Below are 144,179 nucleotides of genomic sequence, written 5' to 3' on the forward strand. Positions count from 1 at the left end.
GTCATTCATCCCTATCTTGGTTGCATTCTTTATCCTGGAAAGCTAGTCTAGTCTCCGCCCCCTGTCTCTGGGCAGCCTTTGATCATCTCGGTGAGCCTTCCCCTTATACAAGCCTAAAGCCTTAGTAACGCGCATCCTCATTGCTCGCGTAAAAGCAAGCGTTGGCTCGAAGGCCGAATAAACTCAAAACTCTAAACCCTAAACTCTAAATCGGGCTAAACTTTAAGAAAGAAAAAAAATGTTTTTGAAAAAAAAAAAACTTTTTTTTGAAAAAAAAAAAAATAATTTTTTTTCAATCACATGTGATTGTCGCGCCACATGTCGCGCTCTAATTGGTTCCTTGGATTTCAAGCAAATTGTTAGATGTAAGGGATTACAACTCATATAAATTAGGGATAAATACAATCTATATCAAACAAATATATACTTCTTAATGTATCTCCGCTATCTGACTTGTTCTCTGAGTTGATAGTCATGACCATGATCTCCCAATGATACGTTAATACTATCTAATCATGCGCATGCTGCATGTTAGCACTAAAATTATACAATTTTGTTCTACCCTTTTTATAGTGTTATCTTCCTGATTTTTACACAAAGACGACCACTTCCTTTGTTTATTAGGAGAAAATGAGCAAAGGCTACTAACGGCTTGAAAGAGCAGGTACATTTATTTATAGAGAAAACAAGTCAAGATATAGAGGAAATTAAAGAGCTAGAAATCCCGAGAAAGTAAGCTGAGGCTTGTGGCATCTGATGTCAAGCTGGCGGCCTCACTAAAGTAAAAAAAAAAAAAAAAAAAAATCCAAAATAAAGTCAACACGGAGTAAAGTTCCCACGCAAACCCCTCAAAACGCCGGCCGAAAGACACATGACGGCGACCCCATCTAAATAAGGAAACTATTCGGGTCAAGTCGCCGGCCATAATACACAGGTCGTCGTCCGTTGTTAATGAAGTAACACACGTTTAAATATTTAAGGGAAAAAAATCTCAGACTTAGCTCAAGCCGCTAGCCGAGAAGTCAACACCACTGACAGAGCTTACCAACTGTTATACATAAGATACTTTCCATATTTCAAGAAGACCACGATTGCGGCCTCAACTCTGAAAGGACCCGTTCATATACATTATAAACGATTCACAATAGTTGATTTCATCGCGAGGTATTTGACCTCTAAATGGTACATTTTACAAACAATGCATTCGTTTTTAAAAGACAAACTTTCATTTCATCGAAAGCTAACAGGCATGCATACCATTTCATATTATATCAAACTATCAATGACCTAATAATAATCTTGTTGAACTCAACAACTCGAATGCAACGTCTTTTGAAATATGCCATGAATGACTCCAAGTAATATCCTTAAAATGAGCTAATGCACAGCGGAAGATTTCTTTAATACCTGAGAATAAACATGTTTTAAAGTGTCAACCAAAAGGTTGGTGAGTTCATTAGTTTATCATAAATAATCATTTCCAATAGTATAATAGACCACAAGATACTCATATTTAGAAAACAATCTGTGCAGGTCTACTCCTGCTGTAAAATCATTCATATGAAGAACACCGGAACTTTTCAAAACAACTCACCAACGGTAGCAAATGCGTGCGTGCAATGCAAAATCATCTCACCGTGGTAGTTAATACAATATAATTTTACAACGGGAGCTAATGCGTGCGTGCAATGCAAAATCATCTCTCCGAGGGTAGCTAAAACGGGAGCTAATGCGTAGTGCAATGACAAAATCATCTCACCGATGGTCGATAATACAATCTTATAGAAATCGAACCTCTGAATTCAAATAATTCTATCATAGAATGTAGTTTTGAATACTTGTGTCTATTTCGTCAATCATTTATAAAAGCAGTTCATGTATTCTCAATTCAAAATATATCTCAAAAGCATTTAGTAAAACAGTTATAAAAACAGCGCATGTATTCTCAGTCCCAAAAATGTAAAGAGTAAAAGGGAATCAAATGAAACTCACACATATAAATATTGTAAAACAGTTAATAAAGCATTTGCATGTATTCTCAGCCCAAAAATGTAATGAATAAAAAGGGAGTAAATGAACTCACAATCCAATATTTTTAGTAAAAATATTCATACGACGAAACTGAACAATGCATGGTTGACCTTGAATTCACTAACCTATATCATTTGTATATATATATTAAAACATATACTTGTAATTGAATAAATCTATATACTATTATTAGTGATGTAATTGTTATATTTAATAATTTATAAGTTTCCTTATTTATATATTTCCATTTTATACATCGCAATATTAATATAGTTAAGTTATGTATATTAAATATATATCTTTTATATGAAGATCATTTGTTTACGAAATTGTTAGTATTAGTTTTGGTAATACTAAAGTTAATAAAAATAATGATATTTTATAATAATATTGATAAAAGTGATACTAATAATAATATTATTAGAAATAATGATATTAACAAATATAATACTAAGTTGTGCTATGATAATAATAGTTATAAATTTTTTTTAGTAATTCCTATGAATCATAAATTAATTAAAATTTTAATTTAATGATTTTCCTGCTAATCTTAATATCCAAGATTTTTATTTTCATAATTGTAATAATATTATTAAAATCTTTATATTCCTAATCATGAAAATCATAATCTTCGTGCCAAATTTCTATGATAACGACTATAGTTTCTTATAAAATTAATTTGTATCTATAATCATAACTTTTACATGTATTCGTATAACTACAACTATTTTCTATAATCTTTATCCTATTATCTTTTATTATATATATTTATGTTATTAATATTTTTAATATCCTTGAAATCATAATAATAATACTAATAATAATACAATAATAATAATAATACTAACAATAACGATAATATTAGTAATGATGATATTAATAATTATAAACATATTGATAATACTAATATTTATAAAGTGATACAAATTCTAGTATTAATGATAATAATGATAATAATCCTAATCATGTTAATAATAATAATAGTTATACTAGTAATAACCATAATAATAATATTTTTAATTATTCTAATAAACATATTAATGGTATTAGTAATAATAACAATTAACAACAACAATAAATAATTTAATGATAATAATAATAATAATAATAATAATAATAACAATAACAATAATAATAATAATAATAATAATAATAATAATAATAATAATAATAATAATAATAATAATAATAATAATAATAATAATAATAATAATAATAATAATAATAATAATAATAATAATAAATAATAATAATAATAAAAATAATAATAATAATAATAATAATAATAATAATAATAATGAAGATTTTTGACATTAAAAACTACCTCATACGGCCTTCTAAAAAAATAGTTGCTGCCCGCAGGGCTCGAACCCGAGACCTCTCGTATACCTCAACACCCTCACAACCATTGAACCAATTCATTTTTCCTGAACTAAACCCAAATGATAAATTTATAACCTGTTTCTTTTTCTGTTTCTTCCACTTCTTCCCCAATAAAAATCAAACGAATCCATGAATTAACTTAAAAAAAATGTTTACTAATTAGTGTTAGGATAAAAAAAATAGATTCAAAAACATTTAACTAGTATTAAAATGAAATTGAAAAAGAAAAGAAAAAAAATATAAACAAAATGCTGCTGAGCAGCGACGATGAACAAAAAAAAATGATTTTGATATTGAAACGTTTTTAGACTTCGAAACCTTCATAAATTATCTTTCAAATCGTCAATGGAATATACGAGAATCATCAATTTCATCAGAATCGTAACATATTACTCGAATTCATTCATAAAAAATCGTTTGACCTTTTGTTTTTAAAACTTTGACCTCGAAATTCTTGATTGTTTCTTCGAATTAGCTTTTGTAACTTTGAAGAAAGTTTCAAGCAATGAATTAGAATGTTTCTGCATTTCCACTTTCCTTCAATTCGTTTCGAATCAGATCAAAGGTTTAATGGGTTTGAAGAATAGAAAGAAGGAAAAATAAAATAAAATAAAATAAAGAACGAACGCATAGCATCAGATGAGATATACAAATTGTGATTGAATGATTCATAAAGAAGTAATCATTGATCAATATTGTTTGTAGGGTTATTGATAACTGTATAGACCCGTCCTAATCCATCCGGACGAAGTCCACATCGATTATAAACGATTCACAATAGTTGATTACATTGCGAGATACTTGACCTCTATATGATACATTTTACAAACATTGCATTCGTTTTTAAAAGACAAATTTTCATTTACATCGAAAGTTGACGACATGCATACTATTTCATAATATATCTAACTATAATTGACTAAATAATAATCTTGATGAACTCAATGACCCGAATGCAACGTCTTTTGAAATATGTCATGAATGACTCCAAGTAATATCTTTACAATGAACAATTGCACAGCGGAAGACTTCTTTCATACCTGAGAATAAACATGCTTTCAAGTGTCAACCAAAAGGTTGGTGAGTTCATTAGTTTAACATAAATAATCAATTCCATCATTTTAATAGACCACACGATTTTCATTATCAGTTCTCATAAATAAACGTCCCATGCATAGAGACAAAAATATCATTCATATGGTGAACACCTGGTAACCGACATTCACAATATGCATATAAGAATATCCCCATCATTCCGGGATCCTCCTTCGGACATGATATAAATTTCGAAGTACTAAAGCATCCGGTACTTTGGATGGGGCTTGTTGGGCCCGATAGATCTATCTTTAGAGTTCGCATCAATTAGGGTGTCTGTTCCCTAATTCTTAGATTACCAGACTTAATAAAAAGGGGCATATTCGATTTCGATCATTCAACCATATAATGTAGTTTCGATTACTTGTGTCTATCTCGTAAAACATTTATAAAAATTGCGCATGTATTCTCAGCCCAAAAATATAAAAGGGTAAAAAGGCAAATGAAACTCACGCATATAAATATTGTAAAACATTTAATAAAGCATTTGCATGTATTCTCAGCCCAAAAATGTAAAGGGTAAAAGGGATCAAATGAAACTCACTCTACAATATTTTGTAGTAAAAATATTCATACGACGATACGGAACAATGCAGGGTTGGCCTTGGATTCACGAACCTATATCATTTGTATATATATTAAAATGTATCCTTGTAATTGAACAATTATATGTATATATATTATTTTTAATGATATAATTTTTATATTATAAACTTATGTATTTCATCATTAATATATATATATATATATTCATTTTTATATATGAAAATATGGATTTTTGTTAAGTTACATATATTAAATATCTTATATATATATTTTATTTATATGTATTATAACTTAACTTTTATGTTATATATATATATATATATATATATATATATATATATATATATATATATATATATATATATATATATATATATATATATATATATATATATATATATTCATTTAAAAATGATTTTTATATTCATTTTGTTATATTAGTATATTTATAAATATATGATTAGTACTGATGTAGCGTGAGGGTACGAAATAGTATTATTTTTACTAGGAAATACTACAAAATATGACACAAGTTTTAATTATTTATAGAGTGGGATATACCTAAACCTTGCTACAACACTATAGGCAGTGTACCTAATCGTAGAGTAGTGTAGTTTTTAGTAAGTCCGGTTCGTTCCACAGGGAGCTGGTGATACTTACTATATTTTTAACAACTATATTTATACAAAATATATATAATTATATAAGTAGTAATATTATTATAAAAGGGGGGTTTTACCGTTTAATGACCGGTTTGTCGATTCTATATTTTAAGCGCAAAGATAAATGATGATAATTAAAGTGTGTAAAATAATGACAATAAATAAAATGACAGTAAATAAAATTGCGAGTAATAAAATGACAGTAAATAAAGATACGATGAGAAATACAATAAAAGAATTATACTTATTTAAACTTCCGTAATCATGATGTTTGACGTGTTGATTTTAATTTATTACCATGGGTTAATTGTCCTTTGTCCTGGTTTATTTGATACGTCTATCTGGTTTTTGTCCATAATAGTCCATCGGTCATAAATATAAAGTGCGAGTATCCTCGTCAAATTACCCTTATACCCGAAGTCAAATATTCCAACTGATTAAGGATTTAAACTGTGACGCAGTTATCACTTCTGTCAACAATTACACCAGTTATCACTGTATGTAATCCACCCCTGTTTTAATTAGTTTATGAATATTAATTCATCCACTTGATCAGAATGAATAATCAATTACCCAACCCAATTGATTAATTAAATGATTATAACAGATTCCATATGAACGTCACTAAATAGGACAACCATAATCATTATTAATTATTAGGTTAATTAATTTGAAGATAGGTTCGACAGACTCCAATGAGTTGTCACTCAATTAGACAATACCCCCCATCTATTAATAGTCAATAGTCCAATTTCCACAAGTGTCGGTCTTTTGCCCAAACCTTAATTATGGTACAAAGCCCAATTACCCAATTTTAGTAATTAGCCCAACATCATGATTACTTCGTTTTAAATAAGCATAATAATAACTTAGCTACGAGACATTAATATAAAAAGGTTGAACATAACTTACAATGATTAAAAATAGCGTAGCGTTACACGGACAGAATTTCGACTTACACACTCAAACGATCTCTATCATAAATCTTATTATTATCATAATTTAAACTTAAAATTAAGATTATTGTTATATCTTATTACATTAACATTATGATAGAGATTTTTAGATATTGATATTGATAATAGATATTTGATCGGTAGAAAGATGATAGAAAAAAAATGATCGAAAAAGGTTCTTTCCTTAGCTACGTAGATCGTTCCTTTTATAGGCGAAATTATAAATTGAATTTTCATTTACGACCCCTGAACTATGCTCAATTAACAACTTTTTATTATTTAATATTATTCTTATTATGAATTATTTAAATATTATATTTTATTCTTGTGCATAGTTGACTCGTAATTTTTACACCGTTGCGTCGAGCGCTGAAAGTTGGTTCATGCCTCGGTTCCGGATTTTCGAACGTCCTTTCGTACAATTTTATATTGTGTACTTTGCGTTTTGTAACTTGTACTCTTGTCATTTTTAGACGTTCTTCATCAATAATTTGAACCTTTTTGATTGTATCTTGTACTTTTGAGCTTTTTGGACCTTTGCGTCTTCAAATCTTCGTTTTCGCCTTTTGTCTTCGCACTTATTTAAAATAAACGAATATTACTCGAAAATGGAACAATTGCAACTAAAATCTTGTCTTTCTTGGGGGATTTTGCTATGAAATATATGTTCCTTTTTAGCCTTATCAATATCCCCACACTTGAGCGTTGCTTGTCCTCAAGCAATACAGTCTTGAAATAATATAATACATCACACGAATCACTTCTTTATTCTTCACACTTTGTACATCAGTGATTTTGATAGAGCGGTATAAACAATGATATTAACAATAGAACCATGGTTAAAGGTGGGTGTGTCATCCACAGTTGCCTTGGGTTTAGGTCAACGACACTTGCAATCAAATAGCCGATTTACTTTCGGTTTCCAAAGCAAAGTGCACATTTGAAAGGCGGTTTACAGTCCCACATGACTATAAAAATTTAGATCCTTTAGGAAATAGGATCTTTATGAAAACATTTGATCTTTTTAAAAATTCAAGCTAGATTTTACCCTAGACAAGTTTTCTGATTTGATCCACCATTGGTGTTGCAAAATATATTTGTGGATCAATATTTTGGCTAAAAACATTTAGGTTCGTGTAATCCACTGCTATCCCGGTATCGGAAAGCACACATCCAGTTTACGTGTTCCGTATATTACCTTTCGGTAAACTACCGTCCGGTTGTAAAGGAAAGCGATGAACAAGAAACTGTTAAGGCAATGTCCTGTAACATGCATTTGATTATGGTCTTTTAACGTGTCGGATGCTAGAACTATCCTTGGTAGGAGCGATAGTAAAGATCATCCTATGATTTTTCGGTCTGGCACAAGGTCCTGTCTCCGACCATGCTATGCAACCACCGTTCTTACGGTTGACACCCGATTTGGTTCAGGTGACCTAATGAATTCCAGGTGAATTTCTAGGATTTTACGTTCAATGGTAATGAACGCATTGAAAATGGTTTTCAGAAAACAAATCGGTTTGTATTTTTGATCAAAATATTTTCTCGTTCATGCTCGAGTTTAGATATCATCGAATTCCATGAGTTTGAATTCTCAATCTTTAAGGTCAATCTCTAGGATTGAGTATTATCAGTCTTAAAAGCTGATTTTTAATCTTTAAGGAGATTATCCTTTTCTGGGGATCTGATTCATTAGTCTTATCAAGCTAATTTGCACGGTGCCTCCCCATTTTACAAGACAGATCCTCTCATGGTTAGGATAAGTCTGACCACTTGGCGACCCTGTTTGATGCTGAGGTCCGTGGATTTCCTGCTGATTTTAGAGATGACTTTTCTAGATTTTTCGTCAACCTACAGCTGGTCTGAACGACAACTTCTTGACCTAAACCAAGAAGCGCGTGTCTTTTTCGGAAGACTTTACTTCCTTCAAATGATGGAATTGATTCATCGTGTAGATCCATCTTTCTTTCAAAAGTATTATAGTAAATCGGGTAAAACTGATTAGTATTATCCAAAACAAAAGTACCTGCAATAATCTTGTACAAAAATATGTGATAGATAGTTTTTAATTGAATAACTTGGTACATTCTCCCCACACTTAGTTTCTTTCTTTGCCTTTTTATTCTCCTTTATTCCATTTTAAATGAATTCAAGCGTTTTAAGTTGTTTCTCAATTTATGTCCTTTTCGAGGTAACGATAATTTCGGTATTATCACCTAGTTTTCATCGTTCATAAATATGTATAAACATGATTTTGAGTTCATTTAGTTGAAAATTTTTCAAATTTTCACAAAATTTGGCAAATAAACAAAGTATAAACCTGAGAGAATTTATAACCCTTCCCCACACTTAAGATCATGCAATGCCCTCATTTGCATGAAATCAGACTATAATTTAAATTCATGAGGGTGATTAGTGTAGAAAAGTGATTAAAAATACCGAGTTTGCAAACATATTGTTATTTCACATTTGATTTTTTTTTTTTTTTTTTTGCGTCTTGTCAAAATCAGTAGCTTTTGCTGAACTTCATGACAGTCTTTGAAAGTGCGCTGTTTTACCCTGTTGTGTACATAACATAAAATACAAACATATATATACATATTTTTGAAGTTGGGTATATTACCCCACGTTCAAAAATTTATAAAGTCTAATATCTTTTTGGCATACTTTAGATCAATAAAATTAAAAATAATGATAACAAAATTTGCCGTCCCACCCTCGGGTAAAGCAATTTCGGCTTAATGACCTAGTCTTCAACTCACGACGAATTTTAGAAATCATTTTTTCAACTTAATGAATTAAAGTAAATTTTGTTTTTAAATATCACACAAAACTTAAATTAAAAAAAAAAACATATTAATTTTATATAAAACCTACAAAACAAAAATTCAGAATGGAGGGAGAAAACTAGTTCTTTAGTGTCTACTAGTGGAAAAGACCACTCGGATTCCATTCTCAGAACTACACGAGAACAGAACAACTAACTCTAGATAGCATTTTCTTTTTAGAACACTTGAATCTCCCCACACTTAGGTAGCTGTGGTGTTGAAATTGTGATTAACTTCATTGTCAATTTCTCTTGGTCCATAATCAACTTGCCTATTTGTGACTTTTTCTTTAAGCCATTGCCTAGCTTCTTCTGTGAAATCCCATAATTCAACTAGTTTCGCCTTTTCTTTAGGCGACAGATTGGATACTAACCGGTTACATAACTTAAAGTTCCCCTTACTTCTAGCATCGATAGCCCGTTTAAAAAGTTTCTTCATTGAACTATTAATAACGGGATCATTTAATTTCGTATCAACAACGGGGTTCTTTGTTATCATGTCATCATTAGGTTTTACTTCATTTTCCCCACACTTAGGCGTTTTATTATTGCTAAGCACTACCGTTGGAGTTGGTAAAACAACATGGTTATTACCAATCGTTTTTACTGGTTCAACGGTTTTAGTTGGTGGAGATTTAGACTTTCGAATCATAAAGGTGATTGATTTGTTACCACTTTTAAGTGTCATTCTTCCATTTCCTACATCAAATAACGCCCCGGTGGACGCAAAGAATGGTCGACCTAAAATTAGAGGAACGTTTGGGTCCTCTTCTATGTCAATGACAATAAATTCGACTAGAAAGGTTAAATTGCCTACTTGAACGGGTAGGTTGTCAGCAATTCCAACTGGGTGCTTAATGGTTTGATCAAAGAGTCGAACACTCATATCCGTTGGACTTAACTTACCTACACCTAATCTCTTATATAAGGAAAGAGGCATAACACTTACACTTGCACCTAAATCTGCTAGTGCATCATACATGACACAATCACTAAGTAGACAAGGAACAATAAATTCACCCGGATCACCTACCCTAGGTGGAGGTTTTGGTGGAACTGTCTTCACCGGGTTTACTTCTACGGCTTTTGTTTCTTGTACTTTCTTATTCTTTTTCTTCTTCTTCTTTCCAGAGGTATCACAATCTTTATTACCTATCACTTGCTCATACTCAACTCCTTTTCTTAGAAACGGGATGGGTGGTTTGTATGGTGCCACCACTGGCTTTACATACTCGGGTGGTGGTGGTGTAACTTCTTCATTGTTACTCTCATCTAAAACCTTCCCATCTTCTGGTGCTGGTTTTTCAGAATTCGTTGAAACCATATTAACATTCTCATTCCGAGTATTTACTTCAGTATTACTCGGTAGCTTTCCTTGTTCCCTCTCACTCATCATGCTAGCAAGAGTACCTACGTGTTTTTCTAGATTCAAAATGGAAGCTTGTTGAGTTCTTAATGACTGATCAAATCTCTCGTTCGTTTGGGTTTGAGTTTCAATAAATTGTGTTTGAGATTCAACTAGCTTGAATACCACGTCTTCCATATTTGACTTTTTCTCTTCGGTTTGTTGTTGTGGTTTATATAAGCCAGGTCTTTGTTGATTGAAAGTGTTGTTTTGAGTTGGTTGGTTATTCGGACCTTGTTGGTTATACCAGTTATTTTCGGGTCCTTTTGGATTGTAAAGAATGTTTTGATTTCGATTGAAGTTTAGCTTTGGCGGTTGATAATTATTTTGATAATTATTTCCAGGCCTTTGGTTCATATAGGAAACATTCTCTCGTTGTTCCAATGTTGGTTCAATGTGACAATCTTTCAATAAGTGTGGTCCACCGCATAGCTCACAACTGATTCGTATTGCGTGAATATCTTTATTCATCTTTTCCATTCGTCTTTCGAAAGCATCTATTTTTGCGGAAACGGAATCAAAGTCATGGCTAGAATCGGCTCTAGCCGCTTTAGATGATCGAAAGATATCTTTTTCTTGGTGCCACTCATGAGAGTGGGAAGCAGTGTTATCAATAATTTTGTAAGCTTCAGTTGCGGTTTTCTTCATAATAGAACCACCAGCTGCTGTGTCGATATCTTTTCGTGTGGCGATGTCTACGCCTTTATAGAAGATTTGTACTATTTGAAAAGTATCTAATCCGTGTTGAGGACATCCTCTCAACATCCTTCCGAATCTTGTCCACGCCTCATATAATGTTTCATTTGGCTTTTGCGCGAACGTAACAATTTCTCCTTGAAGTCTCACGGCTTTGGATGCCGGAAAGAATTGTTTAAGAAATTTTTCAACTAAAACATCCCATGTGTCAATCGCCCCTTCAGGTAACGATTCTAACCAATCTTTGGCTTCTCCCTTTAAAGTCCAGGGAAACAACATGAGATAGATCTGCTCATCTTCCACTTCTCGGATTTTGAATAGTGTACAAATTCTTTTAAACGTACGAAGGTGTTCGTTAGGATCTTCATTCGGTGCACCACTGAATTGGCATTGGTTAGTTACCATGTGTAGAATTTGTCCTTTGATTTCATAATCTGGCGCATTAACTTCTGGCTTAATAATGGCGTGACCTTGGCCCGTGCGTGTAGCTCTCATTCGGTCTTCCATACTTATAGGTTCTAGATTTTCCATGATTGGAAGTGTTGTATCTGAATCACTAGAGGTTTCTGATTTAATGGTTTCTTCCTCAACAATCTCTGTTTGAATGATTGGTGGTTCCGGAGGAATAATTAATGGATCAGGGTCTCGGAATTGTCCCTGAGTATTCTCCGGATTCTCAATTGTGATATTGGTTTCAAAAACTGGATTATCGGAAATTTGAGTTGAAGTACTCGGTCGACTTGATGACGAGTCTAAAGAAAAATCAACGGCAGCTATATTTGTTAAACGATGTCTTGATCGAGTTACAGGTGGTGAACGTACAAAAGGTGGTGAACGTCTTGCTCGGTGCATTCACTGAATATCCTATTAGTTTTAAAAAGAAAAGAAAAATTATAATAAGTTATCCAACCAATAGACTTTTCTGATTTTGCCCACGTTTCGAATAGCCAAAAGATGCAGCAGAGGGGCAGGATTCGTTTGGTCTCAATATAATTGAGGACTGTTTGGCTCCAATAACCCGGTCCACGTACAAATCCAACTATTACTACGAACCAGAAAATTTTGATGTCTATCAATTTAACCACTTAAAATAAATTTTCGTAATTTTAAGAAATTTAGAGAAGAAGTAGAAAAAATTCTAAGTCCTAAAAACTAGAATGACGAGAAATAAGAAAGAAATAGATTGCGCGTCGAAAAATGTCGAAAAATAAAAGGTCGAAAAATAGGCGTCGAAAAATAAAAATAAGAAAGTAGCGCGAAAAACGGCGTCGCAAAATTCTAAAGCACCTAAATCTTAGTCTAAGGAATAAGCACTTAAGGGATTTTACGGCAAAGCCTAAAAATTCTAGAAATAAAAATAACTATGGCAAAACTAAACTTAATACTAAAAATTGTAACTATAGTCTAAAAATATAAAGGTAATAAAACTTAAAAAAAAAAATTATAATTTATTATATTTTTTAAAAAAAAAAATTTTTTTTTAAAATTTTTTTTTTAAAATTTTTTTTTTTTTTTAAAAACGAATTTTTTTTTTCTTAAAAAAAAACGTTTTTTTTACAATTTTTTTTTTAAAAAAAAAACGAATTTTTTTTTTACAAATTAATACTTTTTTTATAATTATTATTTTTTTTTCAAAACTTTTTTTTTTAATTCATTTACTATTCATGAATAGTAAATGAAAAGAAATTAATTAATTTACTATTCACATGAAAGCGACATGATAGAAATTATTAATTACAAGTTACATAATATACCCCTGAAGTATTTAATAAATACGACTTTTTAAAACTTTTACGATTCAAAATATATTCTAAAATATTATTATATTATTATATTTTATTTCAATATTATTATATTATTATATTCTATTTCAATATTATTATATTATTATATTTTATTTCAATATTATTATATTATTATATTTATTAAATTATTATTATAATTAAAAATATAGCGTTTTAGCGCTCCCCGGCAGCGGCGCCAAAAACTTGGTGATGTAGCGTGAGGGTACGAAATAGTATTATTTTTACTAGGAAATACTACAAAATATGACACAAGTTTTAATTATTTATAGAGTGGGATATACCTAAACCTTGCTACAACACTATAGGCAGTGTACCTAATCGTAGAGTAGTGTAGTTTTTAGTAAGTCCGGTTCGTTCCACAGGGAGCTGGTGATACTTACTATATTTTTAACAACTATATTTATACAAAATATATATAATTATATAAGTAGTAATATTATTATAAAAGGGGGGTTTTACCGTTTAATGACCGGTTTGTCGATTCTATATTTTAAGCGCAAAGATAAATGACGATAATTAAAGTGCGTAAAATAATGACAATAAATAAAATGACAGTAAATAAAATTGCGAGTAATAAAATGACAGTAAATAAAGATACGATGAGAAATACAATAAAAGAATTATACTTATTTAAACTTCCGTAATCATGATGTTTGACGTGTTGATTTTAATTTATTACCATGGGTTAATTGTCCTTTGTCCTGGTTTATTTGATACGTCTATCTGGTTTTTGTCCATAATAGTCCATCGGTCATAAATATAAAGTGCGAGTATCCTCGTCAAATTACCCTTATACCCGAAGTCAAATATTCCAACTGATTAAGGATTTAAACTGTGACGCAGTTATCACTTCTGTCAACAATTACACCAGTTATCACTGTATGTAATCCACCCCTGTTTTAATTAGTTTATGAATATTAATTCATCCACTTGATCAGAATGAATAATCAATTACCCAACCCAATTGATTAATTAAATGATTATAACAGATTCCATATGAACGTCACTAAATAGGACAACCATAATCATTATTAATTATTAGGTTAATTAATTTGAAGATAGGTTCGACAGACTCCAATGAGTTGTCACTCAATTAGACAATACCCCCCATCTATTAATAGTCAATAGTCCAATTTCCACAAGTGTCGGTCTTTTGCCCAAACCTTAATTATGGTACAAAGCCCAATTACCCAATTTTAGTAATTAGCCCAACATCATGATTACTTCGTTTTAAATAAGCATAATAATAACTTAGCTACGAGACATTAATATAAAAAGGTTGAACATAACTTACAATGATTAAAAATAGCGTAGCGTTACACGGACAGAATTTCGACTTACACACTCAAACGATCTCTATCATAAATCTTATTATTATCATAATTTAAACTTAAAATTAAGATTATTGTTATATCTTATTACATTAACATTATGATAGAGATTTTTAGATATTGATATTGATAATAGATATTTGATCGGTAGAAAGATGATAGAAAAAAAATGATCGAAAAAGGTTCTTTCCTTAGCTACGTAGATCGTTCCTTTTATAGGCGAAATTATAAATTGAATTTTCATTTACGACCCCTGAACTATGCTCAATTAACAACTTTTTATTATTTAATATTATTCTTATTATGAATTATTTAAATATTATATTTTATTCTTGTGCATAGTTGACTCGTAATTTTTACACCGTTGCGTCGAGCGCTGAAAGTTGGTTCATGCCTCGGTTCCGGATTTTCGAACGTCCTTTCGTACAATTTTATATTGTGTACTTTGCGTTTTGTAACTTGTACTCTTGTCATTTTTAGACGTTCTTCATCAATAATTTGAACCTTTTTGATTGTATCTTGTACTTTTGAGCTTTTTGGACCTTTGCGTCTTCAAATCTTCGTTTTCGCCTTTTGTCTTCGCACTTATTTAAAATAAACGAATATTACTCGAAAATGGAACAATTGCAACTAAAATCTTGTCTTTCTTGGGGGATTTTGCTATGAAATATATGTTCCTTTTTAGCCTTATCAATATCCCCACACTTGAGCGTTGCTTGTCCTCAAGCAATACAGTCTTGAAATAATATAATACATCACACGAATCACTTCTTTATTCTTCACACTTTGTACATCAGTGATTTTGATAGAGCGGTATAAACAATGATATTAACAATAGAACCATGGTTAAAGGTGGGTGTGTCATCCACAGTTGCCTTGGGTTTAGGTCAACGACACTTGCAATCAAATAGCCGATTTACTTTCGGTTTCCAAAGCAAAGTGCACATTTGAAAGGCGGTTTACAGTCCCACATGACTATAAAAATTTAGATCCTTTAGGAAATAGGATCTTTATGAAAACATTTGATCTTTTTAAAAATTCAAGCTAGATTTTACCCTAGACAAGTTTTCTGATTTGATCCACCATTGGTGTTGCAAAATATATTTGTGGATCAATATTTTGGCTAAAAACATTTAGGTTCGTGTAATCCACTGCTATCCCGGTATCGGAAAGCACACATCCAGTTTACGTGTTCCGTATATTACCTTTCGGTAAACTACCGTCCGGTTGTAAAGGAAAGCGATGAACAAGAAACTGTTAAGGCAATGTCCTGTAACATGCATTTGATTATGGTCTTTTAACGTGTCGGATGCTAGAACTATCCTTGGTAGGAGCGATAGTAAAGATCATCCTATGATTTTTCGGTCTGGCACAAGGTCCTGTCTCCGACCATGCTATGCAACCACCGTTCTTACGGTTGACACCCGATTTGGTTCAGGTGACCTAATGAATTCCAGGTGAATTTCTAGGATTTTACGTTCAATGGTAATGAACGCATTGAAAATGGTTTTCAGAAAACAAATCGGTTTGTATTTTTGATCAAAATATTTTCTCGTTCATGCTCGAGTTTAGATATCATCGAATTCCATGAGTTTGAATTCTCAATCTTTAAGGTCAATCTCTAGGATTGAGTATTATCAGTCTTAAAAGCTGATTTTTAATCTTTAAGGAGATTATCCTTTTCTGGGGATCTGATTCATTAGTCTTATCAAGCTAATTTGCACGGTGCCTCCCCATTTTACAAGACAGATCCTCTCATGGTTAGGATAAGTCTGACCACTTGGCGACCCTGTTTGATGCTGAGGTCCGTGGATTTCCTGCTGATTTTAGAGATGACTTTTCTAGATTTTTCGTCAACCTACAGCTGGTCTGAACGACAACTTCTTGACCTAAACCAAGAAGCGCGTGTCTTTTTCGGAAGACTTTACTTCCTTCAAATGATGGAATTGATTCATCGTGTAGATCCATCTTTCTTTCAAAAGTATTATAGTAAATCGGGTAAAACTGATTAGTATTATCCAAAACAAAAGTACCTGCAATAATCTTGTACAAAAATATGTGATAGATAGTTTTTAATTGAATAACTTGGTACATTCTCCCCACACTTAGTTTCTTTCTTTGCCTTTTTATTCTCCTTTATTCCATTTTAAATGAATTCAAGCGTTTTAAGTTGTTTCTCAATTTATGTCCTTTTCGAGGTAACGATAATTTCGGTATTATCACCTAGTTTTCATCGTTCATAAATATGTATAAACATGATTTTGAGTTCATTTAGTTGAAAATTTTTCAAATTTTCACAAAATTTGGCAAATAAACAAAGTATAAACCTGAGAGAATTTATAACCCTTCCCCACACTTAAGATCATGCAATGCCCTCATTTGCATGAAATCAGACTATAATTTAAATTCATGAGGGTGATTAGTGTAGAAAAGTGATTAAAAATACCGAGTTTGCAAACATATTGTTATTTCACATTTGATTTTTTTTTTTTTTTTTTTTGCGTCTTGTCAAAATCAGTAGCTTTTGCTGAACTTCATGACAGTCTTTGAAAGTGCGCTGTTTTACCCTGTTGTGTACATAACATAAAATACAAACATATATATACATATTTTTGAAGTTGGGTATATTACCCCACGTTCAAAAATTTATAAAGTCTAATATCTTTTTGGCATACTTTAGATCAATAAAATTAAAAATAATGATAACAAAATTTGCCGTCCCACCCTCGGGTAAAGCAATTTCGGCTTAATGACCTAGTCTTCAACTCACGACGAATTTTAGAAATCATTTTTTCAACTTAATGAATTAAAGTAAATTTTGTTTTTAAATATCACACAAAACTTAAATTAAAAAAAAAACATATTAATTTTATATAAAACCTACAAAACAAAAATTCAGAATGGAGGGAGAAAACTAGTTCTTTAGTGTCTACTAGTGGAAAAGACCACTCGGATTCCATTCTCAGAACTACACGAGAACAGAACAACTAACTCTAGATAGCATTTTCTTTTTAGAACACTTGAATCTCCCCACACTTAGGTAGCTGTGGTGTTGAAATTGTGATTAACTTCATTGTCAATTTCTCTTGGTCCATAATCAACTTGCCTATTTGTGACTTTTTCTTTAAGCCATTGCCTAGCTTCTTCTGTGAAATCCCATAATTCAACTAGTTTCGCCTTTTCTTTAGGCGACAGATTGGATACTAACCGGTTACATAACTTAAAGTTCCCCTTACTTCTAGCATCGATAGCCCGTTTAAAAAGTTTCTTCATTGAACTATTAATAACGGGATCATTTAATTTCGTATCAACAACGGGGTTCTTTGTTATCATGTCATCATTAGGTTTTACTTCATTTTCCCCACACTTAGGCGTTTTATTATTGCTAAGCACTACCGTTGGAGTTGGTAAAACAACATGGTTATTACCAATCGTTTTTACTGGTTCAACGGTTTTAGTTGGTGGAGATTTAGACTTTCGAATCATAAAGGTGATTGATTTGTTACCACTTTTAAGTGTCATTCTTCCATTTCCTACATCAAATAACGCCCCGGTGGACGCAAAGAATGGTCGACCTAAAATTAGAGGAACGTTTGGGTCCTCTTCTATGTCAATGACAATAAATTCGACTAGAAAGGTTAAATTGCCTACTTGAACGGGTAGGTTGTCAGCAATTCTAACTGGGTGCTTAATGGTTTGATCAAAGAGTCGAACACTCATATCCGTTGGACTTAACTTACCTACACCTAATCTCTTATATAAGGAAAGAGGCATAACACTTACACTTGCACCTAAATCTGCTAGTGCATCATACATGACACAATCACTAAGTAGACAAGGAACAATAAATTCACCCGGATCACCTACCCTAGGTGGAGGTTTTGGTGGAACTGTCTTCACCGGGTTTACTTCTACGGCTTTTGTTTCTTGTACTTTCTTATTCTTTTTCTTCTTCTTCTTTCCAGAGGTATCACAATCTTTATTACCTATCACTTGCTCATACTCAACTCCTTTTCTTAGAAACGGGATGGGTGGTTTGTATGGTGCCACCACTGGCTTTACATACTCGGGTGGTGGTGGTGTAACTTCTTCATTGTTACTCTCATCTAAAACCTTCCCATCTTCTGGTGCTGGTTTTTCAGAATTCGTTGAAACCATATTAACATTCTCATTCCGAGTATTTACTTCAGTATTACTCGGTAGCTTTCCTTGTTCCCTCTCACTCATCATGCTAGCAAGAGTACCTACGTGTTTTTCTAGATTCAAAATGGAAGCTTGTTGAGTTCTTAATGACTGATCAAATCTCTCGTTCGTTTGGGTTTGAGTTTCAATAAATTGTGTTTGAGATTCAACTAGCTTGAATACCACGTCTTCCATATTTGACTTTTTCTCTTCGGTTTGTTGTTGTGGTTTATATAAGCCAGGTCTTTGTTGATTGAAAGTGTTGTTTTGAGTTGGTTGGTTATTCGGACCTTGTTGGTTATACCAGTTATTTTCGGGTCCTTTTGGATTGTAAAGAATGTTTTGATTTCGATTGAAGTTTAGCTTTGGCGGTTGATAATTATTTTGATAATTATTTCCAGGCCTTTGGTTCATATAGGAAACATTCTCTCGTTGTTCCAATGTTGGTTCAATGTGACAATCTTTCAATAAGTGTGGTCCACCGCATAGCTCACAACTGATTCGTATTGCGTGAATATCTTTATTCATCTTTTCCATTCGTCTTTCGAAAGCATCTATTTTTGCGGAAACGGAATCAAAGTCATGGCTAGAATCGGCTCTAGCCGCTTTAGATGATCGAAAGATATCTTTTTCTTGGTGCCACTCATGAGAGTGGGAAGCAGTGTTATCAATAATTTTGTAAGCTTCAGTTGCGGTTTTCTTCATAATAGAACCACCAGCTGCTGTGTCGATATCTTTTCGTGTGGCGATGTCTACGCCTTTATAGAAGATTTGTACTATTTGAAAAGTATCTAATCCGTGTTGAGGACATCCTCTCAACATCCTTCCGAATCTTGTCCACGCCTCATATAATGTTTCATTTGGCTTTTGCGCGAACGTAACAATTTCTCCTTGAAGTCTCACGGCTTTGGATGCCGGAAAGAATTGTTTAAGAAATTTTTCAACTAAAACATCCCATGTGTCAATCGCCCCTTCAGGTAACGATTCTAACCAATCTTTGGCTTCTCCCTTTAAAGTCCAGGGAAACAACATGAGATAGATCTGCTCATCTTCCACTTCTCGGATTTTGAATAGTGTACAAATTCTTTTAAACGTACGAAGGTGTTCGTTAGGATCTTCATTCGGTGCACCACTGAATTGGCATTGGTTAGTTACCATGTGTAGAATTTGTCCTTTGATTTCATAATCTGGCGCATTAACTTCTGGCTTAATAATGGCGTGACCTTGGCCCGTGCGTGTAGCTCTCATTCGGTCTTCCATACTTATAGGTTCTAGATTTTCCATGATTGGAAGTGTTGTATCTGAATCACTAGAGGTTTCTGATTTAATGGTTTCTTCCTCAACAATCTCTGTTTGAATGATTGGTGGTTCCGGAGGAATAATTAATGGATCAGGGTCTCGGAATTGTCCCTGAGTATTCTCCGGATTCTCAATTGTGATATTGGTTTCAAAAACTGGATTATCGGAAATTTGAGTTGAAGTACTCGGTCGACTTGATGACGAGTCTAAAGAAAAATCAACGGCAGCTATATTTGTTAAACGATGTCTTGATCGAGTTACAGGTGGTGAACGTACAAAAGGTGGTGAACGTCTTGCTCGGTGCATTCACTGAATATCCTATTAGTTTTAAAAAGAAAAGAAAAATTATAATAAGTTATCCAACCAATAGACTTTTCTGATTTTGCCCACGTTTCGAATAGCCAAAAGATGCAGCAGAGGGGCAGGATTCGTTTGGTCTCAATATAATTGAGGACTGTTTGGCTCCAATAACCCGGTCCACGTACAAATCCAACTATTACTACGAACCAGAAAATTTTGATGTCTATCAATTTAACCACTTAAAATAAATTTTCGTAATTTTAAGAAATTTAGAGAAGAAGTAGAAAAAATTCTAAGTCCTAAAAACTAGAATGACGAGAAATAAGAAAGAAATAGATTGCGCGTCGAAAAATGTCGAAAAATAAAAGGTCGAAAAATAGGCGTCGAAAAATAAAAATAAGAAAGTAGCGCGAAAAACGGCGTCGCAAAATTCTAAAGCACCTAAATCTTAGTCTAAGGAATAAGCACTTAAGGGATTTTACGGCAAAGCCTAAAAATTCTAGAAATAAAAATAACTATGGCAAAACTAAACTTAATACTAAAAATTGTAACTATAGTCTAAAAATATAAAGGTAATAAAACTTAAAAAAAAAAATTATAATTTATTATATTTTTTAAAAAAAAAAAATTTTTTTTTTAAATTTTTTTTTTAAAATTTTTTTTTTTTTTAAAAACGAATTTTTTTTTTCTTAAAAAAAAACGTTTTTTTTACAATTTTTTTTTTTAAAAAAAAAACGAATTTTTTTTTTACAAATTAATACTTTTTTTATAATTATTATTTTTTTTTCAAAACTTTTTTTTTTAATTCATTTACTATTCATGAATAGTAAATGAAAAGAAATTAATTAATTTACTATTCACATGAAAGCGACATGATAGAAATTATTAATTACAAGTTACATAATATACCCCTGAAGTATTTAATAAATACGACTTTTTAAAACTTTTACGATTCAAAATATATTCTAAAATATTATTATATTATTATATTTTATTTCAATATTATTATATTATTATATTCTATTTCAATATTATTATATTATTATATTTTATTTCAATATTATTATATTATTATATTTATTAAATTATTATTATAATTAAAAATATAGCGTTTTAGCGCTCCCCGGCAGCGGCGCCAAAAACTTGGTGATGTAGCGTGAGGGTACGAAATAGTATTATTTTTACTAGGAAATACTACAAAATATGACACAAGTTTTAATTATTTATAGAGTGGGATATACCTAAACCTTGCTACAACACTATAGGCAGTGTACCTAATCGTAGAGTAGTGTAGTTTTTAGTAAGTCCGGTTCGTTCCACAGGGAGCTGGTGATACTTACTATATTTTTAACAACTATATTTATACAAAATATATATAATTATATAAGTAGTAATATTATTATAAAAGGGGGGTTTACCGTTTAATGACCGGTTTGTCGATTCTATATTTTAAGCGCAAAGATAAATGACGATAATTAAAGTGCGTAAAATAATGACAATAAATAAAATGACAGTAAATAAAATTGCGAGTAATAAAATGACAGTAAATAAAGATACGATGAGAAATACAATAAAAGAATTATACTTATTTAAACTTCCGTAATCATGATGTTTGACGTGTTGATTTTAATTTATTACCATGGGTTAATTGTCCTTTGTCCTGGTTTATTTGATACGTCTATCTGGTTTTTGTCCATAATAGTCCATCGGTCATAAATATAAAGTGCGAGTATCCTCGTCAAATTACCCTTATACCCGAAGTCAAATATTCCAACTGATTAAGGATTTAAACTGTGACGCAGTTATCACTTCTGTCAACAATTACACCAGTTATCACTGTATGTAATCCACCCCTGTTTTAATTAGTTTATGAATATTAATTCATCCACTTGATCAGAATGAATAATCAATTACCCAACCCAATTGATTAATTAAATGATTATAACAGATTCCATATGAACGTCACTAAATAGGACAACCATAATCATTATTAATTATTAGGTTAATTAATTTGAAGATAGGTTCGACAGACTCCAATGAGTTGTCACTCAATTAGACAATACCCCCCATCTATTAATAGTCAATAGTCCAATTTCCACAAGTGTCGGTCTTTTGCCCAAACCTTAATTATGGTACAAAGCCCAATTACCCAATTTTAGTAATTAGCCCAACATCATGATTACTTCGTTTTAAATAAGCATAATAATAACTTAGCTACGAGACATTAATATAAAAAGGTTGAACATAACTTACAATGATTAAAAATAGCGTAGCGTTACACGGACAGAATTTCGACTTACACACTCAAACGATCTCTATCATAAATCTTATTATTATCATAATTTAAACTTAAAATTAAGATTATTGTTATATCTTATTACATTAACATTATGATAGAGATTTTTAGATATTGATATTGATAATAGATATTTGATCGGTAGAAAGATGATAGAAAAAAAATGATCGAAAAAGGTTCTTTCCTTAGCTACGTAGATCGTTCCTTTTATAGGCGAAATTATAAATTGAATTTTCATTTACGACCCCTGAACTATGCTCAATTAACAACTTTTTATTATTTAATATTATTCTTATTATGAATTATTTAAATATTATATTTTATTCTTGTGCATAGTTGACTCGTAATTTTTACACCGTTGCGTCGAGCGCTGAAAGTTGGTTCATGCCTCGGTTCCGGATTTTCGAACGTCCTTTCGTACAATTTTATATTGTGTACTTTGCGTTTTGTAACTTGTACTCTTGTCATTTTTAGACGTTCTTCATCAATAATTTGAACCTTTTTGATTGTATCTTGTACTTTTGAGCTTTTTGGACCTTTGCGTCTTCAAATCTTCGTTTTCGCCTTTTGTCTTCGCACTTATTTAAAATAAACGAATATTACTCGAAAATGGAACAATTGCAACTAAAATCTTGTCTTTCTTGGGGGATTTTGCTATGAAATATATGTTCCTTTTTAGCCTTATCAATATCCCCACACTTGAGCGTTGCTTGTCCTCAAGCAATACAGTCTTGAAATAATATAATACATCACACGAATCACTTCTTTATTCTTCACACTTTGTACATCAGTGATTTTGATAGAGCGGTATAAACAATGATATTAACAATAGAACCATGGTTAAAGGTGGGTGTGTCATCCACAGTTGCCTTGGGTTTAGGTCAACGACACTTGCAATCAAATAGCCGATTTACTTTCGGTTTCCAAAGCAAAGTGCACATTTGAAAGGCGGTTTACAGTCCCACATGACTATAAAAATTTAGATCCTTTAGGAAATAGGATCTTTATGAAAACATTTGATCTTTTTAAAAATTCAAGCTAGATTTTACCCTAGACAAGTTTTCTGATTTGATCCACCATTGGTGTTGCAAAATATATTTGTGGATCAATATTTTGGCTAAAAACATTTAGGTTCGTGTAATCCACTGCTATCCCGGTATCGGAAAGCACACATCCAGTTTACGTGTTCCGTATATTACCTTTCGGTAAACTACCGTCCGGTTGTAAAGGAAAGCGATGAACAAGAAACTGTTAAGGCAATGTCCTGTAACATGCATTTGATTATGGTCTTTTAACGTGTCGGATGCTAGAACTATCCTTGGTAGGAGCGATAGTAAAGATCATCCTATGATTTTTCGGTCTGGCACAAGGTCCTGTCTCCGACCATGCTATGCAACCACCGTTCTTACGGTTGACACCCGATTTGGTTCAGGTGACCTAATGAATTCCAGGTGAATTTCTAGGATTTTACGTTCAATGGTAATGAACGCATTGAAAATGGTTTTCAGAAAACAAATCGGTTTGTATTTTTGATCAAAATATTTTCTCGTTCATGCTCGAGTTTAGATATCATCGAATTCCATGAGTTTGAATTCTCAATCTTTAAGGTCAATCTCTAGGATTGAGTATTATCAGTCTTAAAAGCTGATTTTTAATCTTTAAGGAGATTATCCTTTTCTGGGGATCTGATTCATTAGTCTTATCAAGCTAATTTGCACGGTGCCTCCCCATTTTACAAGACAGATCCTCTCATGGTTAGGATAAGTCTGACCACTTGGCGACCCTGTTTGATGCTGAGGTCCGTGGATTTCCTGCTGATTTTAGAGATGACTTTTCTAGATTTTTCGTCAACCTACAGCTGGTCTGAACGACAACTTCTTGACCTAAACCAAGAAGCGCGTGTCTTTTTCGGAAGACTTTACTTCCTTCAAATGATGGAATTGATTCATCGTGTAGATCCATCTTTCTTTCAAAAGTATTATAGTAAATCGGGTAAAACTGATTAGTATTATCCAAAACAAAAGTACCTGCAATAATCTTGTACAAAAATATGTGATAGATAGTTTTTAATTGAATAACTTGGTACATTCTCCCCACACTTAGTTTCTTTCTTTGCCTTTTTATTCTCCTTTATTCCATTTTAAATGAATTCAAGCGTTTTAAGTTGTTTCTCAATTTATGTCCTTTTCGAGGTAACGATAATTTCGGTATTATCACCTAGTTTTCATCGTTCATAAATATGTATAAACATGATTTTGAGTTCATTTAGTTGAAAATTTTTCAAATTTTCACAAAATTTGGCAAATAAACAAAGTATAAACCTGAGAGAATTTATAACCCTTCCCCACACTTAAGATCATGCAATGCCCTCATTTGCATGAAATCAGACTATAATTTAAATTCATGAGGGTGATTAGTGTAGAAAAGTGATTAAAAATACCGAGTTTGCAAACATATTGTTATTTCACATTTGATTTTTTTTTTTTTTTTTTTTGCGTCTTGTCAAAATCAGTAGCTTTTGCTGAACTTCATGACAGTCTTTGAAAGTGCGCTGTTTTACCCTGTTGTGTACATAACATAAAATACAAACATATATATACATATTTTTGAAGTTGGGTATATTACCCCACGTTCAAAAATTTATAAAGTCTAATATCTTTTTGGCATACTTTAGATCAATAAAATTAAAAATAATGATAACAAAATTTGCCGTCCCACCCTCGGGTAAAGCAATTTCGGCTTAATGACCTAGTCTTCAACTCACGACGAATTTTAGAAATCATTTTTTCAACTTAATGAATTAAAGTAAATTTTGTTTTTAAATATCACACAAAACTTAAATTAAAAAAAAAACATATTAATTTTATATAAAACCTACAAAACAAAAATTCAGAATGGAGGGAGAAAACTAGTTCTTTAGTGTCTACTAGTGGAAAAGACCACTCGGATTCCATTCTCAGAACTACACGAGAACAGAACAACTAACTCTAGATAGCATTTTCTTTTTAGAACACTTGAATCTCCCCACACTTAGGTAGCTGTGGTGTTGAAATTGTGATTAACTTCATTGTCAATTTCTCTTGGTCCATAATCAACTTGCCTATTTGTGACTTTTTCTTTAAGCCATTGCCTAGCTTCTTCTGTGAAATCCCATAATTCAACTAGTTTCGCCTTTTCTTTAGGCGACAGATTGGATACTAACCGGTTACATAACTTAAAGTTCCCCTTACTTCTAGCATCGATAGCCCGTTTAAAAAGTTTCTTCATTGAACTATTAATAACGGGATCATTTAATTTCGTATCAACAACGGGGTTCTTTGTTATCATGTCATCATTAGGTTTTACTTCATTTTCCCCACACTTAGGCGTTTTATTATTGCTAAGCACTACCGTTGGAGTTGGTAAAACAACATGGTTATTACCAATCGTTTTTACTGGTTCAACGGTTTTAGTTGGTGGAGATTTAGACTTTCGAATCATAAAGGTGATTGATTTGTTACCACTTTTAAGTGTCATTCTTCCATTTCCTACATCAAATAACGCCCCGGTGGACGCAAAGAATGGTCGACCTAAAATTAGAGGAACGTTTGGGTCCTCTTCTATGTCAATGACAATAAATTCGACTAGAAAGGTTAAATTGCCTACTTGAACGGGTAGGTTGTCAGCAATTCCAACTGGGTGCTTAATGGTTTGATCAAAGAGTCGAACACTCATATCCGTTGGACTTAACTTACCTACACCTAATCTCTTATATAAGGAAAGAGGCATAACACTTACACTTGCACCTAAATCTGCTAGTGCATCATACATGACACAATCACTAAGTAGACAAGGAACAATAAATTCACCCGGATCACCTACCCTAGGTGGAGGTTTTGGTGGAACTGTCTTCACCGGGTTTACTTCTACGGCTTTTGTTTCTTGTACTTTCTTATTCTTTTTCTTCTTCTTCTTTCCAGAGGTATCACAATCTTTATTACCTATCACTTGCTCATACTCAACTCCTTTTCTTAGAAACGGGATGGGTGGTTTGTATGGTGCCACCACTGGCTTTACATACTCGGGTGGTGGTGGTGTAACTTCTTCATTGTTACTCTCATCTAAAACCTTCCCATCTTCTGGTGCTGGTTTTTCAGAATTCGTTGAAACCATATTAACATTCTCATTCCGAGTATTTACTTCAGTATTACTCGGTAGCTTTCCTTGTTCCCTCTCACTCATCATGCTAGCAAGAGTACCTACGTGTTTTTCTAGATTCAAAATGGAAGCTTGTTGAGTTCTTAATGACTGATCAAATCTCTCGTTCGTTTGGGTTTGAGTTTCAATAAATTGTGTTTGAGATTCAACTAGCTTGAATACCACGTCTTCCATATTTGACTTTTTCTCTTCGGTTTGTTGTTGTGGTTTATATAAGCCAGGTCTTTGTTGATTGAAAGTGTTGTTTTGAGTTGGTTGGTTATTCGGACCTTGTTGGTTATACCAGTTATTTTCGGGTCCTTTTGGATTGTAAAGAATGTTTTGATTTCGATTGAAGTTTAGCTTTGGCGGTTGATAATTATTTTGATAATTATTTCCAGGCCTTTGGTTCATATAGGAAACATTCTCTCGTTGTTCCAATGTTGGTTCAATGTGACAATCTTTCAATAAGTGTGGTCCACCGCATAGCTCACAACTGATTCGTATTGCGTGAATATCTTTATTCATCTTTTCCATTCGTCTTTCGAAAGCATCTATTTTTGCGGAAACGGAATCAAAGTCATGGCTAGAATCGGCTCTAGCCGCTTTAGATGATCGAAAGATATCTTTTTCTTGGTGCCACTCATGAGAGTGGGAAGCAGTGTTATCAATAATTTTGTAAGCTTCAGTTGCGGTTTTCTTCATAATAGAACCACCAGCTGCTGTGTCGATATCTTTTCGTGTGGCGATGTCTACGCCTTTATAGAAGATTTGTACTATTTGAAAAGTATCTAATCCGTGTTGAGGACATCCTCTCAACATCCTTCCGAATCTTGTCCACGCCTCATATAATGTTTCATTTGGCTTTTGCGCGAACGTAACAATTTCTCCTTGAAGTCTCACGGCTTTGGATGCCGGAAAGAATTGTTTAAGAAATTTTTCAACTAAAACATCCCATGTGTCAATCGCCCCTTCAGGTAACGATTCTAACCAATCTTTGGCTTCTCCCTTTAAAGTCCAGGGAAACAACATGAGATAGATCTGCTCATCTTCCACTTCTCGGATTTTGAATAGTGTACAAATTCTTTTAAACGTACGAAGGTGTTCGTTAGGATCTTCATTCGGTGCACCACTGAATTGGCATTGGTTAGTTACCATGTGTAGAATTTGTCCTTTGATTTCATAATCTGGCGCATTAACTTCTGGCTTAATAATGGCGTGACCTTGGCCCGTGCGTGTAGCTCTCATTCGGTCTTCCATACTTATAGGTTCTAGATTTTCCATGATTGGAAGTGTTGTATCTGAATCACTAGAGGTTTCTGATTTAATGGTTTCTTCCTCAACAATCTCTGTTTGAATGATTGGTGGTTCCGGAGGAATAATTAATGGATCAGGGTCTCGGAATTGTCCCTGAGTATTCTCCGGATTCTCAATTGTGATATTGGTTTCAAAAACTGGATTATCGGAAATTTGAGTTGAAGTACTCGGTCGACTTGATGACGAGTCTAAAGAAAAATCAACGGCAGCTATATTTGTTAAACGATGTCTTGATCGAGTTACAGGTGGTGAACGTACAAAAGGTGGTGAACGTCTTGCTCGGTGCATTCACTGAATATCCTATTAGTTTTAAAAAGAAAAGAAAAATTATAATAAGTTATCCAACCAATAGACTTTTCTGATTTTGCCCACGTTTCGAATAGCCAAAAGATGCAGCAGAGGGGCAGGATTCGTTTGGTCTCAATATAATTGAGGACTGTTTGGCTCCAATAACCCGGTCCACGTACAAATCCAACTATTACTACGAACCAGAAAATTTTGATGTCTATCAATTTAACCACTTAAAATAAATTTTCGTAATTTTAAGAAATTTAGAGAAGAAGTAGAAAAAATTCTAAGTCCTAAAAACTAGAATGACGAGAAATAAGAAAGAAATAGATTGCGCGTCGAAAAATGTCGAAAAATAAAAGGTCGAAAAATAGGCGTCGAAAAATAAAAATAAGAAAGTAGCGCGAAAAACGGCGTCGCAAAATTCTAAAGCACCTAAATCTTAGTCTAAGGAATAAGCACTTAAGGGATTTTACGGCAAAGCCTAAAAATTCTAGAAATAAAAATAACTATGGCAAAACTAAACTTAATACTAAAAATTGTAACTATAGTCTAAAAATATAAAGGTAATAAAACTTAAAAAAAAAAATTATAATTTATTATATTTTTTAAAAAAAAAAAATTTTTTTTTTAAATTTTTTTTTTAAAATTTTTTTTTTTTTTTAAAAACGAATTTTTTTTTTCTTAAAAAAAAACGTTTTTTTTACAATTTTTTTTTTTTAAAAAAAAAACGAATTTTTTTTTTACAAATTAATACTTTTTTTATAATTATTATTTTTTTTCAAAACTTTTTTTTTTAATTCATTTACTATTCATGAATAGTAAATGAAAAGAAATTAATTAATTTACTATTCACATGAAAGCGACATGATAGAAATTATTAATTACAAGTTACATAATATACCCCTGAAGTATTTAATAAATACGACTTTTTAAAACTTTTACGATTCAAAATATATTCTAAAATATTATTATATTATTATATTTTATTTCAATATTATTATATTATTATATTCTATTTCAATATTATTATATTATTATATTTTATTTCAATATTATTATATTATTATATTTATTAAATTATTATTATAATTAAAAATATAGCGTTTTAGCGCTCCCCGGCAGCGGCGCCAAAAACTTGGTGATGTAGCGTGAGGGTACGAAATAGTATTATTTTTACTAGGAAATACTACAAAATATGACACAAGTTTTAATTATTTATAGAGTGGGATATACCTAAACCTTGCTACAACACTATAGGCAGTGTACCTAATCGTAGAGTAGTGTAGTTTTTAGTAAGTCAGGTTCGTTCCACAGGGAGCTGGTGATACTTACTATATTTTTAACAACTATATTTATACAAAATATATATAATTATATAAGTAGTAATATTATTATAAAAGGGGGGTTTTACCGTTTAATGACCGGTTTGTCGATTCTATATTTTAAGCGCAAAGATAAATGACGATAATTAAAGTGCGTAAAATAATGACAATAAATAAAATGACAGTAAATAAAATTGCGAGTAATAAAATGACAGTAAATAAAGATACGATGAGAAATACAATAAAAGAATTATACTTATTTAAACTTCCGTAATCATGATGTTTGACGTGTTGATTTTAATTTATTACCATGGGTTAATTGTCCTTTGTCCTGGTTTATTTGATACGTCTATCTGGTTTTTGTCCATAATAGTCCATCGGTCATAAATATAAAGTGCGAGTATCCTCGTCAAATTACCCTTATACCCGAAGTCAAATATTCCAACTGATTAAGGATTTAAACTGTGACGCAGTTATCACTTCTGTCAACAATTACACCAGTTATCACTGTATGTAATCCACCCCTGTTTTAATTAGTTTATGAATATTAATTCATCCACTTGATCAGAATGAATAATCAATTACCCAACCCAATTGATTAATTAAATGATTATAACAGATTCCATATGAACGTCACTAAATAGGACAACCATAATCATTATTAATTATTAGGTTAATTAATTTGAAGATAGGTTCGACAGACTCCAATGAGTTGTCACTCAATTAGACAATACCCCCCATCTATTAATAGTCAATAGTCCAATTTCCACAAGTGTCGGTCTTTTGCCCAAACCTTAATTATGGTACAAAGCCCAATTACCCAATTTTAGTAATTAGCCCAACATCATGATTACTTCGTTTTAAATAAGCATAATAATAACTTAGCTACGAGACATTAATATAAAAAGGTTGAACATAACTTACAATGATTAAAAATAGCGTAGCGTTACACGGACAGAATTTCGACTTACACACTCAAACGATCTCTATCATAAATCTTATTATTATCATAATTTAAACTTAAAATTAAGATTATTGTTATATCTTATTACATTAACATTATGATAGAGATTTTTAGATATTGATATTGATAATAGATATTTGATCGGTAGAAAGATGATAGAAAAAAAATGATCGAAAAAGGTTCTTTCCTTAGCTACGTAGATCGTTCCTTTTATAGGCGAAATTATAAATTGAATTTTCATTTACGACCCCTGAACTATGCTCAATTAACAACTTTTTATTATTTAATATTATTCTTATTATGAATTATTTAAATATTATATTTTATTCTTGTGCATAGTTGACTCGTAATTTTTACACCGTTGCGTCGAGCGCTGAAAGTTGGTTCATGCCTCGGTTCCGGATTTTCGAACGTCCTTTCGTACAATTTTATATTGTGTACTTTGCGTTTTGTAACTTGTACTCTTGTCATTTTTAGACGTTCTTCATCAATAATTTGAACCTTTTTGATTGTATCTTGTACTTTTGAGCTTTTTGGACCTTTGCGTCTTCAAATCTTCGTTTTCGCCTTTTGTCTTCGCACTTATTTAAAATAAACGAATATTACTCGAAAATGGAACAATTGCAACTAAAATCTTGTCTTTCTTGGGGGATTTTGCTATGAAATATATGTTCCTTTTTAGCCTTATCAAGTACTTTATTTAGAACCGATAGTTTGTTATAAGTAGATATTTTTCTAAGTAATGTTCATAATAATAATATTGACCTAAATGAAATTTTAATATATATAATAACTTTAATAAAAAAAATGTTAATTTTTGATAAAAAATAGTTTTAATAAAAAAAACAGTAGTAATAATCTTATTAATGACAAAAAGGATAATATTGCTAATAATACTTATGTTAATAATAATATTAATGATAATAACTTAATACTAATACTAATGAAAATAATAATAATAATAACACAATTAATAATAAGAATGATAATAAAATTAACAATTATGGAACTTCTACCTCAAAGGAAATGGATTTTACAAAAAATTTGTCACCAGCCAGGATTGATCCTAGGACCCCTCGTTTCTACAACCAACACCCACCCATTCGTTTGTTAAAGTTTTTCTGAGTTTAATTCCCTTTAAATGTTTATAACCCGTTTCTTATCTGTTTCTCCTTTCTCCTTCACAATTCGAACAGCAAATAACATAATCCAATCAACTCAGCGAATTATTCAATTGTTCTAAGATTTTTAATTTAATATAAACGATTTGTTTCGGGTGTTTGATATTAACAGAAAACGTTTTAAATAAATAAAAAAAAAACTTGCTGTATCGTGTAAAAAAAAAATTTGATGAACTCATCATCTGATTTTGAAATTGAGAACGATTTGTAATAAGGTTACAACACAAATTGTATTTCAATTTATCCCTAGAAACTTTTCCAGTCATCAATTAATCCAAAAGCTTTTAAACAAATTCGAATTTCTCAAAACCCAATTCGTTTGACTTTTTAATCTATAACTTTGACTCAAGAATTGATAATCAATTTGATAATGTGTAAACTGAAAACTTGCAGATAGTTTAAGTAATATAATTCTAACCTATCTGCATTTTTACTTTTTGAAATTGATTTGAAATTGTGATATTGGCAAAATAGAAAACGAACAGGGTACCTGTGCATCTGTTTATCAATTCTTTTCTGCTTCAAATCGATATATATTTGCTGTTACAGATGTTTGTGATTGATAGCTTATTAGCTGTAAAGGATTGATTAAATAATGAAAGTGATTATTGATTTTTCTAAATCAGACAACCCCGTACATAAAAATTAAAAAAAAAAGCTTGAAACAGATGGCAGAATGATTTTGTTAATTTCTGTTTTGGAATGAAGTAGTTGATCAATTGAATTGATAACTTTAACAGGAGGATGGTGACTTACACCTGATTACATAAATAGACAAATAATTTATATTTGTATTCGTAAATATATATATATATATATATATATATATATATATATATATATATATATATATATATATATATATATACTAATTCGTAGATGTATCTGTTTTATATATACAATTCATAAATTTTGATAGTTATCAAATATGAATAAATTACCATTATTAATTATTAATAAGACTAATAATCATATTACTACTAATAATTATATAAGTTGTATTATAATAACAATTATATTAATTTTTAATAATTTTAGTATTAATAATATTACTAACCTTATTAATAATACTAGTGGTTATGTTAATGATAATAATACATAATAATAATGATATTAATAAAGATAACAATAATATTATTAACAATTTAAATGTATCAAAATTTATATCTATATATTATAATATTATTCATATTATTGAGATTAGTATTAATATTTACTATTTATTTTAATATTGAATGTAATAATAAAAATTTTAATGTAGTACTTATATTTTAACTTGAAATTACGTATATATTATTAGTTTTGTAATATTTCACATACATTATATATTAATATTTAAATATTTAACAATATTCATATAGTAATAGTTATGTATCGAAATCATATATATATCCAAACTACTATATATATAATTATGTTTTGAATATCAAGTTTTTATTGTATATCATAAATTATCTTATGTTTTTACTTCCAGAACTAAATCGTCTAATGTTTCATTAATGTATTTCAAGTTATAATGTTATCATATATATATATATATATATATATATATATATATATATATATAACTGATTATTCGTGAATCGTCGGGCATAAGTCAGAGGGTAAATGCATTCATGTAACTGTTCCAAAGTTTTCGAGACTCAACATTACAAGCTTGCTTATCGTGTCGGAATAATATAAAGATTAAAGTTTAAATTTGGTCAGAAATTTCCGGGTCATCGCAATAGATGACAGCAAGACCGCGAGCCAAATAGAAAGGCAAAAAAATTGAATACTGATAATTGATTCCGCGTAATTTATGGCTTTTTATTTTATTTATTTTATATTTAATTAATATTAATAATTAATAAATATATTAATAATTATATTAATAATAATATTAATAATAAAAATATCAAAATAATACTAATAATAGTATTAATGATAATGATAATAACTTATATCTTAATAATAATAAAAATAATAAATTTTAATAATAATGGTCCTTAATGATAAATGGTAGTAATAATATCTAATAATAATACTAATAATAATAAAGATATAACAAACTTACATGTTTTAAATTTTTATATCTATATATTATATATTATAATAATATTAATAATACATATATTAATATTTAATGATAATAGTGAAAGTAATAATAATAGTATTAGTATAGCATTTATATTTTGATATATTAATATTACATATTATGTATTATTTAATACTTATATAAAAACATATATTTAATATTTATACATTTTATCGATATACATATAATAATATTTATGTTTATACATCATATACATATTCAAATTACTATATATAATTATGTTTTACATATCTAGTTTTATTACTTAGATGAATGTATTAATTATATACATTAAAACAATTAAACTCAAAGTATAACCTTATTCAATTAATACTTTGTTAATCGTTGACAAATTATGTATATTCAACCTACTTTCTATATTTGAATAAACAGTTTTAAATAATAAGTTTAAGTATTCTTTCTAAATCACATAATAGTTCATTAATATATTTATAATATATAATTTATTTACATGTATAGTTATTTATATATACATTTCTATTTACGATAAAATGGTTCGTGAATCGTTGGACACGGTCAAGGTTAAATGAATCCGTGTAAACAGTTCAAAAATTTTTAGACAACATTACAGATTTTGCTTATCGTGTCGGAAACATATAAAGATTAATTTTAAATTTGGTCGGAAATTTCCGGGTCGTCACAGTACCTACCCGTTAAAGAAATTTCGTCCCGAAATTTGAGTGAGGTGATCATGGCTAACAATAAAAATGTTTTCATGACGAATATGAGTTGATAAATAGAGTTTTATCATCATTGAGTAATATTGATAAAATAATTCGATTATTCAAAGCGTATGAGTGAAATTATCACAAAAGAGTGAATTGAAGAAATAAGGTTTCGTCTTAACTTTTGACGTTGTCTTGGTTGAATTCCAGAATTCAAGGGATTTAAAGAAAACCGTCGAAATCTAAAAGATTTGATTCTTCAGCGAATGAGGAAATTAAGATCTCTATAATTAAATACGGTGATCTGCTTCGATTACTCTGTCTGATATTCCCATTATAAATTAAACTTTTTTCGTTCCATTATTTTCACCATTCCTATACTTTCTTTCTTAGTTCATATATCCAAAATATTGTGAAAATGCTTAATCCAGTTCTAATCATTGTTCTTATTCTGACTATCGCAACAATCATTCTCCTTTTCCAACTTCCCCCATAGGAATATGTTTTCTTCTACTTCGCCCTTGGGGTTATAGTGTTTTTAATTCTCCCGTGTCTTTATGTTGCGATAAACATTGATATACACGGTTTGTAATTTATGTGTTGTTATCGGGCTTTATATTATCCTTTAAATTTTGGAGCTCTTTGCTTTTGTTTCTTCTTCCCGACTTTACGTCAAGCGAATAATGGTCCAGAATTCGTAAGTATGGAGTTTCGAATAAACTTAATGTTCTAAACAAGAAAGAACGTAATCGCACGATTTGATTTGTCAAATTACCTGAATCACTGAGAATAGAACTATCAAGAATATATTTTCTTGATATGTTCAGAAGTTAAGTAGAATGAAAGAGTTAGGTAACATGACACATGATGACGTTATGATCTGTGAATCATCACGTTCCATTAGAAACTCAGCATGACTTATTGTAATATAATCACGTTGATCAAGTGTCATTATATTATACTAACTCATGCTTCAGTTCCCAACACTACTTCAAAAACATTCATACCTTAAACTCGAAGGTTTAAGAATTTAGAAACTAAACAGTTTTCTTTCTGATGTAACACTGATATCGCGAAAAGATAAATGATTTCAGATAAGAATAGTTATGAAAATATCTTCAGAAATATGGAGGATATTTATAATGGAAGATACGATGATATCTTAGAATATCTAATATCGATGGATGATGAAGAAGATTTGTCCTTAAAGATTTAGAGTCAGGAACAAGTGATAATGCTAAAAACGAACATATATTTCATAGCATTATCCCTCAAGAAAGACAAGCTTTTAGTTGCAATTGTTCTATTTACAAGTGATATTCGTTTAAATAATAAAAGGTGAAGACAAAAGATAGATTCGACGAATTGAAGACGTAAACGACCAAAAAGCTAAAAAGTACAAAGTACAATCAAAGTGGTTCAAATTATTGGTAAGAAACGTCTCAAAATTACAAGAGTACAAGCCGCAAAATGCAAAGTACAAGATATTAAATTGTACGCAAGGACGTTCAAAAATCCGGAACCGGGACCAGAGTCAACTCTCAACGCTCGACGCAACGGACTAAAAATTACGAGTCAACTATGCACATAAATATAATATAATATTTAAATAATTCTTAAAATTATTTATATATTATATATATATTTATAAACCGTCGACAAGATGCAAACAAAGACATGTGAGCTCTCCCAGCTAGCCATGCGATTGCATGGCCTGGAAGAGTAAAATTCATGCGATCGCATGGCCCCATTTTGAGGGTCAGGTCCTATAAATTCGCAGTTTTGGTTGATCAAAATCACATCTTTTTATTCTCCTCAATCTCAACGTATATATATATATATATATATATATATATATATATATATATTATAATTTTAATTTTAATTTTAATTTTAATAATAAGGGTATGTTAGCGAATGTTGTAAGGGTGTAAGTCGAAATTTTGTCCGTGTAACGCTACACTATTTTTAATCATTGTAAGTTATGTTCAACCTTTTTAAATTAATATCTCGTAGCTAAGTTATTATTATGTTTATTTAATGCCGAAGTAATCGTGATGTTAAACTAAATATTAAAATTGGGTAATTGGGCTTTGGACCATAATTGGGGTTTGGACAAAAGAACGACACTTGTTGAAATTAGACTATGGGCTATTAATGGGCTTTATATTAACTAAATGATACCTCGTTAATTTAATATATAGACTTATAATCTGACGTATTTATATATAACCACATACGCTTGACTTGGTACGGTGGGCGGGATATCTATAAATACCAATAATTGTTCATTTTACCGGACACGGGATTGGATTAATAGTTAATGGACTAGTTAAAACAGGGGTGAATTACATTCAAGGGTAATTGGTATAATTGTTAACAAAGTAGTAAAACCTTGGACTACACGCAGTCGATAACCTGGTGTATTCATTAAAAAAAGTATTAAGACCTTGTTACAATTCGAATCCCCAATTAGTTGGAATATTTGACTTCGGGAATAAGAATAATTTGACGAAGACTTTCGCACTTTATGATTATGACTGATGGACTATTATGGACAAATCTGTATGGACATATCGAATAATCCAGGACAAAGGACAATTAACCCATGGTACTAAACTAAAAACAACACGTCGAACATCATGATTACGGAAGTTTAAATAAGCATAATTCCTTTATTTCATATTTAATTGCACTTTTAATTATCGCACTTTTATTTACTGTCATTTTATTTAATTGCACTTTTAATTATCGTACTTTTTAATTATCGCAATTTTATTTATCGCACTTTTATTTATCGCAATTTCATTATTGTTATTTACTTTACGCTTTAAATTAAGTCTTTTATTTATTTAATATTTTACATTAGGTTTTAACTGCGACTAAAGTTTTAATATCGACAAACCGGTCATTAAACTGTGAAAACCCCTTTTTTATAATAATAATACTACTTATATATATTTATATATTTACAATTATAGTTTTAAAAATATAGCGTTAAACTTGGCGAGTTCCCTGTGGACGAACCGGACTTGCTAAAAACTACACTACTGTACGATTAGGTGCACTGCCTATAAGTGTTGTAGCAAGGTTTAGGTATATCCACTCTATAAATAAATAAATAACTTGTATAAAATTGTATTATATTTAATAGTATTTCCTTATAAAAATATAACTATTTTGTATACACCTCTACGCACATCAAGTATTTTTGGCGCCGCTGCCGGGGACACTAAAACGCCAAAAGCGCAACGCTATAATAAAAAAAAACAAAAAGATTTTTTATTTAGTTCTTTTTATAAAAATACGTTTTAAATATTAAAAATACAAAAAATTAAAAAGAAAAGAAAAATAAAAATATATATATTTTTAAAAGATTGATAAAAATATATAAAATTATAAATTTTCTATTTTTATTTTTAGTTTTTAACAATTAAGTTTTTATTTACTTTATATAAATATTCTATATATTTAAAACAGAAAAAAAAAATCGGCCCGAGAACTGTAGCAGCCCAGATCCTGGCCCGAAACCCTAATCCATGCGACCGCATGGATTTAAAATGCACAGACCATGCGATCGCATGACTGGCCCTGACACGCAAGGTTTGACCTACAACAGCATTAATTACGGGGTAATTACTATTATTATTAATTAAAACCCTAATTAGGGTTAGTGTATTTAATTAGTTTTTATTTTAGTTTTAGTATTTAATTTGTATTATTTTGTTTAATTAGTTTTATTAAAATTAAAAAAATTAATACTTTCATAAATAAATAATATAAAAATAATATTTTTATAAAAATTGTACTTTTTACAACTTTAAGTTTATTTTTATATTTTGTATCTTTTTATTTGTTTTAGCGTAATATTTGTATTTTTTTTCGTTCGTAATTAGTTTTAAGTCATAGTTTTTGCCATAGTTATTTTCATTTCTAGATTTTTAGGCTTTGCCGTAAAATTCCTTAAGTGTTTTTTTCTTTAAACTAAGATTAGGTGCTTTAGAATTTTGCGACGCCGTTTTAAGATTTTAGTACCTTTTAAGTTATTGCCGTTTTGGATTTAGAATTCCTTTTAAGCTTTAATATCTTTAGACGCAACTTTTAATTTTTAGTTTTTAGACTTTTTAGTTTCGACGCTCTACTTTCTTATTTTTATTTTTCGACGCCTATTATTTTTCGACCTTTTATTTTTCGACGTTTTTCGACGCGCTCTTTTTCTTTCTTATTTTTCGCCGCTCTAATTTTTAGGACTTAGAATTTTCTATTTCTTCTCTAAAATTTCTTTAAACTTCAACGAAAAAATCATTTTAAGTGGTTAAATTGATAGACATCCAAAATTTTCTGGTTCGTAGTAATAGTTGGATTTGTTAGTGGCTGAGTTGTGAGCTTTCAATTTAAAAGGTTCTGGCTCCCTGCTACATCTTTTGGCTATTCGAAACGTGGGCAAAAGCAGAAAAGTATATTAATTTGATAACTTTAATAATTTTTATCTTTTATAACTAATAGGATATTTAGTGAATGCACCGAGCAAAACGTTCACCACCTTTTGTACGTTCACCACCTGTAACTTGATCAAGACATCTAGCCAATATTGTCGCCGTTGATTTTTCTTTAGAATCGTCATCTAGTCAACCAAGTACTCCAATTCAATTTTCTGATAATCCATTTTTTGAATCCGACCACACAATTGAGAATCCGGAGGATATTCAGGGACAATTCAGAGATCCTGAACCATTAATCTTTCCTCCGGAACCACCAATCATTCAAACGGAGATTGTCGAGGAACAACCTATTAAATCAGAATCCTCAAGTGATTCAGATTCAACAAATTCAATCATGGAGAATTTGGAACCTCTAAGTATGGAAGACCGAATGAGAGCTAAACGCACTGGCCAAGGTCATGCAATTACTCAACCTGACATTAATGCGCCAGATTATGAAATCAAAGGACAAATCCTACACATGGTAACTAATCAATGCCAATTTAGTGGTGCACCGAAGGAAGATCCAAATGAACATCTTCGTACATTTAATAGGATCTGCACTCTATTTAAAATAAGAGAAGTGGAGGATGAACAGATATATCTCATGTTATTTCCCTGGACTTTAAAGAGAGAAGCCAAAGATTGGTTAGAATCGTTACCTGAAGGGGCGATTGATACATGTGACGTTTTAGTTGAAAAATTTCTTAAACAATTCTTTCCGGCATCTAAAGCCGTAAGACTTCAAGGAAAAATTGTTACGTTCACACAAAAGCCAAATGAAACTCTATATGAAGCGTGGACAAGATTTGGAAATTTATTGAGAGGATGTCCGCAACATGGTTTAGACACCTGTCAAATAGTACAAATATTCTACCAAGGATGCGACATCACTACAAGAAAAGACATCGATATAGCAGCTGGTGGTTCCATTATGAAGAAAACCGCAACTGAAGCTTACAAAATTATTAATAACACTGCTTCCCACTCACATGAGTGGCACCAAGAAAAAGATATCGTTAGATCATCTATAGCAGCTAGAGCCGATTCTATCCATGACTTAGATTCTATTTCTGCAAAGATAGATGCTGTCGAGAGACGAATGGAAAATATGACTAAAGATATTCACTCAATACGAATTAGTTGTGAGCAGTGTGGAGGACCACATTTGACAAAAGATTGTCTCAGTATTGAACTAACAATGGAACAAAGAGAGAATGTTTCATACATAAACCAAAGGCCTGGAAATAATTATCAAAATAATTATCAACCGCCAAGACCGATCTACAATCAAAACTAGAATTATAATCGAAATGTTCCATACAACAATCAACAAGGTCCTAGAAATCAACAAGTATCCAATAATACTTACAATCAGCAAAGACCTATATTTCAAAACAAACCACCACAAACCGATGATAAAAATCCAAATTTAGAAGATATGATGTCGAAGCTAGTTGAATCTCAAACGCAGTTTTTCACATCTCGGAAACAAACCAATGAACAAAATGCTCAAGCATTTAGAAATCAACAAGCTTCTATTCAAAATTTGGAACAAGAAGTAAGTAACCTAGCAAGGTTAATAGGTGAAAGAAAACCGGGAAGTCTACCTAGTGATACAAATGCTAACCCTCGGAATGAAACAGCTAAAGCCATTACCACAAGAAGTGGTATTACACTTAAACCACCTGAAATACCTGTAATTTCTGATGAAGCTATTCCTACTCCACAAGAACCACAATCTGAGCAAGATAAGGAAACAGAACTGGTAGTTGAAAAGGTTAATGAAGATAACACAGTTAAGGCAAAACCTTATGTTAAACCATACCAACCACCACTTCCTTACCCGAGTAAAATGAGAAAAGAGAAACTTGAATCCGAGCAATCCAAATTCTTTGATATGTTTAAACAAATAAATGTCAATCTTCCTTTCATTGATGTAATTTCAGGAATGCCTAGATATGCTAAATTTTTGAAAGATCTAATCACAAATAGAAAGAAAATGGAAGAACTCTCGGCTATTACTATGAATGCTAATTGCTCTACAGTACTATTGAATAAGATACCAGAAAAATTATCAGATCCAGGAAGTTTCACAATTCCATGTTTTCTGGGTAGTCTTAGTTCAATAGAAGCATTGGCAGATTTAGGTGCTAGTATAAATTTAATACCGTATTCACTATACGCTAAACTAGACCTTGGAGAATTGAAACCAACACGAATAAGCATACAACTAGCCGATCTGTAGTGACCCGAACTTTTCCATGTTTATATATATATTAAATGAAATTGTTATTTACATGATTAAGTGTTTCCAACATGTTAAGCAATCAAACTTGTTAAGACTTGATTAATTGAAATAGGTTTCATATAGACAATTGACCACCCAAGTTGACCGGTGATTCACGAACGTTAAAACTTGTAAAAACTATACGATGACATATATATGGTTATATATATAGTTAACATGATTTTATTATAAGTATGTATCTCATTAGGTATTTTAACAATGAGTTATATACATAAAAATGAGACTATTAATTTAAGAAACTCGAAAACCATATATATAACGATTATCGTTATAACAACGTCTTACTAGGTACATATGAATCATATTAAGATATTAATACACTTGGTTAATTATGTTAAATGATAAGTAAATATATTATTAAGTGTATTAACAATGAAATACATATGTAAAAATAAGACTACTAACTTAATGATTTCGAAACGAGACATATATGTAACGATTATCGTTGTAACAACATTTAACTGTATATATATCATACTAAGATATATTATATATCATAATATCATGATAATATAACAATTTAACATCTCATTTGTTATAATAAATAATGGGTTAACAACATTCAACAAGATCGTTAACCTAAAGGTTTCAAAATAATATTTACATGTAACGACTAACGATGACTTAACGACTCAGTTAAAATGTATATACATGTAGTGTTTTAATATGTATTCATACACTTTTGAAAGACTTCAAGACACTTATCAAAATACTTCTACTTAACAAAAATGCTTACAATTACATCCTCGTTCAGTTTCATCAACAATTCTACTCATATGTACCCGTATTCGTACTCGTACAATACACAGCTTTTAGATGTATGTACTATTGGTATATACACTCCAATGATCAGCTCTTAGCAGCCCATTTGAGTCACCTAACACATGTGGGAACCATCATTTGGCAACTAGCATGAAATATCTCATAAAATTACAAAAATATGAGTAATCATTCATGACTTATTTACATGAAAATAAAATTACATATCCTTTATATCTAATCCATACACCAACGACCAAAAACACCTACAAATACTTTCATTCTTCAATTTTCTTCATTTAATTGATCTCTCTCAAGTTCTATCTTCAAGTTCTAAGTGTTCTTCATAAATTCCAAAAGTTCTAGTTTCATAAAATCAAGAATACTTTCAAGATTGCAAGTTTACTTCCAAGTTTTCTAAATCCATTCCAAGTAATCATCCAAGATCAAGAAACCTTTGTTACTTACAGTAGGTTATCTTTCTAATACAAGGTAATAATCATATTCAAACTTCAATTCAATTTCTATAACTATAACAATCTTATTTCGAGTGGAAATCTTACTTGAAATTGTTTTCGTGTCATGATTCTGCTTCAAGAACTTTCAAGCCATCCAAGGATCCTTTGAAGCTAGATCTATTTTTCTCATTTCCAGTAGGTTTATCCAAGGAACTTGAGGTAGTAATGATGTTCATAACATCATTCGATTCATACATATAAAGCTATCTTATTCGAAGGTTTAAACTTGTAATCACTAGAACATAGTTTAGTTAATTCTAAACTTGTTCTCAAATAAAAGTTAATCCTTCTAACTGGACTTTTAAAATCAACTAAACACATGTTATATATCTATATGATATGCTAACTTAATGATTTAAAACCTGGAAACACGAAAAACACCGTAAAACCGGATTTACGCCGTCGTAGTAACACCGCGGGCTGTTTTGGGTTAGTTAATTAAAAACTATGATAAACTTTGATTTAAAAGTTGTTATTCTGGTAAAAATGATTTTTATTATAAACATGAAACTATATCCAAAAATTATGGTTAAACTCAAAGTGGAAGTATGTTTTCTAAAATGGTCATCTAGACGTCGTTCTTTCGACTGAAATGACTACCTTTACAAAAACGACTTGTAACTTATTTTTCCGACTATAAACCTATACTTTTTCTGTTTAGATTCATAAAATAGAGTTCAATATGAAACCATAGCAATTTGATTCACTCAAAACGGATTTAAAATGAAGAAGCTATGGGTAAAACAAGATTGGATAATTTTTCTCATTTTAGCTACGTGAAAATTGGTAACAAATCTATTCCAACCATAACTTAATCAACTTGTATTGTATATTATGTAATCTTGAGATACCATAGACACGTATACAATGTTTCGACCTATCATGTCGACACATCTATATATATTTCGGAACAACCATAGACACTCTATATGTGAATGTTGGAGTTAGCTATACAGGGTTGAGGTTGATTCCAAAATATATATAGTTTGAGTTGTGATCAATACTGAGATACGTATACACTGGGTCGTGGATTGATTCAAGATAATATTTATCGATTTATTTCTGTACATCTAACTGTGGATAACTAGTTGTAGGTTACTAACGAGGACAACTGACTTAATAAACTTAAAACATCAAAATATATTAAAAGTGTTGTAAATATATTTTGAACATACTTTGATATATATGTATATATTGTTATAGGTTCATGAATCAACCAGTGGCCAAGTCTTACTTCCCGACGAAGTAAAAAAATCTGTGAAAGTGAGTTATAGTCCCACTTTTAAAATCTAATATTTTTGGGATGAGAATACATGCAGGTTTTATAAATGATTTACAAAATAGACACAAGTACGTGAAACTACATTCTATGGTTGAATTATCGAAATCGAATATGCCCCTTTTTATTAAGTCTGGTAATCTAAGAATTAGGGAACAGACACCCTAATTGACGCGAATCCTAAAGATAGATCTATTGGGCCTAACAAACCCCATCCAAAGTACCGGATGCTTTAGTACTTCGAAATTTATATCATATCCGAAAGGTGTCCCGGAATGATGGGGATATTCTTATATATGCATCTTGTTAATGTCGGTTACTAGGTGTTCACCATATGAATGATTTTTATCTCTATGTATGGAATGTGTATTGAAATATGAAATCTTGTGGTTTATTGTTACGATTTGATATATATAGGTTAAACCTATAACTCACCAACATTTTTGTTGACGTTTAAAGCATGTTTATTCTCAGGTGAATACTAAGAGCTTCCGCTGTTGCATAGTAAAGTAAGGACAAGATTTGGAGTCCATGTTTGTATGATATTGTGTAAAAACTGCATTCAAGAAACTGATTTTGATGTAACATATTTGTATTGTAAACCATTATGTAATGGTCATGTGTAAACAGGATATTTTAGATTATCATTATTTGATAATCTACGTAAAGCTTTTTAAACCTTTATTTATGAAATAAAGGTTATGGTTTGTTTTAAAAATGAATGTAGTCCTTGAAAAACGTCTCATATAGAGGTCAAAACCTCGCAACGAAATCAATTAATATGGAACGTTTTTAATCAATAAGAACGGGACATTTCAGTTGGTATCCGAGCGTTGGTCTTAGAGAACCAGAAAATTTGTATTAGTATGTCTTATCGAGTTTGTTAGGATACATTAGTGAGTCTGGACTTCGATCGTGTTTTCTTTAAAAATGATTGCTTAACATTTTTGTTGGAAACTATATATTATTAACATGTATATATTATGTGATATATTAATATCTTAACATGTTTGATATTGTGTGATAGATGTCTACCTCTAGCACAAATCCCATTGACTCACCTAATAATAACGAAGAGTCGAATATATATTGGACTGATTCACAAGTTCCCGAAGAAGAACCGGAAGAAGAATCAGAACCGGAAGAAGAATCAGAACCGGAAAAGCAGGAACCGGAGGAGGAAATAGAACCGGTGGGGGAAATAATAAAACAGTTAAGTAAAAGAAAATCCTCAACCAACCGACCAAGGTTAATTATGGTCAACGGTGTTTCCACCAAGGAAGCAAAATATTGGGAGGATTACCAATTCTCCGATGAATCGGATTCCGACGAGAATTCCGATGATATTATAGAAATTACCCCAACTGAATTTAAAAAGGCAAAAGAAAATAATAAGGGAAAGGGCATAAAAATAGAGAAATCTAATTCCAACCCCGATGAACTTTATATGTATCGTCAACCCCCGAAGCCCTTAAGTTATAACAATTACCCGGGAACCTCTAAACCACCAGGTTTTTCTAAACCGTTGTGGAAAACGACAGCTCGTATTAGGGGAACATCATATATCCCTAGAAACTTGGCAAAACGAACCAAAACCGAAGAAGAAGAAACGAGCGAGTTGGAATAAGATAGTTGTATTCGTGTGGTGTAATATATGTAATATAGTGTGCTTATGCTTTATGATATATGTAAAAATTGCTTGTATTAATAAGTATTTTTTTTATGAATCTAACTCTTGTCTATTTTACAGTATAAAAACACAAAATGGATAGACAACCCAATATTTTAAGAGACCTACCCGGAGACATGATTGATGAAATCTTGTCTAGAGTCGGTCAGAATTCCTCAGCACAACTATTTAAGGCGAGATCAGTTTGTAAGACATTCGAAGAACGTTCCAAGAATGCCTTGGTTTATAAAAGGCTTTTATTCGAAAGATGGGGGATATCACATTGGGAAATCCATAAGTTACGATGTGTTTACTTTGACGCATATATTGCGGGGAACCCAAATGTTATTTTACGCAACGGGTTAAGAAATTATTTTGACTCAATGTATCCGAATATAGGACTTCATGATTTAGAAAAAGCGGCTAACATGCAACATAAAGAAGCATGCTATGCTTACGGGTTAGTAATGTTCGCTTCTCACCAAAGTGAGAAAAAGAACATCGGGCTATAACTATTAAACAAAACGTTCCCACAAGTGACGGAGTCGGTAATTGGGGTAAAAAATGAGGTTTTTAGGTTATTACGAGACTGTTGGTCATTACGTAACCCTCGTCCCTTTGACGACGTTACAACACGCTGTCTTATCAACGGCCATAACGGTTATGTTCCACAAAACCAAGGATGGGAAGTAGTCCTAGTAAAACCAGAATGCATGACTTGTTTCTGGACGTATGAATTACGTGTCTTTATTGCCTTTGCTGAACGACTTGTGTACTAGCTAGAATTATCTTCACAACTATCTTGTATCAAAGTTATTGTGTGCTATATTTCATGCTTTATGTAAAATAAGCGGTATTGTAAGTTTGTAAAATATTGTATAAAAGTTTGAACGCGAAATATTATTATAATCAGTTTTTCATATAGAATTGTAGTAGTTGAATTGTATATTAGCTACTAAGTATGAACTTAACGGGTAGGTACTACCCGAATTTAAACTTATAAAACGCTAATATGAAGAAAAAGCTTTTATAAATGAGTTCATATTATGCTACGAAATACTATTAACTACTCTTAATATTCTGTATGATTAACTTGTTCCATTTGACTATTTTGAAGGAAATGGCACCGACTACTCGACACACCGTGAATATGAATGAAGAGGAATTCCGTACTTTTCTAGCTTCAAACATAGCCGTAGTACAGGCTGCGCTACATACCAACAATAACCTTGTATCTAGCAGTACAGGAAATTGTGTAGGATGCACCTACAAAGAATTCACTGCCTGCAAACCTTTGGAATTTGATGGAACCGAAGGACCGATCGGATTGAAATGGTGGACCGAGAAGGTCGAATCGGTGTTTGCCATAAGTAAGTGTACTGAAGAGGACAAAGTGAAGTACACTACGCATACCTTCACAGGTTCTGCGTTAACATGGTGGAATACCTATCTAGAGCAAGTGGGACAAGATGATGCGTACGCACTACCGTGGTCAGCATTCAAGCACTTGATGAACGAGAAGTACCGTCCCAGAACCGAGGTCAATAAGCTCAAGACAGAACTTAGAGGGTTACGAACCCAAGGATTTGATATTACCACGTACGAAAGACGATTCACAGAATTGTGCCTATTATGTCCGGGAGCGTTCGAAGATGAGGAAGAGAAGATCGACGCGTTTGTGAAAGGATTACCGGAAAGAATCCAAGAAGATATAAGTTCACACAAGCCCGCCTCCATACAACAGGCATGTAGAATGGCTCACAAACTAGTGAACCAGATTGAGGAAAGAATTAAAGAACAGACGGCTGAAGAGGCCAATGTGAAGCAAGTCAAAAGAAAGTGGGAGGAAAACGGTGATAAGAATCACCAATACAACAACAACAGCAATTACAATAATAATCGCAACAATTATCCTAACAATCGCAACATCAATCGCAACTACAACAAACGGCCCAACAACAACAACAACAACAACAACAACAACAACAACAACAACAACAACAACAACAACAACAACAACAACAACTACAACAATCATCCCAACAACAATAACAACCGCAACAACAACAATCAGAAGCAGCTATGCCAAAGGTGTGAAAAGTATCACTCAGGATTCTGCACCAAATTTTGCAACAAGTGTAAAAGAAATGGTCATAGCGCGGTGAAGTGTGAGGTCTACGGACCAGGGGTTAACAGAACGAAAGGAACAAATGGTGTCGGAACGAGTAATGGCGGAGCAAGTAGTGTCGGAGCAAGTTATGCCAATGTAGTTTGTTATAAATGTGAAAAATCGGGCCACATTATTAGAAATTGCCCGAACCAGGAGAACACGAATGGACAAGGCCGCGGAAGAGTTTTCAATATTAATACGGCAGAGGCACAGGAAGACACGGAGCTTGTTACGGGTACGTTTCTTATTGACAATAAATCTGCTTACGTTTTATTTGATTCGGGTGCGGATAGAAGCTATATGAGTAGAGATTTTTGGGCTAAATTAAGTTGTCCATTGACGCCATTGGATAGTAAATTTTTACTCGAATTAGCAAACGGTAAATTAATTTCAGCAGATAATATATGCCGGAATCGAGAAATTAAACTTGGTAGCGAAATATTTAAGATTGATTTGATACCAGTAGAGTTAGGGAGTTTTGATGTAATAGTTGGCATGGACTGGCTGAAGAAGGTGAAAGCAGAGATCGTATGTTATAAAAATGCAATTCGCATTGTACGAGAAGAAGGAGAACCCTTAATGGTGTACGGAGAAAAGGGCAACATGAAGCTACATCTTATTAGTAATTTGAAGGCACAAAAACTAATAAGAAAAGGTTGCTATGCTGTTCTAGCACACGTCGAGAAAGTACAAACTGAAGAAAAGAGCATCAATGATGTTCCCGTCGCAAAAGAATTTCCCGATGTATTTCCAAAAGAATTACCGGGACTACCTCCACATCGATCTGTTGAATTTTAAATAGATCTTGTACCAGGAGCTGCACCAATAGCTCGTGCTCCTTATAGACTCGCACCCAGCGAGATGAAAGAACTGCAAAGCCAACTGCAAGAACTATTAGAACGTGATTTTATTCGACCAAGCACATCACCATGGGGAGCTCCTGTTTTGTTTGTCAAGAAGAAGGATGGTACATTTAGGTTGTGTATTGACTACAGAGAGTTGAACAAACTTTCCATCAAAAACCGTTATCCACTGCCGAGAATTGATGACTTATTTGATCAACTACAAGGCTCGTCGGTTTATTCGAAGATCGATTTACGTTCTGAATATCATCAAATACGAGTAAAGGAGGATGATATTCCAAAAACTGCTTTTAGGACGCGTTATGGTCATTACGAGTTTATGGTTATGCCGTTTGGATTGACTAACGCACCAGCTGTGTTCATGGACCTTATGAACCGAGTGTGTGGGCCATATCTTGACAAGTTTGTCATTGTTTTCATCGATGACATACTTATTTACTCAAAGAATGATCAAGAGCACGAAGAACATTTGAGAAAAGTGCTAGAAGTATTGAGGAAAGAAAACTGTACGCTAAGTTTTCAAAGTGTGCATTTTGGTTGGAAGAAGTTCAATTCCTCGGTCACATAGTGAACAAAGAAGGTATCCAGGTGGACCCAGCAAAGATCGAAACCGTTAAAAAGTGGGAAACCCCAAAAACTCCGAAGCATATACGTCAATTTTTAGGATTGGCTGGTTACTACAGAAGATTCATCCAAGATTTCTCCAAAATAGCAAAACCCTTGACTGCATTAACGCATAAAGGGAAGAAATTTGAATGGAAGGATGAACAAGAGGAGGCGTTTCAATTATTGAAGAAAAAGCTAACTACGGCACCTATATTGTCATTGCCTGAAGGGAATGATGATTTTGTGATTTATTGTGATGCATCAAAGCAAGGTCTCGGTTGTGTATTAATGCAACGAACGAAGGTGATTGCTTATGCGTCTAGACAATTGAAGATTCACGAGCAAAATTATACGACGCATGATTTGGAATTAGGCGCGGTTGTTTTTGCATTAAAGACTTGGAGGCACTACTTATATGGGGTCAAAAGTATTATATATACCGACCACAAAAGTCTTCAACACATATTTTATCAGAAACAACTGAATATGAGGCAGCGTAGGTGGATTGAATTGTTGAATGATTACGACTTTGAGATTCGTTACCACCCGGGGAAGGCAAATGTGGTAGCCGACACCTTGAGCAGAAAGGACAGAGAACCCATTCGAGTAAAATCTATGAATATAATGATTCACACTAACCTTACTACTCAAATAAAGGAGACGCAACAAGGAGTTTTAAAAGAGGGAAATTTAAAGGATGAAATACCCAAAGGATCGGAGAAGCATCTTAATATTCGGGAAGACCGAACCCGGTATAGGGCTGAAAGAATTTGGGTACCAAAATTTGGAGATATGAGAGAAATGGTACTTAGAGAAGCTCATAAAACCAGATACTCAATACATCCTGGAACAGGGAAGATGTACAAGGATCTTAAGAAACATTTTTGGTGGCCAGGTATGAAAGCCGATATTGCTAAATATGTAGGAGAATGTTTGACGTGTTCTAAGGTCAAAGCTGAACATCAGAAACCATCAGGTCTACTACAACAACCTGAAATCCCGGAATGGAAATGGGAAAACATTACCATGGATTTCATTACTAAATTGCCAAGGACTGCAAGTGGTTATGATACTATTTGGGTAATAGTTGATCGTCTCACCAAGTCAGCACACTTCCTGCGAATAAGAGAAGATGACAAGATAGAGAAGTTAGCACGACTGTATTTGAAGGAAGTCGTCTTCAGACATGGAATACCAATCTCTATTATCTCTGATAGGGATGGCAGATTTATTTCAAGATTCTAGCAGACATTACAGCAAGCATTGGGAACTCGTCTAGACATGAGTACTGCCTATCATCCACAAACTGATGGGCAGAGCGGAAGGACGATACAAACGCTTGAAGACATGCTACGAGCTTGTGTTATTGATTTCGGAAACAGTGGGGATCGACATCTACCGTTAGCAGAATTTTCCTACAACAACAGCTACCATTCAAGCATTGAGATGGCGCCGTTTGAAGCACTTTATGGTAGAAAGTGCAGGTCTCCGATTTGTTGGAGTGAAGTGGGGGATAGACAGATTACGGGTCCAGAGATAATACAAGAAACTACCGAGAAAATTATCCAAATTCAACAAAGATTGAAAACCGCCCAGAGTCGACAAAAGAGCTACGCGGACAGTAAAAGAAAAGATATAGAGTTTGAAATTGGAGAAATGGTCATGCTTAAGGTTTCACCTTGGAAAGGCGTTGTTCGATTTGGTAAACGGGGGAAACTAAATCCAAGGTACATTGGACCATTCAAGATTATAGATCGTGTCGGACCAGTAGCTTACCAACTGGAGCTACCTCAACAACTCGCGGCTGTACATAACACTTTCTACGTCTCAAATTTGAAGAAATGTTTTGCTAAAGAAGATCTCACTATTCCGTTGGACGAAATCCAAATCATTAAAAAAACTTCAATTCATTGAAGAACCCGTCGAAATAATGGATTGTGAGGTTAAGAGACTTAAACAAAACAAGATACCGATTGTTAAGGTTCAATGGAATGCTCGTAGAGGACCCGAGTTCACTTGGGAGCGTGAAGATTAGATGAAGAAGAAATACCCGCATTTATTTCCAGAAGATACGTCAACACCTCCAACTGCTTAAAATTTCGGGACGAAATTTATTTAACGGGTAGGTACTGTAGTGACCCGAACTTTTCCATGTTTATATATATATTAAATGAAATTGTTATTTACATGATTAAGTGTTTCCAACATGTTAAGCAATCAAACTTGTTAAGACTTGATTAATTGAAATAGGTTTCATATAGACAATTGACCACCCAAGTTGACCGGTGATTCACGAACGTTAAAACTTGTAAAAACTATACGATGACATATATATGGTTATATATATAGTTAACATGATTTTATTATAAGTATGTATCTCATTAGGTATTTTAACAATGAGTTATATACATAAAAATGAGACTATTAATTTAAGAAACTCGAAAACGATATATATAACGATTATCGTTATAACAACGTCTTACTAGGTACATATGAATCATATTAAGATATTGATACACTTGGTTAATTATGTTAAATTATAATTAAATATATTATTAAGTGTGTTAACAATGAAATACATATGTAAAAATAAGACTACTAACTTAATGATTTCGAAATGAGACATATATGTAACGATTATCGTTGTAACGACATTTAACTGTATATATATCATACTAAGATATATTATATATCATAATATCACGATAATATAACAATTTAACATCTCATTTTTTATAATAAACAATGGGTTAACAACATTCAACAAGATCGTTAACCTAAAGGTTTCAAAACAATATTTACATGTAACGACTAACGATGACTTAACGACTCAGTTAAAATGTATATACATGTAGTGTTTTAATATGTATTCATACACTTTTAAAAGACTTCAATACACTTATCAAAATACTTCTACTTAACAAAAATGCTTACAATTACATCCTCGTTCAGTTTCATCAATAATTCTACTCGTATGCACCCGTATTCGTACTCGTACAATACACAGCTTTTAGATGTATGTACTATTGGTATATACACTCCAATGATCAGCTATTAGTAGCCCATGTGAGTCACCTAACACAAGTGGGAACCATCATTTGGCAACTAGCATGAAATATCTCATAAAATTACAAAAATATGAGTAATCATTCATGACTTATTTACTTGAAAACAAAATTACATATCCTTTATATCTAATCCATACACCAACGACCAAAAACACCTACAAACACTTTCATTCTTCAATTTTCTTCATTTAATTGATCTCTCTCAAGTTCTATCTTCAAGTTCTAAGTGTTCTTCATAAATTCCAAAAGTTCTAGTTTCATAAAATCAAGAATACTTCAAAGATTGCAAGTTTACTTCCAAGTTTTCTAAATCCATTCCAAGTAATCATCCAAGATCAAGAAACTTTTGTTACTTAAAGTAGGTTATCTTTCTAATACAAGGTAATAATCATATTCAAACTTTAATTCAATTTCTATAACTATAATAATCTTATTTCGAGTGGAAATCTTACTTGAAATTGTTTTCGTGTCATGATTCTGCTTCAAGAACTTTCAAGCCATCCAAGGATCCTTTGAAGCTAGATCTATTTTTCTTATTTCCAGTAGGTTTATCAAAGGAACTTGAGGTAGTAATGATGTTCATAACATCATTCAATTCATACATATAAAGCTATCTTATTCGAAGGTTTAAACTTGTAATCACTAGAACATAGTTTAGTTAATTCTAAACTTGTTCGCAAATAAAAGTTAATCCTTCTAACTTGACTTTTAAAATCAACTAAACACATGTTCTATATCTATATGATATGCTAACTTAATGATTTAAAACCTGGAAACACGAAAAACACCGTAAAACCGGATTTACGCCGTCGTAGTAACACCGCGGGCTCTTTTGGGTTAGTTAATTAAAAACTATGATAAACTTTGATTTAAAAGTTTTTATTCTGGGAAAATGATTTTTATTATAAACATGAAACTATATCCAAAAATTATGGTTAAACTCAAAGTGAAAGTATGTTTTCTAAAATTGTCATCTAGACGTCGTTCTTTCGACTGAAATGACTACCTTTACAAAAACGACTTGTAACTTACTTTTCTGACTATAAACCTATACTTTTTCTGTTTATATTCATAAAATAGAGTTCAATATGAAACCATAGCAATTTGATTCACTCAAAACGGATTTAAAATGAAGAAGTTATGGGTAAAACAAGATTGGATAATTTTTCTCATTTTAGCTACGTGAAAATTGGTAACAAATCTATTCCAACCATAACTTAATCAACTTGTATTGTATATTATGTAATCTTGAGATACCATAGACACGTATACAATGTTTCGACCTATCATGTCGACACATCTATATATATTTCAGAACAACCATAGACACTCTATATGTGAATGTTGGAGTTAGCTATACAGGGTTGAGGTTGATTCCAAAATATATATAGTTTGAGTTGTGATCAATACTGAGATACGTATACACTGGGTCATGGATTGATTCAAGATAATATTTATCGATTTATTTCTGTACATCTAACTGTGGACAACTAGTTGTAGGTTACTAACGAGGACAGCTGACTTAATAAACTTAAAACATCAAAATATATTAAAAGTGTTGTAAATATATTTTGAACATACTTTGATATATATGTATATATTGTTATAGGTTCGTGAATCAACCAGTGGCCAAGTCTTACTTCCCGACGAAGTAAAAAAATCTGTGAAAGTGAGTTATAGTCCCACTTTTAAAATCTAATATTTTTGGGATGAGAATACATGCAGGTTTTATAAATTATTTACAAAATAGACACAAGTACTTGAAACTACATTCTATGGTTGAATTATCGAAATCGAATATGCCCCTTTTTATTAAGTCTGGTAATCTAAGAATTAGGGAACAGACACCCTAATTGACGCGAATCCTAAAGATAGATCTATTGGGCCTAACAAACCCCATCCAAAGTACCGGATGCTTTAGTACTTCGAAATTTATATCATATCCGAAGGGTGTCCCGGAATGATGGGGATATTCTTATATATGCATCTTGTTAATGTCGGTTACCAGGTGTTCACCATATGAATGATTTTTATCTCTATGTATGGGATGTGTATTGAAATATGAAATCTTGTGGTCTATTGTTATGATTTGATATATATAGGTTAAACCTATAACTCACCAACATTTTTGTTGACGTTTAAAGCATGTTTATTCTCAGGTGAATACTAAGAGCTTCCGCTGTTGCATAGTAAAATAAGGACAAGATTTGGAGTCCATGTTTGTATGATATTGTGTAAAAACTGCATTCAAGAAACTGATTTCGATGTAACATATTTGTATTGTAAACCATTATGTAATGGTCGTGTGAAAATAGGATATTTTAGATTATCATTATTTGATAATCTACGTAAAGCTTTTTAAACCTTTATTTATGAAATAAAGGTTATGGTTTGTTTTAAAAATGAATGCAGTCTTTGAAAAACGTCTCATATAGAGGTCAAAACCTCGCAACGAAATCAATTAATATGGAACATTTTTAATCAATAAGAACGGGACATTTCACGATCGATCAGTAAAATATCCTAGAGGAATAATGAAAAATATGCTAGTTAAAGTTGGTACTTTAGTATTTCCAGTAGATTTGGTTATTCTGGATATGGAAGAAGATTCTCGAGTTCCTCTCATATTAGGAAGGCCATTCTTAAACACGGCTAAAGCAATAATAGACGTGTTCGGTAAGAAACTGACCCTAAGTATAGAGGACGAGAGTGTTACCTTTTCTGTTGATAGAGCCATGCAACAACCGCAGTCTGCAGATGATACATGTTATTATATTCAAACTATAGATTCACATGTAGAATTGTTAGAAGAATTTCCAGAATTACAAGGAACGGGAGAATGTTCTTTAGGAGAAGGAACTGAATCAATTGATGAAACTGAAATGTTAGCTACACTTATGGCTAATGGATATGAACCAACAACAGAAGAAATTCAAATGCTAAAAGAAGAAGACAGATATTGATATAAATCATCGATAGAAGAACCACCGACATTAGAATTAAAGCCACTTCCAAACCATTTGGAATATGCTTATTTACATGGTGAATCTGAATTACCTGTAATAATATCGTCTTCTCTTACTGAAAATGAAAAATCTCAACTCATTACTGTGCTAAAAGCTCATAAACCAGCTATTGCATGGAAGATTCATGATATTAAAGGAATAAGTCCTTCGTATTGCACACATAAAATCCTTATGGAAGAAGGTCATAAAACGTATGTGCAACGCCAACGAAGACTAAATCCTAATATGCAAGATGTTGTTAAGAAAGAAATTATTAAACTGCTAGATGCAGGTTTAATTTATCCAATCTCTGATAGTCCATGGGTAAGCCCAGTTCAATGCGTACCTAAGAAGGGTGGCATGACTGTCATCACAAATGAAAAAAATGAGCTTATTCCTACTAGGACTGTAACAGGATGGTGTGTTTGTATTGATTATAGAAAATTAAATGATGCCACCAGAAAAGATCACTTTCCCTTACCTTTCATTGATCAAATGTTGAAAAGATTAGCCAGAAATAGTTACTATTGTTTTCTTGATGGTTTTTCCGGATATTTTCAAATCCCGATAGCATCCGAGGATCAAGAGAAAACCACGTTCACGTGCCCTTATGGTACTTTTGCTTACAAATGCATGCCATTTGGACTTTGCAACGCCCCTGCAACCTTTCAAAGGTGCATGATGGCGATTTTTCACGACATGATAGAAGAATGCATGGAAGTTTTCATGGATGACTTTTCAGTCTTCGGTGATACTTTTGAATCATGTCTAGTTAATCTTGAACGAATGCTTATTAGATGCGAACAATCAAATCTAGTACTTAATTGGAAGAAATGCCATTTCATGGTTAAAGAAGGCATCGTTCTTGGTCATAAAATCTCAAAGGAAGGAATTGAAGTGGATAGAGCTAAAGTAGATGTAATTGCTAAACTTCCACATCCCACCAATGTTAGAGGAGTTAGGAGTTTTCTAGGGCATGCCAGTTTTTACCGACGTTTCATAAAAAGATTTTTCTAAAATTGCCACTCCTATGAATAAACTCCTAGAAAAAGATGCACCATTCATCTTTTAAGATGAATGCATCAAATCTTTTAATATTCTTAAAGAAAAACTCACTAATGCACCGATCATGATAACTCCAAATTGGAATCTACCATTTGAACTAATGTACGATGCAAGTGATTTTGCAATGGGAGCCGTTTTAGGACAAAGGATTGAAAAACGATTTCAAACTATATATTATGCTAGTAAGACGTTACAAGGAGCACAAACGAACTACACAACTACTGAAAAAGAACTCCTTGCTATTGTCTTTGCTTTTGATAAATTTCGTTCATATCTCGTTCTAGCTAAAACGGTGGTCTATACCGACCATTCTGCTCTTAGATACCTATTTTCGAAACAAGATGCTAAACCAAGATTAATCCGTTGGATCTTACTCTTACAAGAGTTCGATATTGAAATCCAAGATAAAAAGGGAGCAGAAAATCTCGCCGCTGATCATCTTTCTCGTCTTGAAAATCCTGAATTAGAAGTTCTAAATGAATCGGCCATACAAGACAACTTTCCTGATAAATATCTATTGAAGATAGATTATAATGAAATTCCATGGTTTGCAGACTATGCAAACTACTTAGTATGTGGATTCCTTGAAAAAGGATTATCGTACCAAAAACGAAAGAAATTCTTTAGTGATATAAAACACTATTTCTGGGAAGATCCACATTTGTTTAAAAGTTTTCCCGATGGAATAATACGCCGATGTGTATTCGGAGATGAAGCTAGTCAAATCTTAAACCATTGTCACACAGGACCAACAGGAGGGCATTATGGGCCTCAACTCATAGCAAGAAAAGTTTACGATGCTGGATTCTATTGGCCTACAATTTTCAAAGACGCACCTCTTCTTTGCAAATCCTGTGATGCGTGTCAAAGGGCCGGAAAAATAAGTCAACGTGATGAAATGCCACAAAATGTCATTCAAGTATGTGAAGTATTTGACATTTGGGGTATTGACTTTATTGGTCCATTTCCAAAATCTCATAATAATATCTACATTCTCATTGCCATTGATTATGTATCTAAATGGGCGGAAGCACAAGCTCTCCTAACTAACGATGCACGAGTTGTAGTCAACTTCTTAAAACGTCTTTTTGCAAGGTTCGGAACACCGAAAGCTTTAATAAGTGATCGGGGTACTCATTTATGTAATAATCAACTTGAGAAAGTTCTCAAAAGATATGGAGTAACTCATAAAATCTCAACCGCTTATCATCCACAAACAAGTGGACAAGTTGAAAATACCAACCGAGCATTAAAACGTATTCTAGAGAAAACCGTAGGATCAAATCCGAAGGAATGGTCCATGAAATTGGAGGATGCACTCTGGGCTTTTAGAACAGCCTACAAAAATCCAATTGGAACCACACCTTTTAAACTTGTTTACGGAAAAGCATGTCATCTTCCAGTAGAAATTGAACACAAAGCATTTTGGGCTTTGAAGACATGTAATCTTGATTTGCATGAAGCCGGACGTCTACGGTTAAGTCAACTAAACGAATTAGAAGAATTAAGACATAAAGCATATGAAAATTCGTTGATCTATAAAGAAAGAACGAAGAAATGGCATGATAAAAGAATCAGAAGTTCAAAAGAATTTAAAGAAGGAGACAAAGTTCTTCTTTTCAATTCACGATTCAAGTTATTTCCTGAAAAATTGAAATCAAGATGGTCTGGACCATTTATAGTCAAAAGAGTTTTCCCATACGGAACAGTAGAATTAATAAATTCAAATGGGATTGAATTTAAGGTTAATGGTCACAGAGTTAAACATTACATACATGGTCCGATGGAAGTTGACAAAGAAGTCAATCATAATTTCACCACCCAAGAAAACCTTCAAAATGAAAACATAAATATGTTATCAACAACATATGAAAAATCAAAATTGGAAAATAGGGAGGATTCAAATTGGAGTGATGAAGAAGAATTCTTATACAAACCTCCCATTCCAAGAAACGAAGAAAAATGTGGACAAGAAGTTCAAATAGAAGTGAAAGAACCAATAAAAGAACACCCGAAAAAGGTTTACAAACCAACTCGACTTACTAAAGTAGGAGACCCGAGCGAATTTATCATTTCTTGCTTGCTTAATGATGGTGCTATATATAATGGACTCGCAGATTTAGGAGCAAGTGCAAATATTATGCCTCTTTCCTTATACAAAAGATTAGGTATGGGTAAATTAAAACCAACCAAAATAGGTGTTCAATCATTTTACCTAACCATTAAACACCCGGTTGGAATAGCAAATAATTTACTTGTTAACGTGGGAAGTTTGACCTTTGTTGCAAACTTCATAGTGATTAATATGGAGGAAAACCTTGATATTCCTCTAATTTTAGGTCGCCCATTTTTAGCAACCACCGAGGCATTCATTGATGTAAGAGAAGGTAGAATGACACTTAGGGACGGTGATAAATCGATCACCTTTGTGAACTGAAAGTTTAGATCTCCACCAACCAGAACTGTTAGACCAATAAAAACGCATAAGTATGGGGAAGATGAAGAAACACTTAATGATGATCCGATCACAAAGAACCCCGTTGATGATACGAAATTAGATGAACCCGTTTTTAAAAGTTCAACGAAGAAACTTTATAAACGGATTCACGATGCTAGGATTAAGGGAAACTTTAAGTTATGTAACTGATTAGTATCCAATTTATCGCCAAAAGAAAAGGCAATGTTTGTTGAATTTGTGAAAGTTACAGAGGAAATCAACAATTGGCTTGAAGTAAAAGTCAAAGATATACAATTTGTTGATAGTCCAATTGAAAACGAAATTAATCACAATTTCGACACCACATCTAACTAAGTGTGGGGGAGGTTCGAATCTTTTTAGGGTAATATGTATTTCTGTTAGAGTTAGATATTCTGTTTTCGTGTAGTTCTCGAGAATGGAATCCGAATGGTCTTTCCCTAGCAGACCCTAAAGAACTAGTCTTCTCCCCCCATTCTGAATTTTTATTTTTTTAGGTTTTACGAGATGAAGAATTCCTTTGATCTGAACCATGGTCTAATGCTACATGCTATGATTACTAAACGTAATAATGACACACTTCCGAGTGAACCGGTATCATTCATAAGAGAAAAAATGGACGGAGTAAGAAAAGAACTCAGAAAAGATCATCATAAGATACATTTTGGAAAAGGAAAATCAAAATACGCAACAAAAAGAAGAGCACGACACCTTGAAAGATGTTATAAATGCGGAAAATGGTCACATGAAGGTAAATGTTCAAATAATCAAATATATTCAAACACCGAATTTGTTACTCTATGCAGAGAAGGACCGTTTATATGTTTAGAAGAAAAGATATTGAAGATTCGAGGTTATGCTTACGTAGCTATGGAGAACCAAATCACACGACTCTCCTATGAGTCGGCTAAAGCAGGTCTCTGAGAATTCTTTCTCACAAGTAAGTATGTACAGTTTTTATTTTTAATTTTATTGCTTTTAACCTTTTGATAATAAACGCTAAATCGTTTGCTATAAAGTATTAAATTGGTATTCAATAAAATTAGGTATGCGTAACCGAAATTATTGATATCATACAAAAATTTATTATATCACTCCGAAATTTACTGTTTATTCTTAAGGTATAAATATCTTTAATCAATCAACCCAAAATATTTCAAAAATTCGTCAGGAGTAAAACTAGGTCGTTGAACCGAAATTACTTTACCGAAAAGAGGGGCGTATATTTTTGATAATATTTGATTGATTGAAGTGGGATAAAAGACCAAAAAGATTTTTAATTTTTAATTTTTACCATGTTTTTAAATTAATATATAAATATTAAATTAATATTGTAAACTTTTTAAAATCAATATAATTAAGTTTGTAAATATTTGAAAAATTAATATTTTTAATATAAGTTTGTATGTATAAAAATGATATTTATATGAATTTTTAATTTTATGCAATTTAAATTTAAGTTTGGTGTGAATTTAAAAACAAAAATTTACTTTTTTTCACTAAGTTAAAAATATGATTTTTAAAAATTCGTCGTGAGTTGAAAACTAGGTCGTTGAACCGAAATTGCTCTACCCAAGGGAGGGACGAGAACTTTTATTATCATTATTTGTAATCTTATTGAATTAAAGTATGCCAAAAACATTCAAAAAACCCAAAAATCTTTGCTTTTAAAACAACGCTTTGAATTGACAAATTTTAAAATTTTGTCGAGGGACGGACTAGGACAACTATCCGAAACGCCCTCACTCCTAAAAAGAAACAAATTTTTAAAATTTTATTAATTTATGTTTTAAAAGTTATAAGGTTTAAAAAAAAAATGGCAGACCCCATGCGATCGCATGGGGTTTCCCCTTAAAAACCATGCGATCGCATGGGAGGGAAAAACTGGTCAGGAGCATAAAACCAGTCGACATGCTTCTGTCTCCCTTCTCCAACACACACACATACGCGAAACTCTCCCAAAATCACTCCTAAAATCGCCATTTTTTCACCAAATTCAACCAAATTTCATCCTACAATCCGCTACAATCATGCCTAGGTTCTGATTTTTCAACAAGAAGGTAAAAATTACACCCCTAAACTCTTAAATTTTCTAGTTTTTGTGATATTTATCAATATTTTACCTAATTTGATTTAGTTAATTTCTAGTGTAATTAGAGTTAAATTGTTAGTATATTATGCATGTATAACCTAGATTGATGCTATTTAACATGATTTGAAGCCAAAAACTTCAAAAATTTTAGGAATCTAGGGTTTGTGTTCTTGAGCAATTTGGGGCTTTTTGATATAAACAGGTTATGGCCGATTTTTGTCATGAATTATTGCTAAATTAAGTAGTGTAACATGTTTAGGTAGCTAAATGATCCAAACTTTGATACTAAACATGATTATTGAGAATTAAAGTGGACTTTTTAAGTCTAAAATTCATGAACTTGATTAATTTGATATAATTGCCATTTGAGACTTGTTTAATTGTTAGTAAATGACTATTTTGACATGTTATTTGAGTTAAATGCTTATGAACTTTGTATACATTTTCATATATGCTTATTTTAAAAAGTGTAGATTTTGATAAAAATATGAAAATGAGCATAAGTTTAGTATAGATTAAACATGTCATTGTGATTGTTTTAAGTTGTTATTTTGCTAACACTAATGCATATTTGGATGCACAAATTTTGTGTTTAATGTGTTTTGCAGAAATATACTGAAACTGGAGGTGCATCATCATCATCTAGACAACCACAATCGGAACCTGAGCCAGAATTGCAATACGAACCAGAACCCGAACCCGAACAAGAACCATAACAGGAACAACAACATCAACCTAATCAACACGTACCTTATTATGATCCGCTACAATTTGTTGATGCCTTTATAGTAGTTCTGATGCATTCGCCAGTAGAATACCCAACGATTCCTGAACACACGTTGCATCCTAATCTGAGATTCGATAGAAGGTGGAGAGATTACCCAACATATCAAAGTAACAAATTCAAACTGATACCGAAAAATGTAGAAGTGCCAAGGGTAATCGATTGAGAACCTTTGAAAAGGATCCAACTAGTTAACTCAGTTAGGGAGCATCTGATCCAAAGGTATGGTAGCTCTTCTTTTCACGATTGGGAACGTTTATTTACCATTCGTAGACCTATATATAAGGAATGGTGCATTGAGCTTATGAGTACTATAGTGTTAAATGCGGATGTAAAGTTAGATGATAGAAGTTTTCTTAGATTTATACTTGGCCGTAGGATGTACAGGATGTCCATGCTGGACATGGCCAGAGCTTTGCAGATATATACTCCTGGTGAATTACTACTACCTGATTGTATGAATTTGATTTATCGTGGTGAAAGGGTAGATAGGAATTTTGACGCGAACGCCGTCTGGAGGCGTATGTCAGATTATAATGTTTTTACGCTGGGAGGAAAACACTCCTACTTACATATTAACAAAGCCAAGCTTCGTATAATTCATATATTTTTGGCTAACTCGATTACACAGAGAGGCCACAATAAGAAGAAAATGACCTTACATGATTTATTTTACCTAAAGTGTATTCGAGACCCAAGAGGCTTTGTTAATATCCCCTACTGTGTTGGTTTTTATTTGGCTAAGATGGTGGAAGGAATACAGGAAGGGGGAATAATAGGAGGAGGTATTTTTGTTACTCTCATTGGAGAGTATTTGGGTGTAGATAGGGATCAAGGGGGTCCACTTATGGTATGTAGGGAACAGGTTGAGCCTTTAGGATTGAGGGTCTATCAGGGTGCTAAGGTATTGAAAAGTAGACGCAATCAGGCAATACCATATGTTGGTAATGATCCTCAGGTAGAGAGAGGTTCAGATGAGGAAATGGAGGAAGCAGATGACATTAGGGATGTCATTAGGGAGGCTATGACTGACGTCTACCAGCGTGTAGATGAGGTAGAAATGACAAACGAGGAGAGATTTAGTTGGATGAAGCAGTGGCAAGCCCCGAATGAGTACGAGCATTCTAGGCAACGACAGCATAATAGATGGGACTATCATCAGCGTCAGATCATGAGTTGGCTATCACCTCAGGATCACTACGTACCGACCCGACCTGCTTACTATCCTCCACACCAGCCCGAGATGAGACCACCATATACTCTCTACGACCCTAACCAGGCTTACCAGTACACCTATCACCAACCATGGAACCCGACCGATGACATGAACTGGAACCCCTATCCAGATTGATATAGTTCCTGTTGGTAATTTCTATGATTTTTATTTTTTATTATTATTATTTATTTATGTTTAAACATATAAATATTGATACTTTTATGTAATGTTTAATATTTTTATTATGTTGTACTAATATTTCATATTTGATTTGAAAGTGAGATTTTAAGTCCCATTTCAAATTACCATGCATGTTTATATTTGTATGTATGTATATTGTCAATTGTACACAACAGGGTAAAACAGCGCATTTTCAAAGACCGGCATTAAGTTCAGCAAAAGCTACTAATTTTGACGACAAAACGAAAACAAATGTGATGTAACAACAAGACAGAATGAACAAATGATGTACACCATTTATCATTCAACAAACAAACGCCAATATGTTTGGAAACTTTGGTAAAATTTAATCATTTTTCTACGCTAATCACCCTCAATAATTTAAATTGTTACTGATTTCTTGCAAATGAGGGCATTACAAGATCTTAAGTGTGGGAAGGGGTTAAATTCTTTCGAATTTTTAAAATTTTAACTTATACACTTGGTTACCATTAAAAATACTAGTAACGCAGTAGTTGTATTAGAATCTAGTGCTCTCTGATAATAAAGAACATCCCTAGTCTTATATACTGACTACCCAATTCTAGTAAAAATTTACAAAATTTTCAATTAAATGAACTCAAAATCATGTTTATACATATTTATGAGCGATAAAACTAGGTATTAACACCGAAATTATTGTTACCTCGGAAAGGACATAAATTGAGAAACAACCCAAAATGTTAGAATTCATTTAAAATGGAATAGAGGACAATAAAAAGGCAAAGAAAGAAAAATAAAAGCCAAGTGTGGGAAAAATTTACCAAGTTATTTTGAACATATATCACATATTTTTGTACAAATAATTGAAGATACTTTTGTTTTGGACAAAATTAACTGTTTTACCCGGAAAACTGTAATATATTTGAAAGAAAGATGGATCTACACGATGAATCAATTCCATCATTAAAAAGAAGTAAAGTCTTCCGAAAAAGACACGCGCTTCTTGATTTAGGTCAGGAAGTTGTCGTCCAGACCAGTTGTAGAGTCTACGAAAAACCTTGAAAAGTTTTCTCGAAAATCAGCTGGAAATCCACGGACCTCAGCATCAAACAGGGTCGCCAAGTGGTCAGACTTATCCTAACCATGAGAGGATCTGTCTCGTAAAATGGGGAGGACGCCGTGCAAATTAGCTTGATAAGACTAATGAATCAGACCCCCAGAAAGGATAATCTCCTTAAAGATCAAAAATCAGCTTTTAAGACTGATATTATTGACTTTTAAAGATTGAGAATTACAAACTCATGGAATTCGATGATATCTAAACTCGAGCATGAACGAGAAAATATATTGATCAAAATTACAAACCGATTTGTTTTCTAAAAAACCCATTTTCAATGCGTTCATTACCATTGAACGTAAAATCCTAGGAATTCACCTGGAATTCATTAGGTCACCTGAACCAAATCTGGTGTCAACCGTAAGAACGGTGGTTGCATAGCATGGTCAAAGACAGGACCTTGTGCCAGACCGAAATATTAAAGGGTGAGCTTTACTATTGCTCCTACAAAGGATAGTAATTGCATCCGACACGTTATAGACCATAATTAAAAGCATGTCAGGGGATATTGCCTTAACAGTTGCTTGTTTAACGCTTTCCTTTACAACCGGACGGTAGTTTACCGAAAGGTAATATACGGAGCAAGTAAACTGGACGTGTTGCTTTTCCAATACAAGGTTAGCAAGTGGGTGATACAAAACCGCAAATTTTGAGCTAAAATTTTCAAATCTGAAACCCACCAAACCCACAAAAACATTTTGTAAATACCGGTGAAGGGTTATTCTTGAAAACTTATCTAGGGTAAAAACTAGATTGAATTTTCAAAAGATCAAATGTTTTCATAAAGATCCAATTTCCTTAAGGATCTAAATTTTCATAGTCATGTGGGACTGTAAACCACATCGTTACTACCATTGTTCATACCGCCGTATAGAAATCACTGATGTACAAAGTGTGAAGAATAAAGAAGTGATTCTAGTATTTTTATTTCAAAACAATATTGCTTGAGGACAAGCAACGCTCAAGTGTGGGAATATTTGATAATGCTAAAAACGAACATATATTTCATAGCATTATCCCTCAAGAAAGACAAGCTTTTAGTTGCAATTGTTCTATTTACAAGTGATATTCATTTAAATAATAAAAGGTGAAGACAAAAGATAGATTCGACGAATTGAAGACGCAAACGACCAAAAAGCTAAAAAGTACAAAGTACAATCAAAGTGGTTCAAATTATTGGTGAGAAACGTCTCAAAATTACAAGAGTACAAGCCGCAAAACGCAAAGTACAAGATATTAAATTGTACGCAAGGACGTTCGAAAATTCGGAACCGGGACCAGAGTCAACTCTCAACGCTCGACGCAACGGACTAAAAATTACGAGTCAACTATGCACATAAATATAATATAATATTTAAATAATTCTTAAAATTATTTATATAATATATATATATTTATAAACCTTCGGCGAGATGTAAACAAAGACATGTGAGCTCTCTCAGCTGGCCATGCGATCGCATGGCCTGGAAGAGTAAAATCCATTCGATCGCATGGCCCCATTTTGAGGGTCAGGTCCTATAAATTCGCAGTTTTGGTTGATCAAAATCACATCTTTTTCTTCTCCTCAATCTCAACGTGTATATATATATTTTAATTTTAATTTTAATTTTAATAATAAGGGTATGTTAGCGAATGTTGTAAGGGTGTAAGTCGAAATTCTGTCCGTGTAACGCTACACTATTTTTAATCATTGTAAGTTATGTTCAACATTTTTAAATTAATGTCTCGTAGCTAAGTTATTATTATGTTTATTTAATGCCGAAGTAATCGTGATGTTGGACTAAATATTAAAATTGAGTAATTGGGCTTTGGACCATAATTGGGGTTTGGACAAAAGAACGACACTTATGGAAATTAGACTATGGGCTATTAATGGGCTTTATATTAACTAAATGATACCTCGTTAATTTAATATATAGACTTATAATTTGACGTATTTATATATAACCACATACGCTTGACTAGGTACGGTGGGCGGGATATCTATAAATACCAATAATTGTTCATTTTACCGGGCACGGGATTGGATTAATAGTTAATGGACTAGTTAAAACAGGGGTGGATTACATTCAAGGGTAATTGGTGTAATTGTTAACAAAGTAGTAAAACCTTGGACTACACGCAGTCGATAACCTGGTGTATTCATTAAACAAAGTATTAAGACCTTGTTACAATTCGAATCCCCAATTAGTTGGAATATTTGACTTCGGGAATAAGAATAATTTGACGAAGACTTCCGCACTTTATGATTATGACTGATGGACTATTATGGACAAATCCGTATGGACATATCGAATAATTCAGGACAAAGGACAATTAACTCATGGTAGTAAACTAAAAACAACACGTCGAACATCATGATTACGGAAGTTTAAATAAGCATAATTCCTTTATTTCATATTTAATTGCACTTTTAATTATCGCACTTTTATTTACTGTCATTTTATTTAATTGCACTTTTAATTATCGTACTTTTTAATTATCGCAATTTTATTTATCGCACTTTTATTTATCGCAATTTCATTATTGTTATTTACTTTACGCTTTAAATTAAGTCTTTTATTTATTTAATATTTTACATTAGGTTTTAACTGGGACTAAAGTTTTAAAATCGACAAACCGATCATTAAACGGTGAAAACCCCTTTTTATAATAATAATACTACTTATATATATCTATATATTTACAATTATAGTTTTAAAAATATAGCGTTAAACTTGGCGAGTTCCCTGTGGACGAACCGGACTTACTAAAAACTACACTACTGTACGATTAGGTGCACTGCCTATAAGTGTTGTAGCAAGGTTTAGGTATATCCACTCTATAAATAAATAAATAGCTTGTGTAAAATTGTATCGTATTTAATAGTATTTCCTTGTAAAAATATAACTATTTTGTATACACCTCTACGCACATCAACAAGGTATTCATTAGTGACTTTAGTAGATACTGAATCATTTGGATTCTTTGAAGGCAGATTTAGTCTTTGTGATTTGTCCACGGCCTCCTTCATGGTTTGCTCAATCCGTTTTCCAGTTCCAACTTTTCTGAGATTTGTAACATACTATTCTTTATCATCAAACTTTCGACTGTTAAAGTCATTTATGGTCGTCTACCGTTTCTGCTGCTTCATTCCACTTTTTCAAACTTTCCGAGTATTGATTCGTAGGCTGGGTGCTTTTCAGAATTTCAGAATGGAAGATCATAATTCTAAGAGATAAGGATTATATGTATACATATAACTGTTGATGTAGAAATGTTTTGAGATTCAAATACTGATTGCTAATTTCCGATAATTGGTATGGCAATTCTCGTAACAAGGTGCGGATGAGTATATGATAGGGTTTTAATGAATATAATGATTTTTCGGAGAGACTTAGGTCAATGAGTAATGAAGTTGCTGATAAGTTTACTGCTAATGTGGTGGAATATAAACTATTCTCCGGTAACGATGATGAAGGCAAACTTATATATCAAGGTTATAATAGAGTTTATTCTAATGAAAAGTCGAAATTGATTTGCTGAAGCTGTGACAAAATTGGCTACTTTGGAAAAGGAATTGCAAAGTGATTTTCGGTAATAACAACGCCAAAGGAGCTAGCACAGATACTTGTTAAACGTTTACTCAGGTTCCGAGTGTTTTCAGGTGCATAACTATAGGCATCAATCTTTTTTTCCATAGCTGAAGTGCGGTTGATTCATCCTCTGGATTAAGGTGTTTTCAAGAATTATGAAAGGTTTGAACGCAGATTGTAATCGTCAAGATACAAATGAGGTTTAAGATGAAATCAAGTGGCAAACTTGAAGAAATGTTTAGATTCATATGTTATAATCAATATTTTAATTCATTTTAATTGTCCAAGGTTAGTATTTCACCATTAGTAGTCCATAGTTAGTAGTTCAATAATTCATATATAGTTTAATATATAATATTCGAATTAATTAATACGTATCGTGACCCATTGTATACATGTCTCAGACTCGATCACAACTCAAAGTATATATATTATTTTAGAATCAATCTCAACCCTGTATAGCTAACTCGAGCATTACTGCATATAGAGTGTCTATGGTTATTCCAAATAATATATATAGATGCGTCGATATGATATGTCAAAACCTTGTATACGTGTCCCGATATTTAAAATGCGTAAATAACAGTATTTAAATGACGATGAATAAAGTGCGTAAAATAAATAATAGGAATTAAATGACGATAAATAAAATTGCGAGAATTAAAATTGCGATAATAAATGTAATAAGGAGTTAACAGTTAGCTAGGAACAGTTAGCTTGGATTTTGTTAGCTTGGATTCTTAACAAAATTTCTCATAGTTAATTTGTTTGTTTCTAACAAATTTTATTTTGTCCAATGTTTTCTTCATTATGCCACTTGTTGGATTCTGATAAGTCAAAATCAAAATATGAAATTGAAATAAAATGGTTATTCTGCGGTGAACAGATATGTATATCTGTGGATGTAAGTAGAATAGTAATTGACTGTTGAATCAGATTCGAAGAATGTACAGTGTAACTTATTAATGTGAAATCTTAAATATTCTTCGGGTATTACCTACCTGTTAAAATATTTTCACCATTAACAGTTTGTACGAAAGAATTTTTAATCACAATCTTTATGAAAATATACTTACATATATATATTTTCTTCAGATGTAATCATGGATTTACTGAGTTAACATGATATTAATCTCATTTGATTTACGTTAGAACAAAAATATATAATCTCTAAAACATTAGAGATTACTTAATCGCCATGTCGAACGAAGATAAAATAGATAGAATGATACGTAGAACGATGATTATGCTCGTGGTACAGAATGTGATATTGAGGCTTATGATGTTGAAACTTGGGTTGTTGGTGGTACTGTTGGTGCTGGTGATGTTGCTGAAGCTGGTAAGTTTTGCACCATATTTTCCAAATTGATTACTCGACCGTGAAGCTCGTTAACTTCTTCCATTATTCCGGGATGATTGTCGGTCGGAACGAGCGGATGAATAAGGTTTAGAATTGTGGATAGAATATAATCGTGTCGAGATACTCTGGAAATGAGAGAGAAAATGGTGTTTCGAACAGGTTCGCCGGTAAGTGCTTCAGGTTCTTCACCAAGAGGTGAATTCGGTTGGTGAAAGGGATCGCCTTCTTCGCGTTTCCATTGATTAAGTAGACTACGAACCCATCCCTAATTTATCCAGAATAGATGATGGCTAATTGGTTTATCCATTCCGGTTATACTGCTTTCGGAGATCGAGTGGAAATCCATATCGGAATAGCTGTCGGTATTCGAGGAACTTGAACTAGTTGTGAATTCCGTCTTGTACGGTTAGATAAAGAGTTTTCGATATGAAATGATTTTTGGATATCAGATGATATTCTAATTACATAGAATACCTATGTTTAGTACAGAAGATCCCGTAGATTACGGAGAAATTTACGGAATATGCCAGACAAAGTTTACAGTAATAGATACGCTAAGATATGAATTAGCAGATACGCTAAGATATGAATTTTGTCTATACACTATTCATGCAATCAATGCAGTAAGATATTTCTAGATTAGGTATGATAAGCAGATAATTTTCGACTAGAATTGATAAGCAAAACTTTTGACATGCATACACGGTCGAAGTCCAGACTCACTAATGCATCTAAACAACTACCAGTTAGACGCACTAATGCAAGACCTGGTTCGCTAAGACCACCGCTCTGATACCAACTGAAAAGACCCGTTCATATACATTATAAACGATTCACAATAGTTGATTTCATCGCGAGGTATTTGACCTCTAAATGGTACATTTTACAAACATTGCATTCGTTTTTAAAAGACAAACTTTCATTTCATCGAAAGCTAACAGGCATGCATACCATTTCATATTATATCAAACTGTCAATGACCTAATAATAATCTTGTTGAACTCAACAACTCGAATGCAACGTCTTTTGAAATATGCCATGAATGACTCCAAGTAATATCCTTAAAATGAGCTAATGCACAGCGGAAGATTTCTTTAATACCTGAGAATAAACATGCTTTAAAGTGTCAACCAAAAGGTTGGTGAGTTCATTAGTTTATCATAAATAATCATTTCCAATAGTATAATAGACCACAAGATACTCATATTTAGAAAACAATCTGTGCAGGTCTACTCCTGCTGTAAAATCATTCATATGAAGAAAACCGGAACCTTTCAAAACAACTCACCAACGGTAGCAAATGCGTGCGTGCAATGCAAAATCATCTTACCGTGGTAGTTAATACAATATAATTTTACAACGGGAGCTAATGCGTGCGTGCAATGAAAAATCATCTCTCCGAGGGTAGCTAAAACGGGAGCTAATGAGTAGTGCAATGACAAAATCATCTCACCGATGGTCGATAATACAATCTTATAGAAATCGAACCTCTGAATCCAAATAATTCTATCATAGAATGTAGTTTTGAATACTTGTGTCTATTTCGTCAATCATTTATAAAAGCAGTTCATGTATTCTCAATTCAAAATATATCTCAAAAGCATTTAGTAAAACAGTTATAAAAACAGCACATGTATTCTCAGTCCCAAAAATGTAAAGAGTAAAAGGGAATCAAATGAAACTCACACATATAAATATTGTAAAACAGTTAATAAAGCATTTGCATGTATTCTCAGCCCAAAAATGTAATGACTAAAAAGGGAGTAAATGAACTCACAATCCAATATTTTGTAGTAAAAATATTCATACGACGAAACTGAACAATGCAGGGTTGACCTTGAATTCACGAACCTATATCATTTGTATATATATTAAAACATATACTTGTAATTGAATAAATCTATATATTATTATTAGTGATGTAATTGTTATATTTAATAATTTATAAGTTTCCTTATTTATATATTTCCATTTTATACATCGTAATATTAATATAGTTAAGTTATGTATATTAAATATATATCTTTTATATGAAGATCATTTGTTTACGAAATTGTTATTAGTTTTGGTAATACTAAAGTTAATAAAAATAATGATATTTTATAATAATATTGATAAAAGTGATACTAATAATAAGGTTATTAGAAATAATGATATTAACAAATATAATACTAAGTTGTGCTATGATAATAATAGTTATAAAAAAAATTAATAATTCTTATGAATCATAAATTAATTAAAATTTTAAATTTAATGATTTTCCTGCTAATCTTTATATCCAAGATTTTTCTTTTCATAATTGTAATAATATTATTAAAATCTTTATATTCCTAATCATGAAAATCATAATCTTCGTGCCAAATTTCTATGATAACGACTATAGTTTCCTATAAAATTAATTTGTATCTATAATCATAACTTTTACATGTATTCGTATAACTATAACTATTTTCTATAATCTTTATCCTATTATCTTTTATTATATATATTTATGTTATTAATATTTTTAATATCCTTGAAATCATAATAATAATACTAATAATAATAATACAATAATAATAATAATACTAACAATAACGATAATATTAGTAATGATGATATTAATAATTATAAACATATTAATAATACTAATATTTATAAAATGATACAAATTCTAGTATTAATGATAATAATGATAATAATCCTAATCATGTTAATAATAATAATAGTTATACTAGTAATAACCATAATAATAATATTTTTAATTATTCTAATAAACATATTAATGGTATTAGTAATAATAACAATTAACAACAACAATAGTTAATAATAATAATAATAATAATAATAATAATAATAATAATAATAATAATAATAATAATAATAATAATAATAATAATAATAATAATAATAATAACAATAATAATAATAATAATAAAGATTGTTGACATTAAAAACTACCTCATACGGCCTTTTAAAAAAATAGTTGCTGCCCGCAGGGCTCTAACCCGAGACCTCTCGTATACCTCAACACCCTCACAACCATTGAACCAATTCATTTTTCCTGAACTAAACCCAAATGATAAATTTATAACCTGTTTCTTTTTCTGTTTCTTCCACTTCTTCCCCAATAAAAATCAAACGAATCCATGAATTAACTTAAAAAAAATGTTTACTAATTAGTGTTAGGATAAATAAAAATAGATTCAAAAACATTTAACTAGTATTAAAATGAAATTGAAAAAGAAAAGAAAAAAAAATATAAACAAAATGCTGCTGAGCAGCGACGATGAACACAAAAAAAATAAAAAATGATTTGATATTGAAACGCTTTTAGACTTCGAAACCTTCATAAATTATCTTCCAAATCGTCAATGGAATATACGAGAATCATCAATTTCATCAGAATCGTAACATATTACTCGAATTCGTGATTGTTTCTTTGAATTAGCTTTTGTAACTTTGAAGAAAGTTTCAAGCAATGAATTAGAATGTTTCTGCATTTCCACTTTCCTTCAATTCGTTTCGAATCAGATCAAAGGTTTAATGGGTTTGAAGAAGAGAAAGAAAGAAAAATAAAATAAAATAAAGAACGAACGCATAGCATCAGATGAGATATACAAATTGTGATTGAATGATTCATACAGAAGTAATAATTGATCAATATTGTTTGTAGGGTTATTGATAGATGACAACAAGATCACGAGCCAAATAGAAAGGCAAAAAAATGAATACTGAAAATTGATTCCGCGTAATTTATGTCTTTTTATTTTTTTATTTTATATTTAATTAATATTAATAATCAATAATTATATTAATAATTATATTAATAATAATATTAATAATAAAAATATCAAAATAATACTAATAATAATATTAATGATAATGATAATAACTTGTATCTTAATAATAATAAAAATAATAAATTTTAATAATAATGGTCCTTAATGATAAATGGTAGTAATAATATCTAATAATAATACTAATAATAATAAAGATATAACAAAATTACATGTTTTAAATTTTTATATCTATATATTATATATTATAATAATATTAATAATACATATATTAATATTAATATTTAATGATAATAGTGAAAGTAATAATAATAGTATTAGTATAGCATTTATATTTTGATATATTAATATTACATATTATGTATTATGTATTATTTAATACTTATATAATAACGTATATTTAATATTTATACATTTTATCGATATACATATAATAATATTTATGTTTATACATCATATACATATTCAAATTACTATATATAATTATGTTTTACATATATAGTTTTATTACTTAGATGAATGTATTAATTATATACATTAAAACAATTAAACTCAAAGTATAACCTTATTCAATTAATACTTTGTTAATCGTTGACAAATTATGTATATTCAACCTACTCTCTATATTTGAATAAACAGTTTTAAATAATAAGTTTAAATATTCTTTCTAAATCACATAATAGTTCATTAATATATTTGTAATATATAATTTATTTACATGTATAGTTATCTATATATACATTTTTATTTACGATAAAATGGTTCGTGAATCGTTGGACATGGTCAAGGTTAAATGAATCCGTGTAAACAGTTCAAAAATTTTGAGACTCAACATTACAGACTTTGCTTATCGTGTCGGAAACATATAAAGATTAAGTTTAAATTTGGTCGGAAATTTCCGGGTCGTCACAAACTCCACCGACCTATGAGGCCAACATCATAACTTGCCAGGCCAGCAACCAACTTTTCCTAGTATATAGAGAGAGTTCCGGATTTTGAATTAAGGATATTAGTTTTTGTAATCTATATAGTCATATAAAGCTCTAAAATGATGATGTCATCATTAAGCTAATTATCCTTTAATTTTCATAATTATGATGTCATAATTTTATATTAATTTAATTAAAAAATAATACGAAACATTTTATAAAAGAAAATACTAATCTCTCATAAATTGTAAAACTTCTACAGAACACTTAAATTTTAAAGCATATTGTACAACTTTTATATAAAAATTGTATTTCAATTTTCTAAAAAAATTTAAAAGGCATTTATTAATAATAATAATAATTATTATTATTAAAAATATAAATATCCAACTTTGAGCGAACTTTATTATTATTATTATTATTATTATTATTATTATTATTATTATTATTATTATTATTATTATTATTATTATTATTATTATTATTATTATTATTATTATTATTTACTTTTAATATAATAATTATATTATTAATATTCAAATATGGATCTTTTATGAAATTAATTACGTTACATATGTATGCGAAAATAAATGTCTCTATATATTTAAAAAAACAACGATAAGTTTCTTAGTCAAATGGGTCATTAAAATAAATGACTTTAGCAATTACATTCACTTACTCCTAAAACATGTAATTAAATTATTTCGTTTAAATAAATCCGTGATTTTACGGGTCATTTCACTAGTTAATTCAAGAAAGTTTATAAACTTAAATATGATATGCTTAAACTTATATAGCAAAACTTTTTTTTTTTCAATAGTTAATTAAAAAAACAATTTTAATTTAAAAAACAAAATTTTAATTAATTTTAATTTAAAAAGAAAACACAAAAACAATTTGATTATTTATTCATCTTCTCCGAGATCTATTATTAATCACAACAACATCCGGCGGGCATCATCATACACTTTTCTGTTTTTATTCCTTTTAGGGACTTGAGACCTTCCATTAAAATTAAATAAATAAAAAAAAATACAATGTTGGCGAAAGCAGATCCTTCTCAAAAATTGTACACGCGATTGAGATTATGGGAATTTGCAGATGAATACGTGATTGAACCAAGTGATGGTTCTTCTGGATCTTGTTTGGCCATCAACCGTCTTGATTGTTCCATCACTCTTTTAGGTTTTTTTTTTTTTTTTTATTTCATTCCCTTTCCATTTACTAATTTACTACTCCGTATTTCAATATCTCAATTCAATTCAATTCAATTCAATTCAATTCAGTTCATTGCTATTATACGATCGATGGTTAATTTTAGTAGAAGCTGCTGGTATTGCTTTATATAATTTTATTTAAATGTAATTAGTAGCTAATGAATGAATGTGTTACTTGTGTAGATGAAGTTCCAAACGTGACAGGCCGTACTCCTAAAATTCAGACCATTTTTGGTATTGTTGGGATACTAAAGCTTTTGGCAGGTCAGATGATAGATATATTTGCAGTAACTGTTTGTTAAATGTTACACTTCTATTGCATTTGGAGTCAATATATTGATTGATTGATTGATGTATATGCTGCTGTAAGTTTGATTATGCAAGTTTTTAAAGGATTTGTATTATTTGGTGATTGAAATCTTAGAAACGCATAGCACTCATAAGAACATACATTTTACTTTATCTTCGGGTCCCTTTTGTCTAGTCATGTGGGGGTTTAAACGTTCGTTTTAACTGGTTACTGGGATCTGAAGCCGGTCTTTTGTGTTTGATCAAACTGATTATTGGAGATTTGAGATAAAATAGTACTCCGTAATTACTAAACTGTCCGTAATATTATCCGATGATCAGATCTTGATTATTGAGATTAACAATTTAAAAAGTTTCATTTGCCATAGGATATGAGAAATGTGATTCTTTCCTCATAAGTCATTATCCAGTAATGAGGTACTATGAATCAAGGCCTTCCTGAATTTGGATGACACCTAAAAATGCTATAGTACAGACTACTTAAAATCTGAATTGTTTGGCCAATGTTATCATTGATAGTGTTAAAAAGCCGATCTAATGATAATTTTTGGCAACTAATGTGGTTTTTGAATGTGCATCTTCAATTTGATTATGGTGTCTTGAAAAATTAGAATCATAAATAGGAGATACATTCTTTAAAGTTAACAGAAGCAAATCTGTTTATAAGCTTGAAATTAGGCTTTGTAAATCAGTTCAAATATATAGGGGACTTCGGAGAAAGCCGTAATCAGTTGCCTAAAGGAAAGTTAGATAAGTTCACATATATCCTAATAATTGGATTTCTTACAGCAACTCCTTAATTAGTTATATGCATAGGATTTTAAGAACAAAAGTTGTAATCAGATGTACGCTGCCTAACCGTGTAATCTCATGCCCGTTTCCGACCCGGCCCCCTATATGAGGTTTGAACATGAGACCACTTGTGTGGATATAGGACGCCAAACACTAGACCATCTTGTGATGGTTATATTTATGTGCATATATGCTTCTGAAAAAATAATTAATTTCCAAACAAAAAAGAAAAAAAAGCATTTCTTAGAGATGATATATATGATGCTTACTCCATTCATTGACTTTTGAATGTTATTGTGCCTGTAGGGTCATATCTAGTCGTTATTACAGAACGTGAATGTGCTGGATCTTACTTGGGTCATCCCATTTTTAAAGCTTCGAAGCTGAAAGTATTTCCCTGTGATCATTCTCTAAAGAACTCTCCCGAGGAACAGGTAAAATCAATCCTTAATTATTTCAATCGTTTTTTTTTTTTTCCTTCTCTATTTTGTATGGTCTATATAATTTGTAATTTTAATGGGCAGAAAAAAATGGAGTCAGAGTTTGCTTCTATGTTAAAAGTTGCAGAGAAGACTCCTGGACTTTACTTCTCATATGATGTCAACATAACATTAAGGTCGGTTTTTTCTTTAGATTATGCTTTTTCCACCGAGAACCATTAACCTATGATCAATGTGTATATTATTTCGATTTGTTTATTTCACTCTCCATTAGATATATATATATTTTTTTCGTTACTGTGCTACTTTGTATATTACGTTATGGGTGGTGTCAGTTTGGACTTGGTTTTGGCATAATATACCATGCGATTTTATTTATTTAATATTAGTATTACTGAATCTTTATTTTGTATATTGTGGCAGTGCACAACGGCTAAATGAATTGGGTGATGAATCGAGACTTCTACCTCTTTGGAGGCAGGCAAGTTAACCTTATTGTACAATAATTTTGATTTTTGACATTTAACATGTCAGTGTACCGTTCTGATAATATATTTGTAACACATTTGAATTTCCCTTGCTGCAGGCAGAGCCTAGGTTCCTTTGGAACAACTATATGTTGGAAGTTCTCATTGATAACAAGGTTTCTTTTCTTTGTTTTGTTTTGTTTTTATATTGGTTTTCCAATTAGTTTACTTTCACAAATTTGACTATCTACTCTTGTCATTATTTTCTTGCAGCTTGACCAGTACATGCTTCCCGTTATTCAAGGCTGTATCCTTTATATGACATCACTAATCACATGAGTGATGTATAGCTGCGGAACTTCAGTTTATTTCATTAAAATGGTCACGTATTTTGGTTTATATTTAACAGATCAATTGGGTACAATCATTCTAACTTAACAAATCCTGAAAGGGTTTATAGGCTCCCAAATGTTTACAATCTGCTAATTCGTTCATATATACGTAGATTTGTTTTAAATTTATTGGTTTGTACATATTATTTGATTTATTAACCATTTTAAATCCTAAAGATCTCAACAAAACGGCGTCACCTGCCCAACCCATACCCATTGAAATTTGATTTGAACTGTTGGACAACCTGCCGGAGCCACCCCATTTGCCATCTCCGGGATTTGTCTGTTATGTTTGTATGAGAGAGAGAGAGAGAGAGAGAGAGAGAGAGAGAGAGAGAGAGAGTGTGTGTGAAAGAGAGAGAGTTTCAGTTTTTCTTTCTTTCAATATCGATTGCTTTTGCAAACTTTTTCTGGTAATGGATTATTGACTGCATTTCAGAGGACTTATCAGCTTCTGTTTCAGCATTACTTTAAGTTATGCTTGTTTCTTAACTTTGAACCAGCTTTTCAGAATTTTCAATCAACCATTGGGAAAGATACAATAGATGTCACCCTGATTGCACGAAGATGCACTAGGAGAACTGGTATGCTACCGAATACTCTGTCAGGATATTAAGTTTCTTTTTTTTAGGATATATATTGGAAAATGCAGCACATATTAACATTGCTATTAGCCTGTTGGGGATGTGAAAACACACATGCATGTATTTTCATGTATCTAACTTCATTTAATGTATTAATAAAAAGCAGTGTCAATAGATTTGCATCCTTGCTTAATGATGTTATGTTTCCCAGAAGTTTACTATTCCATGAATATTATATTTGCTTAAATTTATAACGTAAACTAGGAACCCTGCTATCGTCAACAAAATGCAATGCCCATGGTTGTAAAAGTCCCCCAGCTAGTCGGGAATTTGAAGTGGTCCCCGACTAGTCTGCGACTTGGCCGATTTATTTGGTTAAAGTTGTCAAAAGTCCAATTTAGTCAGTCAAAGTTGGATTTATTAGTTTAAAGTCGGATTTAATCGGTCAAAAGCATGCCAGATATGGTCAAAGTTAAAGTTGGTCAACGCCCGACCAATCCCCGCCTTACAACCTTGACAATGCCTAATCTGCTCCTTCAAGAATGCCTTCAAATGTTCTTATAATTAGCTTTTCTTTGTTGAGTATTTGGCAATTGGGAGATATCCACTGTGATTGAGAAGCTAACTATTCATAAATTGTTTATGCGTCTTCTATAAAAAACTTCTCTTTCATATACTCATATATCACATTCTTATTCACCATTTATATTTGAATTTTTGATATACATGTATAGTTTCTCATCTGAAGCACTAAATATCTTATTTAGCTTTTCACCAATTAAATAGGGAAATTAAATGCACAGGTTCATATGTTTGATTTTATTAAGTGTGAAGTTTTAAATCTGAGCAGGGACTAGGATGTGGAGAAGAGGAGCTGATTCTGATGGCTACGTAGCAAATTTTGTAGAAACTGAACAAATTGTACACTTAAATGGGTATACTGCTTCATTTGTGCAGGTATATACTTCCACGGTGCAGTGTATATTTGTTTTGTTTTTTTCTTAAAAACCTTTTTTTTGTTTGTTATAGATGATTTGTTAAATGCAACTAGTACGTTGATAAAAGTTAAGATGATCTGAACTTGATAATATGCTTGAGATAAGCCAAACCAAATAATTTGTGTGAAAGGAAAACTCACTAAAAAACTATTAAACCTACAAAAACATGTTTGAAACAACTCTTTGATGTTGAACTATAAATCTATGTCTGTCTGAAAACTTTATTTTGATTTTAATTTGATACATGTGAAACTTCGCTTGAATTTGAACTTGATTCATCTGGTAGACATCTAGTAACCAACCAAAATCACAATAAACAAATAGTAATTTAACATATAAAGATAGACATATAGTGCTAGGTAAGTTAATCTTCAAATACATCTTTGTGTGAAATTCCTTTTTTTTTTTTTTTTTTTTTTTGTAACCAAGTGAAATTCCTAATATCTGATGAAACTGATTTTTACAAACAATATACAGCATCTATGATGAATTCAATTGGACCACCTTTTATTTATGTTTGAAAGATTATAAAGAATAATACATGAAAACCATTAGTAACTTTATGATGGTAGTAGTCTAACAATTACAAATGTTGAGAGCTAATTTCAACTGCTTGCTTGTTGCCAAATATGGTAATTTAATGGTAGTCTAACAGTTACACAACCATCTTAAGATAAGATAAACTAGTGGTTAGGTCCTGACATCCTCACAAGAGGTCTCGGGTTCAAACCTCACTAGCATCATATCTTATGTGGCCGGTGAAATGGTCACGGGATAACCTGGTTAAGCCACATATATCCGAGTAAAAATATTCACCCTGCCCGGGAAGCTTGAACAAGGAAAGCCTTATCCGTTTACCTATCTAAACAGTTTCCGTCTTTAGACTAACATTTACATGGTTGAATTTTTATCAATATTCTTGTGTTGTATATATGATGAATTGATAGCCTATGCACAATGAGATCTATATTTTGCATACTGTGTATAAATAAATCACGGTAGGACAGACATTATATTTTGGATTTTTTGCTTTATAGGTGCGAGGATCAATGCCATTTATGTGGGAACAAATTGTTGATCTCACTTATAAGCCTAAATTTGAGGTTGTGAAACCCGAGGAAGCAGTAAGTATACTATCCATAAATCTGGTTGCACTTGCTAAAATACATTTCAATTGTTCTAAATCATAACCATCTTACACTTGATACGATTTCTGTAGTCTCGAGTTGCCGAGAGGCATTTTCTGGATTTGCGAAAGAAATATGGAAATGTTATCGCTGTTGATCTTGTGAATAAGGTTTATAATCGTTTATGTACTCAGTTTTATAATTTTAGCTCATAATTTTCTGGTTAATCTAAATTTAATATTCTATTCTTTTAGAGTGGTGGTGAGGGACGCCTTTGCGAAAAGTACGGCTCATCAGTACAGAATATTCTTAGTGATGATATGAGGTATGTATTTATGTATTATGGTCCTGTATGTATTGTTGTACTAAATCTGTATGTATGTATGTATGTATTGTAGACTATAGCAATTTATTTGCAGTCATATGTGGTTCTGTATCTATTGTTGTACTAAATCTGTTGATGTTTCTAGATATGTGCATTTCGACTTCCATCGCATCTGTGGGCATATTCATTTTGAGCGCCTATCTATCCTTTATGATCAAATTGAGGATTTTCTTGTTAAAAACAGGTGCAAAAAAAAAAAAAAAATCTGAAGTGTTTTGGTTGCATTTTCAAAATCAAGAATATTGTTGTTTTATGTATTTTGAATTTTAGGTACTATTTACTAAATGACAAGGGTGAAAAGGTTGAAACACAAATTGGAGTTGTACGGACTAATTGTATTGATTGCTTAGACCGCACAAATGTGACACAGGTATGTTTAATTCAAATACATATATCCAAGTTTATATCTAAATTTGAATTCTTTGTGCCGTTTCTTCATATTATTAACCGTGTGCTATTTCTGTAGAGCATGATTGGGCGTAAAATGTTGGAACTTCAACTTCAAAGGCTTGGTGTTTTTGATGCTGACCAAACAATTAGCTCTCATCCTAGTTTTGATGACTGTTTCAAAATATGTACGTACCATTTATTCAAATTTTTCTAAACTCTCTTTTATTTTAGTTTTAAAAATGCTAGTTTGTATTTGAAGTGTTTTATAAGTGCATCTTCTCTTCGTTTAATTGTCAGTATGGGCAAATCATGGGGATGATATAAGCATCCAGTATTCTGGCACACCTGCTTTAAAAGGAGATTTTGTCAGGTACTTTAGTTGCTTTTTTTTCTTTTTTTTTTTTTTTTTTTTTTGTGCTCATTTTTGTTTTCTATTAATCTAAATCAACTTAATATTTCGTTCTGTTAGTATAGTTATTAAATGTTTTTTTAGTTATCATTTTTTGTGCTTGGATAGAGATTACGTTATCGTCTTGCTCTCTTGTTATCAGTTCAAGAAGCTTTGTAAATAAAGCTCAGGAAAGAATTGACAAAAAGGGTGATGGGTTATATTATAGGATAACTATAACTTAACTATAACTATAACTATAACTATAACTATAACTATAACTATGTATATTAAAGCAAAGTAGGTAACATGTCAAATGGTTTGAAGTTACCTGAAGTATACCCCGAGTGTTTACAACTGCTTAGATTGCTTATTGAACAATACATATAATAATTTTAATAGATTCTTTTGTTATCATTTTCAATATATTACTTATTTTAAACCAAAAGGTGGATGAAGTTTTGAATTTTTTATGTGCCTGCTTAACTTTTTGGTTGGTTTTAACAATTTACATGCTTCGGCACATACGAATAACGTAACTGATTATACTGTAACATGTTATAGCTTGTTACCTGACTCACCTATTTTCCCACCTACAGAGTGGACCCTACAATGAACATGTGTTTGGAGATGTCCTTTCCTTATGCACATTGTGTGGAATACCTAAAATTTTTTCTTCGAATATTATACATCCGTACATATATATCACATCTTTCAATAGCTATGGAGAGTCAAAAACACTGAATACTTTGCGGGTTTTGGTAGACACACTTATCTATCTGTAATCGGTATCAAAATTTAAGTCTTTTTGTCTAGCATTCTGTAGCTTGATTAGACTGGTGAGCTTTCGGGAGTAATTATGAGATTATAAACATCCCTATGCTTTCATATTAAGCTGGTTGATAATCCTGTTTAATTTCCAGATTAATGGCAGGCTTCAAAGTACTCCATTTTGATTCCCCTTATTAAGTTAGGAATATTGTTAAATGCTTGTCTGGAATGTTCCTACGTACATCATAGAATAAATGTGCTGTTGACCAATAAGAATTTGTTAATCTCTGATTGGTCGAAATTGGAAGTGGACAACTGTTCTTTACGAGTTTGAAAAATAAGGCTGAAAAGTAACATATATGGTGTTTTTTTGTTGTTGCTATTTTTAGATATGGCAAGAGGACCAGACAAGGGATCATTAATGATGGCATAAATGCCCTGATGCGCTATTACCTAAATAATTTCGTTGACGGTACAAAGCAGGTCAGCATGCTAATTTTCTAATTAGCAACTTAACTACATTTTTGAGAAGTAGAAACTTGGGATGCATATATGAGCCGGGATTAAACACGTCAAATTTATTTAAGCAAAATATAGAGAAACTACAATGTGTTTTCGAATGAATCTTCTAAGCACACAATGACCTAGTTACAACAGATTCTTCTTATTATGGCAGGTTTAGCCATATATAAAATATTCGTAGTCATTGCAAATATAACGAATTCCATCCTAACCCAAGGCTGAAAGAAATTATAGATTTCACATGTATTTAAAATAAAAACATAATACACTAGTAAACCTGTTTGAGTTGGCATTACTTATATAGCTATTTATTTAATTTTACACATGTAGGATGCAATCGATCTACTGCAAGGACACTATATTGTTTCCGTTTCTCGAGATATGTCTCCAAAAAAGCCCCAAGGAAAGGTTGAGGCTATTGCGGTGAGTATAAATTGAAGTTAGAGATTTGTAATATATTGTATTACAAATTTACAACTCCTTTTTTATTCTTCTTCATGGAGTCTATATACACTGTAAGTTGCCAAGTTTTCAAATTTATCCCAGAAATTGTCTTTTTCTCTCCCCGAAAACCTTCAAGATATCATTTGTAGCCATTTTTTTTTTTTTTTTTATCAAAATATCCTTCAGTCATAGTTTTCCTCTCATCGGACATGATATAAATAGAAACCCGTATAAAGTGATATTGTGGATTTTTCTCGTTTTACCTTGTGTACTAATATTTTTTTTCTTTCCATGATTACCCTATTCTTTTTGCAGTCCTTCCGTCTTGCTTTAGCATTGATTGTGATGGGGTTCTTTTTCGCTATGTTGTCACTCAGGCGAGGTGAGTTAGCTTATTCTGCTGTATATAATTATCTTACCGAAGTAAAGATGTGTGATTATAAATTAACCTAACTCTATATTTATGTCTTCCCTTATTGACCTTATATTTTTGCAGTTCGATTTGATATTTGGCACCTAGTATTTTCTCTTTTCTGGGCCGGATTGAGTTTAGCAATAGCAGGATTTGTGAAGGCCAATGGTCGGGTTTTCTGTAATCGACCCCGTCTGCACAGACCTCCATACTGATTTTGTGTTCAGCTGCTTGAGCCGTTGCAGCAGCCGATGTATCTTTGTGTTATGCTTATTCTTTATTATTTCTTTAAGAGTAATGATCAATGGTCACCATTTCCTACTTTTGGGTTATCAATACTTTCCACTTCATTCCTATTCTGTAATTGACATAGTGCACTCATTTTTTATGCTTTATTATCTTGTAGTATGATTCTTTTGACTAAAAAGTCAACAAACTAAAATTTGAAATGAAGAAAAGTTGCAAACTTTAAGATCTACCTAGGCTACATTTCAATTTATAATCATACCCACTGAAAGTTGCAAGTTTACAGCACAAAACAAAGATGTAAAACCAAATATTTGGATTTATTTAGACATAATTACAACCATATTTCAATAGTGATTTAGTGATTAGTATAATAAATAACAATTAACTTGACCATAACATTATTTCTTAAGACATTCATCAAGCTTGCTTCTTTTTCTTCTCCAAATAGTAATAATGCTTCTGGTACTTCAAGATCCCCCAAACAACATGCCTTAATCCCATTTCCGGCCACAACGCTTTTGGAGAATACAACAAACTATTCGTCGACTGCCACAATAAAAAGTTACTAAGCCTCGTTTCACCCGAGCTCCTCACAAGAATTTCAGGATCCGGCACCACTCCCATATACATATGTTTCTCCAAATCAACCACTTTTATAACCGGTTCCTCTTCATCAACAACAATCCCATTACTATCCCCATTCGATTTAAAAAACAATCCACTTTTTTCTTGACACGCTTCATAAATAGCACGCGGTATTTCATGGGATGACGTGTACGCCACACATACTAAAAGATACGTGTTCGTGTTTTTAGCTGTGGCTTCCATTGCTTTCTCAGCTGCAACCCTAACTGGCTCGTCCAATCGACTTAAATCTCCAATAAACAACACTCGAACCCCATACCTGTTTACCATATTCAGCTCTTTCAAGAATCCTTCAATCTTTTCGTACATAATATCCATAAGGTATTGGACTTCATCCGGGCGTCTATTGAAATTATCAAGACTAAATGCGTAGACAGTCACGTACTTAACTCCAACTTCGTAGCAGTATTTTAAAACCGACATAAGTGCTAGAAAACCGGCTTTGTGGCCTTCACCTTCTTCAAGTTTCCATTTTTTAGCAAAACGTCGGTTTCCATCCATGATGAACGCGATGTGTTGTGGGATTGGACCAGATGACATGAAAGTAAACAGGACTCGTCTCATCGTACTGTTTATGCCTCCTAAGAACTTGCCAATGACACCAGATGGTCTTTCTTCTGCCATTTTTTCGATTTACCTAAATCACATAATTCATTTTTAATCACAATTATCTTAAAATGGCCAAAATACAAGAACATAACATAACTATCCAGTTATATTATTCTAACTGAACTTTATGAAGATAAAACATCATACATATATAGATTTATATGAAAAGTCATATATCAAGATAATGTCAATATGTTAACTAAAAAGTGAATAGCACTATCAGATACAAAATTATTGACCATTCAGCATACATATTTTGATTTATATAAAAAGTCATATATCACGAATTCAAGATAATGTCAATATCTTAACTAAAAAGAAAATAGCACTATCAGATATGGAGTACAAAAATATTGACTAAACATAACTTTAAATTAAATAAAAATATGTAAATATATTAGGAAGCATCATACTGTAACTTTAATCTATTATGGTTACTTAAAAGTTAGAGAATTTATCATTTTTTTTTCACTCCAAAGTTAAAGCATGCATGAACAACAGTAATAAATGTTCAAAAACTGAATAAATATAGTAAAATAGAAATTAAATTACCTTACAGCGAGATTATATGACGTATAGTTGAAACTCTCTTGTAACGAACTATAGATAATAAATAAAACCACTGAAATTAATATATATACACACATATAATTAAAACAAGTATCCATGAATTGAAGGAGATAGAGAGAAAAAGACATTAGTGATGGAGTTTGAGATACAAAGGATGTGTTGTGTTAAGAACATTCTTGAATCAGAAAAAGTGTGTGAAGGATGTAATTTTGAAGCCAACAATTCAAATTGTGTGACTCTCCTTCCTTTTTTCTGTATAAATAAATAAAAAAAAATTTCTTGATTTGATTTGTAACTTTTTCATGGCCATATGTAAGGAATGATCTTTTATTTTTGAAACTTTAAACTAGACGGTGTTGAATTATAAAAGTAACTAAATTAGTGATTTGTATATTTTGAAGTCTTGTTTAATAACTTCACATTTTTTTGTGAAAAAAAATAGTTTTGAATAACTTAAGGGACATTTTTGTCATTTGACTACTACTGAAATACTAACAACTCAACTTGAGACCACTCACTATGATGAAATCCAACTATCCAAGACTAAACTTCTTAATTGCCATTTTTACCTATCCACACCATCTCTCAGTTCGTCTTATGTAGCACTGATAACTTTAGGGCATATACCAAGACGAGGCGGTGCCTGTCGCACCGTCTTGAGGGCACCAAGGGTGAACACAAGTTCGGAACTCATGGGGAGAGGTCTAAAAGTATTAGTTTCGTTTCACAACTTTTTGTAAATTTTCTTGTATCTATCGAATCACTTTAATTGAGAACATGACCTCCAATACAGTAGATGGATCGTGAATTGTTAATTTTAAATAAATCTACTATCATTGTGCATCCTATATAAAATACAGTACAAGCTTTTAATATACAAGTCTAATGGATTTATCAAACAACTATTGTGATACAATCATCGCGGCTCTATTGAGTCGACAACAATCGTCGATATATTGGCGACTTGACTGACTCTTAGAGCCTAAATTAAATTCCAGGCAGGATTTAAAACCCATGGAAATTTGATTCTACCATTTTCATGTCGTCTATTATTATTATTATTATTATTATTATTATTATTATTATTATTATTATTATTATTATAAAGAATTTCCTACTTAAAGGCCGGAGGTCCTCTCGAAAGCAATCTCTTTATCCGTCGAATAAAGAGAGGGATGACTTTCTCTACTCTTGAGAGTGTTTTCACTCTGGTGGAGAAATGACTTGTCTTTATTCTCGGATAGGGGAAGGATTGTCTACATCTCACCTCCCCCATACACCACTCATGTGGTATTGGGTTTGTTGTTGTTGTTGTTGTTGTTGTTGTTTTTGCATTGTGATACAATCATCGTGGATTAGACAAAAGAAACTTCGTTTTCCATCTTTCCCAATAACACCAGTCCCAACGGTAGAGTCTTAACCAAATAACAACAACCGTCATTTTTTAAAAATAAAAGACACCATAAGGGGTTCTGTGTCCTTTTGCGTCCTTAAAAGGAAATAACATGAATTAGTCTAATTATGAATATATATGATAAGTGAGTCCGGTCTTTTTGAAGATGTATAATATAGTTGGTAGTGTTCTGTCTTTTTCAATCTTTCTATCGTGACGCTGACGCGGATCTTAGTCTTCACGGTTGAAAGTGGTTTAAGCAGATAATTGCAATACAAATCCACAAGTTGAAGATCTAATACATGCTCCAAGTACAATTCCATCTTTCTTAATGCTACAAGGAGACCAATATTACAACATTTTCTTACAACTAAATTCCAAGATATTTCTAATAACAAACAACCAAAAAACTACCATGTATTACCATTATCAAGAAAGAAAAAAAAATTGTTGACGGTATTCACTTAACAATCTCATACAATTGACTTCTTAACACCAATTCCCAAATCTCCTTAAATTTGAAGTCTTCCTTTACATCAAAAACAACAATCTTGATGATCAAAATCTCTTGCTGAAGATTTAGACTAAAACTATCTACGCAGTTGTACATACATACATCGCACCCAAATTAACAACATCAAGGGTGATATCCGTTGGGTCATATTTAACTATAACCCAAAAGTTGTGTTTCTTTTCGTCACATCGGCACACATGTGACCCCCCTATAAATGAATAATAACAAAAATAACCCACATTTTCAAAAGAATTATTAGTAAAATTTACGCTGTTCCTTTCGATTTACCCCTCATAGAGTTGATCTGCTCCAAAGTGTCTGCCACTTGTTTCATGTCGGGCCGTTTTCTGGGTTCTTGTTCTATGCAATGAAGAACAAGTTGAGCAAACAATATTGCAGCTTTACTTGAATATTGACCTTCGATTCTTGTATCCATGAGCGTTTTTATTTTCTTCCTGTTTGGGAGTAATGGCTTGGCCCACTCAATTAGGTTGTGTTGTGGAGCGGGCCGTCTTGTATCGAGTGCTCGTAACCCCGTCATTATTTCCAGCAGTACAACACCAAAACCGTAAACGTCACTCTTCACGTATAAATGTCCTGCAGTTTGGTGGACATTTACCGTTTATGCACTTAAAAATGCGTAGCTATATAGACTTAAGTAGTGAAAATAAAAAGGAGGAGAATAATTAGCCCATGTACGGGAAAACAGTGAAATCGGGCTATATTTGGTCAAGTAAGGAAAGTTAAGAATTAAAAAAAGGTTCGATGATACGTTTGTAATCATAGATGATACTAAATATATGGCCTATGCGACCGAATACTCAAAAGGTACTCACTACTAAGCGCAAAACTCGGTCAACGATCAAACTTGGTCAAAGTCTGTCAAACTCGGGCCCTACTTGGTCAACATTTTTTTCACTTCCTTCTCAATTTTCAAATCAATAAACAATAGGGACAAGATAAGGATGAAGCATCAATCTAATATCTCATATCTATGGTGAAGTATTCGAACGAATATGTATATATTTCTAAATCTTTATGTTTCTAGTATATTTCTAAACATCTAACTCAAATTTATAATTTTTATATATAATACCAATACAAGTATTCCCCGCTATGCATAAAACTTGCTACAAGGTCCCCAACCGCTCGAGTACCTCCGAGCACGTTTTACAACCTTGAAAAACTCCATGGTTCTATGAGAATAAGGGCGAGAATTCTTTAAATACTACAAATTCGGTCATTTTCCTTATGGCTTTCTAGTTTAGAAGAAATAAACCTTAACAACTACTTTGCACACTAACATTACACTTAGCAACTTCAACATTGACTTTGACTTTCAAGACATGTAGAAGTCAACTAATGTGGAAATCCTTTTAATGGTACACTTCCTTGACTATCAAGGTCATTAGTTTACTTCCAAAAGTCAACCTTCATTGACTAACAACATCATCAGTTCACATCCAAAAGTCAACGTTCCTTGACCATCAACATTACTTAACTTACAAAAGTCAACCTTCCTTGACAATCAAGGTCATTACTTTACTTCCAAAAGTCAACCTTTAGCACAAAGGTTGTTAAAGGAAGTCTTTGAAATACTCTTTTTTTTCCACAAAGGAGTAGCCTTATTATTTATCCAAATACTACCTCAAAACATCACTATTATACGGTGTAATATTGAAATGAGATGTCACCTGTAGCAATGTACTCAGGAGCAGCATAACCGTATGTCCCCATGACCCTTGTCGTTACATGTGACATTCCACCTGCTGGACCCAACTTCGCCAACCCAAAATCTGAAATTTTTGCATTGTAGCTCTACATATAGCAAAAAAAATATAAAACTATAGATCATTATCAAGAAAACTATCATATTAAACATATAAGAAAAAATTAAGGGCCTTTGGTCAAGCAGTATGTGAGGAATCTATCAACCAAGAGGTTTTAGGTTCAAGTCTCATTGGAGACAATAATTGGGGCCAAGAGAGAAATATAGAGTAAGCATCATACTAACAATAATTCATGTTAGAGCATGAAAACGGTATCAAGTGTTAAACAATCAGAGATTTGTAGACACAGAAAGAGATGCAACACAAGATTAAAGCAAAAGTAGATGTATATAAAGTTCTTACACCATCAAGCAATATATTTGAAGCCTTAATATCTCTGTAAATCACATTATCATCCGAACTGTGTAAAAAAGCTAGTCCTCGAGCTGCACCTATGGCTATTTTGAGCCTTAGAGCCCAAGAAAGTAGTTGAGAACCTCCTGCACAATCGAAAAAAGTTACAGCAATCCAATAAGTATATACAAATTGGACTAAAATTTGAACTTCTTACGTCTAAAAAGATGATTTTCCAAGCTTCCTTTTTGCATGAATTCATATACAAGTAGAAGCTCTTTATCTTCCCTACAGTACCCAAGAAGCTTCACCAAGTTAGGATGAGAAAGCCGCCCCAAAAAGTTCACTTCTGACTGCAATTTTATCCAAATAACCATAAATTACGAAGGTGTTAACAACACAAATTGACCAAATTACAAACAAATGTCAACGCTTGACTTTAAAATTCGTTACTAAAACCATCAAACTTAATACAATTATACAAAAAACAATTCATCCACGTCAGCATTTTACATGCTTATCAACTAAAATTACCCAAAACGATCAATTTAGGTAAAATAGGTGGTATGAATGATGATCTTTATTGTAATGAGCCAATTACTAATGAACTAAAGTTTTCAAAAACCAAACATTACCTACCCACTTAAATAGATTTAAACGTCTAATTTTCTAAGTAATCTTCAATTTTACCAAATTGAGAAGAGATTCCACTTGTTCACAATATAAGTGAACCAAAACGAATCCATCTAATAAGATTTTATCAATATTCCATTGTTGTTTTAACTATGCATTCTTCGTTCCGTTTAACGTGAATAAGAAACTTAAATAAAATGCTCCTGACAGTAATTCAACATTCCATGAAAAAAAAAAAAACAGAATATGACAAACCTGCCATTCTTGAAATCCTTGAACACTTTCATGATTCAACTTTTTGATAGCAACAATGGCTCCAGTACCGTTTTTGGAAGCCAACAATGTATTTTCCTCAACCCAGCCTTTATAAACAGTCCCGAAACCTCCAACGCCCAGAACCATATCCGATTTAAAGTTTTTAGTACAAGACTTCAAATCTGAATATGTATACACCTTCAAATTGGCTGCCGGTAATACCTCGCCCGTTGGCCGCGGTGAAATACCAGCATCATCCGTGCTACTGCTCATGGTGGTATCCGAAATTCCAATACCATTACTACTACCTATAAAATAAATCCCAAATTATACAAAAAATAAAAACCTAAATGGTATAATAAACATAAACATACATAAAACAAAAAAACATTAACAATTATAAACTATTCAATTGTTGTATTTATGCAATAATAAACAGATACATCAAACCATTTGTCATCACAATTAAACACAAATTAAGTAGTAAAACTATTCAAATCATGAATACACACATCAAAATTCATAATTAAATACAAATCAAATGAATTGAGGGATGTAGTGATAATAATTATAACAAAAGTGGTAGGATTTAAATGAACCTGTAGTAGTAGTAGTGGTGGTGGTGAAAGAGGGTTTAGTATTGGTGCTTAGATTGGGGGAAATGGTAGAATTAGCATCAACAGCATCAGACTGTAGACAATTTCCCATATTTAATTTGAGAATTTATTTATTAGGGTTTTATTTTGGGGGAAGAAGAATGAAAATAGTTATAGTTGAAGGTTATGTTTCCATGATAGAGTTTAGTGTTTGATTGTTTGCATTTTGGAAGGGTCTGACTGGAAGGTGGACTTTTGATGGACGGAGATGCAAAGAATGTGTATATGTATCTTCCAGGAAAACAAGGTCGTTGAAAATATGGAGTAAAATTTAGGCCGTTAATATTAATAATAACAATTGGTCTGATAGAGGGAGAGAGATGAGAGAGAAAGAGAGAGAGAGAGAGAGTGTGGAGGGCAAAGGCGGGCAACGAAGGAGCACGGGACAAATACAACGGCGACTTCAAGCATCAACGCAAGGGTTCTTCGACAATCAATTGACTTCGTACATGTTCTTCCAATTCCCATTTGATTGGGGGTGGTAGATCTATGGAAATTGTTCAAAACTTATGGGAAAGTTAGGGATGTCTACATTGCAACAAAAAGGCTTAGAGATGGACAACGTTTCGCTTTTGTCCGTTTCGCTGATATACAAGACGATTCGAGGCTGTTAACAAAGCTTGAAAGGATTAAAATTGAAGGCAACTTTATCAAGGTTTTCAAGGCAACAAAACGTGGTCCTAAACCAACCATGAACAATGACTCTGAGCATAGGGCTGACCCATATAAGGGGGTTCCGATTCGGAATAGATTCCAAGATGGTAGGAGATTCAACGAAGTAGTAAGTGATGGGGAAGATCTGAGGTCAAAACTGAACTCATTAAGGAAAGATGTACGAAAAGAAGAAAGTGATTTGAGATCAAGGTTAAATGAGAAGAAAGAAAAAAACTCAAAACCTGGTGATGAAGAGAGGTGTGTGATACTCAAAGATGAAAACCCTAACGAAGAAGCACTTAATTGTTCAGTTTTATGTGAGGCTAAATCAACCAAAATCCTGGAAAATCTTCAAACAATCTGCATGGAAGAAGGTTTTCATGACCTCCAAATAAAAATCCTGGGAAATCTTTGTTTGATTATTATCTTTAAGTCAAAAGAACTTGCAGTCAATGTGGTTAACCAATTGAACCACCCCCTAAGGAAATGGATTCATAAAATACAACTTTGGAACGATGAATTCTGGCCTGAGGGACGTATGGCGTGGATTAAAATTTCGGGGGTGCCGGTCCATATTTGGTCTAGTAATACATTCATGTCAATTGCTGAGTGGTGTGGAGTTGTGTACGAACTAGAAAACTGCTCTTTGGATGGCCACCAAAAACTCCATTATGGTAGGGCGTATGTGAAACTCATGAATCCGGAAAAGGTGATTGTGTCCTTAAAACTTATACATAGGTCAAAAACGTACTTTATTCATGTTAAAGAGGAAAAGAAAAAGTGGGTAGACTTTGAAGATAATGTGGGTAAGAATACTGGCCAATGTGATGACCATATGTCTAAATCTGAGTCCTCAGATTCGGATGAATATGGGGACGATTCCATATACCCTTCTGATGAAGATGGTGGCTATGGTTTATCCGACTTCGATGATGAGGACTTCATGTCTGGTAATATCCCTAGTGATCAAGAAGGTGAGGATGTTGATAGTCCATTAAACTCCCCGGTGATTGGAGGTGACGGTGTTCGGTCGGCAAAAGTAAACAATTCGGCGAAAGATGTAGGGTCTGGGTGCCAAGGTCTGAATAATCCTTTTGAGAATACCGAAGAAAGAGTGGCTGAAACAGGCGTGGATGATGGGAAAATTGAGAGTTACAATAAAACTGTTAGGGTTCCTAGATCGCCCAATAATGAGTCTTGTGGGTCTTACCCTAAAAACGTGGGCATAACGGTTGAGGAGGTAAATGAAGAGGCACGCGTTAATGAAAATATGAATGAAGATTGTGGATCTTTTCAAAACGATATTGGGCATAATAGATGTGACATTGGGCCTGGGCAACATGAGAATAGTAACGGGCCTGCTATGCATAATAGTGGATCAAGTGATGAAAAGGAGATAGGTAATTCTTCTGGACTGGGCTACACCACTGATCAAATCAAAGACAAGTTCGATTCAAAAAGTGAGTATCTAAAGGAGCCTGTGGTTAGTAAATCTAAAAAGAAGAAGCAGAAAAGGAACACTAAACCGAAATCCAAACCTAATTCGACAACCTATGGGAATAACAATTCTAATTCTGAGATCTCCTTCTGTAACAATTGTTACTGGAAAGCAATTGGGAATTGCAAAGCATCGTCAAGAATAATGAGAATGAAAAGTATGGCTAGGAGAGGAATTAATTTGGATGATACCCACAAGTGTAAGTCATGTGAAATTAAACCTAGAAGATTTGGGAAAGGATCGAAGTCTGGAAGATCTGGGAAGTCTGGGGGTTTTATTCGTCCTTCTGTTAGTCCCATAGACAACGAGGAGATTATGGACTATGGGCAGCACATCGGGTTAAGGTGGAAACACCTTAACCCCCAGTAAGTTTCCTTCCTTCGTTCGTTTTCTCTATTTCCTATGAAGATTCTTACATTAAATGTTCGCGGCTTTAGGGTTAAGGGGAAATTCGGGTGGATTAAGTCCCTTTGTGTAAAAGAAAAGTGTGATATAATCGCGTTACAAGAAACTAGATGTAAAGTTGTGTCCGATCGTTGGGTGTTTAATTTGTCGGGTAATATAGATGTTGGTTTTGTGCAAAAGGAAGCTTTCGGGGAATCGGGTGGGATGTGTAGCGACCCGACCAAATCATGTTTGACGGCGCCGTCTACGTAGGTCCCATTACATGGTCATAAGTCCTTAAGACAAAGTTTAACCGAAAATATGTCGCATTCATTTCATAATTTTGGATGTTTCAAAGTTTACAAAAGTAGTTTCCATAACTAGTACATAACAATGTTTAAAGTACAAATGAAACACGTGCGACACAGTTTAAAGTAGTCAAAAGACGTTCCAACTATGCAAGTATACTCGACATCCAAAGCAAGTATCAAAAAGAATGTGCAGAAGCATGTATCACCTAATGTTCAAGGACCTGAGAAAAACATAGAAATCTGTCAACGAAAACGTTGGTGAAATCATAGGTTTAAGTAAGTAAGTATGTAAAAGTAAGTCGAACCACAAGATTTGCATCATTGATAAATAGTAATACATTCTAAAAGTTAATATTCACGAGCACCCAATTATCAAGGCTTAACGTTTCCTTCCATAGAACCCCATCACAATAGTGTTAGAACATACACTGTTTCTCGAAAATATATTTCACCCGTAGACGGTAGCGAACCGTCCGAAGTGAGGGTTTGTCAAACCCATATGGCCATACAACATAAGTTCACGCCTACACTTACACCCTGCAAGTGTAACTAATGATAATCGAATTGAGGATTTTGTTCTGAACTCGTATGTAGAATGTTTGTTTTCATGTACTTGTGTTCACTTAGTTAAAAGAATTGTTTATGTTTTCTCATCCCAAAAGTAAGTTCAAAAGAGTAAGAGTGGGACTATGATCTCACCTTGAGCGAAAGAGTAAATAAGTACTTCGACAAGTAACGTGTGCAAAGAACAATGCTAGCCTTGACCTAAACAAATAGGTCGTATCAACAACGGTAAACACAAAAGGTCAAAGATGTTCAATTAGTTCTATGGCTCGTTACGACTCGATTACGTAGCATGTGAATCAATTTGTCAAGTTTTATGCAAGATACAAGTATAGAAACAAGTTAGGAATGTTGCATAATCATTTGGTTAAGTTTGACAAAAAGTCAAACTTTGGTCGGTCAAAGTCAACGAAAAAGTCTACACGTTCGGGTCGGGTCCCGAACTATTTTTCTGAGGTTTTTAATCATATATGAGCATGTTAGAACAAGTTACATGTGAATCGGAGGTGCGTAACATAGCAAACATTTTCCAAAAATGGACAAAGTTAGACAGCCTACTTTGGCGCGCCGCGCGGGTATATGGCGCGCCGCGCCATTACCTGTGCAGAGAAAACTGACAGTTTTTAAGTTTTATGCACGAACCTAACTTCAAACAATCACCATTTATGACCCGCAAATAACCAAAGCATGTATCTTATATCATCGGAAAGGTATTTTGACAAGGAAAACAACTAAACACATTTCATCAATCACTTTTACATTTACAACAACCAAAATCACATTCAAAGCTCCTCATTAAATGCATTCAAGTTCATAAATGAAATTCGATGATTCGGCAACCAATTTACATGAATGATATGCCGTTTCGAAGGTGATCAAGCATACAATACAACCTAACACTTACAAATAACATTTTATGTCATTCAAAGCATCAAAAGTCCATTTCAAGTTCATCAAACCCTAACCCAAATCCACCAAAACCAATAATCGAGTTTATGGAGTTTTCTCAAGCAACCTACACATCAAATTGAAGCTAGTGATACTAGGAACACATTTAATACATGCATTTTTAACATTTAACAACATTCAAGCAACCAAATCACCAAATCAAACACACCAAAGTTCATGCTCAAGCTAATTACTTCAAATAACGAAATCGAGCATATAAATCATATATTCATGTTAGACTTGAGCCATAGACACTAATTAACAACTTTATAACTTAAAAACATCAAGAACACAAAATCTAGTGATTTTAGAAAGTTACCCAAATGAGATGTAATCGGTATGGAATCGAAGAGGAAGTTGCAAGGATTCCAAATATGTAATTAGTTTAGATTGAAGCTTGCTAGATTTTGATTAGATGATGAATCTTTGAAATGGTGTTTGAGAGAATTTGTGAAAGTATTAGAGAAAAATGGAAAAGAAAAGAAATAATGAATGGAGGAGGAAGAGTGTTGACTCTTTGACCTAGTCACCTCTTTGCTCTTTTGTCAAACTTAGTCCCTCAACTTTGGAAACGGGTGCGTGAATTACCTAAACGAGATAATTTAAAACGCGTATTAACGGGAGATGTTATAAACATATAACGGAGTTTAAAATAGTATAACGGAAAAGTAAATGGAAAAAGGCGGGATGTTACATTACCTACTCCTTAAAAGAAATTTCGTCCCGAAATTTAAGTAGGCGTAGTAGTCGTTGTTGCTTCCTCGGAATCTTGCGTTTCCGTAACCGGGAACAAGTGAGGGTATTTCTTTTGCATTTGATCTTGCCTTTCCCAAGTAAACTCGGGTCCTCTTTTGGCATTCCAAAGAACCTTGACAATCGGAATTCGGCTTTGTTTCAACGTCTTGATGGAGGTGTCCACAATTTCAACCGGTTCTTCCAAAAAATGGAGTTTGTCATCAATAGTAAGTTCCTCGAGAGGGATGACGATATCGGGTTCGGCAAGACACTTTTTCAAGTTAGATACATGGAAGGTAGGATGAACGGAGTTCAATTGAGGCGGAAGATCTAAACGATAAGCAACGGTTCCAATACGCTCCAATATTTCGAAAGGACCAATATACCGCGGATTTAGCTTCCCGCGTTTCCCAAAACGGATTACACCTTTCCAAGGTGCGACTTTTAACATTACTCGATCACCGACTTGAAATTCAAGGTCGTTGCGTCGTTTGTCGGTATAGCTCTTTTGACGACTCCGGGCCGTCCGAAGCCTATCTCGGATTTGTACGATCTTCTAGGTGGTTTTGTGAATGAGTTCGGGTCCGGTGATTTGCACGTCGCCTACCTCGGCCCAACAAAGAGGTGAACGACATTTTCGGTCATATAGTGCTTCAAAAGGTGCGGCTTTAATACTCGCGTGATAACTATTGTTGTAAGAGAACTCGGCGAGAGGTAAGTGCTTGTCCCAAGTTTTTCCAAAATCAACCACGCAAGCTCGTAACATGTCCTCTAAAGTTTGAATTGTGCGTTCGCTTTGCCCATCGGTTTGAGGATGATATGCGGTGCTCATGTCTAAACGCGTTCCCAATGCTTCTTGTAAAGTACGCCAAAATCTGGAAACAAAATGGCCATCCCAGTCGGAGATAATCGATAAAGGTACACCGTGTCGGGCTACGATCTCCTTGATGTAAAGTTGTGCAAGTTTCTCCATTTTGTCGGTCTCCTTCATGGCGAGAAAGTGTGCGGATTTGGTGAGACGGTCAACAATAACCCAAATGGTATCATAACCGCTCGTCGTTTTTGGTAGTTTGGTGATAAAATCCATCGTTATCCTTTCCCACTTCCATTGCGGGATCTCGGGTTGTTGAAGTAGTCCGGACGGTCTTTGGTGTTCGGCTTTGACTTTGGAACATGTCAAACACTTGGAAACATAAGTAGCTACGTACCTTTTGATGTTCGGCCACCAATATTGTTGTTTAAGGTCGTGGTACATCTTATTGGCACCGGGGTGAATCGAGTATCGTGACTTATGGGCTTCATCTAAAATAAGATTTCGTAGGTCCCCATAACTAGGCACCCAAATCCTTCCGGTGAAATATCGGAGTCCGGTTTCCTTAGTTTCAAATCGAGAGACGAGAATGTTCAAGAGCTCGTGTGAAACGTTTTCATCCTTGAGAGCTTCATCTTGGGCTACCCGAATTTGGCTATTAAGGTTTGTGTGGATGGTGATGTTTAAGGCTCGAACACGAAGAGGCACCGCTCTTTCTTTTCGACTTAAGGCATCGGCTACTACATTTGCCTTTCCGGGATGGTAACGAAGCTCGCAATCGTAATTGTTCAAGGTTTCAATCCACCTTCGTTGTCTCATGTTTAGTTGCTTTTGATCGAAGATGTGTTGGAGACTTTTGTGATCGGTAAAGATAGTACTCTTGGTTCCATAAAGATAGTGTCTCCACATTTTAAGTGCAAAGACAACGGCTCCGAGTTCGAGATCATGCGTCGTGTAGTTTCGTTCATGAATTTTGAGTTGTCGAGAAGCATAAGCAATGACTTTCGTTCGTTGCATCAATACACACCCAAAACCATGTTTCGAGGCATCGCAATATACAACAAGTCATCATTGCCTTCGGGAAGTGACAAGATAGGAGCGGTGGTTAGCTTCGTTTTCAAGATTTGGAATGCGAATTCATGTTCGGTTGCCCAAACGAATTTTCTTCCCTTATGAGTTAACGTGGTTAGAGGACGAGCGACCAAAGAGAAATCTTTGATGAATCTACGATAGTATCCGGCGAGACCCAAGAATTGACAAATGTGAGTAGGAGTAGTAGGAGTCTCCCATTTACTAATGGCTTCGATTTTTGATGGATCGACTTTAATACCTTGATCACTTACCACATGACCAAGAAATTGAACTTCCTTCAACCAAAATTCACACTTGGAGAATTTGGCATAGAGTCGTTCTTGTCTTAAAAGTTCAAGCACAAGTCGGAGGTGTTCCTCGTGTTCTTCTTCGCTTTTAGAATAAACCAAAATATCATCGATGAACACGATAACGAATTTGTCAAGATACGGTTTGCACAAGCGGTTCATAAGATCCATGAACACCGCCGGTGCGTGAGTGAGACCAAATGGCATGATAAGGAATTCATAACTACCATAACGAGTTCGGAAAGCGGTTTTGGAGACATCTTCCCCCTTAACCCTTAATTGATGATAACCCGAGCGGAGATCGATTTTTGAATATACACAAGACCCTTGTAGTTGATCAAAGAGGTCGTCGATGCGAGGAAGAGGATATCGGTTCTTAACCGTCAGTTTGTTTAGTTCACGATAATCAATGCACATTCGTAGGGATCCATATTTCTTTTTAACAAACAAAATCGGAGCGCCCCAAGGTGAATGGCTAGGTTGGATAAAACCACGATCAAGTAGTTCTTGGATTTGACTTTGCAATTCTTGCATTTCGGATGGAGCGAGTCTATATGGTGCACATGCTACGGGTGCGGCTCCCGAAATAAGATCGATTTGGAATTCAACTGGTCGATGAGGTGGAAGACCCGGCAATTCGTCGGGAAATACATTGAAATAGTCACTAACAATTGGCACATCATCGATGTGCTTCTCATCGGACTCGACTTTCTTAACGTGAGCAAGGATCGCAAAACAACCCTTACGGAGTAGTTTTCTAACTTTAATGCATGAAACGAGGTTGAGTCCGGTGCAACTCTTATCGCCACAGATGATCAAAGGTTCACCATTCTCGATAGGAATTCGGATTGCGTTAAGATCACAAAGGATGTGAGATTTCATTTTGGCTAGCCAATTCATACCGATTATTACATCGAAGCTTCCTAGTTCCATGGGTATCAAGTCAATTTCAAACTCATTACCCAAAATGTTTAACGTACACCCCCGGTAATATGTGTCGGCACTCAATAGTTTCCCGTTGGCCACTTCAATGGTATAAGTGGTATCTAGTGGAAGTGGTGGAGTGTTTAAAGAATGAGTCAAAGTCTTGGATACAAAACTCTTATTGGAGCCCGAATCGAATAAACAAGTAACATAAGTGTTGTTGAGAAGAAACGTACCCGTGACTAATTCGTTGTCATCTCGGGCTTCCTCGGTGTTGATGTTGAAAGCTCGGCCGCGCGTATTGGGGTTATCTTTCCTCTTCGGGCATGCATTTCTATAGTGGCCCTTTTGGCCACATTCATAACAAGTGCCCATTTTTGGTGCATTGGGCCCCTTTCGAGCGATGGGGGCAACACTTTTACACTCATTGGCCTTATGACCAACTCCTTGGCACCGGTGGCAAATTAACTTGCCACATTCACCAAAGTGATGCTTGTTGCATTTGTTGCAAAGAGGTAGGTTCCCGGCATAACCCTTCTTGCCGTCGGAGGTGTAAGGCTTCTTAGCAAAGTTGTTGTTGCTTGATTGGGAGGGTTCCCACTTTCTTTTGTTGCCGCCCGATTTATCCTCTGCCTTAGGTGCCGGAACTACGATTTCGTCAACCGTTTCGATCAATTGGCGGGCCATGTTCAAAGCTTGTTGTAGGTTAGCAGGTTTGGATGACATCACCCCTTGTTTGATGCTCTTTGGAAGACCATACATATAAAGTTCGACCCTTTGAGATTCGGGGTTCACGAGGTTTGGACACATCAAGGATAGTTCGGCGAATCGTTGATTATAGGCCTTGAGATCGTTTTCGACCGCCTCTAAGGTTCTTAGCTCTTGTTCGAGCTTTCGGGTTTCTTCGCGAGGGAAATATTCGATGACCATCTTTTCCCTTAAATCGGCCCAAGAGAGGGCGTGAGCTTCATCGGTACCCACCGATTATACATAAGTATTCCACCATGTAAGAGCGACACCGGCGAAGGTGTGAGTGGAGTATTTGACCTTGTCTTGGTCCCGACAACCGCTTATGCTAAAGACAGCTTCCGTTTGCTCAAACCATCGGGTGAGCACAACCGGTCCCCCGGTTCCATCAAAAGTGTGAGGTTTGCACCCCATGAAGGATTTGTAGGAGCACCCTTCATTTGAGTTACCGGCTCCATTGTTGTTGTTATTGTGGTTGTTGTTATTGTTGTTATTGGATGAGTGACCGGCCATGGCCGCATCCACGGCGGTGGCTATCATGCGTTGTAAGGCTTGTTCGGGAGTTTCATTGCGTCGTACACGACGAGGGGCCATTGTTCCTTCAAAACACATGAATATCGTTTATTAGTATCCTTAATAATACTAACCATGATATGGAATAAGGATAGAGAGAAATTTTCCTTGACTCGCCTTAAATTCTTTATGTCGAAATGTCGGAACGTCCATGTGAATCACCGTAATATAATCCCGGAAATTATACTACCCTGGTTCACATGTGCATTTAACATTACTTCATAAGGTCAAGGTGGCGCGTCAACAAAATTTATCAGCGTAGGATCAAGATCGAACAAGAGTTAGATATGATAGGAGAATTCGAGTATGATGCACAAGTAGTCAAATAATTCCTACTTCAAGTCTATATGTCGGTTGTAGTCTAGATTCACTAATGTACCCTATGACGCGGGGTAGACACAAATGAACTCTAAATCCCTACAACCAAATCTCTGATACCATCTGTAGCGACCCGACCAAATCATGTTTGACGGCGCCGTCTACGTAGGTCCCATTACATGGTCATAAGTCCTTAAGACAAAGTTTGACCGAAAATATGTCGCATTCATTTCATAATTTTGGATGTTTCAAAGTTTACAAAAGTAGTTTCCATAACTAGTACATAACAGTGTTTAAAGTACAAATGAAACACGTGCGACACAGTTTAAAGTAGTCAAAAGACGCTCCAACTATGCAAGTATACTCGACATCCAAAGCAAGTATCAAAAAGAATGTGCGGAAGCATGTATCACCTAATGTTCAAGGACCTGAGAAAAACATAGAAATCTGTCAACGAAAACGTTGGTGAAATCATAGGTTTAAGTAAGTAAGTATGTAAAAGTAAGTCGAACCACAAGATTTGCATCATTGATAAATAGTAATACATTCTAAAAGTTAATATTCACGAGCACCCAATTATCAAGGCTTAACGTTTCCTTCCATAGAACCCCATCACAATAGTGTTAGAACATACACTGTTTCTTGAAAATATATTTCACCCGTAGACGGTAGCGAACCGTCCGAAGTGAGGGTTTGTCAAACCCATATGGCCATACAACATAAGTTCACGCCTACACTTACACCCTGCAAGTGTAACTAATGATAATCGAATTGAGGATTTTGTTCTGAACTCGTATGTAGAATGTTTGTTTTCATGTACTTGTGTTCACTTAGTTAAAAGAATTGTTTATGTTTTCTCATCCCAAAAGTAAGTTCAAAAGAGTAAGAGTGGGACTATGATCTCACCTTGAGCGAAAGAGTAAATACGTACTTCGACAAGTAACGTGTGCAAAGAACAATGCTAGCCTTGACCTAAATAAATAGGTCGTATCAACAACGGTAAACACAAAAGGTCAAAGATGTTCAATTAGTCCTATGGCTCGTTACGACTCGATTACGTAGCATGTGAATCAATTTGTCAAGTTTCATGCAAGATACAAGTATAGAAACAAGTTAGGAATGTTGCATAATCATTTGGTTAAGTTTGACAAAAAGTCAAACTTTGGTCGGTCAAAGTCAATGAAAAAGTCAACACGTTCGGGTCGGGTCCCGAACTATTTTTCTGAGGTTTTTAATCATATATGAGCATGTTAGAACAAGTTACATGTGAATCGGAGGTGCGTAGCACAGCAGACATTTTCCAAAAATGGACAAAGTTAGACAGCCTACTTTGGCGCGCCGCGCGGGTATATGGCGCGCCGCGCCATTACCTGTGCAGAGAAAACTGGCAGTTTTTAAGTTTTATGCACGAACCTAACTTCAAACAATCACCATTTATGACCCGCAAACAACCAAAGCATGTATCTTATATCATCGGAAAGGTATTTTGATAAGGAAAACAACTAAACACATTTCATCAATCACTTTTACATTTACAACAACCAAAATCACATTCAAAGCTCCTCATTAAATGAATTCAAGTTCATAAATGAAATTCGATGATTCGGCAACCAATTTACATGAATGATATGCCGTTTCGAAGGTGATCAAGCATACAATACAACCTAACACTTACAAATAACATTTTATGTCATTCAAAGCATCAAAAGTCCATTTCAAGTTCATCAAACCCTAACCCAAATCCACCAAAACCAATAATCGAGTTTATGGAGTTTTCTCAAGCAACCTACATATCAAATTGAAGCTAGTGATACTAGGAACACATTTAATACATGCATTTTTAACATTTAACAACATTCAAGCAACTAAATTACCAAATCAAACACACCAAAGTTCATACTCAAGCTAATTACTTCAAATAACGAAATCGAGCATATAAATCATATATTCATGTTAGACTTGAGCCATATACACTAATTAACAACTTTATAACTTAAAAACATCAAGAACACAAAATCTAGTGATTTTAGAAAGTTACCCAAATGAGATGTAATCGGTATGGAATCGAAGAGGAAGTTGCAAGGATTCCAAATATGTAATTAGTTTAGATTGAAGCTTGCTAGATTTTGATTAGATGATGAATCTTTGAAATGGTGTTTGAGAGAATTTGTGAAAGTATTAGAGAAAAATGGAAAAGAAAAGAAATAATGAATGGAGTAGGAAGAGTGTTGACTCTTTGACCTAGTCACCTCTTTGCTCCTTTGTCAAACTTAGTCCCTCAACTTTGGAAACGGGTGCGTGAATTACCTAAACGAGATAATTTAAAACGCGTATTAACGGGAGATGTTATAAACATATAACGGAGTTTAAAATAGTATAACGAAAAAGTAAACGGAAAAAGGCGGGATGTTACAGGATGTTACTTATTTGGGATAAAAGATGTTTTAAGTCTTTGGATACTTAGTGCTCAGATTTTTTCATTACTATTCGGGGCCATTGGGTTATTTCGGGTCAATAATCGATTATTGTAAATGTGTATGGTCCTCATGATGATGCGAGAAAAAAACAAATGTGGGGGCAACTTAATAGTATTATGAGAGATGTTGATACGGCTTGGGTTCTTTGTGGAGACTTTAATGAAGTTAGAGAAAGTTCGGATCGACTAAATTGTGTTTTTCATAATAGAAGGGCTGCACGTTTTAACGAGTTCATCATAAAAAATAACCTAATTGAAATCCCCATCATTGGAAGAAAGTTCAAGAGAATAAGTGATGATGGTGCAAAGTTTAGCAAGCTCGATAGGTTTTTTGTTTTTGATAAATTCATCAATCTTTGGAAGGACCTCTCGGTTCTCCCATTAGATAGAAAGACATCGGATCATTGTCCCTTGGTGTTGAGAGACAAAGTTATTGATTATGGCCCTAAACCTTTCAAAGTTTTCAACGAATGGTTCAACAACGAAGATGCGGGTGAAATAATTAAAAAAGCGTGGGATAAACCGGTGGGTGGCTCTCGAAAGGATTGCATATTTAGGGATAGATTGAAAAATGTTAAGTTTGATCTTAGGGATTGGAGCAAAGGAGCATATGGGAATTTAGACAAAGAAATTGACTCGCTCAAGACCAAGGTTGATGATTGGGAAAAAAAGGCAGAATTAGGTGGTTTGAATGAGAGTGATAGGAAATCATGGATAGAGGTGAGAAGATGTTGGATGGAAAAAGAAAGCATCAAAGTTAACATGCTTAAGCAAAAATCCCGAACAAGTTGGACTTTAGAAGGTGACGAAAACTCAAAATATTTCCATGCCACGATTAAGCGAAGATATAATAAAAACAATATTCGAGGTCTCAACATAAACGGTGTTTGGAACAAAAATCCGATCGATGTTAAGGGCGAAATAGTGGCACATTTTTAGCATATTTACGAGGCTAAATCAAACATCAGGCCACAAATGGTGGACTGTTTGATCAATTCTGGGCCGAACCTTAGTGGGCCGAACAGGCCTGGATCAAATCTTAGTGGGCTGAACCCAGATTCTACTGCTAGTAATGCTTCTGACTTCGTATCTGATGGGATTCAGCAGTCTGCCAGTTATGGTGGTAAGCTGTCGACATTAGAAGCTGAATTACTCGAGCTTCCTTTCGAAGAAAAAGAAATATGGGAGGTGATTAGAGATTGTAGTGGCACAAAAGCCCCGGGCCCCGATGGGTTCAATTTGAGTTTTTACAAGAAATTTTGGGGAACTATTAAGGTTGATCTCATCAATGCCATTCAATCTTTTTGGGACAATGGCGAAATCTCCAACGGGTGTAATGCGTCTTTTATCACATTGGTTCCAAAAGTCTCGAACCCATCATCCCTCAATGATACCGCCTGATTAGCCTTATTGGGAGCTACTACAAAATAGTAGCCAAACTTCTGTCGAACCGGCTTAGAAAGGTGGTCCCGAAGTTAGTAGGCTCTGAACAAAGTGCATTTATTAAGGGTCGAAACATCCTTGATGGTGCCCTTGTTGTGAATGAGACAATTGGTCACCTAAAGCAAAATAATACAAAAAGTCTCATCTTCAAAGTTGATTTCGAGAAAGCGTTTGATTGTCTAAATTGGGAATTCTTGGTTGAAGTAATGTGTTTCATGGGTTTTGGTTCCAAGTGGAGGAAAATGGATAATGTCTTGCCTTCAATCCGCTTCTATCTCAATTCTTGTGAATGGCTCACCTACGAAGGAATTTAAACTAGGAAGGGGGGTTCGTCAAGGGGATCCTTTATCCCCCTTTCTATTTATTCTTGCCACGGAAGGTTTGAAAGCATTAACAAAATCGGCGGTAAAAAATAACATGTTTGAAGGAGTTGAAATAGGACGTGACAAAGTTTGTGTTTCTCACCTACAATTCGCGGACGACACGATTTATTTTGGAAAATGGAATTTGAGAAATATAAGAAATCTCATGAAGCTTCTTAAATGTTTTGAATTATCATCGGGACTCAAAGTTAACTATCATAAAAGTAGTATCTTCGGGTTGGGTGTTGAAAATGAAGAGGTGAGGTATTTGGCTATTGCATTCGGTTGTAAAGTAGGTGCACTTCCTTCACTTATCTTGGTCTCCCGATTGGTGCAAATATGAAAAAATTGGATAGTTGGAAACCGGCGATCGATAAATTTGAGAAACGACTTTCGGATTGGAAGGCTCGTTCGGTGTCTTTTGGGGGTCGATTAACACTTGTAAAGTCGGTGCTAAATAGTCTTCCGTTGTATTTCTTCTCGCTCTTTCGTGCCCCGCCATGTGTGCTAAAAAAACTTGAGAGTGTGAGACGTTCCTTTTTTTGGGCGGGATGAGGTGTGATTCAAAAATTGCTTGGGTTAAATGGGAGGAAGTTCTCTTACCATACGGGTCGGGGGGTTAAATTTGGGTTCTCTAAAAAGAAAAAATCTAGCTTTGATCGGGAAGTGGTGGTGGAGGTTTAAAACTGAGCCCAACGCTTTGTGGGTCAAAGTTATTTCGAGCAGTTATGGGTCTTCGGGTGGTTTCGAGTCTTTTAATAACAAAAAAGCTTTCACTTATAATTCTACTTGGTCAAATATCATCCTAACAGGTGGTCACATTGATGATTCGGGGATCTCTTTCTCCAAGTCGTTTATTAAAACTATTGGAGACGGAGGCAACACATCGTTCTGGAGCGATGCATGGGCTTCTTCTATTCCTTTTGAGCAGTCCTACAAAAGATTATTTCGGCTGGAGAGGAATTGGGCAGCACGAGTCAGAGAAAGAGTGTTTTGGGACGGGAATACCACTGTTAGTGCATGGGATTAGATACGCGAGCTGACGGGTCGAACTCTCTTCGAGTTACAGCAGATAATTGCTTTGATTGCTTCCTGATGTGTGAAGCGGAGGCGTACGAAATACTATTATTTTTACTACGAAATACGATACAAATTACACAAGTTTTATTATTTATTTACAAATGGGATATACCTAAACTCTGCTACAACACTATAGGCAGTGTACCTAATCGTAGAGTAGTATAGTTTTTAGTAAGTCTGGTTCGTTCCACAGGGAGACGGCTTATTTTACACTATATTTTTATATAACTATATTTGTACAATATATATATATATATATATATATATATATATATATATATATATATATATATTACAATTATTATTATTATAAAAGGGAGGTTTTACCGTTTAATGACCGGTTTATCGATTTTATATTTTATATCACAGTTAAAACCTAATGCAAAATATTATATATAACTTGATTCAAAGCGTAAAATAAATAATGATATTTAAATGACGATATATAAAATTGCGATAAAATATGAAATAAAATAAAATAATTATGCTTATTTAAACTTCCGTAATCATGATGTTTGACGTTTTGATTTTAAACTATTACCCTGGGTTAATTGTCCTTTGTACTGGATTTATTTGATACCTATCTGGTTTTTGCCCATAATAGTTCATCGGTCATAATTATAAAATGCTCGCCAAACTAACCTTATACCCGAAGTCAAATATTCCAACTAATTGGGAACTTAAACTGTAATAAAGTTTTAATACATTGTTAATGATTAAACCAGGTTATCGACTGCGTGTAACCCAAGGTTTCAATACCATATTAACAATTACACCAATTTCCCTTGAATGTAATCCACTCCTGTTTTAATGAGTCCATTGACTATTAATCCATCTCCGTGTCCGGTCAAATGAATAATTATTAGTATTTATAAATATCCCGCTCACCGTACCCAGTCAAGCGTATGTGGTTATATATAGATACGTCAAATTATAAATCTCTATATTAAATTAACAAGATATCATTTAGTTAATCAAATATAAAGCCCATAAATATCCCATAGTCCAATTTCCACAAGTGTCGGTCTTTTGTCCAAACCCCAATTATGGTCCAAAGCCCAAATACCCCGTCTTAATATTTAGTCCAACATTACGATTGCTTCGGCTCAAATAAGCATAATAATAACTTAAGTACGATACATTAATTTAAAAAGGGAGAACATAACTTACAATGATTATTTATCGCGTAGCGTTACATGGACAGAATTTCGACTTTAGAACCCATAAAATACCCGTTACATTACCCAAACTAACTAATATAAAACTAAACTAATATATATTATATATAAAAATATATATTGAGAGAGATCAGAAGAAAGAAAGAGTGAAAGGTGTGCTGAGTTCGTTGAGCAAACTGACTATTTATAGGACTTGGCCCAACTTTTTGGTCCATGCGAACCCATGGAAAACGTGCTTCCTGGCCATGCGATCGCATGGCCGCCTGATCCAGCTCATATTGATTTGTTTGCAACCTTGTCGAAGTTATATTTAATTATATAATATAATATATATAATTTATATAATTATATATATATATATATTATATTATATTCTTGTGCATAGTTGACTTGTAATTTTAGGCCCGTTGACTCGCGCGTTGATGCTCGGTTTATGTCTCGGTTCCGGATTTTTGAACGTCCTTTCGTACGCGTAGATATCTTGTACTTTGCGTTTTTCAATTTGTAATTTGCACAAAAAATTATTTTCCTTAACTCTCAAAATCCGCGCAAGTCTTTAAATCACTTTTAGTGGCACTTTTGAGTGCACTATGGCTTTAGTGGCACTTTTCAGGCTTTAGTGGCACTTTTTCTTCAATTCTTTAATCTTCGTGCTTCGTCTTCACATTTATTTATTTAAACGATTACAACTTAAAAATAGAATAATTACAACTAAAAAATTTACATATTGGGATGATATTGCGACTAAATATATGTTCATTTGGAGCACTATCACTTCCGTACCCATGGATCATTCGAAGTCAGACTCATGGAAATGGGAGCCATCGGGCAATGGTCTTTTTTCTACAAACAAGCTTTCTAAACTTATCGACTTGAAGCTACTAGTTCCAGGTACTAATTGTGTTGAAACTTTCCGTAACAATTTTGTTCCTAAAAAAGTGGAGGTGTTCATTTGGAGGGCGAGAAAAAAGAAATTACCGACCTTATCCGAGCTAGACAAACGTGGTATTGATTTGAATAGTGTACAGTGTCAACTTTGCGATGATGACATTGAATCGGTGGATCACGCGTTAGTGTTTTGCAAACATGTGTTCGAGATTTGGGAAAAGGTGTTTGATTGGTGGGGAGTAAATTTGTTATCTTCAATTAGTATCAATGCATTATTTCAAGGTTCATCGAATATTGGGATGACGGAGTTTGGTTCTAAATTATGGCAAGCGATTACTTGGGCTACCGGATATCTTATATGGCATAATCGTAACCAAAAAATCTTCAATAATAAAGTTTGGTCCGCTTCGATTGCGATATGTGAGATACAAGTTAAATCATTTGATTGGGTTGCGAAGAGATGCCGAGAAAAAAAGATCGATTGGCATAATTGGGTCCACAACCCCCATATTTTCTTAGTTTAGTTTCTTGCTAGATTAACGACTTGTTAGTTAACTTGTGGGAATTATGCTTGTATTTTGAGAAGACATCGCGTGTAACACGTTGTAACTCTTTGCGCTTTTATTAATATAATTGTTGCTTTTCAAAAAAAAAAAAAAAAAAATTTAGGCCGTTAACCGATAAATCTCTCACTTTCATTTGTAATTAAAATTTTAATTAAATTTTGTTGTATTACTAACTAGTGAAATGACCCGTGGAAACACGGGTTTGTTTAAACGAAACAGTTTAATGATATATTTTACGTATTAAGTGAATGTAAATGTTAAAGTCATTTAGTTTATTACTCCGTGGAACCACGGATTACGACTAAGAAACTTGTCGTTGATTTTACATCAAAGTTGAGTATTTATATTTATATTTTTAATAATAATAATAATAATAAATGTCTTTTAAATTTTTTTAGAAAGATAAAATTACAATTTAGGAGAGATTAATATTTTATTTTATAAAAGATTTTGTATTATTTTTTAAATTAAATTAATTTATAATTATGACATCATTATTATGAAAATTAAGCTTAATGATAACATCATCATTTTAGAGGTTTATTAGACTATATAGATATAGATATATTATTATATACTGTATTAATATATTAATATTAATATTATTATTATTATTATTATTATTATTATTATTAATATTATTATTATTATTATTATTATTATTATTATTATTATTACTATATTATTATTATTATTATTATTATTATTATTATTATTATTATTATTATTGTTGTTGTTGTTGTTATTATTATTATATTCATTATAATTAATAATTAACTATAATTATATTATTTGCGATCCCGATTAACTAGATAATAACTCGTTAATTCACCTGATTAAAACATAAGACACAAATCTATAGTTAATATTAAAATCCTCTAGTGATGATGTCATTATTAGGCTAATTCATTTGTTAAGAAAAAATCAAAAAGAAAAAGAAAAAAATTTAAGCATGGTAGGTGATGTCATTAATCTAAATAATTTTGAATTACAATCGAATCTTATTAATTAATTAATTATTATTAAATCTTATTAATAATTATTTTAATTATTAAAAATAAATTGTTTTGAATTATTTTAATTAATTATTTTGAATTGAGTACGAGGATGTATAAAAGTTAGGCAGAATGAAACAAATTCTAAATTTATATTTTAAGTTACACTTTTAAAATAAAATGACAACCAATATATCTCTTATGATTGGATGTGGATTGTTTAATATACATTTTAGGTGTTTGATGAAATGTTCAGCTGACGAGTTTCTTAGTCGAACTCTGTGGTTCCACGGGTCATTAAACTAAATGACTTTAACATTTACGTTCACTTAATACCTAAAATATATAATTAAACTGTATCGTTTAAACAAACCCGTGGTTCCACGGGTCATTTCACTAGTATTTAATATAATACAATATACCAATTGTTATAATTAGACGTATGTTTATATTTATATATTAAATAATAAATTATAACATGCCATAGATTGTCACTCAGAGCACCAGGAGTGGAGCTCAGTCACTTGCTCGTCGCCACCATATCAGTCTCTAATGCGACGGAAGTCGCAACAACTAATAAAAAAATAGAAATAACCGTTGGAATTTTATACCGTTGGGGTTTTTTTTTTTTTTTTTTTTCTTTTTTACTTTCTATATATACACAACACTTGCACAAACACAAATCTAATTCACAAACACAAATCTCATTCACACAAAAAAAAAAAAAAAAAAATGTCAAATGACCAACATTATCTCAATTCACAATGGAGTCCACTCTCACCCTATTCACCTGGATCGGCTCAAGGTTCGGCTAGTGGTGGTGGTGAGGCTAATCTCGGTTTTTTGAATTTTGCCAATTCACAACAATCATTTCCACAAATATCTCCCGAGCAAATGCAAGCATTTATGGTGTGGCAACAACAACAACAACAACAATCACAAGTTCCACAAACACAATAAACACAAGTTCAACAAACACAACAAATACCACAAGCACCAAAACGCAAGTTGAGAGCAAAGGTTAAAGGAAAAGAAGTTGCGGTCGATTCGTCTCAACCTAGAAGACGAATTGAGTACTTGTGGGAACCCAAAGATGAGCTACGTTTAGCTCAATCGTGGATTGCGGCTTCTGAAGATCCAAACCAAGGCATTGATCAAAAGTCAGCTTCGTTTTGAAACGTAGTTATGAATGAGTACCATTCGAGGGGTCCACCTTACAAACGAACGAAGGATATGTTGACCTCCAAATGGACAAAAATGAATGAATGTTGCAGAAAGTATGGTGGAATCGTGAGTCGTCTCAAACGAGTTCCACGTAGTGGCAAGGGCGATGTCAATTTCAAGGAACGTTGTGATGCACAATACAAGGTGGAGACGTTTAAGAGGTTTAACAATAACCTAACTTGGGAATTCCTAAAAGACAAGCAAAAGTGGAACAACCCGACTCCACTTAAAACAACCAAACGTGATTGTGTTAGTTTGGATGATTGTGATCTTGATGAGGAACCGGAAGAGAATCCAAATGCGGAGCTATATGGGGAGGATGCAACACAACGACCTCCCGAAAAATCAAGAAAATCAAAATCATAAAAGACGTCTTCGAGCTCCGCCGCTTCCGCAAGATCCTCGTTTGATGAAAGTGCACGCAGCACTTTTGATTCAATGACTAGTTACTTTGATTTGAAAATACTACAAATGTCTATAGCGGGAATAGATGAAGAAGATGTATTGGTTCTTCAAGCGAAGAAAGCGGCAATTCGGGCCAAGCTTCGAAGTGGAAATTGAATCGTTTCGTATTGGTTTTTTATAAATAGGAATTGTAATGTTTTTTTTATATTTAGGAATTGTATTTTTTTTTTTTTTTTTTTTTTTTTTTTTTTTTTAGGAATTGTAATGTTTTATTTTTATTTTAATGGAAGTTATTTCTATTTATGTTAATTTTAATAATTATATTAATTTATGTTATTTTTAAAATCTTAAAAATAATAATAAAAATATAAACTGACATGCCCAACTGACAGAGGTCACCACTCTCCACTTTTTCTGACTCAGCAAGTCAGGCCTGACATTCCCAGTGCTCTAATCATCTCCATCTCCATCTCCATATATTTATATAGATTATTGTTATAGTAAAAATCTTGATTATAATAATTGAAAATGACTGGAATTGAAGAATGCGGTGAGCACGATTTTTTTTTTTTGGAACAATGATTGGGATCACCCGAGGGGGACTAAACCACCCATTGCGATCATCTCCCGTTTCGACTATGCCAATACAGCGATAATAACTCCGCCCCCATCGCTGCCCGGGAGGAAACCTTGAAGCCGATCCAAGGGCACGGCCAAGTAAAACCCCCCCTCCCCTTTACCCCCAAATGATATGAGAAGGGTGTCATGGGTGGATACTTCATGGCACTGATGAAATTGTATTTTTAATATGTAGCCAACGTGAGTCGAACTCCTGACCTCCCCTAAAGGAGTCAGACCACTAACCGATGAAATTGTGGTGAGCAAGAATTTGATGATGTAAATAAGATAGTGTGGGAACTGAAGGTCTAAGTGGTAGCAAAAGAGCACATTATTCACATCTCGTTGAATGCTCTCATGGGCACGAATGCTTGCGAAACCATGTAACTTACGGTACAAGTGAATAATCAAGTAGTTCATATCTTGATCGACTCCAGACTCCAGAGTACTCACAATTTCTTGGACTTAGAAACGGCCAAACATTAGGTAACCAGATTTTAAGTGGTAGTGAAGAACATTTCTCGTGGCAAACGATAACATATACATTTCGAGTGATGTGTTCATTTTACTGACCGGGGGATGTGGAATGGTATTGGTTATCGAATGGCTTAAAACATTAGGTGAAGTTGTGTGGAATTTTAAAAATCTAAAGACTGCATATATTATGATGGGTTGATGGCTGTCAAGTTGAGTTGATGAAAGAAAGAATGCTTTTGTGTAATGTGTGGATAGAGATACGGTTAATAGAGAAATACGTGATAAAAAGGTACATGATCAACTTACTGGGAGATCCAGTCGAGCACTCTCTTTTACTAAATTTCGCACTTTCAACTAGATTTTTTCTACTTTTATTAACTAACTTTTTTATTTTTTAGTATTTTAAATTTGTTTAATGTTTTCGTTTACTTAACTGGTATATTTTATTTTATTATTTATATATTATATATTATTTGGTATATATTATTTTATTATTTATATATTTTATTTATGTTTAGAGTATATTAAATTTAATTAAATGATAGAGAGTAGTACATCAGCAACAACACTCCCACACAACAATGTCATTACAACCCCTTAACATTGCTATGTCAACACAATTTTACCCACAATTACACATCATCCGCAAAAATATTCTAACCATAACTATAATGGTCTTATAAATTGTAAAATACTCCATATATAGTTATCTATAAAAACACATCATTCTTACATATAGCTTCTTGGTGTCTCCTTATTGGTGTTTATCCATAAACACTAATGTTTCCTCACGCCCATTATAGTAGAATATCACATTTTGTATATTTGTCTATTAATATAGCAAAAACCTAATTTCAAACTTTCACATAATAAGTCTCTCATATATATTAGTGGAGTGGAATGATATTATTTTAAGTCATTGTCGTTCCCTTGACAACTTAGAAATCATAAACGCATATGCAATTCAAACCTTCATCCGCACTTTATGTGCTTGTGCTTGTCTTGTAGACACTACTTACGTTCAATATACACTTTATGGAGTTGCAGCTAGATTAGAGCATCAAATGATGATTGTAAATATACTTGATGGGTGACGTATTCTCGGTAAAAAGTACATATAATTTTAATTGCAGGGGCGGATCTACTATAGGCCCAGTGATAGCACGATACACCACTGAAATACGCGGTGTAATGGAATTTTTTTTTCTTCAGTTTTTAAGTACTGACACAACTGGATAGTGTACATTTTTTTTAGTGATACCATTGAAATAAAACATCTAGTAGAAATTTTTTGAACGTTTGTGATTACGAATGCTAGATCCGCCACTGTATTTTTTTTTCCAGCGGCTCAGATTCAAGATAAGCTTTCCATCCAATGATGGATATTTTGACAACTAGAATTTTTTAAAAGTGAGTGATGTATTTAATGTTTTCTTATAATAGATAAAAAAAGATGATTTATTTATATTATATTGATATATTTATTACTATTAAGTTTTTTTAGAAAATAGTACTTGAGTGGTCCCTGCAAATTACCCCAAATTTCATTCGAAGTCTATGTTTTACCCCAAATTTCACTCGAAGTCTATGTTTCTTTGTTTTGACATGGGTGGTCACTGCGACATATCAATCTTACGCAGGGGTCCCTGACGCTAACATGTGTTAAAAAAGTTCGTTAAGTGAATACTTTGGTGGTCCTGATGCAAACAAACATTAATGGTTCCGGTTCCGCAATTCGGTAGGGAAATCCCAGTTCATTATCCCTTTTGATATTGCGCATTTCATCTATTATTCTTCTCGCAAATCGGTCATATTTTGGTCCGTACTGTGTAATCTTAGTTGTCGTGTCTGCGCTGGGGAATTCTTGGTGGACCGATTAGGTAATTCACATGCTTTAATTCACAATTCGAGCTTAATCCAATTACATCCAGCACTAGGTGTAAAAGGTCTGGACGAACATTTGTTCTCTTATTTGAGTCACAACTTATCTTGTCTATTTGCTTTAAAGTCTTAAACATAAAAATACCAAAAATATTGTTTTTCTTTGTTATTAGTTAAAATTATCTTTGATTCGGCTAATCGTTAAATAGCCAAAACAACTTATCTTCGTACTTTCAAATTTCTTAGATTAACTTTAGTTTAATTTCATTAGTTACAATCTTAATTCACACGTGTAAACTGTCCTTGGAACGATCTTGGATTTACCAACTTTATACTATTGCACGATCGGGTACACTGCCCGTTAGTGTGTAACAATCTATTGAACCGGTATTTCCCACATATTTTATATACGCGATTTTACACATCAAGTTTTTGGCGCCGCTGCCGGGGACAGTTGTGTCAAAAATGAAGATTGTCATCTAATTGTTTTAGTTGTGTCTTATTGTGTTAGATAATTTTTGTTCTTAGTTTATTCTTGTTCGAGTCGGTGCATTTAATTAGTTTGTTAGTTTCGTTCTTGCTGTTTACAGGTGGTTTATGTCATATACACGCTCGTCAAACATTGAATTGAATTTGCCTTATCCGGAACCAGAGAGTTATTTAAGGTCTTAATACGGACGAGTCACACACGCTGGATTCAGAAATGAATATTTTTTTCTCCATTATCTAGCAACCCTGTGATTAATTTGGATAGTTTTACAGATACGGTTGTAAGAAACTCAAGAAACATTGGTTGTCCCTCAACAACTAGAGATACCTAATATTCCATTTCATTCAGAGATTCCCGTAATTCGTCAGATGGAACGACAAGGTCTGAGTATGGCGAAAATGATGAAGGCCACCCGAGTTGGCTAGGGTAATGCTATCAGAACTCCGGAAGTTACTGATTATTTCGAGATTAAGGGCCCCATCATCAGTATGATTGGGACCAAATGTCAGTTCGGAGGTGAACCACATGAGGATGCTAACGAGCATCATCGTATTTTTCAGCAGATTTATGGGTTGTTCAAGATCAGGAATGTCCATGATCACGCTATATACATGAAGCTTTTCCCATTGTCAATAAAGGGGGAAGCTAGAGTTTGGTTAGATAGTTTACCTGATGGGACAATCGAGTATTGGAATACGTTGATGGAAAAGTTTTTAAGCAAGTACTTTCCTGCATCTAAGGTTACTCGACTTCAATAAGAGATTTCTCAGTTTCGTTAAAAGCCTAACGAGACTCTTTATGCTGCTTGGAATTGCTTCAGTCGTTTGTTGCGATCTTGCCCTCAACACGGGTTGGATACCTTTCACAAGGTACAGACTTTCTATAAGGGGTGTAATATCAACACCCGTGTTACTATTGATCAAGCTGCAGGGGGTAGTCTCATGGATAAAACCGAACATGAGGCTTACGAGATAATTGAGAAGCAAGCTGAGTATTCTCATGAATGGCATGAGGTTAATGATTTATCGCGATCTTCTTCTTCTTCAGTCGCAAGTGCCGGTGCTTACGATGATTTTGCTTCGATAAATGCTAAGTTGGACAAGTTTGGTAGACATTTAGAGAAGATGGACAAAGACATCCATGGTATGAAAGTTGGGTGTGAATTATGTGGTGGGCTTCATTTGGCTAAGGATTGTGATGCGGGGTTGACTATGAATCAAAAAGAGGAAATTGTGTATATTAGTCAACAAAACAACAATCAGTTTCAAGGTAGAGCTCAGTTTTAACAGAAATTTCAACAGTCACTATAATCCTCAAGGGCAACAAGGTTCGAGGTTTCAACCGGGTATCAATGGGGATTTTCAACAACAAGCTCCGGGGTATTTCCAAAAAACCCAAGTTGAAGTGAAGAAGTCCAATCTCGAAGCTATGATGGAGAAGCTTATGTTATCTCAAACTCGGCTCGTTACTACCGTTACTCAACCAATGAGAAGAACGATTGGTTGTTTAGAAACCAACATACCGCTATTCAGAATTTAGAGAAGCAGATTGGTCAGATTGCAAATCAGAGGAAAGAGAGAAAGCTAGGGGAGTTACCTAGCAACACGGATACTAACCCGAAAAATGGGCACGTCAATGCTATTACTACTCGGAGTGGGTTAGCTTATGATCCACCAAAGAAGCCCGATGAGTATGATTTGCGGGTTCCATTAGTTGAAGAAAATGAGCCGGTTATTGTTAGTGAACCGGAAGTGGTTAAGGAGCTGAAACAGGTGATTGAAAAAGTTGTTAAGGTAGCGGAAACTGTTGCTACTAAGCCGGTAGTCAAAGAGTATCAACCACCGCTCTCGTATCCGAAAAAACAGAGGTTAGAGAAGTTAGAGGCGAAAAAGTTAAAGTTTATGGAGTTGATCAAGAAAGTGAATGTCAACTTGCCCTTTATTGATGTTATTGCGGGGATGCCCAAGTATGCTCGGTTCATGAAGGATTTGCTCACCAACTGGAAAAAGATGGAAAGCGTTTCACCAGTGACTTTGAATGCGGCATGTTAAGCGGTGGTGACAAACCAGCTCCCCCAGAAGCTGGAAGATCTGGGTTGTTTTACTATTCCTTATTTATTGGGGGACCTTAACTGTATGCGGGCATTGGCGATTTGGGTGCTAGTATTAATTTAATGCCCTACTCTATTTATATTAAACTAGCCCCAGGGGAACTTAGACCCACGCGCATGGCCATACAATTAGCTGACCGCTCTATCAAATTCCCTCGTGGGATTATAAAGAACATGCTAGTTAATACCGGGACATTGATTTTCTGGGCCAACATTGTGGTTCTAGACATGGAAGTGGATGAAAGAATTTCACCCATTTTTAAATACCACTAGATTTCTTATTGATGTTTATGGCCAACAATTGACCCTTAGAATAGGTGACCAAAAGGCAAAATTTGCTATTGACAAGGCCTCAAAGTACCCCGTGTCCCTAGATGATACTCGTTATTATTTGCAAACTGTGGAAACGCATGTTACGTTTTTGCAGGAGTTTCCAAAATTGCAGGGAACAGGTGAATGTGAGATAGCAAATGGTGAAGAGGACATGTTGGATGAGGTGGATTTGATGACCACCTTGATGGCTGAAGGTTATGAGCCAACAGAGGAAGAGCATAAGGAGTTGGAAAAAGCAAATGAATATGGGAGTAAAATTTCAATTGAAGAACCTCCTGAGTTAGAGTTTAAACCACTCCCAGAACATCTTGAGTATGCTTTTCTCTAGGAGGAATCTAAACTCATGGTGATCATTGCTGCTGATATGTCTGTAAGTCAAAAATCTAAACTCGTTTCTATGTTGCAAGCCCATAAACCAGCTATCGCATGGAAAATTCAGGACATCAAGGGTATAAGTCCCTCTTATTGTACATACAAAATTCTCATGGAAGATAACTTCAAACCGTGTGTGCAACGACAGAGGCGACTAAACTCGCACATGTGGGAAGTGGCTAAGAAGGAGATTGTTAAACTCCTTGATGCAGGTCTTATTTACCCTATCTTTGACAGTCCTTGTGTGAGCCCGGTTCAATGCGTACCTAAAAAGAATGGCATGACCATTATCACAAATGAAAAGAATGAATTGATTTCTACCAGGACTATCATGGGGTGGCGGGTGTGCATTGATTATCGAAAATTAAATGATGCTACCCGTAAAGACCATTTTCCTTTACCCTTCATCGATCAAATGTTGAAAAGGTTGGCGGGAAAGAGCTTCTATTGTTTTCTTGACGGTTTTTCGGGATATTTCCAAATCCCTATTGTGCCCGAAGACCATGAGAAAATCACGTTCACGTGCCCGTATGGCACATTTTCTTATCGACGTATGCCCTTCTGCTTATGCAACGCCCCTGCCACCTTTTAAAGGTGTATGGTGGCGATATTCTATTATATGATCGAAGACTGCATGGAGGTGTTTATGGACGACTTCTCAGTCTATGGAGACACCTTCGAGTCATGTCTTCAAAATCTAGAGCGTATGTTTGATTCGATGTGAAAAAGACAATCTTGTTCTTAACTGGGAGAAACGTCACTTTATGGTTCGTGAAGGCATCTGATATCGGCTAAAAAATCACTTTTTTACCCCCGATATTGGGCCCTAAAACCCATAAAGTTCCAAACTTTATCGCAAAAATAATCGCTTTATTGGTTGATTTTGTAGATTAAGTAATTACTAAGGCGATGCAAAAAGAATAAAGTAAAACAGAGCTAAAACGAAGAATCTAGAGCAAAAACGGTGAATGACAAGAAATCAAGTTACGATCAAGTGAAAATCAGCTGACCAGGCAGACCAAACGGCTTGCCAAACGGCCTGCCAAACGGCCTGCCAAACGGCCTGCCTGGCTCACAAACGGCCTGCCAAATGGCCAGATCAAACGGCCCCTGCAAACGACTTACCCTGGCAAACGGCCTGCCAAACGGCTCGCCAAACGGCCTGCCAGCCGTTTGCAGGCAAAAATCAAGTTTATTTAAAGGGCTTTCTCCATCCATTTCAACACACATTCAATTTACAATTCATTTTTATATTTCCAAGTCTTAGTTAGTTTTTAGTAGTAGCTAGCTTAGCTTTTATTTTCCGGAGGATATCCCGGCGAGTCCCTGCGATCTCGGGCAGATTTCTTCAGCCTTTTCAGGTTTTTATCCGAAACGCTTGTCTTTTGTATTAAACATGTATTCCTACCTTTTATGTTTAATAATGTGTTCCGATATTACCATGATAGCTTAATTAATCTGTATGTTTCCATGATAGAAGTTTGGATTAGCGTAATTATGTTAAATTAGTACGATTATTGTTATATTGTTGAACTTGTGAGTCTGATAGATTTGTATGCTAGCATCTTAAGGATTGACCAACCTAAGTTGTGATCAGGACTTGTCTACCTATATGAACTTAGCTACTTCATAGGACTAAGACCCCTAGATATACTATATCTGAAGATTCTATGAACTCGGTATGGCTGGAGTTCCTGAGAGGCATCTAATGCGCTTTTAGGACACAGAACTTAGGAATTGAGACATGAATGACCTAGTATGCCTATTAACTGTTCCAAGGAGACCTCTTAGGAGTTGTTAAGATCTAGATAGTGCCCTGAATGTATGACCCAAACCTATTGCATGTTCTTGTTTGATTGTTGCCCTAGGATTAAGTCATATTAACTGTTTAGGTACCCGTTAGGTTTCTATCTGCTTTACTTTCAGTATATCAACTATAATGCTGTATAATGTTTGTCTTGGTTTGATCTCATTAGTATGATGAAATGGTTGTTAGTTTTCATTTAAGGTTTTGTCAACTTAACCCGACGGACTCCTTCCGTTTGTGATCAGTGTTCAATCAACAAGGCACGTTGTTATTCAGTTAACCAAACTGATAACAAGGGTTAGGATTAGAACTCAACTCACTAATAAACATAGTGCTTTACTAAGGATAACCTCCGAGGTATAGTAACATTTCAATTATACAACCACGTGACATACTTCTCACTACTCAACGAGAACTCTGAGAGTCTAGAGATAAGTAGGTCTGTGTAATTGGCTCATCCAACCAGATCTACACCACTTCAATGATAAGCTTTATTATCAACATAATTACCTTTTTCCTAACCCAAACTGATATCTTGGTCAACATTTCCTTGATTTGCACACTCCGGACATCCTCCCACTTTATTTACCTTTCCGCAATTAGGACTTTTAGCTTAAACCAACTACTATGCTTTATCCAGATAATTTAAATAAAAGACAATTATCCACTTGATCTTCAATTCGTTAAACCATTCAAAAGCACGACCCTAGGTTAACTTACACCTTCTACATTAGAAAGTTAAAAGTAAATTTAGGTCCCACACAATATAAATTAAACGAAAACCTCTGTATGCTATACCGAATCTGACGCACTGCGACCTAACGACACCGCACGAACAAAACCGTCCGTTTTGGCTATATCATAGGGAGAAGTATTCTTTTGGCGCCGCTGCCGGGGAATCGAATATTTTAATTGAGAAAGACTTTAAGCAGACAAAAGTATTGTTTAGTGGTGTCTAAGAAAGACATTTATACACGGACTTGGTTGTTGGATTTTCTGAACAGTCTCCAATTATATTGGAACCAAAAGGATCCTGCCTCTCCGTAGTCGGCCTGGCTACCTAGATACCCAGTAATCTGTAAGAAATCCTATCAATTAGAATATCGATAAGGTTAGCGACCGAATTTCTGAATATCAACAAATAAGATAATGAATATTTTCCCTACCCATGTAATACATCGGAATTTCTGAATGAGTGGTGTAAAATTTTTTCTTTGACTCGCTTTCTATTCCTCATGTCACAATATTGGGACTTCTTTATGAATTAATGTAATATAATCACGTTGGCCTGACGCCATTATATTTCACTAATTCATAGTTCCATTCCAATAGCACTACATGAGGTCAGGACACGCGATCAACCTCGAATTTCCACACAATTTCTCTAAAACAATTTCTTAAACAATGTGCTAAGGATAACACAAGAGACAAAAACATCGAAAGTAATGAATAGGAGTAACGATGACATAAAAATGTCTTCGAAGTACCAAGAATATCTAAAAGTCAAGAATGACGCCCTCCGGTTCAAAAACCAAAGCACATAGGCACAACGGCACAAAGGCACGTAATATAACAAGAATGTTATATACCTAAACATAATAGCTGACATTGAAATGTCGAGCATTTAGAAGTCAAGAATGACATCTCGCGTAAGATAACTCAAATGTTATATACATAACCATAATAGATGACATAGAAATGTCGAGAATTTCAGAAGTCAAGAATGACATCCCTCGGTTTCACTACCCGAGGTGTTCTTATAAGGATAAGTTCGCATGAGTCGAAGAATACGTTTAAATCGGAATGGGAGTTCCTCCCAGATTCAGAACATAATAGAGATGTATGTATGATAACAATATACATACCAATACGATACAAATAATCACATATAATAATATTTTATAGGCCGGGCTGTAGACTAGACTCACTAATGCACCCAATTGACTCGGGTAACGACATCAATGCAGCCTAATTCCCTACAACCAGAGCTCTGATACCAACTTTAACGACCCGTCAAAGTACACTTGACGACCATCGTTATCTTGGTCCCACAGCTTGATCATAACTCTATATGAATTTAATAAATAACCTTGCATTCTTTATTTAAAAATGATTTCCTATAAAGGAAACCTATCAAAATATGTAAGTTTAGAAAAACCATACATTATTACTTAAACAAAAGTTGACCAAAACAAAGTCAACAGCATCCACTATTAAATGTATTGATGTGTGAAATCGCGACTATTATTTATAATGGGAAAAACCGGTTTAAAGATTTACTACACACTAACGGGCAGTGTACCCGATCGTGCAATAGTATAAAGTTGGTAAATCCAAGATCGTTCCAAGGACAGTTTAGACATGAAAATTAAGATTGTAACTAATGAATTAAACTAAGTTAAATCTAGAAAATTGAATTACGAGATAATTTGTTTGGTTGGCTATTTAACGATTAGCCAAAATCAAAGATAGCTTTAATTAATAACAAGATTGAACAATATTTTTGGTGTTTTCAGTTTTAAGCTTTAGAGCAAACAAACGAGTAAAATAAGATAGTTGTAAACAATTAAAAAAAAACGAATGCTTGTCTAGACCTTTTTCACCTAGTATTGGATGCATTTAGATTAAGCCCCAGTTATTATCTAACTTATGTGAATTATCTAGTCGGTTCTCCTGGAATTCCCCAGCGCAAACACTTCAATTAAGATTACACGACACGGAATTCCCCGTAGCCTAAGGCCTCCTAATTGTGACTAAACAGTTCAACTGAGATAAAGACTCAAATCACAATCACACCAACTCTCGTTGCGCATAATTCACCCCTATTTCGTCTAGCCTTTTGAATTCAATTTACTCTCGTCTCCGAGTAAGCAAACAATCAATTAAGACAAACCAATTGTAAATTAATGCACTAAATTAATGAACTCTAGTCCTATCAAACAAGTACACAACCAAATGAATCGAAGAGTCTAGCTTCAATAAGAATGGTTCTTTAATTCAAACATCAAATCATCATAAATTAATCAAACAACTGATAAGTAGCATCCAATACATAGGTTATTAAATCTAGACAAACATTAAAGAACTTAGCCAATAATCATGGCAACAATAAAAATCACAAATAAAGTAATAGAGAAATTCATTGTTTATGACAAGAGATTCACCTAATCAATGATTGAATCCTGAAAGATAAACGAATTGAGACTTGTTTCCGGAATGATTGATACCTTAGAATGACCTTGGAAATCCCCAGAAATCACCTAAGTTCGTCAAAAAGCTGCTGGAATTCGTCTGGATACGATAATGATAAATTAGGGTAATTTTCGGGCTTTAAATAGGTGAAATTCTGAACCCGGTTAAGACCCTGCGCGGCGCGCCCTTACTCGCGCGGCGCGCCATTTCTTCGCGCGGTGCGCCAAATAACTGGTGAGCTGAAATCTGCCTTTTAAAAACGCTCGAACTGTATTTTATGTGGAATGGCGCGGCGCGCCACGTTTTGGAGCGGCGCTCCATGTCACTTTTGCTGAAATGAGCTGAAAAACTTAATACAAACACCAAAACTCGAATCGGACCAAACCCTTTCACTCGTTTACATCGAAAATCACCCAAAACCATCAAATAACTTCAAAATTAACCTCATTGGTCTTGGAACTCAAACTTTTCACAACTTTCACCGAAATAATTCCAAATCGTATCCAAAAGGACCAAAATGTACCCGATATCGCTAAGGAAAATGCGTATAAAATATGCGATATCAAACAACCCCACACTAGAGTTTTGCTTGTCCTCTAGCAAAAAAACTCGATAATAATCTTCTACCATATAATAATGTCTTCAAACATGTATGTAGAACCAAACGAACGAGAAACCAAACAAGCAACTAGCGTGGGCACGATTTGGAATAAATAACAACCATAGTTCCCACTTGCATTCCCCCGATGTAACTTCCCAACCGCAAACAATATGAACGAATATAGTAACCAAAATAATCTCGATAACGTACCGTAATGATGAAATAGAGAATCTCGAATCATAACATAAGTCTTCAATGGAACCGGGAATCAAGTGGGAACCGAGCACCAGAGATATAACAATCGAACATGTGTGCCAAGAGAACGCACGAGCTACCCCACAATTGGTCAAGCCAAGCCTCCCACAGTACCTAACATCGCGAGATGTCGGTAGAAAATAATGTGCTTAGGAGGATACACATTACGTCCGGATATCATCGACAATTATGAGGTAATCATCTAATCCGTTAAGTCAATCATAAAGATTGAAGTTCATCAGGCTTAAAAGCTGATATCTTACCTTTCCGGAGGTTATCCACTGAGAATCTGATCAATCACTGACATTTTGTGTATCACGGTGCGCTTCCCATTTGGCTAGCAAATCTCCCTCATTGAGATAAGCTTCGACTACCAGTTTCCCTGTTTGACGTTGAGGCCTGGTAGATTTTCAGTCGATTTTAGCAATGACTTTTCAAGACTTTTCGTCACCCTACAACTGGTCTGGACTACAACTTCTGAAATGAATCAGCAAGTGTGTCGTTCAGGAGACTTGACTCCCTTAAGGATGGAATGGATACATCCTATGTGGTTATGTTAGGTGGTCGGGCGCATCATTGTCCTTGTTAGGAGAAACAATGAAGACCGCCCTGTTTAAGTTTTTGATCTAGCGCATGGCCCGGTTTTGACCACACGATCCAATCACCGTTCATACGGTTGACACCCGTTTTTGTACAAGTGACCTACGTATGAACTGTTATGTTCATGTAGGATTTCACATTCAAAATAATGAACATGTTTTGAAAGTTCAAGACTTTCTCCTCTAATAGTACCTCATCGTGAAATGATGGGTAATGAAATGGCACGCGTAAGAGGTATACGTACCAAGTAGAACGGTCGGAAGACTTTACTTCCTTAATGAGTGGACCTGAGTCACTCGGAAGTGCCAATCTATTTCAATTGACACTGGTTTTGAAACAACTTTCGGAAGACTTTACTCCCGATAAATCCCGAAAACCTTCGGGTTCCATAGCTTTTGGCTATGGGTTGTGTTGTCTAAGCAAACACAAGCACGTAGCTATTGCTCCTAAAAAGGACAGCACTGGTGAAGCTCAAGGCTCCTCTTCCCATAGTATCACATCATTAAATGATGCAATAATAAAATGATATAGTTTCGGAAGTCTGCTATACCAAGTAACCAAAAGTTTTTGATCTGGCACGTGATTCGGTCACAATCACGCTATGCAATCACCGCTCTCTCACGGTTTACACCCGTTTTGGTACAGGTGACCTACTATTGAGTTCTTTGAACTAGTAGGATTTTATGTTCAATGGAAATGAACATGTGAAACACTTTTGGCTTCTCCAAATTCACAAAATAAAAATACCAAGCCAAATCTTAAACAAGGGTTTTGGTCGAATTTTTAACTATTTTTCTATTTTTTTCTTTTTCACTAACTAATTTTTTCATTTTTTTTTTCCTAAATTTTTCAATTTTTTTTTACGACCAAAACCCCGTGAAACGTCAAGTCTTTTAGATATCAAAACCAAAATAATGATGATTCTATTAACAACTAACCCGAGAGATTTTACATCCCCCACCCCACACTTGAGATCAAGTAATGTCCCCATTACTTGAGATCAAAAATGAATTAAAATCGAAAGGGTAAGAAAAATAAAAACTTATCGAGCTTAACCACTAATCGTGGAATGACAGTGACATATGGCGCTGAACTGACTACCAGCATAAGAACATCGTCCATTCCCGATCCTCACACCAATATCATCACTCAAGTAGTTTTGCTGAACTTAATGCCAGACTTGAAAAAAAAAATTGTTTCACCAACATACCTAAGAAAAGAAAAACACACGAACTACATAAATGGGACAAGGTGGCACCACCCGGTACCGAAACGTCTTGTCCCTAAATAAATCCACAGTACATAAGCAAAATAAAAAAATTATCCAAGTACAAACCAACGAAACGGAAATAGTTTAAAAAAAATTACAACATAATCACGCGCAACAATCAATCACTTCCTGGCCAAAAATCTCTGGTAGGGTCCCAGTTCACACCATACGTATCCTGACAAGCTTGGTACGGGTCATATGAAGGATCCGGTCTCGGAGGAGTAACAGACGTATAATCGGGAATGGTAGTTCGCGTCAGAATATACGCCTCCGGATTATGACGCATCTGACGCTGAATTTGTCGCTGATGGATCTCCCACTGATTGTGGGCCCTAATTCCCCTAACATCGTACTCAACCCTGTCAACACGCTTTCCCAAATGACCCAAATCTGTTCCAAACTGTCCTAGTGTTGTGTTAATCGACCCATAATTTTGTTGGTGCCAAGTCATCAAATCCTCATTATGCCTACGCTGCTCTGCCAACATCCGCTGATTATGCTCCACCTGAGCATCATATGCTGACCTGCTGTCCCTGTACTCTAAATGAAGACCGTCCACACTGTTCACCAAAGAATTCCAACTCTCTTCACCCATTGACCACGTACCCTGTACGTTCGCACCACTCGAGCCCCCAGCCTCATACGTGGATCGACTAGCTCCACGTCCACGTCCTCGACCTGCACCGTCACCTGGCTGTTGCTGTTGCTGTTGCTCTTCATCAGACCACAAAACCCATCCTGCTGGACCACGACGGATAAACTCAGCCTTAGAGAAAAACAGAATATTGGTGGGCATCGCCTCAATTCCCACCACATCACATCGACTCGTCGGGACCGAAAACGCCCGAGCTAACCTAGTAACAAAATGCCCACCTAACAATGGGCGTTCCGTGCGGTTGTTCATTCCAATTTCCTGCAACCATACCCCTAACATACATGGGACATCGATCGGCTCCCTCAATTTAATTTGTTGTAGGATCCAAAGATCCCTTCGCTGAATTTTGTTTGCGTTTCTCCTTGCCATAAACATAGTAGCTATCATCTTAAAAATTATTCGATCCTCAGGAAGTCTAAGCATCGACTGAACACTTCGACTCGAACTAAACGGACCAGCACTAGCAGTTGCCACAGTCGGCCAATAATCACTTTCACTGAAAACTTGCTCCCCAAACACTCTGCAATTCATCAAATGCCACCTCAAATCATTATCAGTCAACTCAGGATATAGATCTAATGCCTGAGCTAGCTCAATCTTAGACATACGACGCTCTAACCCGCCAAGCCTAAACGATAAGAAATCTGCCTCGGTCGGAGAGACTCGAGGTCGACAACTAACAGTTGAGAAAAACTCTATAGTTATCTGCTCATAAATATCCTCATTAATCTCAAATAACCTTTCATAAGGTCTCAACTCATTGCCCGCATAGACTACCCACAAGCAACGACGCAACTCCCGAACAATATTAGGACCCGCTGATGAGAGATGCGTCTAATCTAAATAATAAGTTCGCTCAATCGGACGAGCGCTATTTGTGGTGAACCTTTCCTCCAAATCCTCATTATTCGAGATATGAGATAACCATAATTCAGGATTATTCGGTGGTTGCCTTGGTTGTTCCTGGGATCCTCTTGATCTCTACATTCATAAAATAAATAAAAAAAAAAAAAAAACAAAACAACAAACTCAAAAGTTAATGTTAGTCATAATAATAGACACCAAGTACCATTCAAAACCAAATCATGTTTCATGCCAATCCACTTTTGAAAACAATCTCCAAGTTAACAAATAATACTTAAAAAAAAACATGTCAAAAACTACACTCTCAACCAAACCACATTATCCCTTAAAACAAAACAACTCATGAACCATAATCATACATCAACATAACCCAAAACATGACAAACATGATTACTTATCACCCATTTAGATGCATTTAGATTAAGCCCCAGTTATTATCTAACTTATGTGAATTATCTAGTCGGTTCTCCTAGAATTCCCCAGCGCAAACACTTCAATTAAGATTACACGACACGGAATTCCCCGTAGCCTAAGACCTCCTAATTGTGACTAAACAGTTCAACTGAGATAAAGACTCAAATCACAATCACACCAACTCTCGTTGCGCATAATTCACCCCTATTTCGTCTAGCCTTTTGAATTCAATTTACTCTCGTCTCCGAGTAAGCAAACAATCAATTAAGACAAACCAATTGTAAATTAATGCACTAAATTAATGAACTCTCATCCTATCAAACAAGTACACAACCAATTGAATCGAAGAGTCTAGCTTCAATAAGAATGGTTCTTTAATTCAAACATCAAATCATCATAAATTAATCAAACAACTGATAAGTAACATCCAATACATAGGTTATTAAATCTAGACAAACATTAAAGAACTTAGCCAATAATCATGGCAACAATAAAAATCACAAATAAAGTAATAGAGAAATTCATTGTTTATGACAAGAGATTCACCTAATCAATGATTGAATCCTGAAAGATAAACGAATTGAGACTTGTTTCCGGAATGATTGATACCTTAGAATGACCTTGGAAATCCCCAGAAATCACCTAAGTTCGTCAAAAAGCTGCTGGAATTCGTCTGGATACGATAATGATAAATTAGGGTAATTTTTGGGCTTTAAATAGGTGAAATTCTGAACCCGGTTAAGACCCTGCGCGGCGCGCCCTTACTCGCGCGGCGCGCCATTTCTTCGCGCGGCGCGCCAAATAACTGGTGAGCTGAAATCTGCCTTTTAAAAACGCTCGAACTGTATTTTATGTGGAATGGCGCGGCGCGCCACGTTTTGGAGCGGCGCTCCATGTCACTTTTGCTGAAATGAGCTGAAAAACTTAATACAAACACCAAAACTCGAATCGGACCAAACCCTTTCACCCGTTTACATCGAAAATCACCCAAAACCATCAAATAACTTCAAAATTAACCTCCTTGGTCTTGGAACTCAAACTTTTCACAACTTTCACCGAAATAATTCCAAATCGTATCCAAAAGGACCAAAATGTACCCGATATCGCTAAGGAAAATGCGTATAAAATATGCGATATCATGTATCAAAATAGAATGCAAGTTATTGTTTAACAAAAGCTGCCGTCATAAATATGCAGACTCTCTAAGCACAGCGGAAGCAATCAATCATGAACCTGAGAATAAAACATGCGAATAACTGTCAAAAAAAAATGTTGAGTGAATTATAGGTTTAATATTGCAAACAATATTTAATTTAAACCGTAAAAAATTTATGTTTGAAAACATAAAAACTCCTTTTTGGACAACAAAATTATATGCTAGAAAACATATAAAAACATTATTCCATTTACCGTGAGCAACTGGTAACCACTTAACCATTTATTTACCTTTGCCAAGCACAATAAATAATATACACCGAACAAGTGTATCTACAACAAATTACGAAGTACTAAACATTCTGATTATAAATTGCTAGCGCGACTAGCTCGAAATGGGGTTGTCAAACCCGATAGATCTATCCATAGGATTCGCGTTCACCAGTACAAAACCAGTGATGACAGTTACCAGACTAGGGAATATTTTTGTTCAACTCACAATGAATAATTTAAACCAACTTCCACTTGTGTCCAAAATATAAATAAATTGCATGTATTCTCATCCCAAAAGATTTAAAATAGAAAAATGGGACTATAACTCACCTTAATAGCAAACGAAGTAACCACTCAAATATACGAACAACAAATGAAGTAAAGTGATCAGGAATGATCACAACGCCGACCTATAAATAAAGAAGGTCGATATAAATAACTAACTTAGGTCAAGTCTTAGTATGATAGCTATTGTACATGTTGCAAGTAGTCATAGAACAATACTCAACATGCATCGGTTTGATCAGAACAGCGTACGGACACACACTTTCTATTTTTAGAGAGTTTCTATTTTTAGCAGGTTTCCATTTTTGGAAAGTTTCTATTTTTGGAAAGTTTCTATTTTTGGAAAGTTTCTATTTTAGGAAAGTTTCTATTTTTGGAAAGTTTCTATTTTTGGAAAGTTTCCAAATTTAGAAAGTTTCTATTTTTAGAAAGTTTTAAGTTAGGAAAGTTTCCTTATTTAGAAAGTCAACAAAAGTCAACTGAAAGTCAAAGTCAACCGGAAGTCAACTCAAAAGTCAACATCGGTCAAACATAGTCAACATTAATTTTAAAAGTATAAGTTATAATAATAATATAAGTTGTAATGTTAATTAAAGTTAAATATGTATAATTATGTCATAACATAAGTTTAATTAAATTAAAATGAATTATTAAAGTTAACATAAGTTTAAATGATATAATTAATATAACATAAGTATTTAATTAATTAATTAAATATTAGTCATAATATAAGTATTATTAATTCATAATAAATTTTAAATCATATCATAAGTATTATTAATTAATAATGAATTATTAATCATATCATAAGTTTCTAATTATAATTATTAAATCATAAGTATTTAATAATTAAATTATAATTAAATAATAACTATGCCTTATAATAATTAAATAATTAATTAATCTTTATTATAAGTCTTATAATAATAATCTTATAATATAAGTTTAATACTTATCATAAGTATTTTCCATTAATAATAAAAGTATTATTAATCATAAGTTTAATTAAAATGTTAATTAAATCATAAGTAATAATTAAATGATATAATAAATATATATCATAAGTCTTAAATTATAATAATTACTTTTTATATCATAAGTAATTAAATGATAATGAAATTCATTATTTATATCATAAGTTTAATAATTAATCACAAGTTTTAAATCAAAAGTTCATCGGGTCGTATCTCGAGCCCCGTGGGTCGGTTTTCGGCGAGCCTTACATATATCTCCGCCTAATCAAACCACCCAACACTCCGGTACACTCAAAAACACACCAAAATCGTTTTTTAGACGCAACGGGTGATTCGTGGCTCGGATTTAGATGGCCCGAACATGAAAGTCCATCCCATAATTGATCCTAACACACTAACACACCCTAAAGTCACCAAATATGGTCACAAAGTCGGACCAAACCTGGTTCATACCAATATCACATTTCAATCTTAACAAAATACCACTTTGATCATATCTAGGGCTCCGGGAATCGAAACGACATGAATCCGGAGTCTAAAATTAATGTCTTGATGAGAGGAACTCATCTAGATACTTTATTTTAACTTTTATAACAGTCACAATATCAGAAATACACGAAATAGATGCTGTCCCAATTTTATCAAACCGAAAACATGTGTTTATGAGTAATTCTATGCATACAAACACCATTACAACAACAAGTAATCATCATACTATTAAAATATAATCAAAATACAGAAAAATAAAGAAAAATTAAAAATCTAGGGTTAGGGTTTATACCCTAATCAAGAATCAAATGATGTAGTAGCGTAGAGTACGAAGAGATGAATCCGATTATACTAAAAGCCCTTGAGAGATGATGAAGAATCCATGCTATGATGATGTTGGCCGATTATGATGATGAAGATGGAGGTTTGGTTCGTTCATGGAGAGGAGAGAAAGAAAAAAAATAAGGTGCTAGGTTAAAATGAGAAGTATTGTTCCTTTTTGTTCAACAAAACACCAAGTTTCCAAGATTGACACATCACCCCCTCCCCTTCAAAATTTCGGCTGAATATTGACTAGGGTGGGCCCCTTGTGGCCCAAATTTGATAAATGTTCAATAGCTTGTGGCCCGAATGTCCGAACGAAGCCCGAAACGCGAAAACACCGCTACACGATTGATTTTTCGGAGAGATAACAAATACGCGGAGAATAAAATATATAAACACTATATATAATCATATGACATTAAAATATCATATTTAAAATAATTTGGATTTAAAAATCTCAAAAGTTTGACCGTTGGTTTGAAAACCGAAAAGATTCGCCGGATAGAAATCCACGACACGTAGAAACGTACAACTTAAAATATGAATACAAATATTCATATGACACATAATAATTAATATATTATTACAAAAATAATAATATATATATCATAGAAATGATGTGGCATGAATAACAGTTAACGATCGTTAAATAATTAACCGTAAAAGATAACGGAAAGAGTAGGGTCGTTACAGTACCTTCCCGTTACGGAAATTTTTTCCCGAAATTTAAGCAGGTGCAGGGGTTGACTCAGCATCTGGGAACAAATGCGGGTACCTCTGCTTCATCTGATCTTCACGCTCCTAAGTGAACTCGGGACCTCGTCTGGCGTTCCATCTAACCCGGACAATAGGAATTCTACTCTGTTTAAGTGTCTTAACCTCTCGGTCCATAATTAACAGGCTCCGCAATAAAATGTAGTTGCTTATCAACATGAAGTTCCTCCAGAGGAATAGTCTTATCGGCCTCGGTCAAACACTTCTTTAAATTCGATACAGGAAAAACGTCATGAATAGCACTAAGTTCTTGTGGCAATTTCAAACGATAAGCCACGGGTCCAACTCTCTGAATGATCTCAAAAGGTCCAACAAAACGAGGATTCAACTTTCATCTTTTACCAAAACGTATCACGCCTTTCCAAGGTGATACCTTCAACATAACACGATCACCGACCTGAAATTCAATATCGTTCCTTCTCTTATTGGCATAGCTCTTTTGACGACTTCTGGAGGTTCTCAATCTTTCCTTAATCTGTACGATCTTCTCGGTAGTCTCATGAATAATTTATAGGCCTGTGAGTTGAGCATCCCCAACCTCATTCCAACAGACAGGACACCTACACTTTCTACCATACAGAGCTTCAAACGGGGCGGCTTTAATACTTGCATGATAGCTGTTATTATAAGAAAATTCAGCTAGCGGCAAATATCTATCCCACCCATTACCAAAATCAATAACACATGCTCGTAACATGTCTTCTAACATCTGAATGGTCCTTTCACTCTGACCATCCATCTGAGGATGATAAGCGGTGCTCATATCCAACTTAGTTCCCAAAGCTTCCTGTAAGGATCGCCAAAACCTCGATATAAATCGACTGTCTCGGCTTGAACTAATAGATACAGGAACACCATGTCCTGAAACAATTACCTTCAAATACAAACGAGTAAGCTTCTCCATCGAATCTGTTTCCTTAATCGGCAAGAAATGAGCTAACTTTGTGAGCCGGTCAACAATCACCCAAATGGTATCATAACCACCCACAACTCTCGGTAACTTCGTAATAAAATCCATCGTAATACCTTCCCACTTCCACTCGAGAATCTCAGGATGCACCAAAAGTCCAGACGGTTTCTGATGTTCAGCTTTAACCTTAGCACAGGTCAAGCACTTAGCCACATAAGTAGCCACATCAGCTTTCAAGTTAGGCCACCAATACAGCTCCTTAAGATCATGATACATCTTTCCCGAACCAGGATGAATAGAGTACATAGATTTATGTGCCTCATCTAAAACAAGTTTTCTCAGATCACCAAACTTCGGAACCCAAAGGTGTCCCGTAAAATACCAAGTACCATCGGTTCGTACCTCTAACTGTTTACTCAAGCCTCGGGCCTTCCCGTTACAAAATTCTCCTCCTTCAAGGCTTCTTGTTGTGTCTCAAGAATCTACCTTGCGAGGTTTGTTCGAATTGTCATATTTAAGGCTCTAAACCTGCGAGGTTCAGCTCTTTCTTTACGAATTAACGCATCGGCCACAACGTTGGCCTTTCTCGAATGATATAAAAGTTCACAATCATAATCATTCAACGTCTCAATCCATCTTCGTTGCCTCATATTCAACTGTTTCTGATCAAGGATATGTTGAAGACTTTTGTGATCAGTGTACACAGTACTTTTGACCCCATATAAGTAATGTCTTCAATTCTTGAGTGCAAACACAACAGCTCCCAATTCTACATCATGGGTTGTATAATTCTGTTCATAAATCTTCAACTGACATGACGCGTAAACAATGACTTTCTTTCGTTGTATCAAAACACAACCAAAGTTTTGACACGGAGCATCAGAATAGATAACAAGATCTTCACTACCCTCAGGTAGTGATAATGTCGGTGCAGAAGTTAACTTCTTCTTCAGAGTTTGGAAAGCGGACTCTTGTTCACTCTTCCACTCGTACTTCTTCCCCTTATGCGTTAAAGCAGTCAGAGGTTTCGCTACTCGTGAAAAATCTTGAATGAACCTTCTATAATAGCCTGCTAATCCTAGAAACTGGCGAATTTGAGTAGGAGTTTTCGGAAATTTCCCATTTCCTAATTGCCTCAATCTTAGCAGGATCAACTTGAATTCCATGTTTAATAACAACGTGCCCAAGAAATTGAACTTCTTTCAACCAGAACGCACATTTAGAAAAATTCAGCATACATCTCTTCTTTTCTTAACAAATCAAGCACTTATCTTCGTGCTCTTGATCACTTCTTGGAATAGATAAGGATATCATCAATGAAAACGATAACGAATTTGTCTAGATAGGGTCTACACACACGGTTCATGAGGTCCATGAACACAGCAGGTGCGTTGGTGAATCCGAATGACATAACAAGAAATTCATAGTGACCATAACAGGTACGGAAAGCGGCTTTTGGAATATCAGTTTCTTTAGCCTGCAGTTGGTGATAACCGGAACGAAGATCAATCTTAGAATAAACGGACGAACCTTGAAGTTGATCGAACAGATCATCAATTCTCGGAAGAGGGTAACGATTCTTAACCGTAAGCTTGTTCAATTCACGATAATCAATGCACATCCGGAACGAACCATCTTTCTTCTTAATAAACAAAACAGGAGCTCCCCAAGGGGATGAACTGGGACGAATGAAATATAGTTGCAACAATGAAGGAAGAAATATATGGAGTAGTCACATCGGTGGCATAGATATTTAAGGCAGTTCTCTTAAAGGAGATAACGAGGATCATGGACTTCAAAGTAAATTTTCATTACATTTCCGATAGGAAGACGTACGAAAGGTGTGATATTTCAACGAGAGTGAACTTCCTTGTACAATGAGCGAGGAAATCTAGGATTCATCTATATTCTTAAATTTATGTGCGGATGAAAAGAACGCCAATCATGGGTTATAAAGAATGGTCGACTCCAGGTGAGATGAATCTCCATAAATAATTTCGTGTACCTCAAAGTATTGAATCCTAGGATTGATGTTTACGAGGGTGTTGCGGTTAACAACGAATTTTGAGAGTAGAGAATCCTCAAACGGTCTAGTGTAATATATATCCATGATACCCACTATACAACAGTTGGGGTAGAAACCCACCTAGTGCCTTTTCTATAATAGGGTGACCACCGAGTGTACCCCAGAAAATTGTTTTATCGATCCACATTTCGGCCATGTCCAACCATAAGAGGGAAAATTTTATGAGCGCAAAGACTTTCCAACAAATTTTATAAAACTGGGATCCAAAGTGGTGTAAGAGTTTCTATCAATGAACTTAATGGTAAGTTTCATCCTTAAAAAGAGGATGAGAAGAACTGTGATCCAAACACTCTGTAGGGTAATGCGAAAATTTGATAAAATCAATCAAAGGAGTTTTGAAAAAGTTTTAAACGTTTGATGTGACAACATAAATGGAACGAAGTTCTTAGTAAATTTAGAAGTATGTACAACATGTACCATTTTATATAAATCAAATTGACTTAATCAAACAGCTCAATAAATGAGTGGTTTTAAAATAATTTAGGAGGTATGATTTAGTATATACTAGCCAAAATAGGTAAGGGTAAATTTATTCATTTGAATCCATACGTACATATATAATTTTATAAATTTTATACAGGACAAAATATTTCATTACTTCTATTCGCCCATAAACCTCGTGAGAACCACCCAATTAAACAAATGTGTAAAACTCCCGATGATAAATAGAGTATCTGTATTTCAGAGGTTACAAGTTGAAGTAAGATCGTGAAAGATCGAGTAAATGACTTGAATTGTCGTGCGACATTTGACCAATAAATGTTACGAGGTCATGAAAACCAATGAGTTAAATGTTGTTTTGACTGTTATCAGGACAGAAGTCCTTGGGCCAAAACTGTTCCCGAGCAAAGCTGTTGCTAACAAGCGAGTTATGAAGGATAGAGCATGAGATAGATAATCTGGTTAAAACAAGCTCCTCGCATATCAAAAAAATAAGATAATGAATATTTTCCCTACCCATGTAATACATCGGAATTTCTGAATGAGTGGTGTAAAAAGTTTTCTTTGACTCGCTTTCTATTCCTCATGTCACAATATTGGGACTTCTTCATGAATTAACGTAATATAATTACGTTGGCCTGACGCCATTATATTTCACTAATTCATAGTTCCATTCCAATAGCACTACATGAGGTCAGGACACGCGATCAACCTCGAATTTCCACACAATTTCTCTAAAACAATTTCTTAAACAATATGCTAAGGATAGCACAAGAGACAAAAACATCGAAAGTAATGAATAGGAGTAACGATGACATAAAAATGTCTTCGAAGTACCAAGAATATCTAAAAGTCAAGAATGACGTCCTCCGGTTCAAAAACCAAAGCACATAGGCACAACGGCACAAAGGCACGTAATATAACAAGAATGTTATATACCTAAACATAATAGCTGACATTGAAATGTCGAGCATTTAGAAGTCAAGAATGACATCTCGCATAAGATAACTCAAATGTTATATACATAACCATAATAGATGACATAGAAATGTCGAGAATTTCAGAAGTCAAGAATGACATCCCTCGGTTTCACTTCCCGAGGTGTTCTTATAAGGATAAGTTCGCATGAGTCGAAGAATACGTTTAAATCGGAATAGGAGTTCCTCCCAGATTCAGAACATAATAGAGATGTATGTATGATAACAATATACATACCAATACGATACAAATAATCACATATAATAATATTTTATAGGCCGGGCTGTAGACTAGACTCACTAATGCACCCAATTGACTCGGGTAACGACATCAATGCAGCCTAATTCCCTACAACCAGAGCTCTGATACTAACTTTAACGACCCGTCAAAGTACACTTGACGACCATCGTTATCTTGGTCCCACAGCTTGATCATAACTCTATATGAATTTAATAAATAACCTTGCATTCTTTATTTAAAAATGATTTCCTATAAAGGAAACCTATCAAAATATGTAAGTTTAGAAAAACCATACATTATTACTTAACCAAAAGTTGACCAAAACAAAGTCAACAACATCCACTATTAAATGTATCAAAATAGAATGCAAGTTATTGTTTAACAAAAGCTGCCATCATAAATATGCAGACTCTCTAAGCACAGCGGAAGCAATCAATCATGAACCTGAGAATAAAACATGCAAATAACTGTAAAAAAAAATGTTGAGTGAATTATAGGTTTAATATTGCAAACAATATTTAATTTAAACCGTAAAAAATTTATGTTTGAAAACATAAAAACTCCTTTTTGGACCACAAAATTATATGCTAGAAAACATATAAAAACATTATTCCATTTACCGTGAGCCACTTGGTAACCACTTAACCATTTATTTACCCTTGCCAAGCACAATAAATAATATACACCGAACAAGTGTATCTACAAAAAATTACGAAGTACTAAACATTCTGATTATAAATTGCTAGCGCGACTAGCTCGAAATGGGGTTGTCAAACCCGATAGATCTATCCATAGGATTCACATTCACCAGTACAAAACCAGTGATTACAGTTACCAGACTAGGGAATATTTTTTTTCAACTCACAATGAATAATTTAAACCAACTTCCACTTGTGTAAAAAATATAAATAAATTGCATGTATTCTCATCCCAAAAGATTTAAAATAAAAAAATGGGACTATAACTCACCTTAATAGCAAACGAAGTAACCACTCAAATATACGAACAGCAAATGAAGTAAAGTGATCAGGAATGATCACAACGCCGACCTATAAATAAAGAAGGTCGATATAAATAACTAACTTAGGTCAAGTCTTAGTATGATAGCTATTATACATGTTGCAAGTAGTCATAGAACAATACTCAACATGCATCGGTTTGATCGGAACAACGTACGGACACACACTTTCTATTTTTAGAAAGTTTCTATTTTTAGCAGGTTTCCATTTTTGGAAAGTTTCTATTTTTGGAAAGTTTCTATTTTTGGAAAGTTTCTATTTTAGGAAAGTTTATATTTTTGGAAAGTTTCTATTTTTGGAAAGTTTCCAAATTTAGAAAGTTTCTATTTTTAGAAAGTTTTAAGTTAGGAAAGTTTCCTTATTTAGAAAGTCAACAAAAGTCAACTGAAAGTCAAAGTCAACCGGAAGTCAACTCAAAAGTCAACCTCGGTCAAACATAGTCAACATTAATTTTAAAAGTATAAGTTATAATAATAATATAAGTTGTAATGTTAATTAAAGTTAAATATGTATAATTATGTCATAACATAAGTTTAATTAAATTAAAATGAATTATTAAAGTTAACATAAGTTTAAATGATATAATTAATATAACATAAGTATTTAATTAATTAATTAAATATTAGTCATAATATAAGTATTATTAATTAATAATAAATTTTAAATCATATCATAAGTATTATTAATTAATAATGAATTATTAATCATATCATAAGTTTCTAATTATAATTATTAAATCATAAGTATTTAATAATTAAATTATAATTAAATAATAACTAAGCCTTATAATAATTAAATAATTAATTAATCTTTATTATAAGTCTTATAATAATAATCTTATAATATAAGTTTAACACTTATCATAAGTATTTTCCATTAATAATAACAGTATTATTAATCATAAGTTTAATTAAAATGTTAATTAAATCATAAGTAATAACTAAATGATATAATAAATATATATCATAAGTCTTAAATTATAATAATTACTTTTTATATCATAAGTAATTAAATGATAATGAAATTCATTATTTATATCATAAGTTTAATAATTAATCACAAGTTTTAAATCAAAAGTTCATCGGGTCGTATCTTGAGCCCCGTGGGTCGGTTTTCGGCGAGCCTTACATATATCTCCGCCTAATCAAACCACCCGACACTTCGGTACACTCAAGAACACACCAAGAATAGCCCACAAGTCGTGGTGATCAGCCAAGACATCACTTGAAACTTTAATTCAATCAAAATCGTGTTTTAGACGCAACGGGTGATTCGTGGCTCGGATTTAGATGACCCGAACATGAAAGTCCATCCCATCATTGATCCTAACACACTAACACACCCTAAAGTCACCAAATATGGTCACAAAGTCGGACAAAACCTGGTTCATACCAATATCACATTTCAATCTTAACAAAATACCACTTTGATCATATCTAGGGCTCCGGGAATCGAAACGACATGAATCCGGAGTCTAAAATTAATGTATTGATGAGAGGAACTCATCTAGATACTTTATTTTAACTTTTATAACAGTCACAATATCAGAAATACACGAAATAGCTGCTGTCCCAATTTTATCAAACCGAAAACATGTGTTTATGAGTAATTCTATGCATACAAACACCATTACAACAACAAGTAATCATCATACTATTAAAATATAATCAAAATACAGAAAAATAAAGAAAAATTAAAAATCTAGGGTTAGGGTTTATACCCTAATCAAGAATCAAATGATGTAGTAGCGTAGAGTACGAAGAGATGAATCCGATTATACTAAAAGCCCTTGAGAGATGATGAAGAATCCATGATATGATGATGTTGGTCGATTATGATGATGAAGAAGGAGGTTTGGGTCGTTCATGGAGAGGAGAGAAAGAAAAAAATAAGGTGCTAGGTTAAAATGAGAAGTATTGTTCCTTTTTGTTCAACAAAACACCAAGTTTCCAAGATTGACACATCACCCCCCTCCCCTTCAAAATTTCGGCTGAATATTGACTAGGGTGGGCCCCTTGTGGCCCAAATTTGATAAATGTTCAATAGCTTGTGGCCCGAATGTCCGAACGAAGCCCGAAACGCGAAAACACCGCTACGCGATTGATTTTCCGGAGAGATAACAAATACGCGGTGAATAAAATATATAAACACTATATATAATCATATGACATTAAAATATCATATTTAAAATAATTTGGATTTAAAAATCTCAAAAGTTTGACCGTTGGTTTGAAAACCGAAAAGATTCGCCGGATAGAAATCCACGACACGTAGAAACGTACAACTTAAAATATGAATACAAATATTCATATGACACATAATAATTAATATATTATTACAAAAATAATAATATATATCATAGAAATGATGTGGCATGAATAACAGTTAACGGTCATTAAATAATTAACGGTAAAAGATAACGGAAAGAGTAAGGTCGTTACATAACCCAAATTTAATACATTCATGGGAAGAATTAGCTACTAAGTTTTTGAATAAATTTTATCCACCTTCCCTGCAAACCTGCTTAAGAAATGACATCACCAACTTTTCTCAAAAAGAAAATGAGTCATTGTGTCTAGCATGGAATAGAGTAAAAGTAATGCTTAAAAGATGTCCGGATCATTCGTTAAGTCGGGCAGACATAATCTGCATGCTCTACAATGGTTTGACCAAGGATGATAAGTCTCTCCTAGACATGGCCTCGCAAGGTAATTTCATGTCACGAATAGCAGACGAAGCATGAGATCTTTTGGACACAATAGCTGCACAGCAGGAAGATTGGAACAATGAAGCTTCTGAGAAGAATGACATCTTCGCTCATACGGTACAAATGCAGGAAACCAGGTTACAAGATCTCACCCTCGCTCTTCAAGGTTTATCAATTCCTAAAAGTACCGATGCTACTAGAACCAATCTAAGGTATCCTTACCCTAGATGGGCACATAAACAGCATAATAGCTCGGACTTCTCCTCCCACTACACCAACCTGCTACCCTCTCTAAGGAAACTTTAGTTGAATTTTTGAAAAAGTAATACACGATAAATCTTCAAGTCATAGATTGCCAAAACAAGTTTGATAACTTGATAAAGACTTTTGAAGAGTTAATAATCAATTTTCAGCTTACGCTTAAACAGTTAACCACTAAAGTTTAATTAGAGAGTAGTGAGTTTGATGCCCTAGTAGTAACTAGAGGTGGGAAGGAAACAACTGTTAACATACCCATACAAGATTTTTCCGATAAGGAACCTATGCCAATTGACCCAGTTGTCAATCCACCGGAACCTATCTCTCCTAAGGTCCCGGAAATTATTCCGCCCGCCCGCATACCTTTCACATGTAGGCTTAGGAAGGAAAAACAAGAAGCACAATTCGCTAAGTATTGGGATATTATTAAGAATTTACATTTGAATGTACGACTAGTAGATGCTTTAGTAGAAATGCCAAACTGCGCTAAATTTTTCAAAGAACTGCTTTTAAACAAAGAGAGATTAAGAGAGATAGTTAGCTTGCCCTTAAGTGAAGAATGCTTATTAGTGTTACAACATGGTATTCCCCCTAAGTTAGGAGATACAAGAAGATTTACAGTACCTGCAAGATGTCCAGATTAGCAATGCTTTAGCAGACTTAGGAGCCAGTGTAAACCTAATGCCCTATTTGTTATTCAAAAAGCTAGGATGAAAAGACTTACGACCAACCTGAATGACTATCCAACTCGCAGACAGATCAGTTAAGATTCCTCGAGGAATAGCTGAGGATGTCCTAGTCATAGTGGATAAGTTCGCATTCCCCGTCGATTTCGTCATTATGGATATTGAGGAGGACACAAAGGTCCCACTCATACTTGGCAGACCATTCCTAAATACTGCCAAGGTCATAATCAATGTTCATTAAAAATCATTGAAGTTAAGAGTTGGATGTGAGGAAGTCACATTTGATGTCGACCGACTCATGAGCCACCCCCGCGAAGAAGATATCAATCTCACTGATTCTTTTCAAGAACTCGTCTACTAATATCTAGAGGATACCATGGCTATATGCAGTCAAGATCAAATTTCTAAGGATCTGTTCTTTACAACTCTTGAAGGAAATCTCAACACGCATTCAGCCATAGATCCTGGTCAAAATAAATCTCCCCTCTCTGAAAGTAACTTTCTCGGAAAAACTATCCAAATAGCACCACTAGGTCAAGGCATTCCCCTACCTCTGTTAAGGAGAAGACCGAATGAACAAACAGATTTCATTCCGGTATTTCAGGAACCCAAGTCAAAAGAAGACTGTGTGGAGAATCCTATCTTCGAAACTAAAGAAGACGTTTCTGAAGAAGATGCTTTAAGAAGGAAAATTTCCAGAACCAAAGAACAGATAGCATCGGTGATCGCTATTAAGGATGAAGAATCAGAATTCCAAGAGAGGTATGACTCGTTAGACAAAGCAAAAATAGCAAGAATGAAGCCATCTATCGAGGAACCTCCGGAATTAGAATTGAAAAAGTTACCCGAATATCCGGAGTCAGCATTCTTAGAAGGAGAATCACAACTCCCTGTAATCATCTCGAAAGACCTCACGCCACATGAGAAGGCAAAATTGATTCAAGTTCTGAAATCACATAAGAAAGCAATTGCTTGGAAGATTTTCGACATAAAAGGAATCAGTCCCAACTATTGCACCCACAAGATCTTCATGGAAGATGATTTTAGACCATCAGTTCAGAGACAAAGAATGGTCAATCCTATGATTCAAGAAGTCGTCAAGAAAGAAGTAATCAAACTTCTGGACGCCGGTCTGATCTATCCTATTTCCGATTCACCATGGGTCAGTCCTGTTCAAGTCATACCTAAGAAAGGAGGAATGACCGTAATCCAAAATGAGAATAATGAACTTATTCCAACACGGGAGGTCACCGGTTGGAGGGTTTGCATAGATTATCGTAAACTTAACGATGCAACCCGGAAGGATCATTTTCCATTACCCTTCATCGATAAAATGTTGGAACGTCTATCAGGAAATGAATTCTACAGTTTCCTTAACGGTTTTTCGGCTACTTTCAAATTCCTCTCGATCCAAAGGACCAAGAAAAGACAACTTTCACCTGTCCTTATGGAACATTCGCCTATCAACACATGCCTTTGGGTTATGCAATGCACCAGCTACGTTTCAGCGATGCATGGTGGTAATATTCCACGACATGATTGAACGTTGTATGGAAGTCTTCATGGATAACTTCTCAGTTTTTGGTAGTACCTTTGATTCGTGCCTTTCTAATCTTAACAAGATGCTTACCCGGTGTGAAGATTCGAATTTAGTTCTAAATTGGGAAAAATGTCACTTCATGGTGAAAGAAGGCATAGTTTTAGGACATAAGATCTCAAAGTCAGGAATAGAAGTCGACAAGGCTAAGATTGAGACCATAGCTAAACTTCCAGAGCCTACCACAGTAAAAGCGGTAAGGAGTTTCCTTGGACACACCGGTTTCTACTGACACTTCATCAAAGATTTTTCAAAGGTCACTCGACCTATTACTCATCTCCTTGGAAAGGAAGTTCAGTTCGTCTTTGACGAAGAATGTATGCAAACATTCAACTATCTGAAGAAACAGCTCACACATGCGCCCATCATGATTGCTCCCGATTGGAGTTTACCATTTGAAATCATTTGTGATGCGAGCGACTTCGCAGTTGGAGCTGTACTAGGACAACGAAAAGATAAGCACTTTCATCCAATCTATTATGCCAGCAAAACCTTGATCGGAGCTCAAAAGAATTATACCACCACGGAAAAGGAGCTACTAGCTGTAGTTTTCGCCTTCGACAAATTCCGTTCTTATCTCATCCTGTCCAAAACTATGGTTTACACAGATCACTCAGCTCTTAAATATCTATTCACTAAGCAAGATGCTAAACCAAGACTCCTACAATGGATCTTACTCCTACAAGAATTCAATATTGAGATCAAAGATAAGAAAGGAGCAGAGAACACGTTCTCAGCAGACCTTCTCAATCGTTTAGAGAACCCAGAGATGGAACAATTTGCTGAACAAGATATCAGAGATAAATTTCTAGAAGAACAGCTTATGAGATTAGGAGAAGCTAACATAGGATCGCAATTTACTGATACCCCTTGGTATGATGACATGGCTAACTACCTAGTTGCGGGAGTAGTACAGAAAGGAATGAGCACATCCCGAAGAAGGAAGTTCTTCAGGGACGCTAAGTACTACTACTGGGAAGATCCATACCTGTTTAGAATTTGCCCTGATCAAATAATCAGGAGGTGCATAGATGAGAAACAAGCAGTAGGGATTCTTCACCAATGTCACCACGGACCAACAGGAGGTCATCATGGAGCAAACTTAACCTCAAGAAAAGTCTACGAATTAGGATTTTATTGGCCGTCTATATTCCGAGATGCGCAAGAGCTTGTAAAGCGTTGTG

General features: G+C 33.7%; 7 protein-coding genes across 8 annotated transcripts; 5 read left to right on the forward strand and 2 right to left on the reverse strand.

Annotated features, from left to right (window-relative positions):
* Positions 1 to 75,051: 75,051 nt before the first annotated feature.
* LOC139892022 (phosphoinositide phosphatase SAC7-like) lies at positions 75,052 to 84,216 on the forward strand. The gene is made up of 20 exons (XM_071875053.1): positions 75,052 to 75,297; positions 75,513 to 75,593; positions 76,737 to 76,864; positions 76,955 to 77,046; positions 77,294 to 77,355; positions 77,461 to 77,513; positions 77,611 to 77,644; positions 78,233 to 78,313; positions 79,164 to 79,270; positions 80,349 to 80,435; positions 80,531 to 80,608; positions 80,693 to 80,763; positions 80,909 to 81,007; positions 81,094 to 81,193; positions 81,290 to 81,398; positions 81,511 to 81,583; positions 82,762 to 82,855; positions 83,225 to 83,317; positions 83,654 to 83,720; positions 83,835 to 84,216. The coding sequence occupies exons 1-20, from the start codon at positions 75,150 to 75,152 to the stop codon at positions 83,963 to 83,965; spliced, it is 1,788 nt and encodes a 595-aa protein (XP_071731154.1). The 5' UTR covers positions 75,052 to 75,149; the 3' UTR covers positions 83,966 to 84,216.
* A 6-nt stretch (positions 84,217 to 84,222) lies between these two features.
* LOC139892023 (dehydrodolichyl diphosphate synthase 6-like) lies at positions 84,223 to 85,996 on the reverse strand. Of its 2 annotated transcripts, none has more exons than XM_071875055.1 (2): positions 85,811 to 85,996; positions 84,223 to 85,281 (listed from the first exon to the last, which is right to left on the reverse strand). In XM_071875055.1, the coding sequence occupies exon 2, from the start codon at positions 85,266 to 85,268 to the stop codon at positions 84,417 to 84,419; it is 852 nt and encodes a 283-aa protein (XP_071731156.1). In that variant the 5' UTR covers positions 85,269 to 85,281; positions 85,811 to 85,996; the 3' UTR covers positions 84,223 to 84,416. The 2 variants fall into 2 exon arrangements, with proteins under 2 accessions (XP_071731156.1, XP_071731155.1); XM_071875054.1 differs by having other exon boundaries at positions 84,224 to 85,281; positions 85,806 to 85,994.
* A 1,544-nt stretch (positions 85,997 to 87,540) lies between these two features.
* LOC139892024 (probable serine/threonine-protein kinase PIX13) lies at positions 87,541 to 91,591 on the reverse strand. The gene is made up of 6 exons (XM_071875056.1): positions 91,341 to 91,591; positions 90,742 to 91,049; positions 90,071 to 90,206; positions 89,863 to 89,999; positions 89,425 to 89,548; positions 87,541 to 88,327 (listed from the first exon to the last, which is right to left on the reverse strand). Exons 1-6 carry the CDS (start codon positions 91,447 to 91,449, stop codon positions 87,996 to 87,998), a joined length of 1,146 nt encoding a protein of 381 aa, XP_071731157.1. The 5' UTR covers positions 91,450 to 91,591; the 3' UTR covers positions 87,541 to 87,995.
* A 12,221-nt stretch (positions 91,592 to 103,812) lies between these two features.
* Positions 103,813 to 104,658, forward strand: LOC139888961 (uncharacterized). The gene has a single exon (XM_071871940.1). The coding sequence runs from the start codon at positions 103,813 to 103,815 to the stop codon at positions 104,656 to 104,658; it is 846 nt and encodes a 281-aa protein (XP_071728041.1).
* Positions 104,659 to 106,107: 1,449 nt separating this feature from the next.
* Positions 106,108 to 106,554, forward strand: LOC139888962 (uncharacterized). Its single transcript, XM_071871941.1, has one exon. It carries the CDS (start codon positions 106,108 to 106,110, stop codon positions 106,552 to 106,554), a length of 447 nt encoding a protein of 148 aa, XP_071728042.1.
* A 2,013-nt stretch (positions 106,555 to 108,567) lies between these two features.
* On the forward strand, positions 108,568 to 109,194 carry LOC139888963 (uncharacterized). The gene has a single exon (XM_071871942.1). The coding sequence runs from the start codon at positions 108,568 to 108,570 to the stop codon at positions 109,192 to 109,194; it is 627 nt and encodes a 208-aa protein (XP_071728043.1).
* A 6,743-nt stretch (positions 109,195 to 115,937) lies between these two features.
* On the forward strand, positions 115,938 to 118,097 carry LOC139888964 (uncharacterized). Its single transcript, XM_071871943.1, has 4 exons — positions 115,938 to 116,047; positions 116,147 to 116,595; positions 116,767 to 117,368; positions 117,864 to 118,097. Exons 1-4 carry the CDS (start codon positions 115,938 to 115,940, stop codon positions 118,095 to 118,097), a joined length of 1,395 nt encoding a protein of 464 aa, XP_071728044.1.
* The last annotated feature ends 26,082 nt before the right edge of the window (positions 118,098 to 144,179 follow it).

The sequence above is a fragment of the Rutidosis leptorrhynchoides genome, chromosome 2 (assembly GCF_046630445.1).
Source record: "Rutidosis leptorrhynchoides isolate AG116_Rl617_1_P2 chromosome 2, CSIRO_AGI_Rlap_v1, whole genome shotgun sequence".
Taxonomy (NCBI): domain Eukaryota; kingdom Viridiplantae; phylum Streptophyta; class Magnoliopsida; order Asterales; family Asteraceae; genus Rutidosis; species Rutidosis leptorrhynchoides.

What these genes read in the sequence shown, in the direction of transcription:
- LOC139892023 (XM_071875055.1), bottom strand. Translation starts at nt 85,268, where the DNA reads ATGGCAGAAGAAAGACCATCTGGTGTCATTGGCAAGTTCTTAGGAGGC.
- LOC139888962 (XM_071871941.1), top strand. Translation starts at nt 106,108, where the DNA reads ATGGGAGGAAGTTCTCTTACCATACGGGTCGGGGGGTTAAATTTGGGT.
- LOC139888964 (XM_071871943.1), top strand. Translation starts at nt 115,938, where the DNA reads ATGAAGCTTTTCCCATTGTCAATAAAGGGGGAAGCTAGAGTTTGGTTA. An exon ending in ATGGAAAAGTTTTTAAGCAA is followed by an intron (nt 116,048 to 116,146) that starts GTACTTTCCTGC and finishes GAATTGCTTCAG; the next exon opens with TCGTTTGTTGCGATCTTGCC. An exon ending in CACCAGTGACTTTGAATGCG is followed by an intron (nt 117,369 to 117,863) that starts GCATGTTAAGCG and finishes ACGTTTTTGCAG; the next exon opens with GAGTTTCCAAAATTGCAGGG.
- LOC139888961 (XM_071871940.1), top strand. Translation starts at nt 103,813, where the DNA reads ATGTGGGGGCAACTTAATAGTATTATGAGAGATGTTGATACGGCTTGG.
- LOC139888963 (XM_071871942.1), top strand. Translation starts at nt 108,568, where the DNA reads ATGGATCATTCGAAGTCAGACTCATGGAAATGGGAGCCATCGGGCAAT.
- LOC139892024 (XM_071875056.1), bottom strand. Translation starts at nt 91,449, where the DNA reads ATGGGAAATTGTCTACAGTCTGATGCTGTTGATGCTAATTCTACCATT. An exon ending in CAAATATATTGCTTGATGGT is followed by an intron (nt 89,549 to 89,862) that starts GTAAGAACTTTA and finishes TGCTATATGTAG; the next exon opens with AGCTACAATGCAAAAATTTC. An exon ending in TCCTGAGTACATTGCTACAG is followed by an intron (nt 88,328 to 89,424) that starts GTGACATCTCAT and finishes ACCAAACTGCAG; the next exon opens with GACATTTATACGTGAAGAGT.
- LOC139892022 (XM_071875053.1), top strand. Translation starts at nt 75,150, where the DNA reads ATGTTGGCGAAAGCAGATCCTTCTCAAAAATTGTACACGCGATTGAGA. An exon ending in GATGTCAACATAACATTAAG is followed by an intron (nt 77,047 to 77,293) that starts GTCGGTTTTTTC and finishes ATATTGTGGCAG; the next exon opens with TGCACAACGGCTAAATGAAT. An exon ending in TGATGACTGTTTCAAAATAT is followed by an intron (nt 81,399 to 81,510) that starts GTACGTACCATT and finishes TTTAATTGTCAG; the next exon opens with TATGGGCAAATCATGGGGAT.